General features: G+C 39.4%; 1 protein-coding gene and 1 non-coding gene across 2 annotated transcripts; both read right to left on the bottom strand.

The window, feature by feature from the left end:
* Nucleotides 1–39,657: 39,657 nt before the first annotated feature.
* MBD2 (methyl-CpG binding domain protein 2) lies at nt 39,658–110,397 on the bottom strand. Its single transcript, XM_033177693.1, has 7 exons — nt 109,627–110,397; nt 90,669–90,828; nt 74,924–75,061; nt 51,249–51,339; nt 49,698–49,875; nt 44,618–44,756; nt 39,658–40,131 (listed from the first exon to the last, which is right to left on the bottom strand). The coding sequence occupies exons 1-6, from the start codon at nt 110,166–110,168 to the stop codon at nt 44,630–44,632; spliced, it is 1,236 nt and encodes a 411-aa protein (XP_033033584.1). The 5' UTR covers nt 110,169–110,397; the 3' UTR covers nt 39,658–40,131; nt 44,618–44,629.
* Nucleotides 107,875–108,005, bottom strand: LOC117064275. The gene has a single exon (XR_004429348.1). It is a non-coding gene; the product is annotated as a small nucleolar RNA SNORA30/SNORA37 family (small nucleolar RNA).
* Nucleotides 110,398–144,179: the final 33,782 nt, after the last annotated feature.

Below are 144,179 nucleotides of genomic sequence, written 5' to 3'. Positions count from 1 at the left end.
ATTTTGGACACACTTCTGACAGCCACAAAAGAAGGTCCCTAGACATACTACATTACGCAGGTTTCCAAGAAACAAGGCAGCTTGCAAAACCCCAGAGAGAGAATGCCAAGGACTGAGGCCCCTGTCTCAAAAGCTCCTCCTTCCCTTCCAGGTGTTAAAGTAAAGCACACACATTTTCATACACTATCCATGTGTCACCCAGGCACAAAGGAGATTGACATTGCAAGGAATCAGTCAAGCGTCTGTTTAGTTTTACTTCTGAAATGCTCAATTAAATGTGGCTGTAAGTTCATAATTTTTTTTTAAAAGCTGGGCACACATTTGTAACCTCAGCTGCTTGGGAGGCTGAGGCAGGAGGACTACAAGAGCCCAAGAGTTTGAGACCAGCTTGGCAATGTAGCAAAATCCCATCTCTAAAAAAAAAAAAAAAAAAAAAAAAAAAAAAAAAATTAATTAATTAAAAAATCTTTTTAAAAACTTGAGTAAAGTTAATGTTCCATACAAGTTTCACATCTCCAAGTGTAAGCTATTTCCCAAGATGGAAGAAGAAGGAGGATTGCTTGTCATGTAATTCCAAGAATCACTAATGAGACAGCCTTAACTTTCTATTCTATCCCTTTCATGAGAAATCTGTACCCCTGGACCATTGCCTATGCCAGCTCAATTATCCTCAAAGATTTAACCTCATGATATTTTATCTTGTTCTGAATGTGCCCTTCGAAATTATTCTTGCCACCAACTCTATTTTTGAAACCCCATGAGATATGGGGTATGGAATTTTTTAAAGAGAAGCACTACTTGACTGTTACAATGGGGGAGAGATGTATTTAATAGTGGCACATGTGAAGCACCTGGTACCCATATGTCTACCTAACAGGGGATCCATTTTTAGTTCTAACACTGATCAGAAAGTGACTTTTCTGTCAGTAGTAATGACAATTAAGGGTAGATCATGGAAAATACAAGGGAAGATGGCCAAAGCCCTGAAAGCAATTGGATTGAGGATCAAAAAGCCATCAGAACAAACAGCTGGCATCCTATTCTTGGGATAATAATAACAACAGTTTTCAGAGCTTTCTGGAGGTAATAAGCTTCATTAGGCAAACAGTATAAGTAAAAGAATATCTTGCTTCTTCTTAAAAACAGAATATTTTGTTTTTCTGCCACTGGGTTTCATGATGGAAGCAAATGAAATCTCTGGATACACGAGTATGGGGAAAAAAAGTATAAGAAATTCTTCAGAGAATAATCACATTTTATATAATGGAAAAAGAGATGCCCAGAGTAGATAAGAACAGGGCCTCTTCTCTTTACATTCACTCATCATTTTCTTACTGAGAAACTTTCTACCAGAACCCTACTTTTGATTTGTGGTGTATATTTAAGTGCATAGAAAACTTGTGTGACTTTCATTTCGAAGTATGAGTTCCATCACTATGAACTAATATATCCTCACAAATTTCTGAAGTAACAGCTACCTCCAGATAGCATGGGGGACAGATATCTGAACACAGGGGACCCAAATGACTACAGCATTTAGGATTCTAGCACCAGGAGGGAACTGTTCCAACTGTGAAAAGAATGTTACTCCAGAAAATCACCCACCTCCTAATACGTTACCTTGGCAGGATTTTTAATCTGTCTGGGAGGACTCATTGCATTTAGTTCAGTACTTAGGTGACAAAGATGTGATTCTTTCTAAGCAAAGCCTAGAAAAGAAGATCTGTTTTTAAAAACCTTATCTGCCTATGTGAACAAGCAAGGTTTCCAGCAGAGCTGAGTTCTTTGTATTGACCTGAAAAGTGACTCCATACATAAGCATAGCCAGCCTCTGAAATAAACAACAGTTTGAGATATAACTGGTTAGTCAAAGCTTTTCAGTGAAGCAGCCATCGTTTTCTTCTTCCTCTTTAGTGTTTCATAGTTATTAGCATTCAAATATAGTCACAATTTCCAAGCCAAATACTAATTTTTATTATCTGATATTTTAGATGAACTGCATTATTCCTGCCTCTGTGGGAAGAGAGAACAGATCAGTGTTTCACCAGGTTTTTGTAGCTGCTTTGCTCAGAGGTCAAATTGTTGCTCCTTTCTAAAAGTATCAGTAATTGTGCAATAGATTGCAAAGACTTTCATCCAACAAGCTTGTGTGAAATACTATTACATGCTAGACACTGGATGCATAACAATGAGAAAAACAAAGTCCTTGACCTCCAAATACTCTAGAAGAAATGGTCAAAAACACAGATTGCACTATAGAAATATACCTACCATATTAGACATATGAACAAGACCCATGTGAATCTAGGAGAGCTGGTGATCAGAGTAGCTATTTCAATGTGGTTTAGCAGTTATAGATAATATTTTGGGGCCCAAGAAACATTTTTGTGCTGTTGCTCAGTGTTCTGCTGGAATCTATCTGCTTTCCCTAGGCAGAGTTTTACTGCCAGCAAGGACTTTACAAACTCAAATCAAGTGTTAATACCACTATTACTATTCATTAGGCTGAAGGGTCATTTTTCTTGAATTCATCTTTAGGCGTCTCCTCTGATAATTCAATCTCAGTGAGGTCTTTGGCTTCATAAGGATGTGAAGCAATAGAGTTATATAGGTTGGTAGATGAATAAAAAGAAATGAATCCAGATTGTAGACTTAGAGAAATTAGGATGAAATGGGAAAAAGAAATGAGAAGCTGGTTAAGAGCTCTTTCAGAAATTTATTAATAACGAATGTGCACAAAACTACTATCTGTACAATCACGTCTCAATTTATGTGTTATGTGCCATCTTAAAAACTGCACTGTGAAGTAATATTTGAGTCAAATTCTATTTCAAATGTACCTCAAGGCAATTTTTAAAAATAATTTGTAAAATGTCTCTGTAAAACAGAGACTCTCTCATAATGTGAATAATCACTTCCCTATCGTACGTCTTGTAAGTTGGAGTTTTGTCAGGTTTGCTTAATGAAAGACAAACTACACCTTCTATTTATGTTAAATAAAATAAGTAATATTGAAGAGTATGCTGGAAGACTTTCTCTTTCTGTGCAGTCTAGTCATTAGGTGCATGAGATCAGTTGCTCTAGTTCGGAATCACATGCACCAAATAGACCAGTATCCCAGAAAACAGTCAGAATAGGAGGGGCAGTCTCTGCTCCAGGAAACCTTAGGTCAAAAACAAAACAGAAAGTGTTATCTAAGCCAGCATTTTTCAAACTTTGACTCATACATAAAGCACCTGGATTCTGTTAAAATGCAGATTCTAATTCAGGCGGTCTGGGGTGAGGCACAAGGTTCTGCATTTCTAACAAGTTCCCGGGTGCTGATGCCAATGCAGCTGGTCCATGCACCACGCACGCTTTAAGCAGCAAGGATCTACGCTAAGCTGATGAAATAAATGGCAAGAAGCATGTGTTGTGCTGTGCAGTTTATCAGCAATTTGACCATCCAGGCAAAATATATTTGAGGTTTCCAAACCATATCAGTGATGAAACAGGCAGAGAAAAAGGGGGACTCGTTGAGACAATGTTTTCTGTTTCCTCCTGTTTTCTCCTATCGCATTCCCAACCCCATCCTCACTTCTGTAGGAGGGGGCACTCTGTTTGGTGCAGGGAGTCGGCTACCATAACATTTCCATCAGAGTCTTCCTATTTCACAACAGCAGTGAAAATGCAGGGTGACTGTGGAATGGTCAAAAGTTTAGCTTTGATCTCACGCAATATCATTCCTCTGAGCCTCCTATGCTCACTCTTTCAAAAAAAATTAATGCAATGCCTTTTACTCTGGCTTCTTCCTCTCTTGAGATATCTCTGGAACAATAGAGAGGTGCTGGATATGCTAAGTTTTTCCTTTGAACTAAGGCAAAAGGAGTACCTAAGCCCCAGAATACCTTTGGGCTCTAAGCACTGTATCAACTTTGAAACTAATTATGAGATTACAGTTCTATATTTTTAGAAACACATCTTTAACTGAAAAATTGTGGATAAGACATTGCGCCAGTTTTTTAAAATCCATGGCCCCAAAACAGGCACATAAAGAACTTCACCCTCTCTGAGCCTCAGAATAATTTCTGTACCTTGGTTTTCTCAGTAGTCAAAGAGTAATCCATAAGAAGACATATCTCATATTGCCATTGTAAGGCTTCCATTTCTATGTGGTTTAGAGAACTCCTTAAAACCACAAATCAATCATGACACTCAGAAGGATTTAACTTCCAGTCAGTAGAAGTAAATTGACAGAAAGAATATTCGAAATCAAAATATTGCCACTTAGAAATTGAAGATAGCTATTCTACAAGCTGGAAAAAAAATCAGCATATCAGAATTGTTTTTTCAAAGATACATCAGACAAAAGTAGGATATAAGAGCAAAAATTATTGCAAATGGTATGCTATGCCAATTAATTCTACATTTATTTCTTCTTAAAATCTCTTTTTGGTATGATGCCTATTTTATGCTTCAAAGGAAAACCAGGGTATACAAAACAATTTCTATTGCTAAATACCCTTTCTGTGTCCATAAAACCACTATAAGAATATACATTCACTTAGGATATCAATATTATATATATATTAATATGCTCTAGATGCTCATAAATATTAAAGATATGCAGACAAGGATACAGGAACATAATTTTTAGGTTACATTTTTCACTAATGTGGTTTTTATTGTAAAACATGATCTGTGTGTGTTTCGATAGATATGCCATATCTGCCCTCTAGTGGAAAGATGGGATTAGCGCTTCAAGCTTGCTATTCTGGTTTCCACAACAGAAATTTGCCTGCAACTAGAGGAACATCGTTACTGAGCTACCAGAAGAGTAGGGATTCCATCCTGACTGTCATGGTATGCTAGGAAAAAGACACATCTGTGTATGTCTTTTGGTTAGTTGGGTAGGCTCTGCAGAGGTATGAAATATGAGAGACCAGAGAAATGCAGAGCCCTTAGGTAAGAGCTCAAGCGGAAGCCATCATGCCCATCCACTTGGTCACATGACAATATTCTAGATGCCAAGGGATAATTTTGGGCACAGCACGTATCCTTCACTCAGACTGTCCTCTGGCCCAAGAAGCTCTGGTCTTCTGCTAGAATTTTAGAAAGTTGCGAGCTACTCATAAAAACTGATTTATTTTCAGGGTTATCATGGAAGCAGAAGGTAGTACTGCCCTGGAACAAAGAGGGTGTGACACAAAGCTAGGGGAATGATGTCCCCTCACTTCCTCTGTCAGCACAGCATGGCACCATCACATCAAGGGCAATGGACATGAAATAGCCTCAGTAGTGTCAGTGTTTTAGCACAGGACAATAACTACAGGACCCTTTAAGGATGGCACAGCACAACTTTAGGGGCCAAGGGCAAATATTGGTAACCAAGAGCTGCTTAACAAGCAGCAGCACCAGAACCAAAAACAACAAGGCACCATTCACTGCAGGGATCCACATCACCAATGACCTTAGCAGAACAAGTCAGGATATGTTGTCAAAGAGAAGGAAAATGGAAATGCCTTTTGGTGGCTGACAGGATTATATTCGTGAGCAGCATGAGATACTCTCTGAAGATGGTTGGAAATAACTGGCTGTTGGAGATCCTAAAATTTCAGGACAGGAAAGAGCCAGACAAGTAGTATTTACCCTACTATTGTGAGCAAGCTAATGTGGCTGATAAAGAAAGTCCCATCAGTCCTGTGCACCATCTGAAACATTGTCTTGACTTACCAATATGCAACATAAATTTTCTTGCTGATAAGGCAGCAACAGTTCTGATGAATGAACACACATCAAGAACAAAGGAAACAAAAGAAGGCTGGAAGAAACTAAATAGTTTGGTTAGGACTGGAACAACCCAGGCCCCACAGAGAATAAACCCCAGAGAATCTTCAATTGTCTAAACCTCAAACATACAAGGAACTTGTCAGCATCTTCACTATGTTAATTATTCCCACCATGGGAGTTCATGTTTTCTAGGTTTCAACTGGGCTTTTCATTTGGGTATCTGAACTCCTTATCATCATTCATATCAAACTTGTACCACAGGTTTTCACCTCTGGGTTTTTCCATGCCACTTTTAAAATCTTTTTCCTCCGCAATGTCTGGTACAAAGTAAGGGACCAATACATTTTAAATAAACATATTTTATAAGTTAAATATCTTCCCCAACACAGAAGGAAACCCATTGTTAAAACTTACATGGAAATCAGGCTTCACTTCACTCCACCTACTTTTTATATCTATTCCTTCAGAATTAGTTAGACATTAGGAATATCCCAGGAATAAGACATATCAAAATCATCAGCTGCTAAAATTCTCATCCATAATTTCTGCACTATCCAAGTTTCCTAAAATCAGTGTGTATTACTTTTAATATCAAAGTCAAAAAACAAAATTTTAAAAATCCTTTCAGCTTCACTATCTTCTCATAAACCATTTTTACCTACATTTTTACTCCCTGTTAATGGTAGGGCCACACCTCCCAGTCACCCAGTATCAAACCTCAGGTGTTTCTGGATTCTTCCTTTCCCTGTTGCTCACCTCCCAGATGCAAACAGTCTCCAGATTACATTTGGGCTTTATTCCCACCTTCATAAAGTATCTTGCAAACATCTTTTTTTTCCATTTTCTCTGCCACAACCCCACTGAAGATTCTATGACCTTATGGCTAGATAGCTACAATCTCCTGCTGCACTTCTAGCTTTTCCCTGCTACATCCTCAAAATATTGCAAGGTTAACCTTAACTAAAAAATATATAGGCTGGGTGTGGTTGTTCATGCCTGTAATCCCAGCACTTTAGGAAACTGAAGTGGGAGGATCCCTTTAGCCCAGGAGTTCGAGACCAGCCTGGGAAAAATAGCAAGACCCCATGTTTATTAAAAAAAAAAAAAAAAAAAAAAAAAAAGAAAAAATAATAATCTGACTTGCTGGCATGCACCTGTAGTCCCAGCTGCTTGGGAGGCTGAGGTGAGAGGATTGCTGAAGGTGAGGAGGTAGAGGCTGCAGTGAGCCATGACTGCATCACTGCATCTCACCCTGGGCAAGAGAGACCCTGTCTCAAAAAAATAAATAAATAAAAGATAAATAAATAAATACACACACACACATAATTTCTTTAGTTTTGAACAAATCACTCCAGTCAAAACTGTCATTGGTTCCTGTATTAGTCTATTCTCACACTGCTAATAAAGACATACCTGAAACTGGGTAATTTATAGAGAAGATGAGATTTGATGGACTCACAGTTCCACGTGACTGAGGAGGTCTCACAATCATGGTGAAAGGTGAAGAAGGAGCAAAGGCACGTCTTACTCTTACATGGCAGCAGGCAAGAGAGTATGTGCAGGGGAACTCCTCTTTATAAAACCATTAGATCTCATGAGACTTATTCACTATCATGAGAACAGGATGGGGGAAACCACTGCTGCGATTCAGTTATCTCCACCTGGTCTCTCCCATGACACACAGGAATTATGGGAACTACAATTCAAGATGAGATTTGGGTGGGGACCAAAAGCCTAACCATATCAGTCCCTCATTGCCTTGAATAAAAAAATTCCAATGTTCTAGTTTGACAAAGTTCTTTCCTGCTCCCACTTGGCATTCGGCTACCCTCCTAACTTCTAGTCCCTCTTCCATCCCCCTCATCACCACCTTCTGTGAATTCTCTGCTCCAAATAAATGGGCCTGGTCTCTGTTATTCATACAGACCATCTTATTTCCCCCAGTGAATTTATATCACTCACTTTTCCACACGTTAACATTTTCTCCCACCTCCTCTCACTAAAAAAATCTTCCTCTTTCTGACTGGGTGTGGTGGCTCTCGCCTGAAATCTCAGCACTTTCGGAGGCCTAGGTGGGCAGATCACCTGAGGTTGGGAGTTCAAGACCAGCTCGACCAACATGGAGAAACCCCATCTCTACTAAAAATATAAAATTAGCCAGGCTTGGTGGCACATGCCTGTAATCCCAGCTACTTGGGAGGCTGAGGCAGGAGAATCACTTGAACTTGGGAGGTGGAGGTTGTGGTGAGCCGAGATCGTGCCAGCCGAGATCATGCCATTGCACTCCAGCCTGAGCAACAAGAGCAAAACTCCACCTCAAAAAAAAAAAAAAAAAAAGAAAAAGAGAGAAAAAGAAAGAAAGTCTTCCTCTTTCTTCAAGGCCTAGGTCAAGGCACCCCTCTTCAGAGATTCTGTGAACTCCCAGTCTTGTAGTGATTGCCTTTTCCTCTGAACCTAGAACATTTATGGTCCACATTACACATCTGACAGTCTTCCTTAATGGGACCAGTTATCCCCAGTTTGTGTGGAACAATCCTGGTTTGCACCTGTATTGCTGGTGAAGTACTTAATAGCATTTAAAAATGCTCAAAAATGTCCCAGTCTGGATGATAAAATGCAACCATCTACCTTATCAAACCTATCTTTGCAAAAATCTAATCCCCCTGGCTGAGCTACAAAGGATTCAATGATGGAACTGTGTCCCATTCCTCTGTACCCCTCTGCACACACTATGCTGTGCTTTGCCCAAAGGAACAGCTCAAACAGTGCTTAAAAATCAAGTCTTATTATCCTTGACAGTGGGGGATTCTCGTTTTGCTTATAAACAGATAATTCCATGGGGAATTACCTACCCCTTCATCCTCCCCTACACACATACACACACACACACACACACACACTCACACAGAGAGAGAGAGGGAGAGAGAGAAAGAGAGAGAGACTGACCAGAGCACAAAAAGTCTAAACTTCCACAGATACCATATTATTCTCTTCCTCATCCCAGCTCAGGGTGGGGAAGGGATTCCTTTGTGCCTTGTGGAGCACAGAACTACACTTTCAGATTTTAAATGTACTTGTCCTTACTAGGGATTGGCCTGAAGCAAAATTCTAACATTTTGTCTTCAGTAACACTCATTTTCTCTTTTAGCACATCCACTGCCTCCTTCATTCACAAAACAATGAATGAATATCTACTTGTGCTAGACATGAAGCAAGATCTTGTGGACTCAAAAACTCAGCAGCAGTCTTTCCCTCTAGGAGCTTAGAATCTGGCATCAGACAATCAGGACTCTACAGGACACACACTATTGAGAAATGAATCCTGTGCTGGGGGAGCATAGTGGAGAAAGTACCTAATTCTTATTGGTCTGCTTGGATGAGCTAAGGAAGATTTCCCAGAAATGACATTAAAGTTCAGTGACCAAATAGAGAATTATTAGGAAAAGGCACATCGAACAGAATTGCAAGGAAATTGTCCTGAAAAATGTCAATTAATTAAGTATGTAAGAAACATGCCAGGCATGGGGGCTAGATGTGGGGAAAGGAATGGGCAGAAAACATGATTGGACAGGGAGCGTGGAGCCAGATAGAGCCTTGGATAACATGCTAAGAGGTTTAGGATTTACGTCATAAGCAACGATACACACATACACATACAGAGAGAGAGAGAGATTTGTTAAGTTGGGAAAATGACTAGATTTATGCTTTAGATAGCTCTCCCATGGAGAAAGCTCCAAAACTCATACACAAAAGTTTAAGGGCAGCTTTCCTCAAATGAGAGGTTGCATGAAGAAGCTGTGTTTGCAGAGAAACTACATCATTATACTTACAACGTATGTTTACATAGGATGGCTGGATGGGAAGGGTGGTTTAATGGAGATTGTGACAAAACATCTGGGTTCGTTGCCTCAGGCCTGTAATCCCAACACTTTGGTAGGCCAAGGCAGGCAGGCCACTTGATCTCAGGAGTTTGAGACCAGCCTGGCCAACATGGCGAAACTCCATCTCTACCAAACATAGAAAAATTAGCCAGGTGTGGCGGCACATGCTTGTAATCCCAGCTACTTGGGAGACTTGAGACAGGAGAATTGCTTGAACCTGGGAGGCGGAGGTTGCAGTGAGCAGAGATTGGGCCACTGCACTCTAGCCTGGTGACACAGTGAGACTCTGTCTCAAAAAAAAAAAGCTACAGCCCTCTCCACAAAATAATTACCTATTTTACTCATTTGGCACTTCATATATGCCCTTTATTATGGTTGGATTTTGAGGGAAAGGAAGCAGCCATGATGGATCAGGAGTGTAAGGAATTGAAAGAGAAGAAGAGAAGCACCTGGCTTGGGCTACTGGATGGATAATGATGGCATTAATAAAGGTGGAGAATATAGGCCACTGAGATTTGGGGGTGTATGATGAGCTAGGTTTTGGACGTGCTAAATTGGAAATGTTTGTAGGAGTTCCAGATGGAGTAATTCAATTGGTTATAGAACTATGTTAGAAGGAAAACTTAAGACAAATAAATTTAACAGAGTTTAATTGAGCAAAGAACAATTTGTGACTCAGGCAGCCACACACACCAGAATAAATTCAGAGTGACTCTGGGCCTACAGTATGGTAGGATAAGATTTATGAACAGAAAAAAGGAGTGAGGTCCAGAAAACAGAAATGAGGTGCAGAAACAGCTGGATTGATTATGGCTCAGCATTTCCCTTATTCGAACACTTCAATGGTCAGCCTCCTGTAATTGGCAGATTCTCCATGATTGTCACAAGAGTAGATGACAATCTGTTTACACATCCAGTTGGGTTACAGTTCACTATATAGGAAGAAACCTTTAGGCTGAACTTAAAATATGTAAGGAGGTGACTTTGACTTAACAATTGTCAGTGTTAGAAATCAGGGAAAGAGTTGTTCTCAAGCTAGAAATCGGCATGTTTTTTGCACCTGAGTACTAATTGAAATAGCAAGAAGAGTTGATGTCATCCACGGAAAGGATGGAGAACAAAATGAAATGGAATCAAGGATTGTAGGAGAAGCACAATTAAGGGAGGCTGGAAAGGAGGTTTCATTTACCATGTTGACATTGATCAATTGGTAGTGTCTGCAGGGAGTCCCCAAGGAAGACTCTAGGGCCACATTCAGGGTGTGAGGATGGATTCACAGGGTTGTTAGCGGCAGGGAAGGTGGAAGTGGTGGCACCCCAGATTTAGGAGACTGACAGAGGAAAAGGAGGCAGCAAGAGGTGACACTGCAAAAGAATGATAAGAAAACACATCAGAAAGACATGTTTAGTGGAGGCAGGTGCATCAGGAGATGATATAGAATTACAGGCTGAAGCAGGGAGGCTGGAAATTAGACATTTGTGATTTCATGGGGAGCTGTCTCATTGATTTCGAGGGGGCAGAACTGAGGAGAGTTGAAGAACAAAGGGGAAGAATTTAAATGACCTTGGTGAGGAAAGACGATGCCCTCAAGAAATTCCCAGGGTCTTACCCACACTGTGAAGTGGCCCACTTCTACCTAAAGGAGGCTTGCCCTTCTAAGACAGCATCTCTAGTTTTAAACTGACTTTGTTTGCACCTGGTCTAGCTAGATCAGGACTCAGAGCCACCTGATCACCACTGAGTGGACAATGCTCCCCAACCGCCCTGGAGAGTTCACTGGGGTCAATGGGAGAAGCTGCATGGTGTCTGGGATCCTCATTGCCAGACTGTCTTTGAGCATGCAAGAGTTCCTGTGAGAGTCCTAATCGATTTTCCTCTGAGTAATTGCACTCCAGCCTGGGCGACATAGTCTCCAATGTCTGCCCAGGAATCTCAGCAGAATTCTTCATCCCAGCCTACCACTTTGGTGTGTCCTGTGCTTTTGGGGGTTTGTTTTTGTTTTTGTTTTGAGACAGAGTCTCACTCTGTCACCCAGGCTGAAGTGCGGTGCTGTGGTCCTAGCTCACTGCAGCCTTCACCTCCCAGACTCAAGCAATCTCTCGCCTCCAAAGTAGCTAGGATCACAGTCAACCGCCACCACACCCAGCAAATTTTTAGTTATTTGTAGAGATGGAGTCTCACTCTGTTGCCCATGTCCTGTGTATTTTTTTTTTAATCATCTCTCCCACCAAACCCCACGCTACCCACAACATGTCCCAAACTTAACTATTCCTTGATAATACAACAAAAGAAGTTAGGAAGTTTCTAATTTAAAAGACAGGCTGGGTATGGTGGCTAATGCCTGTAATCCCAGCACTTTGGGAAGCCGAGGCAGGCAGATCATTTGAGGTCAGGAGTTTGAGACCAGCCTGGCCAACATGGTGAAACCCTGTATCTACTAAAAATACAAAAATTAGCCAGACGTGGTGGCACAGGCCTGTAATCCCAGCTACTCGAGAAGGTGAGGCAGGAGAATCACTTGAACCCAGGAGGTGGAGGTTGCAGTGGGCAGAAATTGTGCCATTGCACTCCAGCCTGGGTGACAGACTGAGACTCTGTCTCATAAAAAAAAAAAAAAAGGACAAAGGCCAAAGGGGCACATACATACAAAAGGAAAAGGACACACACACACACACACACACACAAGCCAAGACTCTTTCACTAAAAGAAATAGAAGTTGGGGGCAGCTAAAGGGAAGTAAAAGAAAAGCAGGCCCTGCCCACCCTGGCAAGAACCCATGAAAGGACAGTGGGAGGGGAGAACCTTCTAGGTTCAAACAGAAAAGGTGAATAGCATCATTTTTGAAAATAGCATTCCCAATCCTAAATTTCAAATTAGAACTGCCTTTGATTGCAAATGTTTAATCTTATATTAAAGGAAAATGACCATCAAGGGGATTGTTTCTGGAGTCAGGCTCAGCAGGAAGTAATGGGACGGTTACCTCATTAGAATGAAATAGGAACAAAGCTATCCTTGAAACCTTAAAGACCCGGCTCCACGGCCTGAGCTTTGGCCATTTTTTACGCTGCACTGACCCCTACAGGTTCTTCCTTTTCATTCACAATGTGCTATGTACTTGGCCCAGGGGAAAAAAATAAAATAAGAGAAAATGTTGCTTTTCTTTCTTACAATCAAAAGGGGTATGAAAAGTCAGAAAAAGAAGGAAAGCGCGATCTCACAGCCAAGGGCTGTCAATTAAAACCACCTTAATAAGAGGAGCAAATCTCATCAGTGAATTTCTCATGCCCCGAGCACCAGCAGTTAAGCTTGCTACAATATTAGCAAAACAGATTGGGAACAAGCACTTGCATTTTAAATGTGCATCTTTGATTCCCTGCCCCATGTGGCAACTGACACCCTAGACCAGCTGCCAACCCCGTCCAGTCCCTTCCCAATACAAGGACGGTGGGAAGTTGTGGCCCTGTCTGAAGACCCAGTTGCTTGGATTGCCTTATCACTGCCACCTTGCTTAATTTCTCACCCAGAGGAGAAGGTTGAGTCCCCAGAGTGCCCACATGCATGTTAGGTTGAAACACACCTCTGTTCGGGGAAGCAAGCTGCATCATTGTTACAGGGTAAGGGGAAAAAGCGTGGCATGTCAAGTCCTTACAAGAATTTTAATGACACCTTATGGCAATAGAAAATTTGATTTTTAACCCACAGGCCATCCAGAGATCTGTCCTCTTATGGAGAAGAAAGGGAGGAAATCAGAAATATTGAGGGAGCTGGGATTCCCAGTCTGCAAGTGTGACTTGTGGGAAATTTTAAGAGTGCATGTCCCTCAAATTAAGGAATTAATCCCTCTTCACGGCAGACAGTCCAGAGGAATAAGAGATCCAAGAGGGTCTGGGACATGTGCTCTAAAATTCAAATAATCCACAAGTGTGCATCCATCATTATAGTTATATAGATTATATTATATAGTTATATATAATTACATCATCCATAGTCTCACTGAAAGGGAAGAAGGAAAAATATAAGGCCCTTTGGAAACAACAGTTCAAAAACAATAGCTTGGTTACTCTCTAAACATCACATACAGATTTTCTCACATGTGAAGCTGCCCAGTTCTACCTAAAAGAGCCTTGCCCTTCCAAGACAGCATCTCCGGTTTTAAAGTGGCTTCATTTGCACCCGACCTAGGATCAGGACTCAGGGCCATCTGATCGCCACTGAGTGGATGATGCTCCCCAGGGGCCCTGGAGAGGTCACTGAGGTCCATGGGAGAAGCTGCATGGTGTCTGGGATCCTCATTGCCAGACTCTCTTTGTCTGAGCATGCAAGAGTTCCTGGGAGAGTCCTAATCGATTTTCCTCTGGGTAATAAAGGTCTTACCTGCACGACAACTACCCGAAAGCTCCTTTCCTCAGCGGTGGTTATCACCTCAAACAAAGCTGGCCTCTCCAGAGCACGCACCTGGGAAGAGGCTGAATGTATTGAAAACTGGTGAGCCTGGAAAAGGTAATCTTAGGTAAATCTCTTTATCTCTACGAACTGTGGGGGAAGCATTCTTAAACCTGTATATATATATATAGGTGAATCTTATTTTTTTGAAAAATGAATATGAGAAAAGAACTTTTATCTGAGGAAGGCAAGTCCTTTTAACTGATCAGGCCCAGAGAGACATGACAATGAAACAGCAATCACGCACGACTCCCCACTTTGAGCTATGTATTCCGTCTCTTGAAACTGCTTGCTAGTGCCACCAACAGCCATAGATTCATCTAAGAATGCTGCACCGGACACGATTACCCACATCCTGTAGCTTAACAATGTATAACCAATCACTAATCAGTGTCATTTCTATAAACCCATGAAAATTCCTGGGTTGATACAAAGCAATTTTGAACGAGTCCACTCCCTTTCCCTCTTTTTTGCCTTTAAGAACATGCTTGTAATAAAAGCCAAAAGAAGCTCATATCCAAGATTACTAGGGTTTGAGTCTTACAGGCAGCTGTCTTCACTTTGGCTCACTTAAACTCTTTACATTGTATGTTGTGCCTCAGCCTCTTCCTTTTAGGTCTACAAAACTTACAAGAGGAGGGAGTTATTTCTAGTGTAGACATTTGATTTGACACCAAAAATAAAAACATGGAAAGTAATTAAACCACTCATGTCCTGTAGCTTAACCACTTGCCTTTTTCATGAAATTACACTTGTGCCTTAGACACTGGCCCAAGCATTATGCATCTGGAATTTCAGGCTGTCTTTACCACTGATCATCTAGTAATTGATCGGACAGTGATCTGATTTAATGGGTGAGCTAGCTGAAATAATTGGATTGACAATTTCCATAGATGAGGTGCTCACTCACCACACCATCTTTCACCCATTAGGATGTTATGCATTTACTCCAATAGATTCAAAGAGATTCATAATTATTCACAAAATTTTCCAATTTCCCACTGCAGTTGTCACTCAGAAAGTATGCCAAGAAGCTCAGCAGAAGAAATGCATAAATATGTAAGCCTTTATTAAATGATTCACCTCGCTGTTGGCAACCTTCAGTCTAGGAGCTCCCATTTTCATTTACTTAAGGAACCTTGACACAGTCCTAAGGCATATAGGACTACGAATGCCTTAAAAATGTATCCTGTTTCCTTACACGTATATTGAGTTTCCAAAAAGTATCAGAACAAACACCAGTTGCAAAATAACAAGGTTTCATGGTTACAGCTATAATTTCTGAAAAACTGCTAGCATACAAATATTTCCCAATTACAGAAAGATGTCACTTATATTTACCTTCTCTGTCAGTTGTGTTTTGTTAATTAAGCATCTTTTGCCTGAGGGAATAAGGCACTTCTTGTTCTCCCTGGGGTTGGAAGGTAAAAGTAAGTAGAGATTAGGCAGCGACTGGAATAACAAAAGCAAGTGCTGCCTGGCTAATTCCCGTCCCCACCCCAGCCCAAGGCAAATGATAGAATGTTCTATTTAAAGAAGTCCATTGACAATACTACTGTTCTTTCAAAGCCTAGGAGAAAGTAAAAATTGTATGAGAATCTCCTTTTTTCCCTCCCTTCAAAATGCTGGGTATACATAAAGTGATTGAGAAAGGAAAAATAACTCAGAGAAGTCTGAGCTATGTGAGCTATACAAAATGCATCAGTCCCATAAAGGCATGAGTATGGGACTTCAGTCATTTATTAGGCCCAGAAAGATATGAGTATGGGACTTCCATTCCCACCACACTGCCTGGGGGCAATTATTTAAAGGCATTTTGTTCCTGACTGGCTGTTTCACTCGTAGTCTTTATGTTTCTGGAATTTGATTTGAAGAACAATGTAGAGCCAATCATAGCTTATTATTTTAATGTAGATTTTTGGTTAACAATTTAGGAACTCTCTCTTTTCCTTGTGGCTGGGCGCAATGACTCACACCTGTAATCCCAGCATTTAGGGAGGCCAAGAAGGGTGGATCACCTGAGGTCAGGAGTTCGAGATCTGCCTGGCCAACACGGAGAAACCTCATCTCTACTAAAAATACAAAATTAGCCTGTAATCCCAGCTACTCGGGAGGCTGAGGCAGGAAAATCACTTGAACCCAGGAGGCAAAGGTTGTAGTGAGCTGAGATCACGCCATTGCCCTCCAGCCTGGGCAACTAGAGTGAAACTCTGTCTCAAAAAAAAAAAAAAAAAAAAAACCTACTTGTAACACCTGCTAACAGTAGTATATATATTCAGGACAACTTGAGTCTATAGTTGCAATCCTCAATAACGACCCAAATAAACTCTCTACTTTTATTAATTTTGCTTCTGCTTCTTCTTTTTAGGTCAACATACTATGACATTCTAGAAAGTTGGATAAAGTTTTAAAGATTGTTATTTGTATTATTAAAGTGATTTCTGATTATTTTTGAGTTTACATGCAGTTATCATTGTCCATACATCCCAGGCAAATAGAAGAGTTTAATTTAGGAGGTTTGGATGTTGCTTGAATGCATGATTGTAGAAACACAAAATAATTGACTAAGTGGAGGTAGAGAGCTCTAATACTAGCAGTTACCAAAGTGAGATGCATACACAGCAAGGGCTTTCACAGAACTTTCAAATTCCTTCTCATTGTAAGTTTTGGGGGAAAAAAAGTAAGTTATGCCAATAGTTACTGGTATAGTTTGGATATTTTTGCCCACCCAAATCTCATGTTGAAATGTAATCCCCAGTGTTGGAGGTGGGGCCTGGTGGGAGATGATTGGATCATGGAGGAAGATTTCTCATGAATGGTTTAGCACCATCCTCTTGGTGCTGTTCTCAGGATAGTGAGTGAGTTTTTGCAAGATCTAGTCGTATAAAAGTGTGTGACACCTCCCCACTCTCTAGCTCCTGCTCTGGCCACATGACCTGCCTACTCCCCCTTCATCTTCTACCGTGATTATAAGTTTCCAAAGGCCTTCCAAGAAGCCAAGCAGATGCCAACACCATGCTTCCTGTACAGCCTGTAGACCTGTGAGCCAATTAAACCTATTTTCTTTAAAATTACCCAATCTCAGGTATTTCTTTATATTAATAGCAATGTAAGAACAGACTAACACAGTAATGAAGATCATTGATTCTGTGGATGCAAATAAAGTGGCTTGGAATTCTCGTGCACATTATGATGAGAAAGGAGAAGTAGTCCAAAGTCATGGTTAACACTCTTGACCCAGGCACCTAGTTTTGAATCCTGGCTCTGCCATTTGCTAATTCTGTGACCTAAGTTACTTAACCTTTGTGTACCTCAGTTCCCTATCTGTAAATATTACCTCCCTCAACTGTCTCTGTGAGGATTAAATGAGATTCTATTTGGGAAGCACTTAAAACAGAGTCTGGCACATTGTCAGGGCTATACAATGCTATATATGTGTTTGTTGAATAAAGAAACAAAATGTGGAGTGTTTGTTATTAATTGGAAAGATATTGTGAGATAAACAAGACAAAATCACTTTATGTCAGTCATTAGATCATTTTTTTTTTGCATGACAAACATTCTAAGAGTCTGACAGAAAAGTGTTCATAATGTATAACTTAATAAATTTTGGCATATGATTTCAGCATGCTTATGGACCCCTACCCCAAGTAACCCATGGGCTGTCTAGATCAGAAGCCTTGCATTAAATCAAAATCATATTTATAGTGAGAATATGCTGGTACGATGGACATTAATCTAAATTTAACAGCTATAAATATCTGAGATGTTGTATGAGGTATTTAGGGTGTTAAGTGCAGAGCTGTGTCCCCACACCCCCAACCCCTGCCAAATTCATATGTTGAGTTTCTAACCCCCAGTAACTTAGAATGTGACCATATTTGGAGATACGTTCTTTAAAGAGGTGATTAAGTTCAAATGAGACCATTAGGCTGGGCCCTAACCTAATACAACTGGTGTCCTTATAGAAGCAGAAATTTGGATACAGACAGGCACAGAGTGAAAATTCAGGCAAGAGAAGATGGTCACCCACCAGCCAAGGAGAGAGGCCTCAGAAGAAACCAATCCTGCTGACATCTTTATCTTGAACTTCTAGCCTTCGGAACTATAAGAAAGTACATTTCTGTTGCTTAAACAACTCCATCTGTCATACTTTCTTATGGAAGCACTAGCAAACCAATAGTCAGGGTAATAGAAACAGTGGGAGCAATGAAGTACCCTACACCAAAAAGTGGAAAGGGTGGCAAAAAAGAACATTTATTCCTTTATACTTTGATGTGTTGATATTGAAAAAAGAGGAAGAAAAATAGTAAATTCTACTGGAATTGCTATTATGAATTTTATTGGGACCTTGTTTTGAAATACTACTACATGCTTTGAAATTCCTAGAATATTACAAGATGATACTATGTAAGATACAATTTATTACTCCCAATGAGTCAGCAATAAATACAAAGCTTTTCATATCCACATAAATTCAATTACATGGTAAGAGGAAAATAATTCATAGGCAAGTACTCACAAGCATGAAAGATGTAGATGTAGGTATTTATGTTTGGGGGAAAACTGTGGCTGTCTCTTGTTAAAAGCACTCACTGGGTTTGTCCAGAAGGCAAAGATTGTATCTCCCTGTATAGTACCTAGACTGTCACCATACATAATTGAGGGTGATGGTAGGGCTGTGTTTCATGTACATGGGAAGTGAATGTTAACACCAAATGTAGGTTAAGGGAAATAATTGCTCAATTCTGTGAGCCAACCCCGATTGCTTTTCCTCTCCTAAAACAGATTCTGAAATGAAGCTATGCATACTGTGGTGCTAATGAGAGAAAAGAAAGAAGAGGAGAGGAGGATGGGTGGGGTGGCTCATGCCTTTCATCTCAGCACCTTTGGAGGCCAAGATAGGAGGGTCACTTGAGGACAAGAGTTTGAGATTGGCCTGGGCAGCATAGCAAGACTCTTTCTCTACAAAAAAAAAAAAAAATTAGCTAGGGGATGGTGGTACATGTAAGCCTGTAGTCCCAGCTACTCAGGAGGCTAAGGCAGGAGGATTCCTTGAGCCCAGAATTCAAGGCTGCAGTGAGCTATGATCAGTCCACTGCACACCAGCCTGGGTGACAGAGTGAGACCCTGTTTCAAAAAGAAAGAAAGGAGAGGAAAGAAAGGAAAGCCTCTCCATCATAGAAATGGTTCTCTTTGATGTAGCCTGGGCAATCATTACATATCAGCTCTGTAAAGGAATCAAGACAAAATGTCTGAGTATGGTGAACTTGAATAGGACCTCAGAAGAGTTATTTTAGAAATTTAGCAGTGACTTTTTAACGCCTGCTTCGTGGAACACATTTCATTTTAAGTATTTCACTGACATTGATGAATGAGCTTGCAATGTTCATCTTAAATTTTATTGAATAAAAACAATTCAGAAACTGGTTTGCACACATTTTTTATATTATTTTTAGAAAGAATGTAACATTCGGGAAAGACATTAAATTGATGACTTATTCCCAAGAGTACAGAAAGTTTCCCTTTTACCCTGCCTGGGTCATTAACTCTGCTTGGCCCATCTGAACCTGAGTTATCTGGACAGCTAGGAAAAAAATGAAGGTAATGAAGCTGCCTCCCCAACCAAAGGCTAGAAAAAGTGAAGCATTAAAGAAGCACAGCGAAGATGCAAAATGCTAAAGAAGCAATATTTTCTGAAGTATCTAAATGTGGCTTCTTCCACCATGGGACTAGCAAAGATGTAAAATGCTAAAGAAGCAATATATTTTCTAACATATCTAAATGTGGCTTCTCTCGCCATGGGACTATTGCCTTTATTTTCCTTCAATCTTTGACACAAGGTTTTGTTTTTGTTTGTTTTTTCCTTATCATTTCCTGTATATATGAGTATGGTCCCAAATATACATTTTAAAATAGAGAATGATAAAGAATACATATGATGTTTTTCTATCATAAGCCACATTTTCTCACCTTTCTCATTCTTTCCTCATTCCCAATTCTCCTACTGCTCTCAAACTCTCAATTCACCACTTGACAGAAGTTATTTTACTTCTCTCAATTCTGGAGTTTTTACAATAATTGTTGCCAAAAAGGTTGCTCTCTCCCTTTAACACAATCCATCTTGCTCTAGGATAATGGTGGCTCCCCAACGCCATTATTTCTCCAAATATATTAACCTGACCCACACAGAGAGAATCGAGAGGTGAAGATGGTGTCCTGTGTGGACCCTGGCACCATGCTGCTGGGGTTCAAGCTCTGTCTGCGGCCCACCACCTGAGTGGCCCTGCTGAAGGTCCTCCAGGACTCAGTTCTCTCATCTGCAAAATGGGGATAGTAGTATCTCTCTTGTAGGGTTACTGTGAGTTTAAATTGAGATCATGTATATCTGGTGTTATTGTTATTATAGTTGACCCTTGAACAACAATGGGTTTGAATAGTGCTGGTCCACTTACGTGCAGGTTTTCTTCTGCCTCTACCACCCCTGAGATGGCAAGACCAACCCTTCCTCTTCCCCCTCCTCCTCAGCCTACCCAATGTGAAAACAATGAGGAAGAAGACCTTTATAATGATGCACTTCCACTTGATGAATAGTAAATGTTTTCTCTTCCTTATGATTTTAATAACATTTTCTTTTCTCTATTACTTTATCACAAGAATACGGTATATAATACATATAACATACATCATATGCATTAATTGACTGTTTATGTTATTGAAAAGGGTTCCAGTCAACAGCAGGCTATTAGTAGTTGAGTTTTGGGGAAGCTGAGAGTGATGTGCAGATTTTTGGCTGTGCACATTATTCCAGGGTCAACTATATTTCATGAGCTAGGCTCTGGAAGTTCACCATATCAGTAAGGACTGATTAACATTTTCTATGGAAGCAAAAATGGATTGTGGTAAGAAACAAGAAAGTAATATTTATCCTGGATGTGTCTGGCCTGTGTAATTTCCCAGGCAGGAAGGGCAGTCATTGCAGGACATTCTCTCCCTTTTCCAGTGTGGCCCCCTAATTGATTGCAAGAGTGACTCTGGGTTCTTGCCTCCTATATCTCTTCCCCTTCTCATCTGCTTCTTCACACAGGGTTCTGAAAGTAGTTGCATCTTTTGATAGCACATCACTGAATCAAACTGAGAGTTATTTCCTGTGCTCACTAGTTCAACCTACCAATGTTTCATTATTTAGGATTACTACAGATAACGAAATCAGATTTCACCTTTTCTTCTTCAGGAATTAACCAAAAATTGTCCCCCAACTATCCAAGAAAACAAAGAAGCTAGTCTGCCATCAAGAAAGGAAAGAAAGAAATTAAAACTGAAATGTATGTAGTAAGGAAGATGCTATTATGATTTGTAAGTTCCACGTTTGGACTACCGTGGCCAAGATCTACCCGGAAAGTCTGCCTTTTCTCAGAGCTTGAGGAGGGTCATATTACCATATTATTTTTATAATATGATAAAATATACATAATAGAGAATTAAGTGCATTCACATCGTTATACAACCCTCCCCACCATTCATCTTGAGAATGTTTTCATCTTCCCCAACTGAAACTTAGCACTCATTAAACACTAACTTTTTTAATATCCCTTTCCCTAAGCCCCTGTCAATCACCATTCTATTTTCTCTGATAAATGATAAATGAGAAAGGCAACACACCCTTTTCTGGCCAGATATGCTGAATCTATCCTGCAGATTTGTGGTATGGCAGATGTTGCAGCCAGATGTGTAGTCTCCTATCCACATTTGTTTAATAGTATGATAGCCAAAGAAATTCTGATCTCTAAGGATGAAAATCACTAATATAAGAAAAAGGTCACTCAAAAATACTTACTAGAGAAATGTGGAAATAAATGTCAGAATTAAGTTATAGTTCCTTAAGAATATCATTAGCGTTATACTATATTGTTTCCTTTTTCCCTTTAGCCCAACAAAGTTTGTGATTACCAGGCAAATCATATCCCCATATTATCTTCGGTTAGGCCAGAGGATAAAAATGATGTCTAACTCCTTATCTAACACAACTATTTTATTTTTATTTTTATAATATGGTAAAATATGCATAATACAGAATTCACAGTTTTAACAATTTTTAAGTGTACAGTTCAGTGGCATTAAATACACTCACATTGTTGTACAACCATCTCCACCATTCATCTCGAGAACGTTTTCATCTTCACCAACTGAAACTTAGTACTCATTAAACACTTTCTTAATATCCCTTTTCCTAAGCCCCTGGAAATCCCCATTCTATTTTCTCTCTCTATGAATGTAACTATTCTAGTTATCTCAAGCAAGTAGAATTATACATTATTTGTCTTATAGTGACTGACAGATATGGTTTGGCTCTGTGTCCCCACCCAAATCTCATGTTGAATTGTAATCCCCAATATTGGGGGAGGTACCTGGTGGAAGGTGATTGGACCACAAGCGTGGATTTCCCCCTTGCTGTTCTCATGATAGTGAGTTCTCATGAGATCTGTTTGTTTAAAAGTGTGTACCACTTCCTTATTTGCTCACTGTCTTTCCTGCTGCCATGTGAAAATGTACTTGCCCTCCGTTTGCCCTTCTGCTGCCATGATCGTAAGTTTCCTGAGACTTCCCAGCCATGCCTTCTGTACAGCCTGCAGAACAGTGAGTCTATTAAACCTCTTTTCTTTATAAATTACCCAGTCTCAGATAGTTCTTTACAGAAGTGTGAGAACGGACTAATACAAAATATATATATATAGTACCAGAAAAGTAGGGTATTGCTATAAAGATACCTGAAAATGTGGAAACAGCTTTGGAACTGGGTAGCGGGCAGAGATTGGAACAGTTTGTAGGGCTTATAAGAAGATAGAAAGATAAGAGAAAGTTTGGAACTCTCTAGAGACTTGTTGAAAGGTTGTGACCAAAATGCTCATAGTGATAGGGACAATGAAGTTCAGGTTGAGGTCTCAGATGAAGATGAGAAACTTTTTGAGAGCTGAAGTAAAAGCCACTCTTGATATGCCTTAGGAAAGAGACTGGTGACATTGTAACCCTGCTCTAGAGATCTGTGGAACTTTGAACTTGAGAGAGGTGATTTAGGATTTCTGGCAGAAGAATATTCTAAGCAGCAAAGCATTCAAGGTATTACCTGGCTGCTTCTGATAGTCTATGCTCATATGTGTGAACAAAGAGATTGTCTGAAACTGGAACTTATGTTTAAAAGGGAAGCAGAGCATAAAGGTTTAGAAAATTTGCTGCCTGATCATGTGCAAGAAAAGTAAAACCCATTTTCCAGGGAGAAATTCAAGCCAGCTGTAGAAATTTGCATAAGTAAAGAGGAGCCAAATGTTAATAGCCAAGATAATGAGGAAAACAACTCCAAGGAATTTCAGAGACCTTTATGGCAGCCCCACCCATCACAGGCCCAGAGGCTTAGGAGGGAATAATTGTTTCATGGGCCATGCCCAGGGCCCTGCTGGTCTGTGGCCTGGACATGGCACCCTGTGTTCCAGCTCCTCCAGCTCCAGCCATGGCTAAAAGAGGCCAAGGTACAGCTTTGGCTGTTGTTTCAGAGGGTACAAGCCTCAAGCCTCAGCAGCTTCCACATGATGTTAGGCATGCAGGTCCATAGAAGGCAAGAGTTGAGGTTTGAAAACTGCCTAGATTTCAGAGTATGTATGGAAATGCCTGGATGTCCAGGCAGAAGTCTGCTGCAGGGGCAGAACCCTCATGGAGAACCTTTACTAGAGCAGTGCAGAGGGGAATTATGGTGTAGGAACCCACACACAGAGTCTCCACTGGGACACTGCCTAATGGAGCTGTGAGAAGAGGGCCACTGTCCTCCAGACCCTAAAATGGTAGATCCACCAACAACCTGCACCATGTGCCTGGAAAGCCACAGGCATTCAATGCCAGCCCATGAAAGCAGCCACAGGGGCTGTACCCTGCAGAGTCACAAGGACAGAGCTTCCCCAAGCCTTAGGAGCCCACCCATTGCATCAGTGTGCCCTGGATGTGACTCATTGAGTCAAAGGAGATTATTTTAAAGCTTTAAGATTTAGTGACTTCCCTGCTGGCTTTCAGACTTGCACTGGGCCTGTAGCTCCTTTGTTTTGGCCAATTTCTCCTTTTTGGAAAGGGAACATTTACCAAATGGCCTGTATCCCCATTGTATCTTGGAAGTATCTAACTTGTTTTCTATTTTACAGGCTCATAGGCAAAAGGAACTTGTCTCAAATGAGACTTTGGACTTGAACTTTTGGGTTAGTGCTAGAATGAGTTAAGACTTTGGGAGACTATTGGGAAGACATGATTGTGTTTTGAAATGTGAGAAGGACATGAGTTTTGGGAAGGGCCAGGGGCAGAATAATATGATTTGGCTCTGTGTCCCCAAACAAATCTCATGTTGAATTGTAATTCCCAATGTTGGGGAAGGGACCTGGCAGGAGGTAATTGGATCATGGGGATGAATTTTTCCCTGGCTGTTCTCATGATAGTTAGTGATTTATCATGAGATATGGTTGTTTAAAAGTGGTTACCACTTCCCTCTTCATACTCTCTCTCCCCTGCCACCAAGTGAAGATGTGCTTGCTTCCTCTTTGCCCTTCCACCATGATTGTAAGTTTCCTGAGGACTCCCAGCCATGCTTCCTGTAGGGCCTGCAGAACCACGAATCAATTAAACTTCTTTTCTCTTACCAGTGTCAGGTAGTTCTTTATAGCAGTGTGAGAACAGACAAATACGCTGGCTCTGTTCCATCTAACAGTTATTAAAATACCACCTAAAAGTAAGCAATAAATGCTTTCTGGTGATATAGACTTGCCATTCATTCAAATAATATCTGGTTTCCTCTATGCCAAGAACTGTGGGGAATAAAAAAACATTGTTTAGTCACTACAATCTGGTTATGAAGATGAGACAAAGCAATAGGATTGGTTAGGAATAAAACTGCATAGAATAACAACCCCAAACGACTGTAACCAACTGCCAGAACATGGGATACAGAAAACTGACGTCATGAACAGTGGAGGTGAGAAAAGATCAAAGTTGACTGGAATAAGGGTGAAGTGATTTATAAAGAAAGGGCCTTATAGAATTGATTATATTTCTGTAGAACTAAAGGGGAAAGAACTGGGTACAAGAACAAGAGCAAAACCAACATTAGTGGAAAGACAAGGACAGAAGATGAGCCTAACAGGGTGGGCAGGTTATGCAATGTGCCCCCTTGACCCAACCCATCTTTCTCTGCCTTGCCCTGTGTTCCAGAAAGCTGCACTGTACACACATGCCCTCTGGCTTCCTGTTGGGTTCTTGGTGTGGCTGGTCTCTGAATGTTTAACAAGCATTTGATTCAAACACTGCTAACGCCTATTAAAATAATCCCTTCATTGAGTTCCTTCCTTGAGTAACATTTAGTTAATCCCTTTGAGGGTGGCATCAATTTCCTGCCAGGCTTTGAATATTATGCTGGGATATGTGTTGCATTGGTACAGTATTTTACATTTTCATGATTGCATCCAGCACAATCCTGAACATATATTAAGGTGAATGAATGCAGTTCTCGGAAGCAAAAAACACAATGGTTAAAAACAGAGCAATTGCATCATTTGTACTTTTGACATACATTGAATTTGGAACTTCATTATGTACAGGATATAAGGCTACTCTTGTATTTGATTCTCCCAACAACAAAAGAAATTTCAAAATGTGTTAAAGTTATCAATCTTTTCTATTAGAACAGAATGAAGTATTATTCTTCAACAGGTGAAAGGATAACAATGGATTTTAAAAATCCATGGCAATAAAATAATAAACTCTTGATACATGAATTATTCTCAATGTATTATGCTAACTGAAAGAAGCCAGGCCCATAAGGCTACATACTGCATAATTCCATTTATACAACGTTCTTGAAAAGACAAAACTATAGATACGGAGAACAGATCAGTGGCTGATAACAGATCTGGGTAAGGAAGGTGTTGACTACAAAGGAGTATCACTAAGGAATTTGGGGAGGTGATAAAATAGCTCTGTGTAATTATGGCAGTGGATAAATGACTCTATTCATTTGTCAACACTCAGAACTGCACATCAAAAAGGCTAAATTTTAATGTATATAATTTTTTAAGTAAACACAAGTTTTGTTTTAAACCAGAATGGGGCTGCGCTTTTGTCTTTCACTCCAGACAGAGCTCCAGTTCCTGTCTTCACTGCTCTGTGTTCTCTGCTCATATATGGCCCTGTGACCTGAAGGTATTGGGAGATCCCTAAGTCAAACACCAGGATTCCTGGAAGCCAGGAAACGAAGCTGTTAACATTATGTGGCCATAGAATTCTCTCTGGAGAAGTGGAAACTCCTGGACCCTGCTCAGCAAAATTTATATAGGGATGTGATGTTAGAGAACTATGGAAACTTGTTCTACATTGATCTCACTGTCTCTAAGCTAGGTTTGATCACCTGCCTAGAGCAAAGAAAAGAGCCCTGGAATGTGATGAGAGATGAGACAGTAGTCAAACATTCAGCTATGTCTTCTCATTTGACCCAAGATCTTTAGCCAGAGCAATGCACAAAAGATTCACTTAAAAACAAACAAGCAAGCAAGCAAACAAACAAACAAAAAACACCAGTACTGAGAAGGTATGGAAATTGTGGTGGTCATTGTAATTTACACTTAAGGAAAGACTCATGATATGGTGTGGCTCTGTGTCCTCACCCAAATCTCATCTTGAATTGTAATCTGAATTGCAGTCCCCAGGTGTCAAGGGAGGGACCTGGTGGGAGGTGAGTGAATCATGGGGATGGTTTCCCCCATCCTGTTCTTGTGAGAGTGAGTTCTCACAAGATCTGTTGGTTGTATAAGTGTTTGACAGTTCCTCCTTCAAACGCTCTCTCACCTTCTGCCATGTAAGACGTGCCTGCTTCTCCTTCTGATACGACTGTAGGTTTCCTGATGCCTCCTCAGCCATGCAGAATTCTGAGTCAATTAAACCTCTTTTCTTTATAAATTTCCCAGTCTTGGGCAGTTCTTTTATAGCAGTGTGAAAATAGACTAATACAACCGGGAAAGTGTATAATGGCTGTACTGATTTACATCCACACCAACAGTGTGCAAGCATTCTCTTTCTTCAAATCTTTGTCAGCATTTGTTATGTTTTGCCTTTTTAGAATAGTCATTCTAAAAGGAATGATTTGATATCTCATAGTGGTTTTTATTTGCCTTTCCTGGATAGTTATTAATATTTCACATTTTTAATATATCTATTTGTCCTATGTGTGTCTTCTTTTGAGAATGCCTAAGTTTTTCCTTATTTTAATATGTATTTATTTTTGTTATATAGTTATTTGAGATTCTTAAACATTTTAGATATTAATTCCTTGTCAGATTCATAATTTGGAAATATTTTCCCCATTCCTAGGTTATCATTCCATTGATTGTATCTGGTGCTGTGCAGAAGTTTTTTGGTTTGAAATAATCTCATTTGTCTATGTTCACTTCTGTTTCCTTGCATTTTGTGGCTAAATTCAAAAAGTAATTGCTCAAACCAATATAATATTTTCTTTTCCCTTATGTTGTCTTCCAGTAGTTTCAGATGTTATGTTTAAGTGTTTGATCCATCTTGAGTTGTTTTTTATATGTGGCATGAGATTCGATGAGGGTCTCATTTCTTTGTTCTGCATGTGGATATCCATTTTTTCCCACACTGTTTACTGAAGAGACTGTACTTTAACCACTGTGTGTTTTTGTCACCTTTGTCTAAAATCAGTTAGCTGTAAATGCATGGATTTATTTCTGGGCTCTCTACTCTGCTGTATTGTACTATGTGTCTGTTTTTATGCCAGTACCATGCAGTTTTGCTTATTATAGCTTTGTAGTATATTTCAAAGTCAAGTACTAGATGCCTTCAGCTTTATTTTGCTCAATTATTTGGACTATTCAGTGTTTTTTGTGGTACCATATAAACTGGGTGATTCCTTTTGTATGTGAAGAATATCATTGGCATTTTGACAGTGATTGTATTAAACCTGTAGATCATTTTATGTAATATAAACATTTTAACAATATTAATTCTACCAATTTATGAATAAAGAACATCTTTCTTTTTATTTGTCTTTTACTTATTTATTTATTTTTTTTCCGGACAGAGTCTTGCTTTGTCACCCAGGCTGGCATGCAGCGACACAACCATGGCTCATGCAGCCTAAACCACATGGGCCCAAGTAATCCTCCCAGCTCAGCCTTCTGAATAGCTGGGATCACAGGTGTATGACACCACATCTGCTAACTTCGAAAATTTTGTAGATATGAGGTCTCTCTATGTTGCCTAGGCGAGTCTTGAACTTCTGGGCTCAAATGATTCTCCTGCATTTGTTCTCCCCAAATGCTGAAATTACAGGAGTAAGCCACCACACCCAATCTTTACTTAATTTCTTACCTCAAAGTTCTTTGGCTTTTAATGTAGAGATTTTTCACTTTCTTGGTTAAATTTATTTCTAAATATATTTTATAGCTATTGTAGTTATGATTGTTTTCTTGATTTCTTTTTCAGAGAATACATTCTTACTGTATAGAAATGTTACTGACTTTTGTGTTTTCATTTTGTATACTGAAAGTTTGCAGAATTTATTAGTTCTAAGTTTTTTCATAGAGTGTTTAAGATTTTTATTATATAAAATTGCATCATCTGCAAAGAAGGATTATTTAACTGTTTACAATCTGGATGACTTTGATTTTGTTCTCTAAAGGCTCAGATTTGGACATCCAATACTATGTTGAACAAAAGTGATGAAAGTGGCCATCCCTGTATTGTTATAGTTCTTAGAAAAAAAGCCTTACTTGTTTTTGTTTAGTGTGATGTTACCTGTGCATTTGTCATGCATGTTCAGTATTGGCTTGAGGTACATTTGTTCTACACCGAATATGCTGAGAGTTATTATCATACAAGAATGGTACGTTACGCCAAATATTTTTTTCTGAATCTATTTAAATATTATACTTGGTCCTGAGGTCAGAATTTGGGGAAATGCATCCATACCTAGAGGGGTCCCTGATAGGGCTTCACATTTAACATTCTGTGAACATGACCTGCTTATAATGTCTACTGTGAGTGTCTAACTCCCAAAAGAGAACTGAGGCCCAGGAATGTCATCTGAATTATGCCTAGTTTTTAAAAAGGCAACTGTACAAATTAAGTGCTTTTTATGTGTGTTGAATAAATGAACCCCAACCAGAAACACAAAAACAAGAATAAAATGGTATGTAGCTTTTCAGGCATGTGGGAACACTTTAGAATTCTGTGCCCTCCCCTCCAACCTCCATTCACTTCTGGAGATTGATAGTTACCTGAAAGGCAAAATGTAATGATCAGACATATCCAGAGAGCCTTAAAAATATATATTTCCTTAAACTGGCCTTTTGGCACTATTGATACTTTGGGGATGTGTCCTGTGCCTTGCAGGACTTTGGGCAGCATGCCTGGCCTTTATGCACTTGATGTCAGTAGCAACTGTACTATTCTCCCCTCATTGTGACAACCAAAAATGGTTTAATGTTGTCATGCATTTCCTAGGCAGTCTAAGGCAAAGCTGTCTTAGACTGAGAATCACTGCTTTAGACTAATTTTAAGAACTACTTTGGCCGGGCCCAGAGGCTTATGCCTATAATCCCAATAATTGGGAGGCCAAAGCAGGAGGGTGGTTTGAGGTTGGGCAACATAGTGAGACCCCTTTTCTAATTAAAAAAAAAAACAAATTAGTTGGGCATGGTAGCATGTGCTGGTAGTTCCAGCTACTTGGGAGACTGAGATGGGAGGATCACTTGAGCCTGGGAAGCCGAGGCCACAGTGAGCCAAGATCTTGCCACTACACTCCAGCCTGATTGACAGAGCAAGACCCTGTCTCAAAAGAAAAAAAAAAAAAGAATTACTTTATAAAATTGTATATGCCAAACTATATATGGTGTACTATATAGGGGTTTAGAGAGTTTTCTAGGGTAATTTCGACTGAGTGGATAGAGAGAGAGATTTTTCACCTTGTATATAGACTTTGGAACCTCAGGACTCCCCAGATAATGATGACTTTATCATAGAAATAATATATGTCAAGATTTTGTCTCTTGTCCTATAGCCTCACTGAGTTGGTTTATCTCTTTTATTAGAGTCATAAGATTAGAACCAAAATAGTTCTAATATGATAGAGGCAAAAGAATGAATTTAAAAAGGTTTAAAATATATTAAAGATAAGAAAGACCTATGGCTTTGTAATTGATACAATAAGTAAGCATTATTGCTGAAGTTTAATGGAGATCATTGCCTTTTCTTTCCAGGAGGTAAAGTGTTTGCAAGATTACTCAGTCTATGTCCTTGTTGTTTATTCTTGAACCATTTGTTTGCTCCAGATTAAGGGAAAAGGAAGCAATTATGTCTTAATTATCTTATATGATTTGTGAAGAAAGCACAACAGAGAAATTATCTTGCTTATTTTATGTGATGATTACAACAAAGTATTCCTGCATAGAAAGAATAAAGTTGAAAAACAAAGCTTTAGTGGAATGGCATTAAATGCTAATTGCTCTTAAAATATGATCATTCTAGAATACCTAAATATTAATTTAATTATCAAGGGAACTTTTCTCAGGGCCATAGTAATAACCAAATTAGTGTTTACTACCAAAATTCTTATCACAAAGTATGAAATAAAGAATTTGGCCTTGCCCAAAGAGAGAACTAGCCTTTCCCCTCAGCGTCTGGGGGATATCTAGGTCATATCGAGGTCAGGAGATCGAGACCATCCTGGCTAACACGGTGAAACCCCGTCTCTACTAAAAAATACAAAAAAAAAAAAAAAAACTAGCCGGGCGAGGTGGCGGGCGCCTGTAGTCCCAGCTACTCGGGAGGCTGAGGCAGGAGAATGGCGTAAATCCGCGAGGCGGAGCTTGCAGTGAGCTGAGATCCGGCCACTGCACTCCAGCCCGGGCAACAAGAGCGAGACTCCGTCTCAAAAAAAAAAAAAAAGAAGTTTCACAGTAAGTTTCTAACAGTAATTATTACAGTGATCATTAACAATAACTTATTTCACCAAATCTAACTGCTACTGACTAGAAGATACACCAGTATTTTACATACTAATAATAAAAATAAAAGTTATGTTACATTCATAGGCCTTAAAAATAATAATAAAAATAAAAATGCTGCCAATTATAGCTGTAAAATGTCAGTGATTGCTAGATATATCAAATTTCAAAGATATTAAAATGTGAAAAGATATGTGTCTTAGAATCAATAAAATATGTATTATAAAGTTGTAAAAAAAAAAAAAAAGTGTCTTCTTTGTAGGGTATGACCTGGTCAGACTGGATTTTAGGGTAGGGCCACTTGTGTCAGGGTAGGATCTGACCACTCCAGAAAAATCAACCATGTGACTTAGGGTGGGGATTTTGTGTTATGCATTCAGTTGACCTGGAGACTGAGTAAAACCGTGTGGGCAAGCAATCAATCATGCCTTAAGCACAGTCCTGGTTAAAAACTCTGAACACCAAAGCTTAGATGAGCTTTCCTGGTTGGCAATACCCCATATATACCACACGTCAATGCTAGGAGAGTAATGTCTCGTCACTCAATGGGAGGAGGACAATGTGGGCTTTAAGTTTGGAACCCTTGCAGACTGTGTATCTCTCTGGCTAATGTTAACATGTATTCTTTCCCTACAACAAATCATAACCATGAACATAATAATTTTTAGCAAGTCCTGTGAGTCCTTCTAGCAAATTACCGAACTTGAGGGTGTTTGTGGGAATCGCCTAAACTTGTAGTGGTTTCAGAAGTGAAGGCAGGTCTTGTGGAGGACGGTGTCCTCCAACTTCAATTCTTAACTCATTTGGGAATGAGTTGATGAACTCATGCCCAAATTCATTCTTTTAAAAAGTCATTTTTCATGTCTTAGAGGAACTTATAACCTAGGTAAGATGAGAAGCATTTGAGGAACGGGCAATATGTACTCATATACAAGGTGTCAGGCATAGTCGCGCTACTGAGAAGGGACAGATTGGAGGGAGGAATGCATTTGACAAGGCTTTAGGAAAGAAATGTGGTGGGTTTTTGTTTGTTTGTTTGTTTGTTTTGGCTTAAATAAAAAATAGGATCTGGGAAAAAAAAAGAAAAGAAAATATAGGGTCTGGACTGATTGTGAGAATAAAAGAAACTAATTCTACAGAGAAATCAGTAAAAATGAAAGCACAAAGGTAGGGGAAAGCACAGAGGAATAGTAGGCAGTTTGAGACAGAAGATTGAAGCAGGTGTTGTGGTTGACTCCCCAGCAGCCCCAATAGTCGCATATTATGATTAATCTAAGCCATGTGGGATAACTGCAATACCCTTTCTCAGCGACTAGTTTAGGAATGGGTGTGTTAACCAATTCTAGCCAATGCGGCGCAGAGGAAAGTGTTTGGGGCCTTCTAAAAAGCAGGCATATGGCTGGGTGTGGTGGCTCATACCTGTAATCCCAGCACTTTGAGAAACTGAGACAGAATTGTTTGAGATCAGGAGTTCAAGACCAACCTGGTCAACATAGCGAGATCCTATCTCTATCATATATTTAAAAGAGTAAATAAATAAATAATAAAAAGCAGGCATAGGAAGACGTCTGTCTTCTCCTTCTGGCTATTGTGTGTGGATGTGTCACCTGGAACCATCTTACTACTCAGCTGAGGCTGAAGTCAGTTCATGGAGGGGAGGCCATGGTTAGAAGGCTAAACAGAAGCAAAGCTAGACCCCTGTGGCTTGCATTAAGAATCTAAAGTAGCCTAGAATTGTCTTTTAGTTACATTTAATATACATTTCCTTATTGTTTAACCCTCTGAGACTGATAATCTGTTACTTGTAGCTAGCAGTATGTGGCAGGCAGAATGCCCTTTCCCAAAAAATTATCCAAGCCCTAATGTCTATAAATTATAATCATGTTAGGTTACATGGCTAAAGTGATTCTGCAGCTACAATAAAGGTTGCAGATCTCAAAATGGAAAGATTAGCTTGGATTATCTGGGTGAGTTTAATCTAATTAAATGAATTCTTGAAGGAAGAGAACTTTCTCTGGCTGGAGTGAAAGACATGAGGCAGAAAGGGAAGTTGGAGCAATAAGACAAATTGACCTGATTTCTGGCTTTAAAGATTAAGGTAGCCAGCTGGGTGCGGTGGTTTATGCCTGTAATCCCAGCATTTTGGTAGGCCAAGGCAGGCGGATCAGGAGTTCAAGACCAGCCTGGCCAACATGGTGAAGCCCCATCTCTACTAAAAGTATAAAAATTAGCCGGGCATGGTAGTGCGCCTGTCTGTAATCCCAGCTACCCAGGAGGTTGAGGCAAGAGAATCACTGGAACCCAGGAGGCGGAGGCTGCAGTGAGCCAAGATCAAGTCACAGAACTCCAGCCTCCAGCCTGGGTGACAGAGCCAGGCTCTCAAAACAAAACAACAAAACACGATGAAGGGAGTCATGAGCCAAGCAATATGGGCAGCCCCTAGAAATCGAGACCAAACCCTAACTAACAGTCAGCAAAAAACCAGGGACTTCAGTCACACCCTCTGAGGAAGAAATTTCCTGAGTAGTTTGAATTATCTCCATTCTTTAACTCTAACCCATATTTCCTCTTGCCTTTCTACTGATCTTTAATAATATGGCAATAGAGCCTATGGAGTGTCATTTTAAAAAAGAAGAAGAGGAAGAAGAACAACAACAAAGATTGTGACCATTCCTTGAATGAATACAAAGTTCCAGTAAAGTTGAGTGTGCTTCTGACTCACTGAGTAATAATGCACTCACCCTTCCCCCAGCCCTCCACCCCCAGTGTTAAATGTTTTCAGAGTTAGGTGACTAATTCATCCTCTTCTCACAGCAGCTTCTGTAAAACCAAAATCTTGTTTGTTCCAAACTACCACATGAGTTTCTTAAAAGAAAAGTCATAGTTGTAAGGTTATAGTTTTCTCATTCGTAAAATTACTTATAGTTTTCTCTTTCGTAAAATTACACTAAGTGACTCGGTTCTTGAGGGAGACAGAGGAAGGGAAGAGAAAGGCTTAAAAGAAGGCATTCATTCCCAATAGCACATTCTGCCATGTTGCTATTTGTATCAGTCCCCTCAAGTTTCCAAATGTTTCTGTTTTAACACAACTATCTATTGTTTGGTGTAAGGCCTTTATATGAATCATGCTGTATTCAACAAGCATATTCTTGCTTGCTATCAACCTCTCCCAACACACACACAATTAACTCCCTGCTTTGGTTCTCTCTCAGTCCAGGGAATATTTATCTAGTCCCCAAAAATCAAGGTTACTCCCCAAAAAGCATATTGCAATACCTAACAATTTACCAACATTGTTTGTTTGTTTTTGAGGGAAGAGGTTGCTCCCATTTATGAAATACATTACCATATGTAGGCCACTGTATTAGGTATTTCGTTAGCATTAATTCATTAAATCAAAAGGTAAAGTCAGTTGGAGGCTACCAACAAATGCAACAACAACAAACCAAGCTGCAGATGATCTGAATTTGTATGTGCCAGCCATTCTGTTTCAAGAGTGGAATGAAATCACTAGACCAGCCCTTGTGGCTCATTCTTGGATATACATTCTCCATTGAGAATTCTACAGAAGCTACTGATACTACCCCAGGAGAAAGGCTCATCGTCATAAAATTGTGTGTGTAATGGCAAGAGTCTAGCAGGAACCTTGACTCCAGCGGAATATGGACCCCCGATGAGGAGTCCTGCACTGGAGCAGTGGTCTCAAAACTCCTTTGCTATTAAATCCTTTCTGAAACAAAAACGTATTCCCAAATTTATGGATATTTACTTACAAATTATATACATGTACTGTTCTACTAATATGTATATACAAAAACTCAAAAATTAGAATCACAAAAACATTAGATAAGAACAAATATTAAAAGGTCAGCTATTTTCCCACTCCCAATGAATGGTTTTACACATGCCCTACATCAGGGACCCCAAGCCCCGGGCGGCAGCAGATTCATACTGATCTTCAGCCTGCTGGGAACCGGGCCACACAGGAGGAGGTGAGCAGGTGAGCGGGCATTCCCGCCTGAGCTCCGCCTCCTCAGATCAGCTGTGGCGTTAGATTCTCATTGGCGCACGAACTCTATTGTGACCCGCACATGCAAGGGATCTAGGCTGCACACTCCTTATGCGAATCTAATGCCTGATGATCTGAGGTGGAATAGTTTCATCCCAGAACCATCAACCCATCCCACCCTAGTCTTTGGAAAAATTGTCTTCCATGAAACCGGTCCCTGGTGGCAAAAAGGTTGGGTACTCTTGCCCCAGGGCCTATGGTCCCGTTGCATCTTGCTGCCAGACTTCTCAGAGCATCAAGTTCATGAGGCAAAAAGCTGAAAGTACTACAAATAAAACGCTAACCGTCAGATAAAAATAATTTTTAACATTCTGTGATTAAGAAGCTTTACTTATTCTCACCTCTTTTATAAGATAAATAATCCTAGTAAAGATTTCTCAGCGGGGGGGTTTACTGGAAAAGCTTTGACTAGTCACCCATAAAAGGACCAGATTTCCTTGGAAGAATCACTCAGTTTTCAGGCCACAGTCATACTGTACTTGTTAAACCAAACTGTGTTGCTTTTTGTCAGCTTAAGACCTGAGTGGAGAATAGTATTGGAAGGTTGCATGGCGTTCTAGAAACAGAAAACCTCTACATTCAAATTTCCCTCTCTAAATCTTATTGGCTAGGATAAGTCATTTAACTTATCTGGGTCTTAGATTCCTTAACTCATAAATAAGGAAAAGAAGAATATGTACATATTACATGGCTTACATGTAGATTAAAATTCAAAGATAACATTAATGAAGGTGAAAGTGTTCCATAAATTATAAAATGCTATATAAATGTGAGGAAATAAAAAACTTTTTGTTTTCCCATCATTAAAAGTCAAATAATTGAAAAAAGTAACTGTTTTCCCATAAAATTTGCATGTACCCTTATAGAGAAAACCAGCATGCAAATTAAAATTTCAAAGCCTACTCCAGATCCTTCGAGGCATGCATTTTGACGGCCTGCTGCTCCAAGTCCAAATCCCACAGCTACTGCTAGCTAATTGGGTTTTAACTGACTGGTGTTCCCTGCCCGACCTGTGAACTTTGGGACCCCACCCCTCAGTTTGATGTCCCCTGTGCCCGAGAAACATAATCCAGAGATGTCCTTCATGGATTAAGTCATTGAAGATGACTTACACAAACAGTTTTAAAGCTTCAAAATTTATTGCTGTACATTTTCTCATAGCATTTACTATGGAAATACTAATAGTGCAAATACTTATTTTGGACTTCATAGCATTTGAGAAATCACAAAGCTTGTTTATATCTTTGCAATTATTTATGAAGCTCTATATTATTTTAAAAATCCAAACAATTGATCCTATATTCAAAGAGATTGTATAACACTCTCTAGATCGCCTTTTTAGACACACACACACCAAAAAAAACCCTGGAAGCCACCAAGGGCATGTCTTTCCTTTATAATACATACAGCTTCTAACACTTTTCCAACTGTATGACTCTTGTTCATTCACAGATTCATTCAACAAATATTTAATGACAAGCTATTATGTGCCAGGCACTGGGCTAGGCTCTGGGAACATTAGGATGAAAAAGCACAATCTCTGCTTTTACGGTGCTTACAGTCTAATAGTAGAAACAGACATGCAAAAAAAAAATTACAATACAATACAATAAAGTGCTTCCATGGAGGTATTTACAAAGTGCAGTGGGAACTGGGAAGGGGGGAAAGAACGTCTGCCTGGAGAAATCAGGGACAACTTCACAGAGGAGGTAGCCATTGAGCTGAGACTTCACCAATGATTAGGAATTCACCATGTAGATGGGCAGGCAAAGGGTGTTTCAGGCAAAGGGAACAACAGGTACAAAGACATGGAGGCCCAAGGGGCACTTCGAAGAAGCAAGTAAAGAGGTTTTTCTTGAGCTGAAGGTGCAATGAGGATAGTGGCAGGATGAGGCCAGACAGATAAGTAGGGATCAGATCATGAAGAGCCTTTTGACCATTCTTCCATTTATTCAGCAGTTACTGAGTGTTTACTAGGTGCCAGTCACTCAGCTAAGCGCTGGGGCTGTAACGGGAAATCAGACAAACACATCCTTGCTCTCAGGGAGCTTACATTCTAGTAGAGAAATAGACAAAAAGTCAACAAATAAATAAAATACAGATTTAGAAAATATCTACAAGGGAAATAAACAAGGTGCTGAGGCAGAATACAGTGTCACAGGGATAGCGGTAGTTAGGGTTATTAGCAAATGCCTCTTGGAAAGGATGTAAAACTCACACCTGCAGGGATAGGAACAACAGTGTGCTCCAATGTGAGCACCCACTATGTGCCAGGCACTGTGCTACACACTTTAGAAACAGTCTATCTCACTGAATCCTCACAACAACTCTATGAGGTAGGTATTATTATTCCTATTTCACTGAGGAGGGACAGGCTCAAAGAGATTAAATAACCTGACAAGTCACACAAATGGCAAAAATCAGGATTCAGACACAGGTTCTCCTAATTTAAAGTGCGTGCTCTTAAAAATCACTCTAAACGGCATACAAAGATAAGTGAGGGAAATAATACGGTCACATTTGCCTGTTTTGATGATCTTTCTGATGACTATATGGAGTGAAAAAAAGGGGGATGAAGACAGGGAAGGGGAAGAAAGTGGACAGATGAGCAAAAAAGGAAGCCACTGAAAGTCAAGGGGACAGGAAAGGCAGTTCATATGAAGGCAGTGGTCGTGGGGATGGAGGAGATGTGGGGTGCAGTCCGTAGTTCTAATAGGATTGACGAGAAGTCAGAAGCAAGGGAAAGGGCAGCATTGTGCTCACTCCTGGGCTTCTGCCTTGGGCAGCTGGAGAAGATGGCTTGCTTTTACCAGAGTGAGGGAATGGAAGAGGGTGGTAGGTTTGTGGGGACCAGGTGATGAAGTTTTGAACACGTTGTCTTGTGGGTATACTGGGAACACCCTGGACTTATGGCATGGTCCCCAAGGGACACCATATAATGGCTTTCATACCTTGTTCTCCACCTGAGCGAAGTATATAAGGAAAAAAACAACAAAAAAAAACCCATAAAGTTTTATATGTGTATACATTGTGTTTTTGCTTTTACAAGCTGTTTAGAAAAGCACATATATCTTGGCTGGATTGGTTTGTAAGAAGAATATATGATCACCAAGCTGAAGTTACCCCAACCCTGATCACAAATAAAGAATCATGGACTCGGGGGAGGAATAGAAAAGCCCTTGGACATCCATTCTCACTAGTCACACTAGCTTTTAAAAAGAAATCACTATGATCCTCACCCCCACCCCAGTTCGGACAGTCTGATGGGGCCAGGGCAGGCACCCTCTACCAGTTGACCTCCAGGGTCTCCAAGTTTCCCTGCTCATCCACCAGCAGGACTACTTTAAGGAAACTAATGGCCCTAGGGTCCAGGCATCAAAGTTGAGTGTAAATCAGGAATTCCAAGAAGTGTTCATGTAGTTGGGCAAAAAGGTCCAGGAAAAACAGCAGCCCAAACCTAGCCAGTCATACTGCTTTGACTATTCCTCTCTTCTTCCTTGCCTTGGGAACTGGAGGTAGTGATAATAAAATGTACAGGTGACACTCATGTGGTATTGGTCACACCCTTGACTGCATAATTTAGGGTCTAATTTTAAAAGAACTGAAGAGTAAAGAAATAAACACATCCTTCCTATAGAATGATTTCACTTTTGGTCTATCTCTCAAAATTTGTTTTAATTTGCTTATAACTACTCCCTCCCTTCCTTGGTATCAGATTAAGTATGTTTTGATTTTGAAACTCGTTTAATAATGTAATGCTAGTTTTCACAATTAAATATCAATATTTCAGGTGGTATGAAAATTACACTCACGAGTTTCAACAGAAAAAGAATGTTAATATTTTGGAGGCCAGGCCAGGTACAGGTAATGGTTTGTAAAGTATTGAAAACCCTTTCATTAAGCAACTCTGCCTAGAAGCTGCCTCTCACTGTAGCCAAGAGTCTGACCTGCACCTGTTAACTCAGTAAGCTACTGGACATTAGAGAGTGCCAAACATTCTTTTTTTTTTTTTAATGTCTTTATTTGGAAGTTAAATATAGATAAAAGATTGCATGGATGTCGCTTCAACAAGGATAAACTATGCTGTTTTTAAAAAACAATAAACATGGACGCCTTCTAGTAACACCTGAAGGGTACTTGTGTATCTGACTCATGCCCAAGGGAAGAAAAGGCCTTATTCTTATAGAACTATCAAAAGTCCAAGTCACAGGCAAGGAAAAAAAAATTACACATGCTAGATGATATTTAGCAGAAATTCTTAGAAATTCTGGTGAAAGCACGATTCTCACAACGTCCAGGGGCAATAGTTCATACTGCAAATGTATGCGCTATCTTCCTCCAACTCCATGTCAAACCTAAGGCCCAGGGATCAGAGATGAATGTAAATCAGAGGAAGGCTAATGAGGGGTTCTTTATTGTGTGTGCTCTTCAACAGAAAGAATTCCAATCAGTCTGTGAATATAATCATTTATTTGTCTTTACAGTGATGATGGAAGAATGTACAGGTGTCCCCTTTCAATAAAGTATAAAAATATGTTTATATACAGTGAAGTCACAATAATCTTTAACTGGGAAATTTATTTAGAATTCCTGATCTGTTCTTATTAAAACTGTGGGGGAAACAAATATTTTATGTAAGTGCTACATTTCCAGTAGATTGCACCTGGCATCAAAAGCTCAGCTTCATCTTAGGGTCCTGCTTGATATTACAAAAGACTAATTTTAAGTCCTAGGACTCAAAATAAACATGATTTTTTGAATAATAGATATATACATCAAAAATACATCTAAAAAGGCATTGGTTAGTGCTATTAAAAAGCTCTATGTGCTCGGGTACATTTTTTTCTTACAGGCAAAAGCCAGTGGAAACATTTTTGTTCAATTTCTAGGAATTTTCTCTTGGGGAAAGTCGGTCGAAAGTTACCTGCAAAAAAAGAAAAAAGAACAAACTTAAGTAATCCTGTGACTTATCAGGTGAGAGGTCAGCAATACTCAAAAAAGAATTAGAGACTGAATTCCACTTAGAACCATGTTTTTACAGCCTTGATGAACATTTAGTTACAGCACTTCATAAATAAAAAGTGCTCAACATATTCTCTCATTGTTTAATTTTATTTTGATGATAACCTTTACTATCCTGTTAATTTTCCAAAGAAATCATATGTATTCTTCTATATGTTTATGCAAATATTTTCTAACTACAGTTATCTACATCAGAATAAAAAGAGAATTCAAAGGGCATACAAATGAAAGAGCAGAATAGATACAGAACAATCCAAATACATTTTGAGAAAATGTAGAAAAATTTCTACTCAAGATACTTTATTTTACTTCACAATTTCTTTCACATGAGAGCATTTACAGATGACAGGCATGTACCGAGTCTTCCTATTGTTTAACCTGGATGAAATGGCACTGTGCAACTGCAAATTGAACTATTTATGTATTTGATATCCTATCTCATGTATAGCTAAATATATTCACACCTTTGCTTTTATAGTCATCTTCTTCTTACAATCACTTCTAAAATGTTTGTCTAATATCCTGGCATTTCTCTAGGATTGTAAAATTTAAGTAACATAGTAAATTGCAACCTGCTATTTAACTAACCAAATAAATGAATAAACATTCACCTTACTAATAAGGAGGATTAGAAAGAGCTGAGGCATGATGAGGCCGGCCGACCTGAAGGGACCTTGGTTATTGCTTATGAGCCTGTGAAGATGGCCATGTCCCACCCTTTACTCAACTAAGTCCTACCTTACCACAGGTTACCATGGACAGCTGATTAAGTCATGTGGTTGTGCTTTAGTTTCTTAAAACTTTTAGGTATATATGGTGTTATTTGAGTAAGGTAAATGTAATTTTCATAATTAAGAAGTACATCTAAATCCTTCCCAATCTACAAGTCTAATGGCTTAGTCTAATAATGCCATTCTCAAGTTTAGAAGATTGCATACATAATTCGAATCTCTCCCTACCTAACATGCCAAAATAATAGCTACTTTTAAAGAACTGATTAAAATTCTAATCATTCAATATTAGTTTGTTATTACTATTATCCACATTTGTGCAAGGCAATGAGCAGTTGCCAACTTCTATATAAGTATAGTGCCAGTGCCTACAACACAGGCTTGCTCAGGAATAGCCTTGATGCCAACCTGCAAGGTAATCCGTAAAGAAAGCAAAAGTCGGCTGGTGGTTCACGCTGTAATCCCAGCACTTTGGGAGGCTGAGACGGGCAGATCACCTGAGGTCAGCAGTTCAAGACCAGCCTGCCCAACATGGCAAAAACTGTCTCTAGTAAAAATGCAAAAAATTAGCCGGGTGTGGTGTCAGGCACCTGTAATTCTAGCTACTCGGCAGGCTGAGGCAGGAGAATTGCTTGAACCCGGGAGGCAGAGGTTGCAGTAAGCTGAGATTGCACCCCTGCACTCCAGCCTGGATGACAAGAGCAAAATTCCATCTCGAAAATAATAATAATTTTAAAAAAAGGAAGCAGAAGTCTAGTAAAACCTCAATTAGGTGACCCTTGATTATCTGAAATAATTTCATGAGAAAAGTCTAGAAAAAAACCAAAAAGCCCTGACAGAACAGAAGGGCTTTCTGAGAGTCCATTCTGAAGCAACAGTGCAGAAGTTGGATTAGGTGAGATCCAGATCTCTCTGTGCTCCAGAGACAGCATAGCTGAAGCCGTGGACAGTAGAAACACACTTCAGACCTCCCTCTGAAAGACTTCCAGCATTTTAAGTACACTCATCAAAGCCCATAAATATATCCTTGCCAGTTTGGAAAACAAAATCCAAGTATCAACACAGCATCTTCATGTCTTCAATAAGAGAAGAGAAAAAGAGCTAAAATAGCACTGAACTGGATTGAAATGATTTTTTTTTTTTTTTTTTTTTGAGATGGAGTCGCGCTCTGTCGCCCAGGCTGGAGTGCAGTGGCACGATCTTGGCTCACGCAACCTCCACCTCCCAGGTTCAAGCGATTCTCCTGCCTCAGCCTCCCAAGTAATTGGGATTACAGGTGCCCACCATCATGCCCGGATAATTTTTGTATTTTTAGTAGAGATAGGGTTTCATCATGTTGGCCAGGCTGGTCTCAAACTCCTGACCTCAGGACATCCACCCACTTCAGCCTTTCAAAGTGCTGGGATTATAGGCGTAAGCCACCACACCCAGCCTGAAATGATTCTGTATGGTCAGGAAACTGTGACCCAGAAGTACTGCCATGGATAGACATGTAAATGTAAGACATTATATGTACTATTGGATTTTGGTCTTGCTGTGGCATGAACCACTCCTCGATTAAGATAAAGGCACTCATGGAAGGGGAAAATTGTGTTAACAATTAAACTCACCCTCCGTGCAATCCCTACCCTTAGTCTGTTCCCCTACCAAACAGAGTTCCCTCTCACCCAGCTCAAGTGATGGCTCAAGTGAAAACCCTGAGGCATCCTCGCCACTCTCTCACCCTCACTTCCAGGCAGTCACCTGGTCACGTGATTCTTTCTCCAGCTACATCTCAGATGTACCCGTCTCTTCTTCTCCGAACCCATTGGCATGTCAACATCCTCCTAAAGCCATCATCATCTCTTGTGAGACTACTGCAGCAACACCTAATTGGTCTCCTTATTTCCAAGCTTTCCCTACTCCAATCCTTGTATTCATGCAGCAGCCATAAGACTCTTGCAAAGAAGCAAATCTGATCATGCTACTGACTCTTCAGTGATTCCTACTAATTTTCATAATCAATCTCAAGCAGTCATCAATCTCCCTAACAACCCACAGGTCCTAGGTGACTAGGTTCACCGCCCACACATTCCCCCCACCCCTCCCCAGACATACTACATTCCAACCACATGGATAATTTCTTCATTCCTTAAACAAACCAAGTTCCTCCTTGCTGTTCCTTCTAATGGGAACACTTTTACCCAAACCTCCCCTGGCTCATTCCTATGTATCTTTCAGGCTCAACATAAATGTCACTTTCTCAGAGAGGCTTTGTTGACCCTTGACATCCCATTAGCACCCCCACCTCTCCCTCTGTTTTGGCTTCAAAGGAAACAATAAATAATTGGTTTTGGGTTGGCAAAAAGGAAGACATGGCCTGCCAAAATAAAGCAGGATGGAAGCCAGGAAGCAAGACGCAGCAGAAAGCCTTGGAGATCTGCATGTGCTCCTCTGAAGACAAGGTATGCCCGCGGCACAGAGCGATGAGCCTGGAATGTGAGTTTGAGATAAGATAAAAATGTGCATTTTTGTTGTTGTTTTTTGAGTCAGAGTCTTACTCCATCACCCAGGCTGGAATGTAGTAGCACAATCTCGGCTCACTGCAACCTCTGCCTCCCAAGCTCAAGCAATTCTCGTGTCTCAGCCTCTCCAGTAGCTACAATTACAAAATTCCAGCTATTCTACCACGCCCAGCTAATTTTTATATTTTTAGTAGAGACAAGGTTTCACCATGTCGACCAGGCTGGTCCCAAACTCCTGACCTCAAGTGATCTGCCTGCCTTGGCATCACAAAGTGCTGAGATTACAGGCATGAGTCACCAAAACCAGCCTAAAATTGTGTATTTTTTAAGGTAAAGTATTTATTATGCTTTTCGGTGTCCTTCTTGTTCTCCCCACATCAAATCTGTGCTAGGGAGAACCTAAGAAAAATAAAGAGATTTTGCTACTTTGCCACTATAACTTTAAAGAGAAGCAATATGCCCCAGAGGCTACTGTGATGGAGATGACAGTCACCTTCCTCTCCTGGGGCCGTTCCTCCCTACCTGACAAAGTCCTTTTCTTCTGCTGCTGCTCTTCTCTAGTGACACCTTAGAGGTTTTCCACCTGGTTTTAATAAAGGAGACTAGATCCCTTGCAAGTGACTGCAGGGGTGTGAATGTCCTCCCAGAACGGGAACAAAAGGATGCAATAACTTATATGGTCCTTCAATCCAGAGAGAAGAACCAAACAACAGCACATGCATAACCCGAGCAGAGGAGTAGCTTTTTCATTCACTGTGGAGGAAGCTAAAAGGAAAATAACAAGAAAATATAACAACATCATTTTTTTTTTTTTTTCCTGAGATGGAGTTTCACTCTGTCACCCAGGTTGGAGAACAGTGGCACAATTTTGGCTCACTGCAACTTCTGTCTCCCAGGCTCAAGTGATCCTCCCACCTCAGCCTCCTGAGCAGCTGGGACCACACGCATACAACACCACACCCAGTTAATTTTTTGTATTTTTGGTAGAGATGGGGTTTTGCCATGTTGCTCAAGCTGGTCTTGAACTACTGAGCTCAATTGATCATCCGCCTCAGCCACCCAAAGTGCTGGGATTACAGGCAGAAGCCATTGTGCCCGGCCAAGAAAACACAACATCTTAAGTTCCAAGTCACTCTCTCTGGTGTCAGTTTACCTGATCATATTCTTAGGCTTCATCTCCACTGTCCATTTCAATATCCATCTCTTCTGTATCAGCAGCTCGCGACAAGATGTCTGCCATCAGTGCTTCTTCCAGTTTCTTGCGTACTTGCTGTACTCGCTCTTCCTGTTTCCTTTTTAAAAACAGAATAAAAAGGCACTGATAATTTGGCAAGTAATGACAATATGAAGTTGCTACAGAAGTTCATCCTTACTTCAAAATCATTAAATTTCTAAGAAGAATAGAGTTCCTTTTCAGATTTTGCAGAGGTTGCTTCTAAACACAAATCAAATCTCACCAATGAGCCCTGCCAAAAAGAGGAATGTTCACACAGACAGTTATCCCTCATCACACATGAAATTCTAGAAAGAGCAGATTGACGTCAGTGACCTTTTCTTCAACTTTGAAAATGTCGACTGTGTCAAAATTTGGGTTTATTCCTATAAGGACAATTAGAAATAACTTAGAAGCAGGAATAAAAGATGGAGGGAACATAAATAATGAAAGAAAAGTGACTTGTTCATGGAAGCACTGAGAAAGATGGAGGAAGCAGAGACATGATAAGCTGGGATTTGATTGACATTCCATGGCTAGGTTAGTTAGGAGAGAGCTCTCTCCTGGGTTCCCAGGTCTGCAGGCAACAGGTCAGCATGAAGGAGCCAAGACCACATGATTCTGCACACCGAGGACAGACACTGGAAAGTCTCTCTTCGACTGAGAAAGTGAGTTGCTTAAGAACATGCCATGAATTTCTCTGTGTCTCAGTGATTACAAAGGAACCTCAAAAGTGAGGGTTAATAACTCCAAGTCATTAAAAAGGCTCTGAACCTTTTTTTTTGAAGAACAAAGCACAGGAAGAAAGGCTACCAGTATACACTTTATCTTCAAAAAGTTAAAAAAAAAAAAAAAAATGAAAGTAGAGCCCCCAGAGGGTAAGAGACAAATTCCTAATACGGGTCTAGCAAGCAAAGCTCAGTAAATATAAATTGACATCCAGAACCAAGTAGAGAGGCAAAGGTCGAAGAAAGACAAGAGAAGAGAGAAGGAGAGAAGACTGGTAGGAAAAGTTTCCAGTGGGAACAAGAACAGAAGGCAATGGCAGAGGAGGGAGGGTCAGCAGAACAGAAAACGGGGCAAACCTCCTGAGACCAGAAGAAAGGAGATAAGAAAAGATGCAGAGAGGGAAACGAAGATGCAACAAGGAATATACTAAGGGTTCTACTGAAAAAAAAAAGTAATTTTCTCTACCAATAATTGAAGAAGACAGATTTCAGCAATTCACAAACCTGGGACAGCAAAGGGGTAGAGGAGCAATGCTATAGAAGATTGCACTAAGGGTCCCTGAGTATTCACTCTATAGGGGCTCAACCAGCTGCCAAGACATATTCAGTCTAGTCAAGATCACACCCCTTTGACCAAATAAGACTATGTCCAAGATAGTGAAAGTGACATATATGTACTGCTTCCCACAAAAACTTTGGATATCTTTATGAAACTCCAAAACACCACAAAGAGTTAAAAAGTATAGACTTCCACTTATTAAATGAATTTTCAAAGAGGGAAGCTGTCACTGGGTCAGTCTTAGCTCTACAGCCTCTGTCATATTAAAAGAAACTAGAGTTCGACAGATTTTCATGCCATGGGACAGGGTCAAGCAGAACATATTTGTTTATTTCTTATACAGTTAGTCTCACCTCTGGGTCAGTGACTCAAAGTTTATGACAAATGATGTATTAGTTTCACTGGCAGTCTTTCACTGATAAGAGTACAAGAATCTCCACAGCTGTCCTAGAGTAACCTCATTAGGAAGATGGGGAAAATGGAACAAATGGCACCATCTGCAGTAATTTGGATGGAGAATTTTATCTTAAACTCTAATATTTCCCATTGATTTTCTTCTATCTTGAGCATTACTTTCCATATTTGTGAAAGCTGAAATTTAATCATTTGCCCATTGCTGTAGGCAGAATTGTAAGATGTCCCCAACAGTCCCCCTTCCCCAAAACCACCTCTATGTGCACTCTTTATATAATTCTCTCTCCTTAAGGGTGAGCAAAACTAGTGAATATGATGGTATATCTCTCCATGATTAGGTTACCAATCAACTGATTTTGAGTCAATCAAGAGGGATTACTGTAGTGGGCCTGACCTAATAGGACCCCTTAGTGGAGCAGGGATCTTCCTGACAGGAGCATAAACGGGCACATGGAGGAGCCACAAGACAAGGAACTACAGGCAGCTTCTGGGACCTAAGACAGCCACCATCCCATAGCCAACAAGAGAACAGGGGCCTCAGCCCTAAAACACAAGGCATGAATTCTGCAACCATCATATGAGCTTGAAAGAGAACCCCAAGCTTCAGAAGGGAACACAGTCTAGTGACACGTGTAAGACCCAAACACAGAACCCAGTCACACCAGGCCCAGACTTCTGACTTCAAAGAACTTCGAGCTAATAAATGGGTTTGTTTTAAGCTGCAAAGTTTGTGAGAATTTGTTACAAAGTATGAAAAAACAAAACTACCCATCAGTGCAAATGGTATCAAATATGCTAAAAATACTTGAGATATATCTTGTTGGGGTCTTCAGCTGGAGGTTTAATGTAGACAGACTATTGGATACACAATTAGATAAAGAGTAACAGTTCCGTTTGCATTAATTTATTTTGAACATGTACTAATTCAACAAGGAGTATTTGCTTCCTAATTTCTGTCATGACAATTAAATCAAATGAGCAATTTGTTAGACAAATTTACCCAAAAAGGAAATCATCCAGAATTGGCTTTGAGATAGTTTCCTCAAATATCAAAAGATCTGCTGTTGAAGCCATCAACATTCATGTGATCTAACTCAGAGAACCTCCATCAACACACATAAAGACCTGGCGGAATCCCTGCTGATTCAGTATTCATTCAAGATGGAAAAGAACTTGTCTCTGGAGTAATTTTCTTCCTCAAGGGTAAGAACAATCCAATGAGCAAGTTGATTCCTTTCATTGATTTTTTACATTTTGTTTTCTTAAAAAATAAAGTTTTTAAGAAACTTTATGGCTGGGCACAGTGGCTCACGCCTGTAATCCCAGCACTTTGGGAGGCCGAGGCGGGCGGATCACAAGGTCAGGAGATCGAGACCACGGTGAAACCCTGTCTCTACTAAAAATACAAAAAATTAGCCGGGCGCGGTGGTGGGTGCCTGTAGTCCCAGCTACTCAGGAAGCTGAGGCAGGAGAATGGCATGAACCCGGGAGGTGGAGCTTGCAGTGAGCCGAGATCGCGCCACTGCACTCCAGCCTGGGTGACAGAGCGAGACTTCGTCTCAAAAAAAAAAAAAAAAAAAAAAGAAACTTTATTCATATTCATATGCAATCAAGGCATATGAATACAACTGTGTACCACTTTTTATCTTTGCAAAATAATTACTTTAAGACCCAAGAAGGGCTTTCGTATTATAAACCTAGATAGATTTACCCATTTAAAAACATTTTCATGTCAACTTTGTATGGATTTTTTAAAAAAATACAAATATAGGCTGGGCGTGGTGGCTCACACCTGTAATACCTGTAATCCTAGCACTTTGGGAGGCCAAGGCAGGTGGATCATGACATCAGGAGTTCAAGACCAGCCTGGCCAATATGGTGAAACCCTGTCTCCACTAAAAATAAAAAAATTAGCTGGGCATGGTGGTGCTTGCCTGTAATCCCAGCTACTCGGGCGGCTGAGGCAGGAGAATTGCTTGAACCCGGGAGGCAGAGGTTGCAGTGAGCCGAGATTGTGCCACTACACTCCAGCCTGGGCAACAGAGCAAAACTCCATCTCAAAAAACAAACAATCAAAATAACAAATATAAAACATTTTAAAATTACATGATTCGAAATTGCAATCTGCTGGTTTTGTCTAGGAACAATACTCTAATTAAACTGATTTACATTCAGGGGACAGAAATAGTGAAGTATACACAAGGCCATATTTTTAAAGAAAATGCAATATACTATATAGTATCACTATAAAGTATCACTATAAAGTAATGATATTGAGGTCATAAAACCCATATAAGAATTGCTCTGTGGTCTTACTAACTGGAGTAGTTTTGCTTTTCCTGTGCAATGGTTTGCTTCTATTTTCTGGGTTCTACCAATCTGAGTTGGATGTTTTCCTTTTACCATTTGCTGCTGAAACCCTAACTTGTGAGTCAGCCTTAGAAAGAGTGAAAGATGTCAGTAGATAGTTTGCATCTTGCCTCATTCCTGACTCTGTTTTATTGCTTTACCTGTGGTTTCTTCTTTCTTATTTGCTTCTCTTCTTGCTCTACTGTGTCACAAGTAAGTTTAAGAGCAGCATCACTATTATCATCTGATTTAAAGAGAGATTGGTTTCCAGACAAACCAATGAAGGAATCAATCAGAAAAGGCATGACTGAGTGAAAGGGGTTCTTTATATTTATTTTTATTTTTCTAAGACAGGATCTAGCTCTGTCGCCACAGCTGGAGTGCAGGGATGTGACCACAGCTCACTGGAGCCTCGACCTCCCATGCTCAAGCAGTCCTCCCACCTCAGTCTCCCAAGTAGCTGGGTCTACAGTTACATACTACCACACCTGGCTAATTTTTTAAAATTTTTTGTGGGGATGGGGTCTCACTATGTTGCCCAGGCTGGTCTCAAACTCCTGGGCTCAAGTAATCCTCCCACCTCAGCCTCCCAAAGTGCTGGGATTATAGGCATGAGCCACTGTGTCTGTCAGAAAGAGGTTCTTTAGAATAGAAAGTCAGAATCCCAAATTGCAAAAGACACAGTAAAAATGATGCTTAGGGAATATAACTGATCTGGTGCCTGTCCTTTGGACATGACCATGATGATATCCCTGGCATGCAGCATTTACACCCCTTTCAAGCATGTATTTGTTATAATGGTCTTTTTTCACCTTCCATCAGTTTCTGTAAAACTCTGTAAAAAAAAAAAAAAGTGTAACTTTCTAGGTGATATATCACTTACTAGCTATGCCACTGAACCTAATGAACAGCATAAAATTTACCCAAAAGTAAAAACCCAAGTTTATGAAGTCATGTTAAACTGCATTACCTGATGTCTTCATCTGTGACGATAAAAGCTTTGCAGAGGGGTTGAGATGTGTTAAGCCAAACAGCGGGGTTCTTTTCCACAGCAGCGGAGACTTGCCCTGTGATTGGCGCAGAGCTTGTGTGCAAAGCACTGGCAACAGCAGATAAAAGGGTCTCATCATTGCTACCTGGACCAACTCCTGCAATGAGAAATAAGTACTAGTTAAAGGAAATGCCTCAATGTGCTGAGCAAACTTTATGTGACCTAAAACAACTGATATTTTTATATATATTTGAGATCATATATGTAAAACCGATATAAAACAAAGCTGCAAAAGATAATATATCTACTCAATAGGTATGATACACTAAATAATTCACACTAAAGAAATAGTAACAAAATAGCTGAGCATTTTTTCTTACTTTAAAAAACAAATCCTCATGCTTGCTATAAGCTTATAGCTGAGCATTTTAATAATACTTTACCAGAACTTTAAAACACATTTTCCAAGGTACTAAACTTTTAAAAAGTTGGCTATATTTCCCCAAGCAATGTTAATTATTTTAATGAGGTGAGACTTGGTGAAGCGACTATATGCAAGTATCCCTTTTAATGTATTCCTAGAGTACTGGTATAGTTTCTCCTTGTAGCTTTTAACATTAATTTCCAGAAATATTTCAACAATTATCTTCTTTTGTCTCGGGATTCAAAGAAAAAGCCAATGCAAGCAAGCTGTACCTGTGGCTTTAACAGCTTTTTTCATAAACCTAACAAAACAGCCAAAATCAGAGAATTAATAACTGCACACTTTGATTACTTGTAAGATACTGGCACCGTGTCACATGTAAATGCAATGGTTAAAGTCCTAAACCTGTTTAACTAGTTAAGGCCAACATTCCAAGAACATAAAGAGATAAGGCAACAATCTAACCATGAATTATGAGGATTTTTGAGCAATTCACAATACATCAAGCTTTAGAAGCCAAATTTTTAATACTTGAAAAATAACTCTTCTCTAGAACTTGCAGTTCTCATATAACACGAAAGGTAGATCAGCGACTGAATTTTCCACCCCAGATCCCACTGGTTGCTGTTGCTGGACCAAAGTGCATCTGTTCCCACTGCTACTTAGAGCACCAGTTTGTGGAGGAGGGGCAGAAGGAGCGCTGTTAGTTGTTCTTGTGGTAAGAGGATGAGAGAAAGAGCAGGTGGTAGGGCCAGATGCTGCTATAAGCAGGAAGCTTGAGAAATTCTGTTACTCCTCTGCATCCAGTGCTAAAAGTAGCACATGGGTTAGCTTCTGTGATGAACCTAACCTAAAACCAAAATTTTTACACAGAAAAAAAATCTAAGATAATATACTACACGGCAGCATCCCTGTAACATACAAGTTTTTCATGTAGCTTCTGCCTGGCTTTACTAAAACACAAGAGGTACGTCATCCAGCAAGGCATATGATCTCCCAAGGCAAAGACCTCCTGTCAGTCATTGCTGAATCCACAGCATCTAACAGAGTGCCTGGCATGCAGTAGGTACTTAATAAATGTCTGCTCAACTGAACTTAGATAATACCTTGAAGACCTTTGGGTAGTTCCATGGTTTTTATAATTTGTTCTGTTACATCTGATGCACTAAGTCCTTGTAGCCTCTTCTCCCAGAAAAGCTGTAAGGCAAAATATCACTGTTAATAGATACATTCTTGAAACAAGAAAGTAGCGCATCGATGCTGTTGAATAATGAAATTTAAATCATTTCAATAGTTTCCTATAATTTCCTCATTTTTCCTTATAAAAAGCTAAATGATATTCCAAACGTGAATTATTTCAACACATCATAATCCTCTCAGATGACATTGCTCAAAAAAGGTTGTTTTATGTGACCTATTCACTTGTTACAGTACTATAGATGGTTACATGATGTATACTATGTATAGTTTCTTATAGTGTATCTTCTGAAGAAAAGAATTTGAATTTTTTAAAGATTCATCTGGCATGAAATTTTAATGCTATGACTTATTAGGGAAAAGAAAACAAATTATATGATGTGTTATCCCCCTTTATCCAATATTATTAGAGAAAGAGCTACTGCAATATAGGATTTCTCCAAGACAATGAAGTTTAGCTCTTTAGCACACTTTAAGGGAGAAAAGACCATTTTTAATGAAACATTTTCTAAAATGTTTTAGATGCCTCCTTTATTTTTAAACTGGATGTCATATTCATGAGTGACTCCGTGCTGCACAGGGCCTGGATCACCATGGTCACTTAGTGGCCCCAGGTCATCATTATGGGCATCAGTGAGTACACTGAGAGGCTCTTCATGCCCTAGGGGCTAGGGAGCTTTTTGCTTATTCAAACACTAAATGGTCCAAGACAATCATGGTTTTTATTTTATATCCTTTTCATGTTTGATTCTCTCTCCTAGTTATTACTTTTCACTAATATCACTCACCCATTCAACATATATTTATTGAGCTCCTGCTAGGTACTGTGCTCACCCTGCAGATGTGACAGTCAGTAACAGAGACAATGTCACTGTCCTCATGCCTCCTTTCTTTTCTAGTCTGTTTCATATTTACTGCAGCCAAAAAAAACAGATAAAGGATTTCTATAGGACTCTGTATAATTGTCTTTAATCCTGGATACCAGGGCCTGTCACATAGTTGGTACTGAAAAAATATTTATGAGAATGACTGAAAATGGGAGTAACTGGACTTAGAGTGAGGATCTGGGGGACACACAAACCCATACTGAAATCTCAGCAGCAACACTGTCTCTAGATAGACGACCTTGGACAAGGTCTAAACCCATGCTGAAATCTCAGTTGCGATACTCTCTAGATAGACAACTTTGGACAAGGTTTATAACCTCTTCAGAATCTTCAATTTATTTCCTCTTCTATAAATGTGGCAACAATAGCTATCACAAAAGATTACTGTGGGAGTTAAATAAGGCAATATGTATAAAGTATCCATTATAAACTGGGCACAAGATTTATCACATTTGCTTTCAGCAAACTGTGGCCACTCTGAGGGCTTTTGGGGCTTACATTCTGACTTTTGGATATATGTGAAATATCAGATAATTGTCCTCCAGATAAATGAGAAGATACAGTAGTGTAATTCTATTTATGTTAGAAGAGCAATATGTTGAATTTGTAATAAGCACAACACTAGCACCAAGGAAGGCCTTTGGTATATAGTAACATCTTACATCTCTCTGCTAATCACATTATCAGTAGAATATGTTGTCAATATAAACAAGTCAACAATTCGAGGATATAAATATATTAATCATCATGAATGAAAAGTAGTAAGGTGAAGGTAATAATTGATGAACACAATAAATGTCCCAAGAAAACCTGCCTGCTTTCTATTTGTTCTTTGGTGGAATAATATCATCTGTGTTTTGAATATCACAGCTATAGAAAAAAAAAAAGGAAAACAAAACCCAGTTAACATTTCTAATGAAAAAGTATCCAGGAGAATTAGTGAGGATAAGATTAGTAAGTGCTTTTAGAATTAAATATTATGTGTGTGTTTGTATATATATATATACACAATTTAATAAAAGCACTTACTAATCTCATAGTCACTGATTGGTAAAAATAAATCAACACTACCAAATAAAAGCATGGGAATTATGAACAGATACATTGTTTATATTTTACATCTAAAAGTTCCAATTCCAGATACTAAAAAATAATTTGTTTTATTCTATCTTTTTAAATTCTTAACTTTTAAACTTCTATCAGTAACAAGGAAAACAATACAAAAATTTAAAAAGAAAAATTTAGTAAGAATAAATCCTGGACTGAAATACAAGTATATGGCTCTAGCTTGTATCACATCCTGGTAACCACCACGTGTCATCTGATAGCCCTCAACTACAGCTGAAGTTAGAATCTGATATGTGTGGATGCTCTCTTTATAAGAGAGGACATAAGAAACTAAGATTTTGCATATGCTCTTTCGATAGTAAAAGCACCATTTCCAGAGTTCAGGAGCAAAAATAACAAAATTGTTATGCCATGAAAATGGAGATATATATATATATATATATATATTTATGTATGCGTATTTGTGTGTGTGTGTGTATCTTCCCCCACCCCCAACTCAGGGGAGAAAGGGGGAGTGAAAAAGGTCAGAGAAGGAGAGGAGGCTAGTTTAAGAAAACACTTAAATGATCAAGGTCACTTCCTCTCCAACCTTTCCAACACTCACTCAAAGCTAACAAGCTCACCTAATTTCACTGAAAACTGAAACGGTCCTCAGGAGGTAAACGTCTGTTTACATCTCAGTATGTTCCTAACTCAACTTTTCTGTACATCCATCTTCTCAGATCCCTGTTTTATTTGTTTGGGCAGGGGATGCGGGCAAGGATTATTTGCATTTTAAAATGCATTTTAAATGTACATACAGTAGGCATTATGCTAAGTGAAAGAAGCCAGTCTTTCCCACTCTGTGTGATTTCACTCCTATGATACCCTGAAAAGGAAAACCTATAGGGAAGGTTGCCAGAGATTAGGATGGAGGGGAGTCTGACAGCAAAGGCTCAGCACAAGCAACTTCTTTGGGGTGCTAGGACTGTACTTTCTGGTTGTTAATACGTGGAGACTTTATCCAGCTTATATAATGACCATTTTCTTTTCTTTCTAAGCCTGTTCCTCAAGGAATGGCCCAATGTGCGCTATTGCCCTTTCCCAAGCCTACTGCAACTTTATTAGCCCACCCCGTTTCTAGCCAACTTGCACTAAACCTACTCTAACAGTCAGCTCCTTTCACCAAATTCCAAGATCTTTTCTCATTATCTTTGGCCACTATAGCCCTCAGTGCTTCAGAGGGAGCAGGGCAGGAAAAGGTCTTCCTTTGCCTAAGTTTAAAATTTCCTGATCTACTCACTTAGGTGAGTAGGTTTTTCCTTGGAGATTCTGTTCACTTGGAAGTCTCCCCGCTTTCTCAAACATTAGAAGTCCAAAGACTTTAATATTCAAAAGATGACGAATACTCAAAATATTCAAAACATATGTAAGGACTCTCCCTCTATGATGGCTACCTAGTCGCTTGCACTACACTCCATAAGCACTACTGCTGTCATAAATCCTAACCTACTCACTGAAAATCTGATTTCCCCTGCCAAATTCAGTGGTTTTCTCAGCTTAATCTTGCTGCCTGGTGTGAAGCCAAATGATCAATATATAGAATATGTATAAGGAACAGTGATTTAACATTTGGAGAAACTCCCAAAATGTGCTATCACCCTCAGTTATTACATCTCCCTCTAATCCTCAATAACCAGATGCTCTGAGTGCATCTAATACCTTGTTCTCTTTGTCACTTTCCAGTATATTAGAACATTGGCTAGCTCCACATGCCTATCACCTTATAACACCAACGGTCTGGCCAATGCCCTATCCAGGAAACCAGCTGATGGAGAGAGAAACATGGGATGGAATTAAAAGTCACTCAAAACCACAAAAGTGCCTACAATTTAAGTGACAGTGCAGAGCATCTTTGGAGAAACCATCTTAGTAGTCACTGTAGTTAATCTCTACACATTTTCTACGCACAGTTCTCCTAGGAAGGACATCAACGGAAGCACAGCTACATGGACTTTACTCCACTTAGTGGCCCAAAGAACAAACATGAAGGTGTATTACAAAAACTGCTTCTTTAGTGAGGTCAATGATCAAATCTGTTTACTGAAAGTAAAATGAACCCACGATAGCATTTCCTTTTCGTAATTGTTATGTATTCAACTTGGACTTTGAGGGATTTGTTCAATTTGCCTTATGAAGAATATACAAAGAGGATGAGAAAGAAACGGGGATCACAAACAACTCCTCACCACCATTCACAGACACTGATCCCTATTCTGATGCTCTGGGAACTGAGGCTGATAATGCTGATTATTATTTACCTTCATCACCCCGAGTTTATTAATATTACTCTGAAGAGATTTCTACTCTTTACTGAAGAACAAAAGAGATGGCTTACTAGGAAAAAGGAATTTGAGGATCAACAACATTCAACAAATACTCTTTGAATGCCCATGATATGTAACGTGTTTTTTCTGGCACTGGGGATGCTTGGTAGGATAATCGGCAACCACTGCCTTCCAGGAGCTGTTTGGTAGAAAACATGCAAAACTCTACAAGGCCGACCGCAATAATGAAGATACGTCTCTAACTTCATTTGGGAAGATCTGGAAAGGCTTCTAGGAAGAGGTAACCCTTGAAAATTGTGTAAGAATTCTATAGGCATGTAGAAGAGAAAAGACTATTCCAACCCAAGAACTGTATGGGCAAGGAGGTAAGAGAGTGCAGGTCAGTGTTTCTAAAGATCTTATAAAGAACAATAACCAAGGTGGCTTATTTTAAAAATATATTCCAAGGCCTCAGCCCCAGAGATTCTATTCAGTAGGTCTGGGATTAGAGAGCTAGTTTTATTTTTTATTTTTTGCAAATACCTTAGGTGATTCTGATGCAGGTTCGAGGTATGAGAAAGACTGGCTTGGTTTGTGTTGAAAGAATGGTAGTAGCTGGGTGCGGTGGCTCACGCCTCTAATCCCAGCACTTGGGGAGGCCAAGGTGGGTGGATGATCTGAGGTCAGGAGTTCCAGACCAGCTTGTCCAACATGGTGAAACCCTGTTTCTACTGAAAATACAAAATTAGCTGGGCATGGTGGCACATGCTTGCAACCCCAGCTACTCACGAGGCTGAGGCAGGAGAACTGCCTGAACCCGGGAGGTGGAGGTTTCAGTGAGCCGAAATCGCACCATCGCACTCCAGCCTGGGTGACAGAGCAAAACTCTGTTTCAAAAAAAAAAAAATGGTAGTGTGCATGTAGTGGGGGTGTAGTGACCACCAAGATCTCCAACTTTTATTCTTAATTATGCTGAAAGATTTTTAAAAATATTATTCTATCCTCTTCCTTGCAGACAACAAGAGGAAGACATTTGCCTTCCAATTATTTCATTGCAGGAGGAGATACGTTGAAGTTTATTTAAAAGTAGAGCTAATTGTTTAGGTATAAATCAAGAAAGGGCTTACCCAATGTTCTGTTTTACCCAGTGAAACTATACCCAGTCACACTGTCTTGATGAACTAGGGGGAGGAAGAGGAGGAAAACTATCACTTAGCCATTAACACCTTTCCATAGGCCTGGCACTGTGCTAAGTGCTTTATGTACAGAAATTCAGTTAAACTTTCCTGCAGCATTTTGGAGAAGATATTACTCCCATTTACAGATAAAGAAATGGAAGCGTGGGGAACTTAAATAACTTACACAATTAATCAGTGGTGCAGCTGGAATTAAAACTCAGGTCAGTGTGATTAAACAGTCCTTCTCTTAACAAAAGCTCTGAAAGAGCATTTACATGTTTGGCTCCTGTTAAGTTATATAGCACAAGCCTCAGACACTTCTACTGCCATCAAAGGCTAATAATAATAGATCAGTAAATTTTAAGAGAACTATCAAATTACTCTTAATCCATTTAACTCCTAAGTAATAGATACTCGTCAATTGTAGGTGATCTACACCTGATGCCTGCCTCTTCCTTATGCAGAAATAAGAAGACAGGCTGATAATATATTGAGGCTAAGACCAGCATAGAGTTTTATGGGGATATCAAATTGTCATGAGAAGTAGCTCACATGGTAAAAAATAAAGAATTGGCGTAACATATATTCTCTGCAAATTAGCTTTCTTAGACCACAATTGCAAATATCAATCACATAGAACATAAAATTTTTATTTGGTGAATAGAAATTAAAGAGACCCTGGCCTGGCACAGTGGCTCACGCCTGTAATCCCAGTACTTTGGGAGGCTGAGGTGGGCGGATCACGAGGTCAGGAGATCGAGACTATCCTGGCTAACACGGTGAAACCCCGTCTCTAGTAAAAATACAAAAAATTAGCCGGGCGTGATGGCGGGCGCCTGCAGTCCCAGCTACTCGGGAGGCTGAGGCAGGAGAATGGCGTGAACCCGGGAGGCAGAGCTTGCAGTGAGCCAAGATCATGCCACTGCACTCCAGCCTGGGCGACAGAGCAAGACTCCGTCTGAAAAAAAAAAAAAAAAAAAGAAATTAAAGAGACCCTACTCCAAGAAGACACTGTCAGCTAAGCAACACTAACAATGATATGGGCGCAAGTATTTCAAAAAATGGAAAAAGGGATGGAGCGATTTGCATATATAACTGAAGGCTTTTGAATTTTTTCTGTAAGAATACTGTTTTGGATTAATTATAATAGTTACTTCTCCTGACCACACTGAAAAGCATCTACATCATATACCCCAGCACTATTTTCATAAATCATTATATCCAAATTGAAAAGTACTGATGTGTCTCTGTTGTGTTAAAAAAAGTAATTTACTAGACAAAACGAAACTGATTTTCCATGTATACTCACGACCTCAACTTGACAGTCAACCTTGAGGACAGGAATATCTAACTTATTAGCAGAGTGAATGGGATTGGGTTTTAGAATCTGAACAACCAATGTTCAAACTTGCTTTTTCACGAGCTTTATAAATTGGACAACAGACCTCTCCAAATATCAGTTTCATACTCTATGGAATGGGACAATATAAGCAATCTCAACGGGTTATGGGAATAAAATGAGGAAGTGTTATAAACACTTGAATATGCCCAGTACACAGCAACTATCATTTTACTATTTCGTTTCCCCTGTGGCTTGTAGCACATTGCTGATCATACAATAGCACTTAATAAGTAGTTGGTCATTTTATTAAAATTAGTAAGTATAAACAAAGCAAAAATAATCAATTCTGAAAGGTAAGTATTAGCAAATGAAGAGACTGAGCAAATGAATATGAATCTTCCCTTCCCTTCCTTCGCTTTCAATTGGGGATTTCTTGCTACTACAAATATTTTTAAATTCTCCTCTTCCTTCTCTCCTCCAAGCCAGACTGCCTCTCATCTGGACCTAAGGTTGGTTGGGAGTACTTTGGTAAGCTGTACTGGCTATATAATTTACTGGGCCCAGAACAAATTAAAAATGTGCAGCCTCTTGTTTAAAAAAAATTAAGAATTTCAAGGGTATAGCAGCAGAGCATTAAACCAGGCATAGGCCCTTCCTTCTAAGTGAGGGGCTCTTTTAAGCACAAGGCCCTGTGTAACTGCACAGGTCACATGTCCATGAAGCTGGCACTGGTGGCAAGTATGGAGCAGCAGTAGACAGAAGGAGAGAAGAGTAGAGAAAGGAGGTCCCTGTGCTGTGCAGCAGTACTTAAGGAAAGGCTGGGATGTAATCTCTTCCTGAAACTTTCTTAAAAGAAGGAGAACAACAGAAAACAGTTCTGGCCAGTTCTATGCAATACAAAGGAACCTTTCCTTAACTACTCATTAAAATAACGCAAGGATTTTTCATCCCTGTAGTTTCTCATCGGGAGGAACAGGATCACTGCTAAGGCTCTCCATGGTGGAGCAGTATTAATAAGGAAGGTTGGAAGACCAGAGAATGAGGAAACCATCATCACGGGGAGGAAAGGACTGAAGCCTAGAGAAGGATCGGAATTTTGCTCTATTTAAAGTCCAGTGGAGAGCATGGATAGCTTTTAATTAAGATACCCTAAAACTGTAATCTTCTTGTTATTTTTGGTCCATCTAGTTCCATGTTGTGATGATACTAAAGCCCTCAGAAAAACCTCAAAAGAGCTGTGAGCTTGTTTCAAGAATAGAAGGTGGGAAAGAATCAGGGAACACAGACTATATTTCTAAGCTGCAATGAATCAAAAAAGGCAAAAACAACCCTAACCAGTAGCATTAACTGTCTGGAGCAGAATTTCTCAGCCTTGGCATTCTTGACGTTTGGGGGTAAATGACTATCAGCTTGCTTGGTTTATACACCCACAAGATGTCAGAAGAACTACTCCAGTTCTTTGACAACCAAAAAATATCTCTGGACATTACCAAATGTACCCAGGTAGGTGGGCAGTGGGGCAGTAAGAGGAAATGGGGGAAACAAAATCATGTGTAGTTGAGAACCACTGGTCCAGAGAAAGAGAAAAAGGATAGGGAAATAGGAAGTTTATAAAGGCAGGCACCCAGATCTCATAGCAGAAACAGAAAGAAGGGCCCCCGCCAGCATGCACCATCACTGCAAGCTCCTCTCTCAGTTCTCAGTAGTGTGTCTCCCAGCTCCCCTCATTCATGAGCCTTAGAAGAACCTATCTAAATGGCTTGGAGGTGTGTGTCTCTTTTTTTTCACTGCCAGACAACTAGGAGTGGTGGAGAACCCAGTCATTCTGGAGAGTAAGATAAAGCACAAGTGGGAGAAACATTTCATACCTCAGAAAGTTGATAGTCAATGTATTTGCTGCTAGAAATGTGGTTGTAATTATTTTTAATAATTCAGATATACTTTAGATTAAATGGTCTTTTATGGGTGGGTCTGGAACACTAGAGTCATTTATAATATCATTTCTGTTGGAAGATGTAGAGTTCCAAATAAATGAAACATGAAATTTTATATCACAACTTGTAAACTAGAAAGTATCTGTATAAAGAGATGTCAGATTTTAGAAGGGGTTATCTTATTTACCACAGGATCGGGGTTCCCACACATGTGCGAATCTGTCACTGACTACTGAGAAAGGCACAGCTCCGTTTAGAATGACTTTAAGTGTTCAAATGTAGGTACAGTAGCAAAATAGAACAGACAGGTTTATTTGGAACATGTTAATTTCCATAAATTAGCATGTAGCTATCAGTAGGCCTGGCTAATTCTTACATGAAAACTGGAGAAAATTCACCAAACTGAGCCACACGAAAACCTAAAACTTATTTTAGCCCTCATGCATTATCTTAAAAAGCATCTTCCCTTTTGAAATTATAATCTGTTAGAACAAAAAATAAACTGACCAGAGAAATCTGCTGAATTTCAATAATGAAACTAAGGGAAGTTCATCTAAAACTCCTACATATCCAAACTCCTGTTTTTTGTTGTTTATTTTAGACACCATAAGCTGAATATTAACCTCCAAGCCAAGAAGCCTGTAGAGCAACTTCAGAACAACTAGAAAAGTCAGGCGCTAAGCCTGAAGGTCTAGAGCCTCTATGAACATCGTCCTTTCCATCTCAGATCTCCTCCTATTTTAGAGAAATAAGAATGTGCTGCCCTTCTAAGATTATCCCGCCACCTGCGCTCTTGATCACATCTTCTACCTCCTCCTCTTCTTGCCCTATCAATTTGCCCAACTTCTCACATTTTCCATTTTTCCCTTCCTCTCCTGGGACATCTTCTTTTAAGTGACAAATCCACTTGAACACTGACAACTTAAAACATGTCCTTATTCACACTGCTTCCCCCTCAAGCCATCTTGATCTTCCCCTTCCACTAGCAGAGAGACCTTGTGTCTTATTTCCCCACATTCTATTCATTCTTTTCCTTCTAACCCAGGCTCTGCCCCTTTTATTTATATGAACACTGACCTTGCCCAAGGTCACAGTAACCTAATTACCAAATCCAATTCCTAGCTCAAGCCCCCCTGTCCTACTTCACGGATACATTCGCCTGCTGCCAGGGGAATGAGGACCTTTCATGACAGCTCTCTGTATGTTTCTGTATTCTTTACTACTATTAAACAACACATTAAAATGTCTAACATTAATTGTCAAAGATTTAGACTATAAGCATTTTTCTTTTTTCTAATGAAAAAAATTTAAATGCATAAGATATGTGATATAATTTTTAAAGTATATGAGGACAACAGTGTTAATGCTTTATAAAACAGAAGAACCAAAAGTTACCTTAAAAATCTCCCCATTTTTAAAGTTTTATCTGCAATCTACAGCTGTCAAGAGCATGATGCTAGATACAAAATTCGCACTCAGATGTTTGCAGGATGAATTTTTGGCTAAGTAGAGGGAGGACAGGGTGATAGAAAGTGCTGGTTTGGCAGCTAAATGCTTTAATCCTGGCGCAAACACTAAATAGATGTGCTTGGGCAAAGCACTTAATCTCCTTGCATATATTTTCACTAGTAAACTAGAAATCCTAATAACTGTCAGATCTATCTTAGGTTATCAAAACACTAATAAAATATGAGAAAGTTTTTTGAGAAAAAAAATCTTTTATTAAATTGCTCAGAATTTTCTTCTAATGTTAGGATTCCATCAATTTAATGAATATCTTACTCACTTTCATAAGGCAGTTACTAAAGCTAATCAAATAATAGAGACTCTTGTCACATAATTGTCGATTAAAGCAAAATCCAGAAAGTGTGTACTTTTTTGTCACTCTCAAAAAGCTAAATATACAAGACACTGAGTTAGGGCTATGTGGATGAATGGTGTTTCCTGCCAAGAAGAAATTCACCGTCCAGTTTATAAACTGCTTTATTTCAGATCAACCCCATATAGTATCTGAATTGTCTAGTTAATGGTCAGCAATAACAACTTAACTTAAATACCATGGTCTGCAAACATCAAAGATCAAGTATGAGCTACCCTCTTATTTTGTCAGAGTAGCCCAAGAAGAAAGAGCTAGATAATAACAAGAAAATTATTGCATAAATCAAGGAAAAGCTTCTTTCATGTGCTGTGCAAACTACAATGTGATCTCTTTTTAAGGCAAAAGATAATTTGGGCTAAACAGGTTAGATGAATAAAGCAAAGGGCAGATTTTAGGGTTGATGAAGATAGAGGTGCAGTAAGCATTTGCTGTAGTTGTTTGTCTAAATTTTGCCATGAATACTCTCTAACTTACACACTGTGGGTATACGATACTTGTCAAGTGCCTGAAAAGGTACCATTATCCTAAGATGACCAACCATGGAATAAGAGCATCATACGAGGTGCCTAGATTTTTCATGTGCTCCTCCCACAGAAAAAGCTATAATCATTTTCTTACTGATACGTAAGTTCATACAGGAACTTAGATGTGCTCCTTCGCTACTTTTCACATATTTGTCATATATCAGTATGCCTGCAATTATTTGTTCAGTGTTGGTTTTCCTTATCAAATTCAAAGTTTTATGAGGATGGGAACATGTTCGACTTTTTTGTTAATATAGCATCTGTTAATCAGCAATATATGCTGTGGAATGAATAAATTGCTGATTTCAAAACCCACTCAATGGCAGGAACTTTCATCTCTAATAGATAAGGATCTATCATTAGTTGTTTATGAGAAGATATTCCCTTAAGAAAAGCTTTCTTGAAACTAATTTCAGTAGTGTAAATTAATTCCTTTTTTTTTTTTTCCAGACGGAGTCTTGCTCTGTTGCCCAGGCTGGAGTGCAGTGCTGCGATCTCAGCTCACTGCAAGCCCTGCCTCCCGGATTCACGCCAGTCTCCTGCCTTAGCCTCCCAAGTAGCTGGAACTACAGACGCCCGCCACCACGCCCAGCTAATTTTTTGTATTTTTAGTAGAGACGGGGTTTCACCGTGTTAGCCAGGATGGTCTCAATCTCCTGACCTCGTGATCCGCCCGCCTCGGCCTCCCAAAGTGTTGGGATTACAGGCATGAGCCACCGCGCCCGGCCAAATTAATTCCTATTCTTTCTGTAGGACACTAACAGGCACAATTTTTCTCTTCTTCTTCTTCTTCTTCTTTTCTTCTTCTTCTTCTTCTTCTTCTTCTTCTTCTTCTTCTTCTTCTTCCTTCTTCTTCTTCTTCTTCTTCTTCTTCTTCTTCTTCTTCTTCTTCTTTTCTTCTTCTTCTTCTTCTTCTTCTTCTTCTTCTTCTCTTCTCTTCTTCTTCTTCTTCTTCTTCTTCTTCTTCTTCTTTCTTCTTCTTCTTCTTCTTCTCTTCCTCTTCCTCTTCTTCTTCTTCTTTTTTTTTTTTTTTTGACAGGGTATCACTCTGTTGCCCAAGCAGGAGTCAGGGATGCAGTGGGCATGATCATAGCTCGCTGCAACCTGAAACTCCTGGGCTCAAGGAATCCTCCTGCCTCAGCCACCCGAGTAACTGGGACTACAGACCCACACCACTGCACCAGCTAGTTTCTTTAAAAAATTCCTGTAGAGATGGAGTCTCACTTTCTTGTCAGGCTGCTCTCAAACTCATGGCCTCAAGCCATCCTCCCGTCTCAGCCTCCCAAAGTGCCTGGATTACAGGCATAAGCCAGCATGCCCAGTCGTTCTTCCTTTTTAATACCAATACATTGAGAAATAGAAGCACCATATGCACTATTTAGAATATGACACTAGTCAACCACTAGAATTAAAATCAGGTTATAAATCTCCAAAATTATCAGAAGTATATATTTAAATGAAAAACCCAGACCACAGAACAAAAATAGAAATACCAAAAAATAATGACAAAATATTAAAAACATTATATAAACACAGTGACAGAATTAAGACCAAACATATCTGTAATAGCAATAAATGTAATGGTAAACTTACCAATTAAGAAAAAGACCTTCAGATCATATTTTTAAACAAATTAAAAACTCAACTATATGTTTTATGCAAGAGACAGATGTAAAAATAAAAACACTCAGAAAGCTGGAAATAAAAAGAAAGTGCAAATAAATAGCAAACAAATACAGGCATAAAAAAACAAAGATCCCAACAGTACTATAAGATTACTTCTAGGCAACAGTGACAAATAAGATGAGGCATAATCCATTATAAAGAAATAACTTCTATAAAATAAATGTTTTCTTATAAAAAGAAATTTGATCTAATTGGATTTGAATTTCAATGAGGAAAAGCTCGTGTATAGACTGAGTTCAAAACCTGTTAGGAAAGGTCTCCCCAATACCTCATTCCATTTTTCATTTGGATACTACCAAGATCAGAGAGAAGAATATCACAATAGAGACTGCAAACATTAAAAATATTACTAGAAATATATAAACAACCTTATGCCACTAAATTTGAAAATTATAAAATGCACAAATTCCTAGAAAGTCACGTGATAAAAACTAGAAAGAAAAAATGAATATTCTTCCATGTATCTATTTTAAAAATTGAAGCCTGAGCAACATAGTGAGACCCCATCCCTACAAAAAGCAACAAAATTTTTAAAAACTAGCCAGGTGTGGTGGTGTGTACCTGTGGTCCCAGCTACTCCAGAGGCTGAGGTGTGAAGCTCACTTGAGCCCAGGAGGGCAAGGCTGCAGTGAGCTGTGATTGCACCATTACACTACAGCCTAAGTGACAGAGTGACTCAAAAACAAAGAAAAAAATTGTATATATAATTTAAAACTTTTCCATAAAAAAATTAGGCTGAGATGACCTCCCAATTAATTATTCCAAAAAGAAATGTTTTTGTTTTTAAAAAATGCCAATTTTATGCAAACTCTTCCAGAGAATATAAGAAGAGGGATCACTTCCCAGCTCATTTTACAAAGCCAGAAAAATCTTGATACTAAAACTTGAGAAGAAAATTACAAGAAAAGTGCAAGTCAATTTCAAACATGAATATAAATGCAAAACATCCTAAGCCTAATAACAGCAACTCTAAACTCTGATAAAAATGATAATACATTACAACCACATGGGGCTTACTCCAGGAATTCTAGATCTGTTTAACATTCAAAAACATCAAACAGTGAAAGTAATCACATAAACCAATCAATATGATACACTTTATTAACAGAATAATTAATAAAAATTACTTGATCACTTAACTAGGTAAAGGAAAATAATTTGAAAGAATTTAATATCCATTCATAAGAAATATTCTTAGTAAAATAGAAATAGAAGCAAATTTCCCTAATCTGACAAATAATATTTACAAAAAAGCAAGTATCACATTTAATGGAGAAACATTAAAAATGATCCCTTGTATCACTAATGAGACTGGAATATCTGTTATCAACTCTATTCAAGATTGTATTGGAAGTTCTAACTAGTAAAATAAAACAAGGACAAAAAATCAAAGGTTTAAAGATTGTTAAGAAAGAAAGAAAGAAAAAAAGAAAGAAAGAGAGAGAAAGAAAAAGAAAAAAAGAAAGAAAGAAAACTCTCATTGACAGATGACATGTTTATTCACATGTAAAGTCCAAAAGAATCATAGATGACTTAATAATTTAAAAATATAACTGAATTCAGAGTGAATACACAAAATCAGTTTATTTCTAATACTAGCCAAAGATGATTAGAAAATAAAAATTTTATAAATGACACCATTTACAGTAACATCAAATATCTAAGAATCAATTAAAGATATATAAGATCACTAGACTGAAAACTATAAAACCTTAATGGATGAATACATAAGACTTGTGGACTGTAATACTTAATATTATAAAAATATTAATTCTCCCCAGTTGATCCACAGACTTACATCCTAGCAGCATAAAGAAAATACTATTGATGGGCATGTGGCAGAAATTTTAAAATCAGAAAAGGTTAACTGTAATTATATTAGAAAACCTAACAGAGTTATTAAGATTAAAAACAACAAAGAATTATGACAGAAAGGAGTGGCAGGGCATTACTTACCCTACCCAGAAGAATTTTCATTCATAATAATGCAAACTCTGATTATTTAACCTATTTACCTAAAATTGTGATACATCTAGGTTGAGAGCATGACGGCAGAGAAAGAGAACTATGTAGTCACCTATCCTTGGGGAAAGCAAAGAAATAATGGTTAAAATTAACAAAGACGTAGCCTAATAAGTATATTAATTAGAAATATGAAGAGAATTATAAAGAGATATGATAAGAATTAAGAATAAAACTTTCTGGCACAGACTAGAAGACTTAACTGGAGTAGTAAACTATTGTTTTGAGAAGTAGTTTTTAAAAACACTATTCAATTTTTTTCATCTGTATTCCTATGTTACTTAGAGAAATAAAAAATTTTCACAGATCCTTCCACATGACAGTTTTCATGTTTTTAAAATGAACTAGAAAAATACATGATAATTATTGGTAACTATGAACCAACAGCCTATTATGCATTCCTTAATTTTTTCTTTTTTCTTTTTCTGTTTCTTTTTTTTTTTTTGAGACAGGGTCTCACTCTGGAGTGCAGTGCCCTGATCTCAGCTCACTGCAACCACTGCTTCCTGGGTTCAAGCAATTCTCATGCCTCAGCCTCCCAAGCTGCGACTACAGGCGTGCGCCACTATGCCCGGCTAATTTTGGCATTTTTAGTAGAGATGGGTTTTCACCATGTTGGCCAGGCTGGTTTCAAACTCCTGGCCTCAAGAAATCTGCCTGCCTCAGCCTCCCAAAGTGCTGGGATTACAGATGTTGAGCTACTGCATACTGCATCTAGCCTCATTCCTTAATTTTTAAAAATTCACATATAATGTTTCCATTGCAATTCTTCCCTCCATAAAGACTGACCATATCTCCAGACTCTCTTGGACTCCAGCCCATCATCTTTTACTAGCTCATCATGCAACAATTACTTTAAGACTATAAATTTTCAGGCCGGGCGCGGTGGCTCAAGCCTGTAATCCCGGCACTTTGGGAGGCCGAGGCGGGCGGATCACGAGGTCAGGAGTTTGAGACCAGCCTGGCCAATACGGTGAAACCCTGTCTCTACTAAAAACACAAAAATAGCCGGGCGTGGTGGTGGGCGCCTGTAATCCCAGCTACTCAAGAGGCTGAGGCAGGAGAATTGCTTGAACCCAGGAGGCAGAGGTTGTATTGAGTCAGAGACTGCACTGTTGCACTCCAACCTGGGTGACAGAGTGAGACTCCGACTCAGAAAAAAAAAAAAAGAGTATAAATTTTCTACTACTCAAATTCATATTTTATTATTTTTAAAAAATATTGAGCTACCCTTTATTATGTCCATATTTCTGTCAATGACATCATTCTCACACTTTATTCTAAGATTCTTCATATAGGCAGAACTGATAAGTCATTAAATTTTGTCAATTTTTTATTTTTATTTTTTTGAGACAGAGTCTCGCTCTGTCGCCAGGCTGGAGTGCAGCGGTGCGATCTCGGCTCACTGCAACCTCTGCCTCCCAGGTTCAAACAATTCTCTGCCTCAGCCTTCCAAGTAGCTGAGATTACAGGCACCTGCCACCATGCCCAGCTAATTTTTTTTTTTTTTTTTTTTGTATTTTTAGTAGAGACAGGGTTTCACCATCTTGGCCAGGCTGCTCTTGAACTCCTGACCATGTGATCCACCCGCCTCGGCCTCCCAAAGTGCTGAGATTACAGGCGCGAGCCACCATGCTCAGCCATCAATTATTTTATGACCAGCATAAAACAGACCCTTATCACTTATGCCCTAACTTCCTGTAAGAGTTTCTTCAATGATCTCCTAACCCTGTCAGTCCTCATACTACATACAATTGACAGACTTCTGTCTAGAATGTTCCCGCCATACTTCTCTGCTTTTGAAGACTACATGCTCTCTCACTCTTCTGGTGTTTTTTTCATTGCACTTAACACAACATGATACATTATCTATACATGTATTTGTCTGACTCACTTCCTATCCTCACACTAGATGGAAAATTCCACAACAGCGGGGACTTTGTCTTGTTCACTGCAGTATCCCACTGCTTAGAAAAGTACAAGTTGAAGCCTCAATAAATAATTTTTAAATGAATGAAAAATTTAATTCACTAATTCAACAAATTTACATATTAGGCACTTATATAACAGAGAAATTGTGGATGAAGCAATGAATAACCTAATACACTTGTGATCAGAAAAGAAGAAAGAAGAAACACTAAGGAAGGTCTCTAAATCCAAACTTGGTAAATCAGGGGTTTTCTGAACAGAAGAAGTGACTTCTATGTTCTTGATGTCACTTGAGAGATGAGTAAGAAACAGCCAGCTGAAGGATGGAAAGGAAACTGCATGAAATCTGATCAAGGTATGCAAGGGTCAGGGGTAGTGAATGAATAGCATATGCAAAAACCTGAAAAATGTTCCATATGATTTGAGTGTAGAACAAGAGAAGGTGAGGCCAAAGAGGTAAGCAAAAGGGCTTGGCAGTCATGTTAAAGAGTTCTGAATTTACCCTAAAAGCTACCAGAAAGCACTGAAGGGTTTTCAGCAGTATAACACTATGAACACTATCAGACCATCACCCAGAGGAATACCTGGCTGCAATATGAAGAGAAAAGCGAGGGAACAAGACAAGAAGTACTTGTACCCAGGAGTTCAAGACCACCCTGGGCAACATAGTGAAATCCCATCTCTATGAAAAACACAAAATTAGCCAGGCATGGTGGTGTGCACCTGTGGTCCCGGCTACTTAGGAGGCTGAGGTGGGAGCATCACTTGAGCCCAGGAGGTTGAAGCTGCAATGAGCCATGATTGCACCACTGCACTCCAGCCTGGGTAGCTAAGCAAGACCCTGTCTCCAAAAACAAAAACAAACAAAGAAACAAAAGACAAAAAGCAGAGAGATGAGAGATGAGATGAAATGAATGATAGTTACCTAGTCTCAGAATGGAGTAAGAGAACATTCAGGAGGTAGGATCAATAGGACTTGCTGGCTACATAGATGCTTGGAGTGAAAGATAGGAAGAGTCAAGGGTGATGCTCAGGTTTCCAGCGTAGGCAGCCAAGTGGACAGTGGTCCTTTCACTGAGATAAAGCACATCCAATAAAAGGCAGATTTGATCAGATGACAAAGGAGTTCACAGAGACAAAGCGATAGATTACAGGTGCTGGTGAGACTTCCAAGTGAACAATGTTAGTAGGAGAATTGACACTAAATGACTGAAGCTCAGGATGAAGATATAAATTTGGGAATCATTAACATATGGATGATAACTGAAGCCATGGGAATGAGTGAACTCACCCATGGAGGGTTTACATACAAAAAGGAATGCATAGAATTCCCTGGGGAACCTCAACATTTTAAAAGACAGATAGAGAAAGAAGAACCTAAGAAGGGGATTGAGCAAAAAAAGTATGGAGGAAAACCAAGAAAGTGCAGAGTCAAAGAATGAAAGCGAATGTTTCAGAAAGAGGGGTAGTCATATTGTTTAATGTTAAAGCAGGGCAAGAAATTTAAAGACAGCAACTTGTCCATTCAGTTTAACAAGGAAAATCAGCAATCCTGATAAGAACAGTTTCAGTGAGAACAAAAGCTATTATTTCAGAGATATCAACATACAAGTAAGAGGTAAAGCAGATAGTAAACACACACACAATGCCAAGAAGTTTGACTTTAACAAGAAAAGAAAGAGAACAAATGCTAAAAGGGGAGCAGTGAAGTGGATAATTTTTTTAAGATGGGTTGGATTTGAATACATTTAAATGCTTTGAGAAGAAGCCAGTTTAGAGACAGGTTGAAGATAAAAGGTAAGTGACATATTCTATTGGATGGGGTCTCTGAGAAGGAAGGAGGAAGTGTATCTGCAGAGTACACGTGTTGGAATTAGCTTTAGGCCACCAGGAGATACCTTTAAGTTCAGTTCTGATGGGTAATATAAAAGCTACTCCCTAGTTTAAAAAGCTCTAAACGTTTCTTATGTTCAAAATTTAACACAAATGCCTCAGTCTACTTAACTTTATATTTATATTTATTGAAATAAATATAAATTTAAAATAAAATACTCTTTTAAATTACTGAATTACTCCCCCCCACCCGCAAAAAAAGAAAAGAACTAGTAATAGTCAGAGCTATAGAAAGGAGTCCCCAACCCCCAGGCCACAGACAGGTAGCGGTCCGTGGCCTGTTAGGAGCTGGGCAGCACAGCAGGAGCAGGAGGTAAGCATTACCGCCTGGGCTCCACCTCCTGTCCAATCAGAGGCAGCATTAAATTCTCATGGGGCACGAACCCTATTGTGATCTGCGCATGTGAAGGATCTAGGTTGCATGCTCCTTATAAAAATCTAATGCCCAATGATCTGAAGTGTAATGGTTTCATCCCAAAACCCCTCCCCCTCACCTGGTCCATGGAAAAATTGTCTTCCACAAAACCAGTCCCTGGTGCCAAAAAGGTTGGGGACTGCTGCTACAGAAGGTAAGCTGAAACTGGAAAGTATATAACTTCTTGATAGTCTTTTAATTTGGTACAACCCTTTGGAATCAATTTGCTGGTATGTATCAAAAATGTAAACATTCACTGGATTCTGGGAATCCAGCCCAAGGAAACATTATAAAATATTGTTACACAACATTTTTTACATTTTAAAAATATGTCCAGCATACGTTTCATGCCTTTTCTAAAGATTTCCTCAAGCCTCCTAGCAACAGTAACCTCACTTTTCTTAAACACCTATAGCACTTGCTTGTACTACTCTACTATTCCTTTGGCACTTTGTATATGGCATCTTCCCAACAGTACCCAGAGTAATATTTTTAAGTGTTATAGGACACATCGTCTATTTTCTCTGCTGAGGCAGTCAATTTTTCTGTCCAGAGCAAAGGAATATATCCACTATGAGACTGTGTGCTTTAACTTATCTGTTTGTCAATCATTAAGAACATTATAATGAGACTACACTAGAAATAACTGTTAGAGATTAGAAACAAGAAAATGTTGCTAGAATGCCTGAAATAGTAACCCTCTGGGTTTTAGCAATTGAAAGTTGAACTATTTCATACACTTTTCATACACAGTGACTTTAAACGGCACATTTAAAAAAATTATCTTCAACCAGGAAAGTTTCTTCTAATACATTTTAAAACATTCCTTCTAAAAGAAAAGGCTGGCTTCTAGAGAAGTAGGTAAAGGAAAGTTTCATATCTTTGCAAGAGGAATTGGCAAAATGAAATAAAAGAAAAAAAAATCTAAGATCAAGTGAAAGATTCAAATCTGCTTCTTTACTGTTAAACAATTACTCCTACAAAAAAGTGAATATTCTGTAAGAAATGTAATTAATATTCAAAGACTGTCAAAAACACAAAAGCCTTTTATCCCTGTATAATCTAATAATTAAAAGGAAGAAGTAATAGTTCAAAGATGAAGCTTCTTAGGTTTGACGCTAAAAGAGAAAAAGAAGGAATCAAGAGACCAGATAGTATCAAAGATGACAGCAGCAAAGAAATAAGAAACAGAAATGGTAGTTCTTCATATTATAAAGGGGGTAAACTAGGAAAGGCATTGTTACCAGCAAAAATTACAACTCAATTACACTAAAAAGATCTTGAGATGTGTTTTATGCATCTAACTGAATAAGGATATTTCAGTGATTACTGTTTGGGATAATAGTCTGGTAATTGGCAGAGTTCCCTCCTCCCCACTACAGGGGTCTTTTTAATCTAAAGAAAAGACAAGCAATCATCAAATACACTGATGCTACATACAAAGATGGCTGGCTACTACCCTATTATAACTAGGTTTTACAAATTCCATCACTACCTTATAATTTTAATTATAAGTAGAAATCACTGAATTCTGTTTAATGCTTTTCTTTACATACCCTAATTTGCACTTTTAAAGTTAAGGCATTTTCAAGGAATCAATACACTAAAAATTCATAATTTATACATTTTATAGAATTCAAATTAGGCTGCCATATAAATGACCTGGGCATAGGATGTTGGTTATAAAAGACAGAATTATTATTTTTAATGATTGCTTCTCATCTAAATTAAACATTTCAGATCTTTCACAGTAAAGCCTAGTTAATATTCAGAAGCCTAATCCTAGTTATAGGCTTCAAAATTCAACACTTTAAAAGGAATTACAATATCATTATCTTGAACATCATATTAAAAGAATGTGATATAAAGAATAAAAACATTTATATCTATGGGAACCTCAAAAATAGAAACCTCATATTCTAATCCGTTTACTCTATGATAAAAATAACTTCTCCAATTGGAATATTTGGCAATTTATATTACCAACCGAATTCAATGAATCTAAGTAATGGGTAGCAAAATTGGAAGAATCATTTTTGCCTATGTATATTTTGCCAACGATCTCCTCAATTACAATAGCTGATTAGCAGTCATCTGCCATATGTATATCAAAATAGAATTAAAACTAACATCTTTCCTTTACTAACAAACTGAATCTAAACTGCTAAACTGGAAAACTTGGGATAACAGATCATGATTTTTAAAACATTAACATGAAAATTGTCTTTTTACTATTTTCCCATATTCTGCCCAGTGCACAGTCCTATTGGTGAGACAGTGGTCAAATATTACCTCACTTCTTACACTGAAGATAAAGAAAGAGGAAAGACAACTAATGTCTTAGCACAATCAAAAGCATCCAGCAAAAATTGTCAGGTACCATAAGGATAAAGTAAAAAACAGCCAAAGCTTTTGGAGAAGTGGCCTGCTAAATAATTTTAAACACTTCCTGTCTATGCAAGCTAAAAGGAAGATTAAACCCTCAAAAGATCTGGGTTGAAATGACATAAGTTTTTTGGGGAGAGATGGAGGAGATGGAACTTAGGTTTTTGGACACATACCTTTCATTTGAGAATAATCTCATACACCATAATAAAAGAAGGAAAACTTAAAACTATTCAACATACCAACGAACAAGGAGCAACTAGTCTGGTTATTTCAACTTTAAAACTGTAAGTTACCAGTATCTCTATAGCCAGATAAACACCTAGTAAAAAATTACCAGAGTTTTTTAAAACTGTGACTGAATTTAGGTGCAGAAAATAATTAAATTACTGTTAAAATGGACAGAATTTGCTAATCAGTTGATCTTTAAATAAAACATTTGGGTTTATAGACTATATTGAGAATGATTTGGCAAAGAAAAGATGAGGATCAAATCTATTCAATACTATCTAATCTCATAAAGAACTCAAATTTCCAACGTGGAATGATATTATTAATTAAAGATTACATTCCACCTTCTTTATCTTTCAGAATTTTTGAAGCAAATCTGTTTTACCCAATTACATACTTTCAAAATTTTCCATTAATAAATATCTTTGTGGGGAAATGATTTTTAAATCACCAAAAAGTCAAAGGACAAGATGTTCAAGACTTTAGATAGTATCTGAGAAAGAATACAACCAGGGAATGGCTTTATCAAGGTGGACAAAGTTCAGAATGCCAGAATTCCTTCCCTGTTGTAATAAATATACTGCAACTTCCTGTGGTTTTGTGACTATCACTGGGTGTGGTAGTAAAACAGAAGGGAAAAGCCTCATACAGAAAGCTGAATGGCCCAAAGAAAACCTAAGTGGTGACAAGAGCCTAAAGGCACATGCAGGTACGCATCTTTTATGTTGGATGTGATACACTTACATGGCCCCTGTTGAATCTCTTGGGGACCAACAGTAAAGCAAGTTTAGAACTTCAAATCTTGAGACATCTATAGCAAGATGCTGATCCAATGTGGCTCCAAATATCTTCTGTTTTCCTGGCTCACCTGAAGAGGAAAAAACACTACAGAGGATGTGGGAACTGAATTTCTTTATGTAGTTTCTTCTAGAGCAACTGTCTGAAAGTTTTGGCCCAATCCTTTATGAAGTCTGGAGATGAGACACTTGAAGGACTAGTGAAAAACAAAATTCAAATGAAAAGGTGGAGTGAGACATCTAAAAGGGGAATATGAGAGCAAAAGATAACCGTCGTAGGTAAATCAGTGTTTCTAATCCTTAGCTGGACTCAGGTGGGAGGAGGCAGAGAAAGGAGAGAAAAAAACGCACAGATGTTTCTCCCTCCACTCCCTCACCCCAATTGCTACTAAAAATTCATGAACTACCTAGGCTTTTTGACCACAATTAGGGAGTGAATAAGCAAGGTTACATGGAAGGTTTAAGCATTTTGTCCAGTCTCCCTCCCCGGGCTATATGGCATTAATAGGCAGCAGGGAGGCCTTTCAGGTAATGCTTTTTTTCTAAGAAAAGATTCTAGTGGAATACAGCTTGAAGCAATAAAGAAAGAGAAAAATAAATTGAATTTATACAAAAATGGAAGTCACAGGACAATATACCAGATTGACAAAGTTTATCTAATTCTGTTTTCAAAAGGGGTGGGACAGATTTCACAAAATAAGAAATCAGAATAAAAAGTAGTCTTAGCTTCCAAATAATAGAAAATATTTTTAAACTAAGCAACACAAACTACATGCTTCATTCTTCTATGAAATATTATCCTTGGAAAGATAATCTTTAAAAAACTAAGATTAGCAGAACCAAGTCTGATGTATATTACCACACGAAAAGCATAAAAATTTAGTCCATATTATGAATTAGATTCATTCTTAATTAACTTCTTAAATATTTTCTTAAAAATATTTTACCTAAATTTTGCATACTCCAGCATTCATGTAATAGCCTAGGACATAAAACAATTTTCTTTCCAAATACACTCCATTTTAGCCAGAATTTATTTGAATTATGTCTGGTAAAAATACCAGCATTTTTCTGAAAAATAAGATTGGAGAAAGAATTAGATCCTTACCTGACGTGGCTGTTCATTCATTCGTTGAGGGTCTGATTTCACTTTATTACTAGGATGATTTGTGACTTTGGTTACCGGTTGTTTGAAAATTGATGCTGTTTGTCTGATTGGCAATGTTGTATTCAAGTCTGGTTTACCCTGTGAATATAAATTTATTTTTATTTAAAATTATATAAACACAAGCAGACGACTTCTTACAAATTCAGTATCTATTACTTTAAATCAAATTATTCCAAACTTCTCAGTCTATCGCAGCATTTTGAATACTCTAAAGTACATTTTAAGCACCTAATACGTGACACATGTATGACGTTTCCTCGAAATAAATGAAAAACTTTTTGTAGACTTTTTTTTTTTTTCTTTTGAGACGGAGTCTCGGTCTGTCGCCCATGCTGGAGTGCGGCTCACTGCAAGCTCCGCCTCCCGGGTTTACGCCATTCTCCTGCCTCAGCCTCCCGAGTGGCTGGAACTACAGGCGCCCGCCACCAGCCCAGCTAATTTTTTGTATTTTTAGTAGAGACGGGGTTTCACCGTATCAGCCAGATGGTCTCTATCTCCTGACCTCGTGATCCGCCCGCCTCAGCCTCCCAAAGCGCTGGGATTACAGGTGTGAGCCACCACACCTGGCCAAGAACTTTAAGGATAACAATCAGGATAGCAACCATTTCTACATTCTGAGAATGGAGGGAAATATTGGCATACTTGGGCATTAAAATATAAACAACCTGATCAGCAATTAGGAGGCCAGACTTACATAAAACCACATAAATTAACCTTTTATATAAAAATAGGTAAGTAGAAATGGTAGTTCTAATTCCAGTAAACAGAACTCAATTTAGAAAAATGTGATGTTCCTTATTTTTAATATACAGTAGGTCTTTGAATAATGTCGTTTTGTTCAATGTCATTTTGTTATAACAATGATGAGAAAAAAATAATCCATTCCCAGCCTAAGCCCATCTGTGTGACGTTGGCATGTTCTCCCCAGGTCTGAGTTTTCTCTGTGTACTCCTGTTTCCTCCCACATCCCAAAGATGAGTGCGCTTTAGGTTCAGTGGTGCATCCATATGGTCCCAGCCTGAGGGAGCGTGAGTGCAACCTGTGATGGGAAGGGGTCCTGTCCAGGGTAGGGTACCAGGGACCCTGAGTTGCTGGGAGAGGCTCTGGCCACCCACGACTCTGAACTGGAATCAATGGGTGAATAATAATCTTGTTTATATTAATCTTTCTTAAATGTGTGGAGAGCTCACATTAATTTCAATGTTTATCATTAGAAGTGTTTTGGTCTTTATTTAGAAGTTTGGGATGTTTTGTGACCAGAAATATGCCACAGGAACTTAATTTTTGTTTATATCAATTAGCCTAGAGTAAATATGTTTCATTACACATCATATGGCTAAAAGTCAGTTTCTGAGAACCTATCAACAACATTAAGTGAGGACTTACTGAATATTATATTTAATACTTTTAAAGGAGACTTAACACTGAAGCTTCGTAAAGCCACATAACTTATTTACCTAGTTTTAATCAATCAATCAATAAAATCTAAGATGTGTTCCAATGAGGTCAAATGTGACCAGAATTGCTATTAATTTGCAATATTCTTAACAAGAAAGAAAAGGGAGAAAACACAATTACTGTTTTCTGAGATTCTGGCAAAAAAGATGAAGTTACGTGTACCTGAAAACAAAATACATCTGATATATTTTTGATATTTACAGGATATTTGATGAACTTTACTACTACCCCACATAGAAACTGTAATGTCAACTTCCATGCTCCAAAACAGGGCCTCTCAAACCTGAGCATGCATCAGAATCACCCAGAGGGCTTGTTAAAACACAGATGACTGAGTCTCACCCCTGGCACTGGGCTTTCGGCAGGTCTGAGATAGGGCCTAGGAATATCTAGTTCTATTAAGGTCTCAGGTGTTATCGATGCTGCTATGCCCGGGACCACACCTGGAGAAGCACAGCTCTACAACAAAGATTGCAACTTGATCACAGGTGGATCAAATCCAACCCAGAGATGAGTGTTCATTTTTTAGTGCCTTTAATAAATTAAGTCAGCACCTAAAAATCTAGAGTTTTCATATAAAATCCAGAATTCTAGCTTCTCTTAAAAACTGAAAGATCTAGAAATACCGGACTTGATTTGGCAACAATAGGCTGTGACTGGTTAGAAATGGCTGTCCAGTAGTGGCCTCAGGGTCTCCTGTTGCAACATTCCTCAACAACTCATATTTGCATTACCTGTCTGGGCCCTGTAGGCACTGAGTTTGTGACCTCTACTTGAAGAACATCAGCATGCCTAGAAAGATAAGCCTCACAATAATCTGACAACTATTACAATTACAGTATCCTTTAGATCCACTATTAAATGTGTCCTCACCTCTACACCTCCCCACACAACACAGCCCTCCTCTTTGTTTTTATTGGGCAATCCTGTCATTCCTTTATCTCATTTTTCCCCCAGTGTCTCCGCTTACCTTTAAAAGATATACTCATCTTACATGACTCTAACAGTATTATTTCTAAGGTATTTAGCTTTAACTTTATGGATTATCAAAAAATATATAAAATGTACAAATTTGGCTGACAAGCTGCAAAGTAACCACTTAGGTTGCCAACTCTACAAAGTGTGAGGCTCAGGAGTATGCATTTTAAATGCTCTCCTGGTCATTCTGTGATGCAAAGAAAGTTTGAACACCTCTGATTTATGACATCTAGACTATTTGGAGGCCCTAAATAAAGTCATCCAACCTATTAATGACAACAGGCAATATTCAGTCCTTAAGCAGCTTCACACATAAATGCTTAGAGGGAACTTCTTGTCACTAATTAGGTATAATCAATATGTATCACTAAATGATACCTTGTTTGGCTTTTAATGTTTTTGTTTTTGAGACGGAGTCTTGCTCTGTCACCAGGCTGGAGTGTGGTGGCGTGATCTTGGTTCACTGCAACCTCCATCTCCTGGGTTCAAGAGATTCTCCTGCCTCAGCCTTCTGAGTAGCTGGGACTACAGGCACACACCACCACACCCAGCTAATTTTTGTATTTTTAGTAGAGACAGGGTTTTACCATGTTGGCCAGCATGGTCTCGATCTCTTGACCTCGTGATCTGCTTGCCTCAGCCTCCCAAAGTGCTGGGATTACAGATGCAAGCCACTGCGCCTGGACTTTGTTCTTAATAAAGAATGATATACTCTGCTGGTATTAGAACAAAGGTGGCATCACGTGTCTACTTAGTAGACACACAGAAGTATTTGCAACTGTCTGCATGAGTAAACATATTCAAACCTCTGAGATTCTCATTGTTACCAAGGATGACTGGAGGCAGCAGGAACTACTCTAAACTGTTTTAAACTATGAATCCTGAATCCATGAAGACTGAAAGGAAGCATGGAATATGTCAAACTATTGATGCTATTGATGCTACACTGGTAAGATGGACGTTTTTCCATTCACTTATGTTTCTGTGCAATAAAAAAAATTAAAAGAAAAGCCTGGCTAAAATACTTAAGATACACAACTAACTTCCATTGTCTAATGAGACAGTTCATTCCCCACTGGTACAGAATGAGACATTATTCAAAATATGCTGCATTATTCTTCACTCAATCTTATTTTGGCTTTTAGGATTTTTTCTCCTTTTAACTGGCCTAGAAGCTCTGACAAGAGAAAGAATGTCTTTTAGTTTTCTAAAACAGTATCACATGAAGCTAAGTAATCTGTAAAGCTGGACTAACTAGTTTTCCCAGAAACCGTCAATTCTATTACCTCTATCCTGAGGACTGCCCTGAGTCACTATTAATTTATGCCCAGTTGTGTGTCTGAGTTTTTCTACAGTTTAGTTTAGAATCTAAAGGACCAATCTACCATCAACTTCGGAGTTAAAAGCCAGACACTTTTTTATGGGACAAGATTAAAGCTTTTATGTATACGCAATCTTCTTATAACTTCAATATAAGACAAAGTGAAGCGGAAATTCTTTGTTACAAAATTAAACTGGCAAACACATTCTAATATCAGAACTAAGTTTCCAACTTTTGAAAAATCTATGTACAGACTAGTCCTCAAATCAAAATGTAATAAATTTTATAATGTGTATATTAGGCTGAAAGTATTGTTCTTGAGGATCTATTTTATCCCCCTAGTTGCAGGGAGGAACATAAAATAAATCTTTATTTTTAAAAATTTTACTTCCTCTTTCCAATAAGTATCTGAGATATATCATTTGTACATTCCCAAAGGACAAAATACACAAAAATTAATTTTTAAAAACAGAAAATCAAGGACAAGGAAAAAACAGATATCCGTTTGAAAAGATCAGTAGTGATACTAGAGCTGAGCATCAAATGTGGATCTGAATTTTCAAGGGGCCTGGGCAGAGAGAGAAACATTCAATTACACAGATATCATGGTCAGAAAGGAGGACACATACCAAGTAATGAGGAAAACAAAAAATGTCCAGGTATTAAATCTAGAAGAAAATCGATAAAGGCAATAAACTTCACAACAAATATTAAGCAGATTTCAAATGTTTTTTCTTTTTTAGTGACTTTCCATAAAAACCAAGAACATAAGACTTAAAGGACAAAATTATTGGCACCTAGGGCCTAATTATTGTATAACCTTCCAGTGATCTCACGTGATTAAGGATACAAGAGAATAAAGAGGCAAATGAAGAACATGTATCATAAGCCAGTGGTTGTCAATTAATTTTGTATTTCTACCCCTTATGAGAAATTTGAAAATATATATATACCCCACCTGCATTTTAAAGTCAGGAAGAATATTTCATATTTTAATGTAAACAGTTGCAAAGGATGCACTTACCAGAAGTAATTTAAATGCTAATACTTTAATAATGGACTGTTACATGTAACAGAATCTAAATGTACCCACCATTACCTATTTATATATGAACAGACTCTTCAATGGTTATACATTTTCATTCCCTTTGCTCTTTGAATAATTCCATTTCCAAAGTTATTTCTTATTTTAAACTTGATAATCTTTCACTGATCATTTATATATCATGAAATTATTTCACTTTCTGTGACCATAAAGCTTAGTGATAAAACAACAAATTTCTTTCAGTTTATTACAATTATTAGTATATATATGACCAAAATAAAGTATTACAATTTTTAGTACATAATTATATATATAAAAATTTATTTTGTATGTGTGTATATATATATGTAGCTTAATGAAAATAATTTTTAAAATAATTTTATATTCTCAAGTGTGTATTACTAATTGCTAGAATGGGACAAGCTATAGCATCAATTCTATTCCTAGTCTCCCTTTTTCATAAATGTAGCACTGAGAAATGTTGTTCACATAAATGAGTAGATAGAATGAATTTTATTCCAAGTCATTCAAATTCTCTGAACTCCTTTTGAGTTATAATGATAGAATGTAACAGTGAACCATCAAAAAAATTTAAAAAATCAGTCAACATCTACATAAAGTCCTCTACATTTTGCTGAAAGCAAATAATTGTGCTTGTGGAAAGAACTGACTGTTCCTGAGTCATTCGTGTTCTCAATCCAATATCTCATACTGTCCCTTTATGATATCAAACATTTTGTACCATGGTAATATTGCATATAAGTGAGAAGTATGCTGTTCTGTAAAATGGGAGGTTGACTATAAAGGAGAATTACAGAAAAAAATAATGTGTACTTCTATCACAGGTTACATTCTCAGATCAATTGAAGGAAAGAGTGTATATGGAATTTAAAGATATCAAAATGGATTCCTTTAAAGCCATCGATATCTATGAATATCATGTAAAGCCTCCACACAGCATAGCTTGAACACCAGGAACTTACACTATACAATACTGTAAACACCACTTTTTTTCAGTATGACTTTGAAACAAAGCTTTATGACAGTTCAAATTGTACATATTCTAGGGTCCAAGTCTAGCTCATTTTATCTTTAAAATTAACGCAAATTTTGCACTTTACCTTAAACATTAGCCATGTTTACAGTAAAAATGTTGCTCTACCTACCCAAAACGTTCAAAAAAAACTGACACTTCCAAGTATTATTCAAGTGTCATTTTAATTCTGTGGTTTTTGCATACACCACACACTCCCCCAAAAGATACTCCAATTTGAGAAGCAGAGACTGTATCTCTAAGGTCGGTTTCCTCATCTATAAATGAGAATAATAATAGCTACTGCATAAGATTCTTATAAAAATCAAATGAGATAATGCATGTTATGCTGCTGCTGCCACAAATGCAGCTTTCATTGAGTTGATCATTGAACAAATATTGAGTGCCTACTATGTGCCAGGCACTGACTGGACCATCTATATATAGTCATTTAAAAAAAAGAAAGAAATTCAGCCCTTAGTAAAACAAGTTTATAGCTTATAATATAGTCATGTTGGTACAAATTCTAAATAAATAGCAGTTATTTCTTTAACCCAAACAGGTTATTGAACATGCTATTAAAATTTAGAAATTTAACCTGTTAAAGTTTTCCCAGAAATAAAGGTGTCCCCTGGTTCAAACAAAGGTGTGCCTGAGTGATACCTTTAGATCAAATTAAGGCTATTCTCAAAAAGTAATTGGCGATTTGCTCGAGAATATATACAGTAGTCCATAGTTAATGTCTTTCCACAAAATCAAATGCCAACAATGGGAAGTGCCTTACAATTCTTCATAAGTTTTTAATATAATTCACATACCATAAAACTCATCATTTAAAATGTACAATTTAGTGGTTTCTAGTATATTCACTAATTTAGGCAACTTCATAGGTTTTTACAAAAAGTAAAGAAAAAATTATCTGGTACCCATGATGTTTACGCAGAAAATCCACTTAGTCTAATATCCTGTGTGGGGAACAAGATTTTTTTAAAGGCGATCAATGGCATATTAAAATATTAATAGGATGGATGGACTACACTTTGAGCTCATTAAAAAGGACTACACCTGTTCACAGAAGAATGATTACAGTTCATCAATGAAACAAGTTTTGAAGAGTTTTGCTTAAAAAATAACTTACTGGAGCTTTAGTTAATGTAAGGTCATTAACAGACATCACCAAAAATGCCAGAGTTTCAACCAGATATCCTAGAACAGTCCTACTCAAACTCAGATAGTTATTATATGGAATTAATCATCTCCTTTACTTCTCAGTTGGCATTAGCCATGTACACATCCTTGGGAGAATGATGGAAATAGTGACACAAATGGTTTTCTGTAGGGCGTAATTCTATTGCCAACCTGGAGCCTACAAGTTAGCTTAACTCTTCAGAACCTACAAAAGTTCTATTAACACCTGGGCATACTAAACAAAGCTTGTTAAAGTCATATCATGGACAACTCTGTCTCCAAATCTACCTTCATGATTATCACTATAGCCAAGTCCAGGCCCTCTCAAAAAGTTCTATCACACTCAGACACATTTGAAGCACAAGTTTATAATATAATAAAGCTAGTATCATACTGAACAAATCATTCTCATCAGCAAGCCCATTTGCTAACATGGCTAACATTCTTCTGTTCACTCTTTGCTTCCTAGCAATCTCTATCCAATCACTATCTACATGACTCAAATTAGCCAAAAGGATGGACCAGTATTATTAATAGCTAATAATCTGATTATCTTCATTAGCTAAAGAATATCAGCTAAATATCCTTTATGTATTAACTTACTAAAAATATTTCTGTATATGAGAAAAATTAGCTCTTTGAACAAGAGAACATGAATTAGTTCTACTGTCTTTTGCTACATCTTACCCTTTCTTCCTTTATTCATTCATTAAACCAGTACTGTCCAAGTCACCATCATCCCCACCTGGACAAATACAACAGCTTCCTAACTGGCCTCCAACTTTCACTTCTGTATCTCTGTTTTCCACACATAGTCAAAGCAGTCATATTTCTCCCTATATAAAATCCTCAGACAGCATTCTATACTATTCCTTATGCTGGCTGGCACAGCCCTATTACCAGGCTTGCCTACTTTAACGTCACCTAGTAATACTCCTCCACTCACTAAGCTCCAGCAAACCTGGCCTTTTTGTCTTCACATGATGAGTGCATCCTTCCTTACAGAATTTACACTGGCTACTCCCTCTATAGGGAAAGCGTCTCCTTCTGGTTTTTGTACAGAACCTCAAATGTTGAATATTTAAAATTGATTTTATTTACTCAAATAATTTCCCTAAAGTGACCTCAGTAAGTGGCACCTCTGTCTACTCACTTAATCTAAAAACCAAGAACTCACCCTTAAGTAGTCTTTTTCTGTTATGCTCTACACACAACTCATCAGCAAAACCAGTCAATTCTATTTTCAAAAGAGATTTAGAATCTGTCCACTTCTATCTCCACGGGCACATGTCTAGAGCATCATCATTATCATCATCAGCAGCAGCAGCAGCAGCATCCTACAACAGCTACTTGCTCCTCACTTCCACTTTTGATTTCAGCATCCAATTAGTAGAAACTTATATTCAACAGTGGCCCACACTTATCCCTTGGAGGGACTTTAGGGCCTAGAAATGCTAGACTCATCACCTACGACCTATTCATTCCCCTTCCCTGTCCCCAACTTTATCTACAGAAACCAGAAAAAACTCCGTTGAGCAAGACTTTAATAACTGACAAACAGGATATCAGTATCTTTGGCAACAATTTTACTTTCTCCATAGGTCAGGAATGTTGCTGGAATAAATGAAGTCTTTGTTTTCAGTTTGGATGGAGGAATCCTAGGAAGGTAGAAGCCAAGAGGCAGTTCTTACCACACTATAGGCCCTACCAGGAGCTGGTCATCAGAAGGGTCCTATCACAGGGCTCTGATTGTAGTGAACTGGCCATGAAGTACCTCAGGCAGAAATAAGTCAGTCCAGTACGGCATTACTTCAATAACTGCAAAATCCATAGTCAAACAAATGCCTATTCTGAGCTGCAGCAAGTGACCTGGCTCTTCACCTGCTCCCTCACATCTTCTGCCAAGCTCCTTCTCCTGCTTTTAAAAAAGTGGTTTTCAGTTACAGATTCCATTGAGAATTTGAGGAAAATAAACTCTCTCGGAGAGAAATGTACACAAGGCTGGATACTGTGGCTCACGCCTGTAATCCTAGCACTTTGTAAGCCAAGGCAGGTGGATCGCTTGAGCTCAGGAGTTTGAGACCAGCCTATGCAATATGGTGAAATCCTGTCACCACAAAAAATACAAAACGTCAACCAGGAGTGGTGGCCTGCACCTGTAGTCCCAGCTACTCAGGAGGCTGAGATAGGAGGATCACCTGAACCCAGGAGGTCAAGGCTGAGTAAGCTGTGATCGCACCACTGCACTTCCCCCTGGGCAAGAAAGTGAGACCCTGTCTCAACAATAAAACGTACACACACAAAAATTGCACACAATTCAAAGGTTCCTGGAGGTCTTTCTGAGGCATGGTCACCCAGATTAGAAACCTCTCTGCCTATTGGTTCCTTCCAAGCTGACCTCTTTAAACCTTTAAAGGAAAAATAACCATAACATTCTCTGATCATGCATTCTCTTCTGAATATTGTCTTCTCTCTTCCACTTCTCATTCAAGTTTCTTAACAGTAGTCCAACCATTTTTGTGGAAAGGGTAAAAATGCATGTATGTGTAGAGCATATAAGCTCTAGACAGACATACAAAAAGCCTCATTAACAAGTTTCCTCTAAAGAAGAGGACTGGGACTGAGAGACAGGAGAGAGGGAGACATTTTTCACTGAGTATCCTTTTCACTATGTGCCCAAATCACTTAACCAAATAATAAAATTTAAAAACATCTGAAAGAACAGGCACATTGTGTTTCTAGTCTCTCATTTCCCAGAAACTTTCTGGAATTCTAAATAGGACTTATCCTTTCTATCCATTGAAACTGGTAATGTAAAGTCACCAGCTGCTTCATAATTTAGAAATCCAATGGCTAGACAAGTCTTTATCCTCCCTAATCTCTAACAAAAGTCTTGTTTTCCAGGCTGTTGTAACACTACATTCTCTTGATTCTCCTATTTCTTTTCTGGAAGGTCCTCTTACTCTCCACAAGATTCATTTATTCTTTTAATCCATGGGCCTACAGAGTGACAAGATACACTTCGTTTGTCCTTATTTTGGGCATTATCAATGACAAAAACACTGTCAAAGGAGTTTTCAAAGTGTGATCTGAGAATTCCTGGGGGTCTCCAAGATCATTTTGGAAGTCCAAGAAACAAAACTATTTTAACTCGATCTTCCCCACTCCACCCCCAAAACTTGCCCTCATTCCCCTATCCCCTGACTCCCTGCCCCAAGTGACCAAAGCCAGAATTGTTGCAGGCATCAATTCTCTTTCTGTAACCATCAGGTACTTCTATCTAATTTCTCGAGTCTCACCTTTCCATACTTCCTGCCACAGGATTAATTCAGGCCATCTTTATTTTTCTAGACTATAACAGCCCAACTATTCTCCCTACTTCTAGTTTCATCCCTTCCCAAATCCAGTCTCCATACTGCGCCCCATTCTATATACCCAAATCTGATTCTTATCATCACCACTAAGTTTCTCAAACTACACAGAAATTGCCACCAAGATAGATAAGCTCTCCACAAAATTTTTTATTATTGTTGAGGATAATTAAAACAAGTACGTTCTAGATCATGTGACTGAGAACCTAGCATACAGCCATATACCTATCCAAGTGTGTGTTTATACTCACAATAACATACCACCTTAAACCAAGATCATTCATGAGAAATAAACAATAGCAGACTTAACACACAACTGATTCCACTCAAGAGAATATGATGTTCTTTATTTTCAAATGTATCCAATTTGGGTGAATAGAGAAATGTGATGAAAGAACTGAGCCTTTCCAAGATACTTGTAGTACTGTCAAGCAAAACTAAAAAAATAATTTGTTCCATACCATATTCATATTGTAAGCAATTGATAAAATATGTCATATGTCACATTAAATTAATGTTAGGGAACTTGAATTTTATTAGTTTTGTAGATTTAATTTATAAAACATTTGATGTTAAGACGTAGAAACACAAATTCAGTATGTTTATACATCTAAAACACTAAAACTTCCAGTGACAAACCAAGCTACTTGAAGTTCTCTAAACATATCTTGCACTTAGAATCTCTGTATTCTTCTTTATCCAATCCTAGAGTGTCTCCAATTAAATTTTAATATCATCTTGCCTCTCCTCCCAGTTCCCTGCTAAAAATGTTGACAGTCACATCTATGAAACCCTGCAACATCTCCTCTTTGAAAAACCAAACATATTGCCTAAACAATATTTAGCTTTTGAAGCAAAGGTTTGGTTTTTGTTTGCATATTGAGAGGCAAAGCTCTGGAGCCGTGCTGTTTGACAGTGACCAGGTACATCTGGCTATTTAATTTTAAAGTAAAACTAAAAATTGAGTTATTCAGTCAGACTAGCCACATGTCAAGCACTCAGCAGTCACCAGCGGCTGAAAAGAGTCCCGTCATCACAGAATGTTCCCCTGGATATGCTGCTCTGTAACTTTTCCCTTTAAGGTCTGAGAAACCTGCTCATGACTTCAAATATAAACTGTGACGATGACTTCCAAATCTTTCTCTAGTCTTTTTCCATTAACCTAATGCAATATCTTCAGTAACCTTCATGATATTTCAACAATGTCAGTTGAAGAGATGGAGGTGGTGGTTGGAAATAATTATGGCAGTCAAGAAAATCAGTAAGGTAATGTAATCAAGAATGGAATCGATTTTCAGGGTAAGGTTAAGATTGAGTTTGAGATATCTGAAATAGGTACTGCAAAAATAGTAGTAGAGACTACAAACAATGCTGCCTTCACCCTACTCTCCCATCCTGAAAGAATCAAAAACCACTCTGCAGAGTTCGTAAAAAGATATCTTCTGGCCGGGCATGGTGGCTCACACCTGTAATCCCAGCACTTTGGCAGGCCGAGGCAGGCGGATCATGAGGTCAGGAATGGAGACCATCCTGGTTAACACGGTGAAACCCTGTCTCTACTAAAAATACAAAAAATTAGCTGGGAGTGGTGGCGGGCACCTGTAGTCCCAGCCACTCGGAAGGCTGAGGCAGGAGAATGGTGTGAACCTGGGAGGCAGAGCTTGCAGTGAACGAGAGGGTGCCACTGCACTCCAGCCTGAGCGACAGAGCGAGACTCCGTCTCAAAAAAAAAAAAAAAAAAAAAAAAAAAAAGGACATCTTTCCAATCACGCCTAAAGATATTATTCATCACCAGTAATTCACCTCTGATGTGGAAAATATGTTAAAATCATAGCTTATAATTACTTAAATTATAATTTAGCCTGTTTCAAAGTTTATTTTGTCAATTAAAGCTCTAATTCTTTCAAGATAAGAGTTTAAAAAACAGAATATGCTGGGCATGGTGTCTCACGTCTGTAATCCCAGCACTTTGGGAGGCCGAGATGGGCAGATCACCTGAGGTCAGGAGTTCGAGACCAGCCTGGCCAATATTACAAAACCCCATCTCTACTAAAAATACAAAAATTAGCCAGGCATGGTGGTTGGTGCCTGTAATCCCAGCTACTCGGGAGGCTGAGGAAGACAGAATCGCTTGAACTTGGGAGGCAGAGGTTGCAGTGAGCAGAAATCATGCCATTGCACTCCAGCCTGGGCAACAGAGCGAGACTCTGTCTCAAAACAAAACAAAACAAAACGAAACAAAACAAAACAAAACAAACACAACAATGTACTGAAGCCAGATTTACAACCACTCTTAACTCAGATTTCTATTAATTACTTTGAAGCTCTTAGCTTTCTTTACACTGTACTATCATAATAAAGACATAATACAGTTATTACTTAACTAGCCACAAATACACTTTCTGCTTTATAGAGCTACCTAATATGTTGTTGGTGTTACTTTCAAAGAGAACTTATTTTTTAAAATGCAAAGCTCCACTTTCTGACCATCTAAATAAAATCACATGCAAAAAGACCATGCCTCCAAAAATTCAGGCAGAAAGCTTCAGAAAACAATGAAAATGAAAGGCATTTCTAAAATAATGTATATTTATTTATTTAGTAAACATTAATTACCACTATACACTTCTGAAATGAGGTGGACGGTAAATCAAATAAACATAAAGCAATATTTATTAAGTACCTACCGTGTGCTAGGCTTTGGCTACATAGACAAAAACAAAAACAGGCATGGTCCTTGCCCTCATGGAGCTCACAGTCTAGCTGAAGCAGACAAACAAGTCACAAATACAATGGCAAAGCACCAGGGAAGCATTATGGAGGAAAGGATTGGTTCTGCCTGGAGTATGCAGGGCAGGCTTCCCAGAGATGGAGACAATGGAGCTGGGTCTTGGATGAGTAGGAGTTCGCCAGATGAAGGGGAAAGGGGTAAGCACATTCCAAGCAGAGCAAACAGCGCATGAGCAAGCAGAGTCTTGAAAGTGCATGCCATGGTGCAGGACGATGAGCGTTCCAGCGCAGCTAGAGCAGAAAGGTGCACACAAACTGAAGAGATGAATTAGTGTTTGGTTTTTGATGAAATGTGTCAGAAAAATAAATCTGCACATTACACTTAACGTAACTAAACTGTGGTTCTGGTACAGTACAGTAATCTGAAAGTACTCTTCATTTCATAAATACTGAAGCCCCTTTTATAGGTACCCAGCACTGTGTTTTAAGATGGCAATTTTAGAAACATAAACCTGAATTTTCCTCTGTACATTTAAGCAGCAAAGTCACCCCAGAATAAAGGTTTCCTGAAGCTGAAATCACAGTGATTTATACACACACAAGATACTAACTTTTGCTAACTTGGGCTCCCCTTCTACTGCTATTCTTACCTTTCTTAACATCTTCATAACGACCAACTCAAATCCACCCCATAGTTAAGCAATACAGAGGCAATTTAGCCTTCTCTTCTACTCTGCCTCTCTAAACAAAGGACCTGCCAATGTCCCTACGAAAACCAATGCAAGGTATTATGCTATGAAGAAACAATGCATTTTGATCTCTGTATCAATTATTAGAAATTATATTACTGTAAACTGCACAAATTTAAGCTGAATTCTGAATGAAGACAGGTATGAAGCAGAGACCCCATGCCCCTCAGAAAATGTAAAATGACAAGCGGGAAGAGAGCTTGGGTCAGAAAGTTTCCAACGCTGGCCACCAGGCAACACTGTTCACCGAGGTGGCTTGGTGCTCAGGAAAGGGGGTGGCTTAGGCAAAGAGCAGTGTGGAAAGCAAAGGAATTAACGTGGGTCAAATTTACTTTGCTAGATGTTCTAAAAAATTCCCATTTACTCCTCACAACAATGCGAAGGGAAAATTTTCTTTCTTTAATTTTACAAACGAGAAACCGAAGGCCCTTGGAGTCTAAGAAAGTTTCTCATGACTGCATCAGCTAATAAGTAGCAGAGCCAGTTCACCAAGCCATGCCTTCCTGGGTCCAAAGCCCTTCTTACTCCACTACACTGCCAATGGGTTCCTAAAATGAGCTCACTGGGACTTACGGGATTCCATGAGTCCCATTAGTCCCACACATCAGTCACATCTTAAGAAAGAGAGCCCCTACTTCTCCCTCCACTATTTTCACTGTCAGTGTGAAGACAATGGTGGTAGCAATACACATACACACAGATCCCTGAAGTTTAGAGGAAGAAAAACTAAGAAAAAATAGTCACATAGGTTTAGTTGTCCTCAGGGAAAAAGCAGCTTTCTTTGTAAAGATACTGGATCCTTTAACACAATTAAATTAGTACAGGCTGGCCAGGCGCGGTGGCTCAAGCCTGTAATCCCAGCACTTTGGAAGGCCGAGACGGGTGGATCACGAGGTCAGAAGATCAAGACCATCCTGGCTAACATGGTGAAACCCCGTCTCTACTAAAAAATACAAAAAAAACTAGCCGGGCGAGGTGGCGGGCGCCTGTAGTCCCAGCTACTGGGGAGGCTGAGGCAGGAGAATGGCGTAAACCTGGGAGGTGGAGCTTGCAGTGAGCTGAGATCCGGCCACTGCACTCCAGCCCGGGAGACAGAGCAAGACTCCGTCTCAAAAAATAAATAAATAAATAAATAATAAATAAATAAATAAATAAGTACAGGCTTAAGTATACCTCATCTGAAATGCTTGTGACCAGAAGAGTTTCAGATTTCAGATATTTTCAGATTTGGAATGTTCAAACTGTATTATAATTCAAATGAGATTTGCTTCAATTGCTATACAATAAACTATCAACCAAACAGCTCGATAAAGCTAAGGGCTAACGGAAAAATATTCAAACATAGTATTAGAATATTATTCCAAAAACTCATTATCTTCAACATCATCAAAGGTCAAAAAAAAAAAAAAAAAAAAACACCGCCCTTTCTCAAAACCTGAACCTGAAAATCAATACGTAATTATAAACTATGAGATAAAGATACCTGCCACATTAAAATGTTGCCACTTTTTGGACAACAGGAACGATTTTGAGGGAAAAAGAAAAAAAGCAGACAATTAACACTAAAGAAACCTTTTGTAAACAGCCCCAGTGGGTCAGAAAGTGTGATGTTCACTGACCTAGAGAGATACTGAAATGCTATTTTCTACTGTGCACAATTTACTTATGCTCTCTCTTTCTGGGACAGGGTGGGCAGGGTACAGGGACATGCATGGGACATTTGGACAACCAAAATTCCAGTGACTATGATGTGAGATACTTTTTGGACAGCTTTCAAAGTAGCATATACATGCGATAAGTAAATTAACCAACCTTATTTTGATTGAGAGGATCGTTTCGCAGTCTCTGTTTGTTCTTCTGTAATTTACTAGGCATCATCTTTCCAGTTCTGAAGTCAAAACTGCTGAGATCAACAGTATTTCCCAGGTACCTTGCCAACTGAGGCTTGCTTCTGAACTTCTTACCACTTGGACTAAAAGAAAGATAAGGTTAATTGAATAAAAGGCAACAATATTTACTCTAGGTCTCTACATAAGCCTTTTCTTCATGTCTTCCTCTACCCTCAATTGATACCCCATTCTATTGTACATATTTTTAAAGAAATGTTAAAGTTCTGCTAGGCACAGTGGCTCAAGCCTATAACCCCAGCACTTTGGGAGGCAGAGGTGGGTGGATCACCTGAGGTCAGGAGTTCAAGACCAGTCTGGCCAACATGGTGAAACCCTGTCTCTGCTAAAAAAAAAAAAAAAATACAAAAAATTAGCTGGTCGTGGTGGTGAGCGCCTGTAATCCCAGCTATTCGGGAAACTGATGCAGGAGAATTGCTTGAACCCAGGAGGCAGAGGTTGCAGTGAGCCAAGATCGCACCACTGTACTCTAGCCTGGACAACAAGAGCAAAACTCTGTCTCAAAAAAAAAAAAAAAAAGTTAAAGTTTTACAGGGAACTCTGTAACTTCCCTGTAAGAAGAGATCACGTCACCTAATATAACGCTCCCCTAGGTAATCCACTAGAACACATAACATGTTGCCACAGCCATTCCCACAGGTCACTCAGCAACTACTGCGAGAACCTAAATCCAAACTTCATGCACAGCATAACAGGCATACTAAAACTGTCTTCAATCTCACAAACTTCCTTTCCAAATTGATTTTGAAATGCTTTTTTTCCCTGCAAGTATTACATATACAACTATGCCAGCAATAATCAGAAAAAAACTTGAGAACAAATTATTCTGAAGTCAGCAACCCTTGTTTAAAACACACACACACACAAATATGTGGACTCTGTATCATATTTTGGCTCATAACACTCACAATAAAAAAATTCTTAAATCTTGACAATATTTAAATGCTAATACTACTGAAATGAGAAAACTAGAGCAAATATTTGTGAACGTGCTTGTACCATGCTGACATGAGTTTTGTTAGCCAAACTCCTCCCTTAGGGAAGCACATGAAGAATAATTTACTTCTGGTAAGTAATACTGCCAAAGCTGGAAAGTTACAAAAATGCCAGAATTATACAGAGGACTAGTCTTCCCCCCCAAAATTTTTTTCCTGTGTGACATTAATCTGTAAGAAATTTTTTATAGGAATAATGCCCCAAAGTCTCACCTAATAAATTTTCTGAATGAAATAAATGTGCTAGAACAAAGTCAGTGTGCTATGTCACAAGAAAATTGTGAGAATTCTCGAATACTTCTCAAAGAAGCCAATGTATCACATTCAGAACTTAACCTTGCACCAAGTGACCACAATAAAAGAAAAATAACTCATAAGAAGATAAAAGGAAAAAGGCTGAGACATCAAGCAATACATATTCTCTTGGAACAAGAAAACTTCTCTCTGGGTCAAATCCACAGCAATACACCCCTGATTTTGTCACAAACTCTTTGGTAGTCTGTCCCAACACACTTCAAGACAACTGAAGATCCTATCAATATTCTTTTTCCACAACCACATGACTTAAGTACTCCTGAAACACAATTCAAGGTATAGAGTTCAGCAGGCAGATGAAGATAACAACCAGTAACAACAAGAACAATACAAGAAAGCACCAGAGGAGAAAGTAAGGGATCCCACACAAGCAAAGCTCAACTCCAACTCTAACCTAGATTTCCAGAATACTCAGTATCACAAAATAAAACAGCAAGTCACTCGCAATATTGTCCAAAACTTGAATCATCTCTGCCCACCACACAACACAGTTCCACCCCCAAAACCTGATCTTCTATACTCCACACCTGTGTCAGCAGCACTGCTGTCCACTTAGCACTTCATTCTCCAAGCCAGAAGGCCACATTACAATCCTTCAGCACCTCCATGTCTCAGTCACACATCCAGTACCAAGTTCTAAATGTTCAGGCTCCTCAATGTTGACAAAAAAGCTTCACCTCCTTAATAAGCCATCAAAAGCTTTACGTCTGTTATATTTTCTTTCCAGACTCTTTTCCCACCAGCCTTGGTGGCCTAAACTCCAAACTCTAAATCACCAAAATATGCCATATACCTTTGAATCTTCCAGTCATGTCTTTGCAGACGGAAGGATGAGCACACAAACATCCTGCCTATCAAAAGGCTATTAAATCCTCCAAGCCCGGCTAAAATGTGCTCCACTTCCACTAGGAAGTCTTCTGAGATTCTCCAATTCAAGTCAGAAATAATCTACTACCACCCGAAATTCTATTTTCATTACAATAATTCCTATATATTTCCTTCCTGAGTCAAACAACAATGCCACTTTTAAACTTCAAACACTATTAAAGGCTAGCACTGAACAAGGTAACTTTCTGAGAGCAAAAAACCTTATCAGTTCAATACTAAAGGATGTGGTTTTGCAGACACAATGAGATAAATACTATCGCTTACTTAAGTTATATGGCATACAATTTTTAAAACTAAGCTAGAAAACATATTCATGATTAATGTGTTTTACCACATAAGAAATAAAGTATTATACTTTGTCATTATACTAATGACCTAAATTAATATGAAAAATTAGTAAAGATTACTCTGCTATTATGTCACTTATAAAAAGCTGCAATAGCCGGGCACGGTGGCTCACGCCTGTAATCCCAGCACTCTGGGAGGCCAAGGCAGGCGGATCACAAGGTCAGGAGATCAAGATCATCCTGGCTAACACGGTGAAACCCTGTCTCTACTAAAAATACAAAAAAATTAGCCGGGCGTGGTGGTGGGCGCCTGTGGTCCCAGCTACTCAGGAGGCTGAGGCAGGAAAATAGTGTAAACCCGCAAGGCGGGGTTTGTAGTGAGCCAAGATCATGCCACTGTGCTCCAGCCTGGGCGACAGAGAGAGACTGTCTCAAAAAAAAAAAAAAAAAAAGGCTGCAATAGCCATATGGTCCTTATTATCAGATACTCAAGTAATTGGTAAACAAGATTCTGATAAACTAGTTAACATATCACAAAAAATGAATAAACAAAATCTCTCCACAAAATAAAATGACAATTCTGTGGCCAGGCATGGTGGCTCATGCTTGTAATCCCAGCACTTTGGGAGGCTGAGTTCGGGAGTCAGGGACCAGCCTGATCAACATGGAGAAAACCTATCTCTACTAAAAACACAACATTAGCTGGGTGTGGTGGCGCATGCCTGTAACCCCAGCTACTCAGGAGGCTGAGGCAGGAGAATCGCTTGAACCCAGGTGGCAGAGGTTGCGGTGAGCCGAGATCGTGCCACTGCACTCCAGCCTAGGCAACGAGCAAAACTCTGTCTCAATAAAATAAAATAAAATGACAATTCTCAGTTATCCCTCAGATAGTGCAATAAAAAACAGCTCAAGAGTAGACCCCTTATTTCAACAGATTCATTTTCCAGAAGATGAAATGTTCAGGCAGTAACTCTTACCAAAAAGATAAGCACACTGCTCTTAGTATATGGCCTAGCGAACAAATAGGAAGCTATTTATGAGGGAATCAATTGACAAACTTCACAAATTAAACCTGCATTAAGTAGTTCCTCATTTAACAGCTGAAATGTCAGTTATCCACTGCAGCTGAAAACATAATAGAGCCTCAGTACAATGTTCCTCTACAGAACAAAACTCATTAGCGATCAGTTTATTTCAGATACCTCTCCCACAAATCAAGATAATTTGAATTCAATTAAAAGGCTATACTCACAAAATGTGATCGCTTATGCTTATCTAGATTAGCAGTTTATTAGCAGTTTAACATGGCTTCATATTATTCCTATGTTTATTGATTTTAAAAATGAAATGGGGGGCCAGGCACAGTGGCTCACACCTGTAATCCCAGCACTTTGGGAGGCTAAGGAGGGCGGATTGCCTGAGCTCAGGAGTTTGAGACCAGCCTGGGCCAACACGGTGAAACTCCGTCTCTACTAAAATACAAAAAATTAGCCCAGTGTGGCAGCGTGTGCCTGTAATCCCAGCTACTTGGGAGGCTGAGGCAGTAGAATCGCTTGAACCTGGGAGGCGGAGGTTGCAGTGAGCTGAGACTGTGCCACTGCACTCCAGCCTGGGCAACAGAGTGAGACTCCATCTCAAAAAAAAAAAAAAAGAAATGGAAGGTATTTATTACAAACAAAAAGGCTAGACATCCTCTACTAATAAACTAAATTAGCAATGAAGAAAAAAAGGTAGAAGTTTTAACTATTAGCATATCCAAAAGAAAGCTGGAATATTCGATAGTAATCAGCAAATTCTTATTCATAATGAATCACCATTTCCTGCCTTACAGATGGAATTCTATGAAACATCTGTATTGGATAGCTACAAGTATCTGTCATACATACTGCTGCCTTCAGAAAACAGTACTACAAGCCATTTTCTTCTCCGTAACTGCTACAGTCTGTGTGTGGTGCTTTAAGGGAAGGCAACCTGGCTGCCCCAAGGGATTTTAGGCCAGAGACCTTACTCTTCAGGAGTTGAAAGCAAACATGGAGGACGGCAAGGCCCAAGGGAATGGTTAAGTAGGAATTCTGCCCATGAGATGATATACACACCATCTGTACAGGGGCAAACTGACCTTGGGAGAGGCAAACTGAGGAAATAAATGCTAGATGAACAAAAAGACTGTCACCTAAGTTCTACCCTTACCCAAAGTGATTAAATTTAATAACCTGTCTACCCTCAATAATGGCTGCTGTAGGTCCTGATCTCAGAAACACCAAGACTGAAAGTGACTAAGCTTTTATTTTAAAAGCATCAATTCGTAACTTAGGGAAGTTCAAAACCTGTTTAACTCTAGAAGACTGAGTAAAGGATATTACTCATTTTCAGTTTTCTCTGCCCATTATGATTACTTCTAATCCCAGTAATGAAATACTATTTCACTTTCAACCACAAAAAAAAAATTCCCTATCAACTGTCCCCTAGATATACCATTCCTGAACCAACTGTGATCACACCTTTAACTTCTTCTACCCACTATTTAAATAAACTCTGAAAAAAGCCCTGAAGAAACATACTAATTGAAAATCAAAACATGAATTGTATCTTTCCCGTTCATATAAGAACATTTCATCACTTAAAAATAAAAATAACAAAAATAAACATTATCACTTTTAAACTATGTCTTGACCTCTTTTCATTTCAAATAAACTGTTCAAAGCAATTTTTAAGCCTAACTCCATCTTACCAGTTTTAATGTTTCTATTAGAAGTTTCTATTATCAAGAAGAAAGGAATTTTATGTGGCAACTGATTTTCAAATCTTAAAAAAAAAAAAAAAGTAATTGAAACCAGAAATACTCCGATTACGCTCACTTTAATTTAGTGGTATTCACAATTTGTTGCACTGTGAACTTACTTGTAATTACCATTACCTGAGTTAGACAACTATAATATGCCCTCTCAGTCTATGACATTAAAATTATATCTCCAGAAGACCTGCTGCTTACATGTGAAACTCTACTCTGAAACCACTACTCTAATACAGAAGATACTTTTTCTTGTTTCTTTGATAACATGGATAATCATAGTGTTCAGTCAAACCATTATGAGGAGACCAGAGATTTAAATAAACACAAGTCTATTTTCAAATCAATTTCTAACATGATGGGGGTAGCAGCCACCAGATTGGAATAAGATGAAATGACCTGTGAGTGACAAGGGGTGTCACAGATGGCAGATAGCTAGCTAGACACCTAAACAGCATGTTCAGAGGCACATCACTTCCCATCAGTATCAGAAAATACTTTATGGGGAATAAAAAAAATCTCCATACTAAAAATTCGTTAAGCTACAGCACTGGAAATGTTGAGACTAAAAGAAACATCAACTTTTTTTTTAAACCTCTTTAAATGTTAACATTTACTTCTTACTTACAAGAGTAAGTATTCAAAGAAACATTTCCCTAACTTTAAATAACGATTTTCTTCAGAAATCAAATTTCATCTGAGACTAAAAACATAAAATTAGAATTAGTGTTTTGTACTTAGATACAAAACAATCAGAAACTCGCCAAATTAAAAGAATGTATATCACTGCTACACATACACACACACACACACACACACACACACACACGAGAAAAGCCTACCTAAGTCAGCCCCCCAAACCTCCTTAACTCCTTTCCCCTTAATCTTTAAATGTAGGGCTTTCCTACAATGCACCATCCTCAGCACTCCTCTACAGCTTGTCCCTGATAGATTTTGTCTACTCTTATTTTATTCATATCTACCATGTCTGATCACTTTCTAAGTGATCACCTTTAAACCCAGCCTTCCTTTCCATTGCCACTGCCCAAATCGTCTGCATCACCTCAGGTCTAAATCACCATGATAAGTTAATTTTGCTAGTCTCTTTGCATTCTACACTATCCACATGGCCCTTCCTAAAACACCACTTTGACCACAGCTCTGGCTTAACAGCTTTCAGTGGACTTTTACCCCATTAGCAAAAAAGAGAGCCAAATATCTTAGGCCTGCGTTTTAGATCCTTTTTCCTATGGCCTCACCGCTTTTTTTTAATTTTTTTTTTGAGATGGAGTCTCGCACTGTCGCCCAGGCTGGAGTGCAGAGGTGGGACCTCAGCTCACTGCAACCTCCACCTCCCGGCTTCAAGCGATTTTCCTGCCTCAGCCTCCTAAGTAGCTGGGATTACAGGAGCCCGCTACCATGCCCAGCTAATTTTTTGTATTTTTAGTAGAGACGGGGTTTCTCTATGTTGGTCCTATGGCCTCCTCTTAACTTTTCAACCCTACTTTCCACTCTTACCTAGTGACCTTTGCTCCAGCCATAATGGTTTAAACACTCTATTCTGAATAGTCTAAATGGCTTCCACTGTTTTTTGCAAGAACCATATCTTTTACTTGGTCCATAATGCATGATGCTATGCCCAGTCTCCAAGAGCCCAGAAATACCAATCCACCTTATATACTACCTCTTCCATAAAGCCTTCACAGAAGCCAGTAATAGGAATTTTCTTTCCTCTGAACCCATATAGTAATTATTGCCTATGTTAGGCAAATAGTCATGAACTGCCTGTTGGCCTCATTCTAGCTTTGAAGCACTGAGTTCTGCATTGCTAGAAAATTTTCACAAGTTAAATCTTCTCAAATAGCATATTGAATACTTACTTATGAATGAACTTATTTGATGTCTGATTTGCTTCAAATAATGAAGGTTGGGTCAGGAGTAGTAAATTGGAATAGGGATGAAATAAGATTGACCATGTGTTGACAAACTGTTTAAGCTGGGTAGTTCCCACTACTTTTGTATGTATGTAAGAAAATTTATCTATTTTGTTTAAACATTAAGTATGCTAGCTGAAGATTTGCCCCCAAAATAGGAAAGCTTTTAAAAAATCAAGACTCTGGGCAAGTAAATTTGAGCATTAAAGAATTTGCTGGTCAGGCAAAAAAGTGGCTCACACCTATAATCCCAGTACTTTGGGAGGCCGAGGTGGGCAGACAGATCACTTAAGCCAGGAGTTCAAGACAAGCCTGGGCAAAAAAGGTTAAACTCAGCCTCCACAAAAAACACTAAAATTAGCCGAGCACGGTGGCACATGCCTGTAGTCCCAGCTACTCAGGAGGCTAAGGTGAGAGGATTGCTTGACCCTGGGAGGGCGATGCTGCAGTGAGCAATGATCACAACACTGCACTCCAGCCTGGGCAACAGAGCAAGACCCTGTCTCAAAACAAAAATTTTTAAAAAATTCCTTGGCAGTGGGGTTGAGTGGGAAGGATTGGGGGCTGGGGGAGAATTATTTTTAAAGTATGAATAAGGAAAAAATTTACTACAGTAAATTACTATAGCTAATAGTATTATCTCTATTTCAGGGATCCCTAAGCCCTAGCCCTGGACACTGATCATGGTCCGTTAAGAACCAGGAGGCACAGCAGGAGACGAGCATTACAGTCTGAGCTCTGCCTCCTGTCAGATCAGTGGCAGCTTTAGATTCTCATAGGAGCATGAACCCTATGGTGAACTGTGCATGTGAGGAATCTAGGTTGCATGCTCCTTATGAGAATCTAACTAATGCCTGATTATCAGAGGTGGATCAGTTTCATCCCAAAACCATTCGGGATCCATGGAAAAACTGTCTTCCATAAAACTGGTCCCTGGTGCCAAAAAAGGTGGGGACCACTGCTCTGTATCAGTTTGTTAAAAAATTAAAAACCAGGGTGTGCCACTAAAATGTGAAAAATGAACCATATGTAGAATTCTACCTAGTCTCATCCTTAAGGCATTTGCTTTCTGAAAAAGGAAAAAAAGAAAAACACTGGTTATTTTGGTTGAATTGGGGACTGGACACTGCTAAAACACTTTCAGAAATTAAGTATGTTTGGGAATTATTTCAAAATATAACTGGGGAGAATGGGGTGAATACAGATAAAACAAGACAGGCCAGGAGTTGGTAACTGTTAAAACTGGATGATTATATAGGAATTAATTATACTTTTCCATCTATTTTTGCCTATGTCTGAACTTTTCCATAATTAAAAGTGTGTGTATGTAGGTACATGTGTGTGTGTATACACATATATATCCTTACACATATATCTTACATATATACATACACACACATATTAGTATTTACTTAAACAAATATGCCCAAAAACCAGACTGGAAGCTACTATGTCAAAATTAATAGTGGTTCTCTTTTCTCTTCTCTTCTTCTCTCTCTTTCTTTCTTTCAACAACAAACATTGCCTGATAAAACAGTAGTTCTCTTTGGGACTATAATAATGACTGTCATTACTTCGCTATCCTCTTCTGTATTTTCCCAACTTTCCCACTGAGCATGGGTTACTTTTATAACCCATACATATTATATATATGTGTGTGTGTGTGTGTGTGTGTATATATATACACATATATATATATGCGCATATATATATACACATATATATATGCACATATATATATATACACATATATATATACACACACATATATATACACATATATATATATATACACACACACACACATATATATATATATATATTTTTTTTGGGGGGGGGACAGGGTCTCACTCTGTCGCCCAGGCTGGAGTGTAGTGGAGCAACTGTGGCTCACTACAGCCTTGAACTCTTCCACTGAAGGAATCCTCCTCCCACCTCAGCCTCCAGAGTAGCTGGGAGTATAGGCTCAGGCCAACATGCTCAGCTAATTAAAAAAAAAATTTTGTAGGGACAAGAGTCTCACTATGTTAGCCAGACTGGTCTGAAACTCCTGTCCTCAAGCAATCCTCCTGCTGGGATTATAGGTATGTGCCACTATACCTGACCCATAGATAATATTTTTTTTAAGCTCTGGGGAACCTTTATAACCTAAGGTCTGCCCTAATCACATTCAAAATACAACAAAAGACAGTAAACCTTCACATAAATACCAAGCATGCGCTTCTATTTCTGTTGGTTAATTAAAAGAAGAGAAAGGAGCTAACACTTTACTGATGCACTAACCACCTACACATGGCAAGCACATTTAATCTCAAAAAAATTCCACGAGGTAGTATTCTTTTATTATTTATTTATTTATTTATTTATGAGACAGAGTCTAGCTCTGTCACCCAGGCTGGAGTGCAGTGGTGCAATCTCGGCTCACTGCAAGCTCCACCTCCCAGGTTCACACCATTCTCCTGCCTCAGCCTCCAGAGTAGCTGGGACTACAGGCGCCCACCACTATGCCCAGCTAATTTTTTGTAATTTTTAGTAGAGATGGGGTTTCACTGTGTTAGCCAGGATGGTCTTGATCTCCTGACCTCGTGATCCGCCCACCTTGGCCTCCCAAAGTGCTGAGATTAAAGGCATGAGCCACCCACCGTGCCTGGCCTCCACGAGGTAGAATTCTTACACTAGATTTATAGTTGAGGAAACAAAGGCTTACAAAAACTTATCCATCCAAGATTAACACAGTAAAGCAAGATACAAGCCCAAATCTTTTGACTCAAAAGTTCCCATTGTTTATTCTAAACCAGGACAACCGAAGTGTAGTCCATGCGCACACATACTGGTCCTCAAATACTTAAGTCCGCAAGTGTAAGGAAAGCATTTGGAAACTGTTATAGTAACTTGACAGGGTAAGTTTCTGTGACTCAGGAATCTGGTAGTAAAAAGTTGCAACATGTTTTTTGTATATCCACTTTTACTTCATTTTTCTCTTCTTTTTTAATACAGACCACTCTACTTTCAAGATACTGTAACAAATGCTTCACATTTATAGCAAAAGAAAAAATAAATTAGTTAAAATTAGATAGAAACATAGGCTTCCAAGATGATACAAAAGCAATTTCTGAAGATATGTTTTTTTCTTTCTTTTTTTTTTGAGATGGAGTCTCCCTCTGCTGCCAGGCTGGAGTGCAGTGGCACAATTTCAGCTAGCTGCAATCTCCAACTCCCTGGTTCAAGTGATTCTCCTGCCTCAGCCTCCCAAGTAGCTGGGATTACACGTGCATGCCATCACGCCCAGCTAATTTTTGTATTTTTAGTACAGAAGGGGTTTCACCATGTTGGTCAGGCTGGTCTCGATCTCCTGACCTCGTGATCTGCCTGCCTCGGCCTCCCAAAGTGCTGGGACTACAGGTGTGAGCCACCGTGCCCCGCCTTTTTCTTTTTTTTTTTTTATTTTTATTTTTTATTTATTTTTATTTTTTTATTTTCTTGAGATGGAGTTTTGCTCGTTGCCCAGTTTGGAGTACAATGGCATGATCTCAGCTCACTGCCAACTCCGCCTCCCAGGTTCAAGCGACTCTCCTGCCTCAGCCTCCTGAACAGCTGGGATTACAGGCACCTGCCATCACGCCCAGCTAATTTTTTCTTATATTTCTTAGTAGAGATGGAGTTTCACCATGTTGGTCAGGCTGGTCTCGAACTCCTGACCTCAGGTGATCCACCCACCTCAGCCTCCCAAAGTGCTGGAATTATAGGCGTGAGCCACCATACCCAGCCCTTGTAGATTTTTTTCAAGCAAAATATAAAAGAATTTTAATATTAAAAATGAAATCAAAAGTCCTATAAATCATATTAGATCTAAAAGCCTATAGGTAATATATATACATCAACACTACACATATACAAGTTTGAGGAAAAAAATTACATTTACTTCAGCTACTCAATATTTGCATATCTGATTTAGTGCAAGGCAGGATGCTGGTAATTGCAGGGGACATAAAACAGCCCCTATAAGGGCAGGCAGGCCTATGTACACAGCCAGATTAAGAGAAATGTATTTACTATTTGCTTCATTTAACAAGGATAATCAAAAATGTTCCATATTATACCTGGGACTGTGCTGGATACTGAAGATTCAAAAATGAATCAGATGCAGCTCCTGACCTTGAGGAGGTTCAGAATCTCATGGGCAACAAAGACTTGCCAGCTATTTCTTAAAGCAAATGTGGTAAGAGTTAACAGAATTATATTCAAATGCCATAGGAGCTTCCCATTTCTGCTAGGGGACTCTACGAAAGGCTTTTTAAAAGAGATGAATGCCTATTAAAAAGAATTTTAGCGACATTCATCCTTGCTTATCTATGCATTCTTCCACTGTAAAAATAACAAAGAAAAGAATACCAAGATACAGCATTTAACAAAAAAATCTTCAAAAGGGGATGATGGGCCAGGCACAGTGTCTCATGCCTATAATCTCAGCATTCACATGCCTGTAATCTTAGCATTTTGGGAGGCCAACAAGGCAGGCGGATCACCTGAGTTCAGGACTTCAAGACCAGCCTGGCCAACATGGTGAAATCCCATCTACTAAAAATACAAAATTAGCCAGGCATGATGGCACGTGCCTGTAATCCCAGCTATTTGGGAGGCTGAGGCAGGAGAATCACTTGAACCCAGGAGGCCGAGGGTGCAGTGAGTGGAGAGCATACCACTGCACTCCAGTCTAGGCAACAAGAGCAAAACTCCACCTCAAAATAAAATAAAATAAAATAGGGGGATGATGTTCTTCCTCACATCTGTAAAACACTCAATTATTCCTGAGAAGTCCTAAGTGTTCAATTTTAAAATCTAATTTTAAGTTTTAGTATTTATATTCACATAGAGTTTATGTACACCAAGTTCTCAAAATGAGTTTGAATTTTTATTATACTGAGAAAGAAGACAGGACAAAATCATGAAATCTGCAGATATTATTCAAACTTCATTCTATTCCATAATTTTATTCTCCTTCCTTGGGAAGTTTTAGTTTTTAGAAGTTCTGATAAAATTAAGTAAAACATCATATTACAAAATTTTCCCCATCATTTCTCACTGGAAATGGCAAAGAACAATGAAAGATCAATACACAAGAGCTGTAAGAAGCATTAAGATTCCCAGCCAAACACTAAATCCAGGAAGAGTTTATCGTTTATTTCTAATTCATCACGCAAGTCTTGAGAAGATTTTAAACATGAGTGAAAGAGTTATGAACTTCTATGAGCCCCACGATAGAATCTAAAAAACAAAATCAAAAAAAGCATCACTTCCTTTAAAATTCCATTAAAACTAAATTATGAAAAAATGACTGTATATCTCATTAATAACATTTTTAAAAGCAATGTGAAAAAAAACTACCAATTTCTGTTGGAGATTATTTTTAGAATGTATATGCATCAGTTCCTTTGAGCTATGTATTTCCTCTAATACAGGTATTGTGGGTGTTGGGGCAGGTGAGACTTTGCATGCCAGATTCTAAAAATCAGATACAGGACAGACAGCAACGCTGCACCGTAACAAAAATTCCTTTGGCATCTCACAAAAAGATGTGATAGTACAGCTAAGGAAGATGTCTCAGAGCATCATCTCCACCACACCTATGTCTTTCATTTCTGGATGCAGGCTTCAATCACACAACATCAAGAGAAAAGACTAAAAGCAAGACAAACTTTCTATTATGCAATTAAGCTCTTAATAAATAATGCATTTCTTTCCTTCCTCCAACCAGAGATTTTTAAAAAATTGATCTGTAGGGTGTATTTCAACTGTATCTCAAACCTCAATATCTGAGAAATAACAGGGTAATCCTAGGTTGAACATTTATCAAAGAGAGAATATTTTTGAACAAATTGATCACTTTTATTACCCAGAACAATACTGCTTTAATTATGTGGATTTATTACTTTTTTTTCCCCTCCAGGATTATATAAAGCTGGAGAGTTATCCTTTGGTACAATAGCTTCACTATCAAATAGGATTTAAAATTTACCCTTTGACATCTTCAGGATACAAGTGTAATAGTAAAATAATCACATTATTTTAATGGCACACTAAGCCCAATAAAGTAGATTAGACATGGGGTGTTGTAATATTTGAGAATACAAGTAGGGATCTCTATGCCGTGCAACAGAGCATGGTGGTTAGGAGTTCTGAGGTTAAACCACCCGCTTCAGGATTGTAAATTTGCACTTACCAGCTATACAACCCCAAGCATGCTACTTCCCTTTGCTAACTCCCCATCTGTAAAATGGAGATAATTGTACCTATGTTTCATAGGGTTATAAGAATCCAATATGATAGGCCGGGCGCGGTGGCTCACGCCTGTAATCCTAGCACTTTGGGAGGCTGAGGTGGGCGGATCACAAGGTCAGGGGTTCAAGACCAGCCTGACCAACATAGTGAAACCTCGTCTCTACTAAAAATACCAAAATCAGCAGGGCGTTGTGGTGTGCACCTGTAATCCCAGCTACTCAGGAGGCTGAGGTAGGAGAATCACTTGAATCCAGGAGGCAGAGCTTGCAGTGAGCTGAGATTGCGCCATTGCACTGCAGCCTAGGCAACAAAGTGAGACTTCGTCTCAAAAAAAAAAAAAAAAATGACAATTCATGTAAAGCATTTAGCAAAATAATACTAACAGCTGCCAAAATTCTGAGAGCTGTAACACAAATACACATAGAATTAAGGCACAGAAGACCCTACACTACTTTACCCTATGTTACACAGTCGATGAAATTCAAATGCCAATTTCTCACTTGTGTCTGTGCACTGAGCATCCTATTTACCATTTTCACTGTATCTCTAATATTCAAAATCCCAGAGAAAGGTTTTCTGCAGTACCCTCACATTGATGATGAAAACTAGAAACTACAAAACGTGTAGCCTTATTAATAAAATATCTCAACCAATTTTATCCCAACACACCACCACAGGAACAGAAATAAAGCAAAAAAACTACGAAGTCATTTGAAGGCTTGTTTTACAAAATCTTAGGTGGAATATCGATTGATAAATCCTTATTTAGCACCTGTGTGTTCAGCATTGTGTCGAGGGGAAAAACAGCTATGTGAGAAAACCACAAGTTCTAAGTAAATGAATATGAGAGTTATACAAGAGACACCAAGTTTAACTACATAGGAATAATGAGAAAGAGGACAATATCAGAAAAGGCTTTTTATTGAAAGCCAAGAAGACTAACTCAAATATGTAAGAACTGTGACAATGGTCACATTCCTTACCTGGGTCCACTCAGTCACTTTTCTACAGAGCCTACATGGAGGGTCCATTTGTTTTTTGTTTGTTTGTTTTTAAAGGCAAACCAAAATGAGGGGAGGAGCATGGTTGAACCTCAGTGATTGATAACTCATGCTCTTGAAGCATCATACTAGTCTTTAGCAATAAATGGTGCACACACGCACACACACACACATTTTTGAGACTGTGCTTCACTCTGTCGTCCAGGCTGCAGTGCAGTGGCGTGATCTCGGCTCCCTGCAAGCTCCACCTCCCAGGTAGCTGGGACAACACGCCTATCTCCTGCCTCAGCCTCCCGAGCAGCTGGGACTACAGGCGTCCACCACCACGCCTGGCTAATTTTTTTGTATTTTTAGTAGAGACAGGGTTTCACCGTGTTAGCCAGAATGGTCTCAATCTCCTGACCTCTTGATCCACCCGCCTCAGCCTCCCAAAGTGCTGGGATTACAGGCATGAGCCACGGCGCCCAGCCTAGCCGTGATTTTTTAAAAAGGGCAGGAGAGGGCTACTAAACAAAGACTATGTGAGGAAGAAAATGCAAGCAACTAGAAATGACAGGAGTCAAGAAGACAAGTTAGAAAATTACTGTTCAAATAATGGTTTCAAATGATGGCAACAAACTTTTTCAGAAAATACACCAATGGATCCAGTCAAACCACACCCTTTTAAACAAACAACTGGATGATAATATATGAACCGCCACAACACTATCAGTAATCCTGACAGAAGGCATAATTATATTGCTTAACTGGCAACTAGGGCACTCCTTCCTATTAGAACTTGGCAGTTTCAAAAAAGCAGCCAAAAAACATACTACCAAAATTTGAGGCTTTCTCGATGAGCTTAATTTCAGTCCAATTAATAAGTGCCTGCCACACCCTACATTAACAGGCACAGATTTGTTTAAATTAATCTCCCCAGGGGCAGGCTAATTCAGGGGTTAGTATTATTAGAATCTGTGTGAACAACTGGGTGCAGGTGTTCACATTACCAACAGGAGAATTAACTCTTAATCCACTTTTAGCAGATAGTCGGTGTTCGGTGAACTAATGGAATTTTTAAAGGGTGGAGTATACATGGGGACACTAATATGTAAAGCAGTGACACTGTAAGCTGAAAAATAATTTGTCTTTCTTTACAATAAGTGACTGCCATCATTCATCACAGAAAGCTACAGTCAAATTACTGTATCACAATCATCATATTATGCTACATACATGTATCTTACTGCCTCAGAATGTAACCTTTCAGAAGAAAAACAAGACTGGTTGTTTTAACAATCCTGCAAAGTAACTGAACCTCTGTAGACAGTAAATAAACAGCAGACAATGCTCCTTTAGGCCCTGAATGAAACAGGTTTGGCACAAATCTGTTCAATGTGTCCTTTCCATTTTACATAAATAAGTAAAAGGCAAATCATAGAGAGTAACTACCACTATACTGGCTTGTGACTTGCCTTAAGATGCATTTGTTTAGAAAGTTTATTTTAAATTGATCATATCGGGAGGGGGGGGGGCTTGATGGCTCACGCCTGTAATCCCAGCACTTTGGGAGGCCCAGGCGGGCAGATCACGAGGTCAGGAGATGGAGACCATCCCGGCTAACACGGTGAAACCCCGTTTCTACTAAAAAATACAAAAAATTAGCCGGGCATGGTGGCAGGCGCCCACCTACTCAGGAGGCTGAGGCAGGAGAATGGCAAACCTGGGAAGCAGAGTTTGTAGTGAGCCGAGATCACACCACTGCACTCCAGCCTGGGTGACAGAGCAAGACTACGTCTCAAATAAAAAAAAAAAAAACAACTTATTAAATTTGTATTTAAAAATTTAATGGCCAGGCCTGGTGGCTCACGCCTGTAATCCCAGCACTTTGGGAGGCCAAGGTGGGTGGATCACAAGGTCAGGAGTTCGACACCAGCCTGGCCAATACGGTGAAACCCTGTCTCTACTAAAAATACAAAAATTAGCCAGGCATGGTGGCAGGCACCTGTAGTTCCAGCTACTTGGGAGGCTGACGCAGAAGAATCACTTGAACCCGAGAGGTGGAGGTTGCAATGAACCAAGATCGCGCCACTGCACTCCTGCCTGGGCGATAGAGCGAGACTCCATCTCAAAAAAAATAAAATAAATTTAACATCAGAAAATTTACAACACATTCAAGAAAATGTTAAGTGGCCACAAATCCAAATGAGCACTACAACAATCTGACTTCTTGAAATAACTCTTCCAACTACAAGAAAAACCAACAAACAAAAACCTTTGCAATACCCAAAGTTAGTCTGAATACATCATCCCAAAACCAAACAAACCATATCCCAGGAGAACTACCATAGAGAGTAAAATTCAAAGTTTAAGATGGTCTACTGCGAACAGACTAGTCATCTATTCCTGAAGGAGTTCAATCACAGACACAGAATAATCTTGTCAAATATAACTGCCTACAAGACATCAGCACATAGTTCACAGAAGGTTATGAAGACTGCCTGCTTAGAAAGAAAACAGAATGCTCTGTTAGTGAAAGAATACTAGAAAATGGACAATTATGAACAGCACTAAATGAAACTAATGAACTTGAGAGGACTAATCTTTTTTTAACCACAATAACTTTTTTTTTAATCAGAAGAAATTGTCCCATTGAATGACAGCTGCCACTGGTACAGTCCCAGGGCAAAGATGCCATCAAAGGTTTTTTCTCTTAGCACCAGCTACCAAATCCTGGCCCCATAGCCTGAGGGAGGACCTGTGAAAGTGCTCACAATAACTTTCTAACCATTAAATCAAATATTTAATGATGAGGAAATATAAACCAAGACTATCACATTTTTTCTTTTTTCTTTTTTTTCTTTAAAGAGATGGGGTTTCACTCTATCGCCCAGGCACAATCATAGGTTACTGCAGCCTCGAACTCGGGGACTCAAGAGATTCTCTTGCCCCAGTCCCGTGAGTAACTGGGACCACAGGCGAATATCACCTTCATATATTTAAAATAAGTCCTCCATTTTATCATATGAGGTTTCAAGATGAGGGTCCAGATCAAGTGGAAAACTAAGTTCTAATGAAACATCACTCTTATTTTGTTTTTTAGCTGAGGTGAAGTGAACTCACTACAACTACTCATCCATATATAGCAACCATCAGGAATGTGTTCGTATTTACATGCTGCACAAGCAGTGATCACATTCTTGTGTGTGCGTATGTGTGTATACATGTGTATGTACATTTCTTTAACCTTTTCAATCTAGTTAAAAGTATTTTCAGTTCATAAGCATGGTATGTGTACAGACACATTTTCCCAGAACTTCTTGTAGAGGACAGGAAATCCTTCATAACATTATTACAATAGCTAAATGACAATTGTCTCCAATAGCCATATACATTTCCTGAAAAATGCTTCAATCACTCCACAAACACGTATCTCCAAACTACTGAATACAAGTTTATATTATCTTCTATCAATAGGATGGCTTATTACAAAATTTAGTAAACGTGTATTAAGTCCACGGATGTCAACTGCCATAGGCACTTTCTTGAGCTTACTGGGTCACACAAACTAAAGAAACTAAAGACATGAGCGGCATGACCACGGCAGTGCAAGATCACATTAAGGTGAAAAACCTTGAATCATGTAAAACAGGATGTCTCAACCTCAGCACAGGTGACATTTTGGGCCAGATCATTCTTTGTTGTGGGAGCTTCTTCGTATTATCGAGTATGTAGCAGCATCTCTGGCCTCTACCCACTAGATGCCAGTATCACACCCTCCCCAGGTGTGAGAACCGAAAATGTCTCCAGACATTGACAAATGTTCCCTGGGGAGCAAATTTTGGTCTAGGAATCTAAAAATTTAGTACAGTGTGTCAGTTTCAAAAGAGTATATTCTGCAACACCAAGGAAGTTCCAAAACAACTTCAGGCATTCCAAATAGCTGCTTTATACAAAACTTTCTTGGATGAAGTAAATGAAACCTTGTTACTGGAGATAGCTAATTCTTCCACATGTGCATGATTAAACACTTGTGATGATGAATCTGGGACAGGCTGGGACAGGAGCCAACAGTGACTGGGTTTTATAGTTTCGATGAATTACACCTCCTTTTAACCCTTCAGTGGACTAACCATCCCTGCCAGGGTAACTCTTTCAGCCAACCATATTCCCTGACGCCTTCCACATAGGACACTCCTGCGGGCCCTCACCTTTTGACACTGCCTCCCACCGCACTGGGGTCAACTCTCACCGAAGAGTTCCGCCACCTTCCACCACCAAACCAGCTTGTCCTTGCCACATGCCCCCAGGGCCCCAGCTCTCATCCTGGCATACCCTGTCCAGGCCCGCTCTTGACCCCTGATCCCGCCACCCCCTCCCCCATAGGGAGGTACCTGAAGTAGTAGACATCGCTCTTGCCAGCACTTAGCCCAGATTTTCGGATCACTTCCTCCTTCTTCCATCCGGGGGGGAGGGCCGGGCAGTCCATCCTCTTCCCGCTCTCCGTGGCCCGGGGTCCCCTGGGCCCCGGCCCCGCGCTCCCCGACGGGAAAGGGACCGGCTCCCGCCGGGGGGCGCCGCCGCCACCGCTGCCGCCGCCGCCGCAGCCGCCGCCGTCGCCGCCAAGGCCGCTGCCGCCACTCGGGGGACGGCCGCGGCCCCGGCCCCGGCCCCGTCCCCGTCCCCGGCCACGGCCCCGGCCCCGGCCACGGCCACAGACGCCGCCGCCCCGGCCCGCCTGCTTCCACCGCCCCCGGCCACGGCCGCCGCCCCGAGCGCCTTCCCTGCGCACGCCGCTCACCGGGGACGGGGCGAGCGCGCTGCCCTGGCCCCCCTGCTCTATGGCGGAGTCGCCGCCAGCGCCGCTGCCGCCCGCCGCGCTCTCCCCCTCCTCCTGCTCCGGGCAGCAGCGGCCTCCCCCCGGGTGCGCGCGCATCCAGCCCCCTCCCCAGCCGGCGCTGCGCTTCTTCCGTAACCGAGCCCTTGGAATCCCGGAGACCCGCCCCGCCCGCAGCGCGGCGCGCGGGGAACGCGCGCAAGCATCATAGAGCGGGAGCGCACAGAGCGGCCCTCCTGCCCGGGGCGTGGCCCCGGCCACCGCCTCTTAGGTCCTCCAAGCGCTCTGGGCGGCCATCTTGTCTCCACCTCCTCGGGGCCACGCCCCCTGCCGCGCTTTTCCGGCCCGGGCCCCCACTGGGCGCGCGGAGCCGGGAAGGTTGGTCAGGCTAGTCACCAGCTGGAGGTGTCATAGTGACTGTGGTCAGTTTGTTTCATACGGGGTAATCTCCACCATTATGTGATTTTACCTATGTTTGCTTCCCCATTAATGAATAACAAGCAAAATAGATCTTATATACTCACTAACTCGGCTATTCATTTAAGGGGATGATAGCCCCTTTTCCCGCCTCTCTGCACAAAGCTTGCAGGGGAGCTTATACTGAAGGAATGAAGCAAAGTGTCCCATTCGCGGAATACCAGTGCACCTCCTGAGCCTGGCTTCAGAGCCATTGACAGATTCTCCTGGAACCTTGTAAGGATGTAGGAAAGGAAATGATAACTTGGAATATGCCCATGAGTCAGATGTGGCTTACCTCTATATTCTTCTTAGAGTGACTAGAATCCCTAAATCCATCTAGCAATTTCCAGATGTCTTTGTCTAATACAAAAATCAATGGCCTTTTATTTGATAAATATTCCCTTATGTTGAAAGTCCAGCCTAATCTACTGTCACAAGCCTTTCGGAAACTGTGTGGGATTCTTTTCGGTCATCCAACTCATCATCCACGAATGATTTTAAAGCATAATGACAAATCGATTAAGGAAACTGATTTGAATTTTAGAAATGCATATTTTCTATAAGTTGTTGAACATTTATACAACTGTGCTATTGGAATTCAAGATAACATATTATGAAATGTTTGGAAGACTGAAAAATGTAAAGCACATGTTATCAGCCTGATGATAAGCTATCTTGGGTTTCTGTACTTATATGACCTAAAAACGAGGACCAAGTTTAACGTATAGAAAAAGTTGATTAATATAAAGAAACGAAAATCTAAAATTAATTTGGTTTATCTTTGCAGTATATGCAAACATTAACTCATACACACGAACTTGTCTGTCTCTAAACCTGACCCTAGTCTTCTTTTAATGTCCTTTAGTTGAAAGACACTAATTTATGGCTTCCTACAAGAAATTTAGAAATGTGAATCTAAAAATTCATCAAGTAAGTTCTGAGGAGAGAGATCAGTACTGGAGACATTCACATAGAAGTCGTTTGTGGCCAGGCGCGGTAGCTCACTTCTGTAATCCCAGCACTTTGGGAGGCCGAGGCCGGCGGATCGCGAGGTCTGGAGATAGAGACCATCCTGACCAACGTGGTGAAACCCCGTCTCTATTAAAATACAAAAATTAGTTGGGCGTGGTGGCGTGCGCCTGTAATCCCAGCTACTTGGGAGGCTGAGGCAAGAGAATTGCTTGAACACGGGAGGCGGAAGTTTCAGTGAGCCGAGATCGCGCCACTGCACTCCAGCCTGGGAACCGAACAAGACTGCGTCTCAAGAAAAAAAAAGTCATTTGTGAAAGTCTCAATTGAAGGAGACCCTGCAAGTAAGTAAGATCTCCAAGGAAGGGCTTGCATGGTTAATAATAAAAGGAAAGAGGATAAAGAACTGAATCTTGAGGAATGCCAATACTTAAGGTTCCACTGAAGGAATAAAGGAAAAAAATGATATTAAAGTTTGTATGACATAAGAGAGTACTCTGATTTTCGCACATAATTGAAAATAAAGGGTAAACATGAACAAAAAATCTCAGTAGAAACGGTAATTGAGACAGGTGGTTGAGACAACAGATGGAAACAGGTATACTTTTGGAAAATTCTACCTTTTCATGATGTGCAAATAAGGCTGTAGATCAAATGATATATTGGATACAAAAGCATTCTTAAAGAAATAAATCACAGGATTTTCGGGTCATTATTTTGACTTCTACTACCAGATTCCATTTGCTAAATCCCAGAAGATATAGCTTAATATTCCCTCTGTTAAGAAAAACCTCATTTAGACATATCAAAAGTGTTTTGTTTACACTTGAACTTTTCTACTGTGATACCATAGAGCAAAGTAAAAAAAAAAAACAAAAACAAAAAACAGATAAAAATAAATGCTCTTATTTATTCTCCCACTAAAAGAAAAAAAAAAAATACTCCAATTAGGGCAACAATAAATTCCAAAAGGGACTAGATTGAGATCGAAAACTGTTAATAATAGACGCTAAATACCTGAGAGAGAGACCCCTTTGTTTCTCTTAAAATACTGGACAAATAATAAACCTTTTCTAATTCTAGGAAAATGCATTTTCTATCACTCCTCCAGGAAGCATAGCAACGTTGTTTTTCTTAGGTAGTAAAGTTGTGACCAAATTTTCAATTTGGTCTCTCTTACAATGGAGAAGGCTTGCTAACTTACCTTTTGGAAAAAGTGAAAGACAAAAGCAAGACAGGATCTGGTCCACTAAATGAACAAACAGAGATGTAACCACCTGTGATCTCTGCCTCCCAGGTATAAAGGCAGGTGCTAAAACACCAACTGTCACCCCTAGAAGACTATTCATTCTTTGATTTTTCCCTTTATTGTGTAGCAGGTAAAACTGGGTGAAGTTAAGCCATTAAAGAAAAAGTTGTTTTAAAGAAAGGTGTTAATCTGGATTTTTATTTTGAAAATTAGAACACATTCAGGTAATGAAACTTCGAAGAATATTAGGAGGTGAGACTGATTTTGAGAACTATATATTCTGTCAAATATATAACCTGCATTTAAATCTTTGAGTGTGATAAAATACCCAATAAAAGCAGGGGTTTTTTGTTTGTTTTTTTGTTTCGTTTGGTCTTTGTTTTTTGGGTTTTTGTTTGGTTGATTGGTTTACTGGGTTTTTTGTTGTTGTTGTTGTTATTGTTGTTGTTGTTTTGGCCTCCTGTGTGTAACTGGTACCACAGGTACATGCCACTACACCCAGCTAATTAGGACTTTTTTTTTTTTTTCTTTTTTGGTAGAGATGGGAGTCTCCCCTTATTGCCCAGGCGGATCTCAAACTCCTGGGCTCAAGCAATCCCCCCGCCCCACTTCCCAAAGCCCTAGGATTATGGGAGTGAGCCACCGCACCCAGCTAGAAAAACGTTTCAAATACTGGAAAACCTTACTTTTTTCAATGAACATTTTTGCATGAAGGAGTAACAGGGACTTTAGGATTTTTTTCTCTTAGACGCCAAACAGTAAGGTCAGAATTTATCAAGACATTACATAGGAGTAAGGGCATAGTGAGGGGAAAAAAACATTTTCCAGCACTAATTAACAGGTTTTATGATTCACTAGTTTGGCCCAACTACTGTTCTCACCTAATTCCCAGGCACAACATGTCACGAGGCCAAATGACACTTTCAAGTGCAAGAGCTTGTAGTATGAAGAGGGCAGAGATCACTTAGTAGCCATCAAGCAGGCGGTCCAGAGGCAAAACTCCTTATGTGAGGAATTTAGAAGCAATTAGGCTCACCTATTATCTAAAGCTGGCGTCTGGGTCCAGGCTTCTTTCCCAAAAACTTGTAAGTAACTAAAATTTCTACACGTCTCCCATGCATGCATGTCAAAACTTAGTGCAACCTTTGTTGACATTAAGACACCAAAATGTCTAAAAATGTAATCATTTATCATGACCTACGTGGTTAATATGGCCCAAATTCCCTTTAAGCTCCTGCTTTAAGGTCCATAAATATCCCTAAGGAAAATCCACTCATTCCTCTTTTGCTGAGGCGCCCTGCTGTACTCATCTGCTGCATTGTTCTTTCTTTCTAATAAAACTTGCTTTTTCGAACCTGTGCTGTCTTCTGTAAATTCTTCTTACAACCCTATGACCCATGAGCCAACCACTTTCCGATGCCAGGGCTCTGACACCTCACCTGGCATAGTATAAATAAAGTTTCTTTTTGTTTGTTTTTTTGTGTTTTATAACCTTCCACTTGGAAAGACTACAGAGGAATCTTGCACTGTATAGTTCAAACTAAAACAAGAAAAGTTAATTATCTTAAAAGAAAGAGAAAACAAGAAGGGGTAAATTTTGAACCAAGGGAAAACATTTAAGAAGTGTCTGATATTTTTAAAATTTCTGTCAGTTATTACATTTGTCATAAGTAAATGTTTAGGAATAAAGGATGGAGACATGCTTATTTTATTTAACTCCCTCCCCCCCCAACAAAAGGACGGAAAACAAAACAGTGCAACCAGTAGAAAGAAAATGATCTTTAGGTTTTAGAGCCCTCAGATACCACTTAATATGCTGAACAGTGGTTTTTAACTTTAATTCTGGCTGCAAAACACCAGAATGCTAGGACATGTGATACATCAGAAATGAGAGCTGACTACTCAGTTTACAAGTGAGGGAGGAGTAGTCACTGAGTAAATCAGAAAATACATCTCACCAAAAGAGACTTTGTACCTAAAATGGCTTTCCCAAGTCTTCATGCATACCTCACAAGAGGCAAGGCAAAGACTAGAACTCCAGTCTCCTGACTCCAAGTTTAGAGGTTTATCTGCTTTCACTGCCTGTCCCACCTTCAACGGCCTCTTCACTCTCCTGCTTGCTGCTACTTCAAATTGGAAAGAGATTGTCTGTTTCTAGCCACACTCTCACCCCAACCTTCCATTTGGCTAATTTCTACTTATCTCTTAGGTTTCACCTTAGACATTACTTCATCCAAGTTGCCTTTTCTAACCTCCCCAGAAATTCCACTGCTGATTCAGTGCCCTCCAGGTTGTATACTCTGCACCACACTAGTATCCTCATCCATTTATTGTACTTCATTGAATTAGTTTTTTAATTGTCTTTTGTCCCCCACCAGCCCATAAGGCACTTTTCATATTCACCATTGCATTCTCCGTGCCTATTACTGGACTTGCCGGGCACATGGGAAGGGTTCATTAGATAGCTGATGAATACATTGAATTAATACTTTTTTTTTTTTTTTTTGAGTCAGAGTTTCGCTCTTGTCACCCAGGCTGGAGTGCAGTGGTGCGATCTCAGCTCACAGCAACCTCCACCTCCCGAGTTCAAGAGATTCTCCTGCCTCAGGCTCCTGAGGAACTGGGATTACAGGCACCTGCCATCATGCTTGGCCAATTTTTGTATTTTTAGTAGAGACAGAGATTCACTATGTTGTCCAGACTGGTCTCAAACTCCTGACCTCAGGTTACCCTTTTGTAAAAATTATATAGTCTTAAAATAATGAGCAGCATATTTACTTCTCAATGAAAGTATAATCACATGGATTATATAAAAAAGAAATTCACAGCTTGTCCAATCTTTGAAAAATTGAAAAGGTTTCCATGCCTAAGAGATATTTAACAATAAATTTGACTTTTTTTGTATAAATGTGGGGTACAAATGCAATTTTGTTACATGCATTGATTGTGTAGTGATAGTCAGGGCTTTTAAGGTATCCATCAACCATTTGATACACATTGTACCCATTAAGTAATTTGTCAGCAACCACCCTCCCCCACCCATCACTCTTCCAAATCCCCATTGTCTATTATTCCACACTCTATGTCCACATGTACGCAATAGTTAACTCCCACTTATAAGTGAGAACAGTGATATTTGACTTTCTGTGTCTGGCTTGTTTTGCTTAAGATAATGACATCCAGTTCCATCCATGTTGCTGCAAAAGACATGATTTCATTCTTATTTATGGCTGAATAGTATTCCATTGTATATATATGCCACATTTTCTTCATCCAAACATCTGTTGATGGACACTTACATTGATTCCATATCTTTGCTATTGTGAATAGTGCTGCAATAAACATATGAGTATGGATATATTTTGGATATAATGATTTCTAATAATTTATTTAACTTTGGGTAGATAACCAGAATTTAACTTTATAGTAATTAAAAATGAGGCTTAAATTCATTTTACAAATATGTTTGATTATAAAAGTTATAATGTTTTCTTTAGTCTCTTCTACATCAACTTTAACTTGAACTGTTTAGCTCCTCAAAAATATTGGAGAATATATATCATAAAAGATAATCACAAAATGACTACTTCTAAAAACTATTTCTGAATTGAAATATTTATCTGCATTCATGTTTCTGCTCATTTGACTTCAAATAATTTGACTCCTCCTAATAGTCTAAGTTACATATACTCACATGTGTCTTTGGAACCATCTACAAAGTTATCAGGGTATTTTCTTTATGGCTTTGCTCATTTCTTTTTTTTTTTTTTTTATTATACTTTAAGTTCTAGGGTACATGTGCATAACGTGCAAGTTTGTTACATATGTATATTTGTGCCATGTTGGTGTGCTGCACCCATCAACTCGTCAGCACCCATCTATTCATCATTTATATCATGTATAACTCCCCAATGCAATCCCTCCCCCCTCCCCATGATAGGCCCCAGTGTGTGATGTCCCCCTTCCCGAGTCCCAGTGATCTCATTTCTTAGCAAACTATCACAAGAAGAGAAAACCAAACACCGCATGTTCTCACTCATAGGTGGGAACTGAACAATGAGGCTTTGCTCATTTCTAATGGGCTGTAATCTGTAGTACTTTTCAGAATAGTTTAAAAACCTGATAGAGGACTCATGATTTGGCCCAGTGATCTTGTTCTGAAACACTTTCAGACTTTGTATTCCAAGTCGTTACATACCTCAAGACTCCCCAAAAAGTTAATCACAATTATATACAATTGTACACAATTGCTTCTCTCCAGGCAGCTGTTATTATTGCCACATATCCTTCTACATAGCTTGGAAGTCTGTCCTCTGGAGTGGGGGATTGGAACAACAGTGACCCAGCAACTTTCTCTGTCACCATCTGTGGCAGACACACTGGTTGGCAAAATCAAACACCCATTAGCGATTTGAGTTTCCCTTGCCCACCTTCTCTATAGAAACTAGAAAGTATAAATACTCTCCCAATCTCGCTTAGGCAAGAATAGGAGAGAAGCAAGAGTGACTGTGGGAAACTGTTTACTTCTTTATCTTAAAAAAAAAAAGAGAGACACTGGGCACACTGGCTCAGGCCTGTAATCCCAGCATTTTGGGAGGTCAAAGTGGGTGGATCACCTGAGATCAGGAGCCTGGCCCACATGGTGAAACCCCATATCTACTAAAAATACAAAAAATTAGCCAAGCACAATGATGGGCGCCTGTAGTCCCAGCAGCTCAACAGGCTGAGGCAGGAGAATTGCTTGAACTCAGGAGGTGGAGGTTGCAGTGAGCCGAGATTGTGCCATTGCACTCCAGCCTAGGCAACAGGAGCGAAAGTCCATCTCAAAAATAAATAAATAAATAAGATAAAAAAGATATGATTGGCACTCGCCTTTTGCCTTTGTTCCTGCTGGAACATGGGCAGGATTTTTGAAGCTGTGACAGCTGTCTTGCAACTATGAAGCAAAGAACATTAAGATAAAAGGCCAGCATCCTAACAATAGCAGAGCCAGAAAATGGAGAGCTGAATGACATTGTTGAGCAGCTGAACTGTCTTGCAACTGTTTATCTCCAGACTTTTTGTTATATGAGTAAGACCATGTTTGATTAAATCACTGTTTAGTTTTTGGATACCTGCAGCAGAAAGCATTTTTTGCTGAAATAAAATTTCTTCTTTTAATGGATTGTTTAAATCTTGCTAAAATTCAGGCAGCTCCTAAGCTTGAGACCTCGGTGTAAGAGATTGCAAAGAGTACAGGAAGAAGCCAGAGAGAAATATAAAGAGAGAGAACAGGGGAAAGTTGTTAGTAGGCTTTCCCCTAGTAGCAGCAGTCCAGGAGAGGTCTCTCTTTCACACCCTGGTGGAAAGAAAGGTATTCCAAGGGGCCACCTCTGCTTGGGCTCTAATTCCCTTGCTAGGCACAATGCAAGCTCCAGCTCCAGAAGGTATGGCCCAGTAAATTATCTTTGAACTTGATCATTTCATAGCAACTGTCGTCTTTTCTGAATAGAGTAACAGATATGGGGAAGGAGACCCTTGATCAGCATTTCTCCAACTGAGATCCACAGATGGACTCAGTTTGCCAATTCCCTACCACAAAATTTTAGCATAAAATTTTCATTTCAATAATAACATTTTTATTGTCTTTTAAGCCCCAACATAAGCATACAATGGACTGTCTGCATAACAATCTGGTATCTGAGTCATGTTTCCTTATTTCACTGCCCCAGCTTGATCTAGTTGGTAATAAACAATGCTACTTTGAATGACATTGACTAATGATAAAGGAACAGATGCCAACATAATATGCAAATAATGCGTTTGTGCATATGAAGACCAAGTAACTTCAGGGCACGTTGAATGAAAGTTTCGTAATCATTTCATCAGAGAAAAGTGGTGGGAAAAGTTAGTCACCTGAAGAACAAAGTGGCACCTATCGGCCAAAACCCAAACTATCTGACTAGTGTCAATCTGTGTCATCACTTTGGGATCAATAATTTAGTTTCTGGGAAAATAATAATCTATAATAGTGATTTGACTTGACTACTGTTTAATAATTTTACTTGTATTTTACTTATAAATTTATTCAATTTTTATAATTATGTAAGAGCCACATGGTTAAAATGAGTTAAATGAGGCTAAGAGTTTTATGCTTTCACATATTTATGTGACATCAGAACAATAACACAACACAGGTTGGGTGTGGTGGTTCATGCCTGTAATTACAGCACTTTGGGAGGCCGAGGCAGGAGGATTGCTTCAGTTTGGGAATTCAAGACTCAAGACCAGCATGGGCAACATAGTGCGACCTAGTCACTACTATAAACAAAACAAAAAAATTAGCCAGGCATGGTAGTGCCTGCCTGTTGTCCCACCTACTCAGGAGGCTGAGGCAGGAGACTTGCTTGAGCCCAGGAGGTCAAGGCTGCAGTGACCTAAGATGGTGCCACTGAACTCCAACCTGGGCAACAGAGTGAGACCCTGTCTCAAAATAATAATAATTCTTATTATTATTTAACTCAACACTGTGGAATAGAGTCCTCAGTAATTTTTTCCTTGAAAAAGAAATATATATCCTTGTTTTATTTTGAGAAACAGTTCTCTAATTTTCAGTCTCACCATCAAATTCTTTCTTCCTATGTGATGAGATTTCTGAGAAATTAGTAAATGTAAGCGTCTCTCGTGACCCATCTTGAAATTCTTTCTCTCCTTGGTTTATGAGACATACCCTTCTGATTCTCCTTCTATTACTTTCCAGTTCTCTTTGGTATACCTTTTTTCTTGGATAGTTCCTCAAATGATCTGTTCTCCCAGCTTCCATCTTTAGGTGCCTTGTCTGCTCCTTCTACCTGCTCTGCCTTGTCAATGTCACCTACTCACCAGCTTTAGCTACAGGAACTCACCCTTGCCTTCCAGTGACAACATGGCCAATGCGGCATCGGCGAGATCATCCTATATATACTATAGATAACCCTATAGCAGTTTTCCAGATGACAGATCACCCCATTGGCTACTTTTGAGGTCTTGAGGAGGCCCCAAAACTGGTACCCCTCTGTCCCTCCTGAGAAGTGAAACTAATTAAGAAACAAGAAGGCCAGGCGCAGTGGCTCACGCTTGTAATCCCAGCACTTTGGGAGGCCCAGACGGGCAGATCACGAGGTCAGGAGATCGAGACCATCCTGGCTACGACGGTGAAACCCCGTCTCTATTAAAAATACAAAAAATTTAGCCGGGCGTAGTGGCAGGCACCTGTAGTCCCAGCTATTCGGGAGGCTGAGGCAGGAGAATGGCGTGAACCCGGGAGGTGGAGCTTGCAGTGAGCCGAGATCACGCCACTGCACTCCAGCCTGGGCGACAGAGCGAGACTCCCTCTCAAAAAAAAAAAAAAAAGAAACAAGAAAAGGAATGAGAAAAATGACATCCAGAATAACTCCATCATGAGAAAGTATCGCTTAGAGGATGTGTGAAAGCTGAATGGGCTTGTCTCTGAATTCCAAAATTTAATGACCTAACCTACCTTGCTATAACGGGACTGTGGGCAGTGTCTCCGTCCACCTCTTGAGGTCTGGCCTTTACTCTTACATTTTGTAACATGACCAAGAATAACCAAGAACAAATATGCTAAGCAGGCAGGAAAACGCCAAAAACAGGAAGAAAAGAGAGGAAGGAGCTGAGCTACCAAGATCCAGTTCTTTCCAAATTCACCATTCACTCTACCTCTTCAGGGGATTGGGAAAAGAGACCAGGAGTGTGAAGAGAAGAAGAAGGAAAACAAACAAGCAAACAAACACTGTTTGAAAACAAGAGTAGAATGGTGACATTCCCTTTTAATGGTAATATCATTTGTGAGTGCTAAAAACTGTTTCCTTAAGTATTGTTTCAAAATCATGTTACCCCATAAATATATATCTACTACATACCCACAACAATTTTAAAAGAAAATTTAAAAATACATATGTTAAAGGGCTGGTATTTTTCTGAGAAGTTTGGAAAGTATTTAGATGAATTAATACTAAATTTAGAATACCAGATTATAAAATCTAAATGGTCCAAAAAGATAGAAGGACAAGATATTGCCATAGTATTTCAGTAAAGTAAAGCACGTTTACAGATTTCACTGGGACATATATTGTAAAGGTAGGGGTAGCACAAAGAAAGTCAGTAATGTGATTTAAAAGAAATATAATTTGATTCAGGTCTAGTTTTTGCCTAAACTTGTTTTATCATGAAACAATTAAGATAAGGAGATAGTCTCTGAACATACTTATTTTAAATGAGCCTTTTGTGACCATTGTGAGAATATATATTTTATTTGCCAAAGAAATACGACACTAGAGTATGTGTTATTTACTCTTCCAAGCTACAGCTAAACTGGTGGGGAATTGGGTTGTGCAGATGGCACTTTTTGTATGTCCCTCGCTCAGATATTCGGATTGTAGAAACAAAAGAAATAATCAGGATGTCAAATTTTAACATTCCTTTTACTCATAAATACTTTGGTGTTGCTCTTATTTCCATAAGCAGAGGACAGATGATTTTCAGCCCCGTAGAAATAGCAGAACGTGCAGGCTACTAACTTCACTTCCTTGAACTAACATTATGATATCATCACTGGATTCCTCAGCACAACAGCCTGTTCTTAACTCATACAATTGGAAAACCATTTCTTTCTGATCCTAAGTTTAGATGCTAAAAAAAATCAGTTTCTAATCCTAACTTTTAAAAAATTGCTACTAGATTCCAGGAAGTATCATCTTCCTATGTATTTATTCCAGACAAATGGCATGTTTAGAAACATTTGCAAACATTTCTGTTTGTACATGTTGAACAAGATACTGGATATTTCCTTTATATACGTCTGTTCTTTAACTTTTTGAACCATGTGCTTATATTATTTTGGACAAAATTTGACAATTTTTAAAAATTGCAACGTGATTTTCTTTTGGTACCCTTACTTACAACCTCATGATATTAAGGTTAATTATCTCTTTTTCCTGAGTAGCCAGCCCCTGTGTTAGACACTATGCATGCATTATGTTTAATCATCACAACATCATGCAAAGTAGATATTATTATCTTCAGTGTACAGATGAGAAAACTAAGGCATTGAGAGATTAAATTACCCATCGCTGTTTACCCAAATGACAAATAATAAATTTGAAGTTGAGCCTAAGTCCATCTGGTTTTAAAACCTAGGCTCTTTCAATCACACATTGTGGGTAAGTACAACTATACCTTTGTTTATATGCAATTTTAATTTTTGTACGTTAACTAATTATTCCCTGTGTGCACGTAATGTACATTTGAGTCACTGTTGTTTGTGATGGCGTTATTCCTTAAGTCGACATTTTCAGCATGTAGCTTACTATCTTCTTCAGGCTCCTAGTATATAGTATTGGAGGACTCTTCCTATTTTTCCTTTAAGTCACCTGAGGTTCAGAGATTGCTCTCGGCTGTAATTCTGAGCTAAAATACATTTTTAGCACTGAATGATAGCTCTGAACTGTTCCTGGTGTTCACTGGCAAGTCTGATTGCTTGGTGAAGGGAGAAAAAAATACCTGTTAAAGAAGGCGAGTTGTGTCTAGAAAATCAGAGTCCCTGTAGGCTCAATGACTACAGAGCTGAATGTTAGAGCAGCAGTCTTAGGAGAGACAGAGAGGAAAGCTTGCTCTTTGAGTGAGAATTATGCCCTCATTCCTTCCCCTTACTCATCTCCTTCATCTATTAATCAGGGAATTCTAATATAAGAGTTTCATGAGGATAAAAGTAAATAAAAAAATTAAAGCAATATCAAAACATTTAATGAGAAATATTTTTTCTTTAAAAGACATACAAACAGAAATGTTTGCAAATGTTTCTAAACATGCCATTTGTCTGGAATAAATACATAGGAAGATGATACTTCCTGGAATCTAGTAGCAATTTTTTAAAAGTTAGGATTAGAAACTGATTTTTTTTAGCATCTAAACTTAGGATCAGAAAGAAATGGTTTTCCAATTGTATCTTGCTTTGCAGTGTACACTAAAATAACATTTTAACATCTATACTAGATTTATTGTTAGCCACTGCAATTTGTAGAATACTGTAATTAACTGGCCCTCGATAATAAATAGCACATGAGGATGCATAAGGAAAAACTTCCAAACTAATTTTATTTTTTATTTTGTTTATTTATTTTTGAGATAGGGTCTCCCTTTCTTGCCCAGGCTGGAGTGCAATGACACAATCACAGCTCATCATAACCTCAAACTCTTGAGCTCAAGCAATCCCCCAGCCTCAGCCTCCAGAGTAGCTGGGACCAGAGGCATGTGCCACCATGCCCAGCTAATTTCTATATTTTAAATTCTTTGTAGAGACAGGAGTTTTGCTGTGTTGCCATAGCAAACTTCTGGCTTAAGCGATCCTGTTGCCCCAGACTCCCAAAGTGCTGGGATTACAGACGTGATCCACTATGCCTGGTATCAAACTAATTTTAGAGAGAAATAGAGAATTAATAGATGCATGAAAATATAAAAAGAGAAATTTGTTCTTATTTTAGCATATATCTTCTGCAAACTTTTCAAAACCAAATCATGATCTATCACAAAGGAAACAAGTAATTAGTGAAACCACAAATTAAAAAATGATAAATTTTACAGTTTTAAAAATGAATAAAAAATTATATGGTTGCCATATAAATAAGAAATAGTTTCATTAAACATTGTGTTATTTTTCTGGAGAAAGGGCAAAACAGAGACTTTTAAAACAGTGTTTCATGGGAATTACTTGAGAGGTTTCCCAAATGCATAATTTTTTTAAAGTCCAAGTTTTAGCTTTTTGTATACTTTCCATTTTAAAGCAATCTCAAACTTCCGGAAAGATTGCAAGAACATCTGTTTCCTCACTATTTTAAAATAAAATTGCTAACATGACCTTCTATAACCCCAAATATTTTAATTTGTAATTCTTACAAATAAAGGCATTCTTCTCCTTAATAATGGCAATGTAACCATCAAAATAAAGAAATTAAAGTTGATATATTACTATGATCCTCAGATGACATTCAAGTTCTGACAATTGTCTCAATGATATTTTTTGTTTTTGTTTTTGTTCTTTTGAGACAGAGTCTTGCTCTGTCACCCAGGCTGAAGTACAGTGGCATGATCTTGGCTCACTGCAATCTCTGCCTCCCAGGTTCAAGTGATTCTCCTGCTTCAGCCTTCTGAGTAGCTGATACTACAGTGAAGTGTCACTACGCCTGGCTAATTTTTTTGTATTTTTAGTGGAGATGGGGTTTCACCGTGTTAGCCAGGATGGTCTCAATCTTCTGACCTCGTGATCCACCTGCCTCTGCCTCCCAAAGTGCTGGGATTATAGGCGTGAACCACTGCGTCCAGCCATATATCATCTTTTAATTTATTGGAGGTCATTTTATGCTGCTGGCTTAACTCATTTTTGCACAGAGCTTAGCAAGCAGTTTTTTGTTTTCCTCAGGTTCTTAGTGTAATATTGAAGGACTCTTCATATTGTATTTTTCTCTAACTGAGCTGCATTTCAGAGATCATGCTCAGCTATAATTCTGAGCTTAAAGAAATGTTAATACTGAATGACAGCCCTGAGCTGTTCTCAGTATTTATTTGCCTGGGAATAAAGCATCTGTGTTAGTTTTCTTTTGCTAGATAACAAATTACCACAAATTTAGCTGCTTAAAGCAACACACATTTGTTATTACACAATTTACATGGGTCAGGAGTGTGGAAATGGCTTAACTGGGTCCTCTAATGGTCTTGTCATGGGATCCTTGGGGCATTGCTTTGCCAGCTGGAAAACTCTGTGGTCAGTGGTGCCTTTACCTGAGTTTTGCTCTGGCCTGCTGGGCTTGTTCTGCCCACTCAGCCTGGCAGGCTGCACTAAGCTTCCACTACCGGCCTGGATCTCATGTCTGCCAAGGGTGAGCCAGGCAAGGAGCAATGAGGGGTTTGTGAGCAAGCGTGGCATCTGGCTACTGCGTATAGTCAGGCATGCTGTCTGCAGTGGGGCGGGCAGCTCCAGGCCCAGCACAGGCACCAGCTCCCTGCGATGCTGCAGCTAGACCAAGTGTACCATAAGCAGCTTCCACAGCTGATACTGGGGAATGCAGTGGTGCCCAAAAGCTTGGAGACACCAGGAACCGTAGATCCCTAAAGAGGGTGTCACAGCCCTGGCTTGGGGAGCTTCTAGGTCTGGGTTCCCTGAAGGGTTGCAGCTCTTCTCTGCTTCTCTCTTCTAGTCACCCTCAATGTGGCGAACAAGGGGCATGTTTCAGCCCTGTTTGTGTTACAGCTCTTTTAGCCCTGCCATTCAGCAGGTCCTGAGTTCTTGTCTTGCATCCAGGAAGAATGAGGTAAGAAGACAAGTAGAGGATGAGCAAGACACAGAGGAGCTTTATTGAGTAATGGAACAGCTCCGCGGAGATCCACAGTGAGTAGCTCCTCTCCACAGCCAGGGTGTCCTGATGAGTGTTCAGCTTTCAGCATACAAAGTAGCTCCTCTCTGCTAGGCAGATCTTCCCCGTGAGTGCTCAGCTCTCAGCAGAGAGGGTAGCCCTCATGTCTCTCCATCCTCACCTCAAGTCTGGCTGAGTGAGGTGGGAGTATGGGCCTCAGAGGGGAGGAAGTGTGTGCTGATTTGGTCTATGGGTGGCCATGGGCAGGCCCAGGGGAATGCACCACAAATTCCCACTCTGGTCCCTGAGATGGGCAGCCTCGCCCCCAGGCTTCAGGCCCGATGGGCTTGAAGGTGGGGCTTCACCAGGGATCCACCCCCTTCCATCCAGAAGGCTGTCTGCCTCCTGCCCTTGTTCATGATGCCCAGGCTGTTCATGCCAAGGCCGCCTGCAGGCCAGTGCTGGGCTGCCCTCAGCACCCTCCTGGCCTCCCTCTCCTCTTTGTCCACACCCAAAGTCTGGAGAGGGGTCTGAGATAGCAGGGGGCTGGTGTGTCAGCACAGCCCCAAGCCTGTGCACACTCCACCAGGCTGCAACAGCACTCGGGTTCGGCCCCAACTTTGCTTCAAGATTGGATTGGGCAATCGGAGTGGGAGTCAACAGTGGGGAGAAACCAGACAGTGGGAGCAGGCACTTCCAAGCCTGCAGGGGAAGCGGGGACTTCCTGGGCCCCCAAGAGTGCAGAGACCTCTGGGTCCGCAGTCACAGCTTGGGTGGCTGCAGCTGTGCCTGGGAGGGTAGAGCTCCTGCCTGCTCTTGGCTCCCAAGAGCACAGGGGTACCTGGGTGGCAACCGTGGCTTGGGTAGCTGCATTTGGGCCTGAGGAACTCTTGGCTCCAAGAGAACAGGGGCGCTCAGGTCACAGAAGGCTTGAGCGGCTGCAGTTGCACCTGAGGAGCTCCTGCCCCACCAACTCAGAAGGGGCGGGGCTTCCACTTGTGCCCGGCTCCAGCAGGCTCAGTGGAACCCCGTGCAGCCCCGGCGGTGCCTCCTCTCCACGTTTTGCCCGCAGTGCGTTGGCCCCGGCTATCCCCACACAAATGAAGCCAGTGCTTCCAGGGCCGGGCCTGTGAGCCCGGCTACGCCCTCAGCTGGGTGCTTGTGGGCTCCTGGGATGCAGCGGGCAGTGAGGTTGAGGCCGCGGTGGAGGCTCTAGACCTGGCAGCAGGTCCTGCCCAGCTGTGCCAGGTAGGGGTGGCACATTTGGCTGCATCGGAAATGCAGGGCACAGAGCACCCACGGCCACCACTGCTGCTCTCACAGCCACCCCTGCTGCCACTGCTCGTGCCTCCCTGCTGCAGCCAGCATGACGGTAGCAGCCTCTCCGGACGGCCTGCCATTGCCATCAGTCTCATCTCTGAATATTATGCTCTTGGGTGTGGTATGTTGAAGGTGTTGACAAGGGCTACATTCTCATCTGAGGCTCAGACCCCTCTTCCAAGGACATGTGGTGGTTAGCACAGTTCATTCCTTGCAGCTACTGAACCCCCTTTTTTGAGCCAGGATCTCACTCTGTTACTGGGGCTGGAGTACAGTAGCACGATCACAGTGTAGTGCAGCCACAACCTCCCTGACGCAGGAGATCCTTCCACCTCAGCCTCCCGAGGAGCAGGGACTACAGGCACAGCCACCACATCTGGCTAATTTCTGTATTTTTTGTAGAGACAGAGTCTTAGAGTCTTACTATGTTGCCCAGGCTGGTCTCAAATTCCTGCACTCAAGCGTTCCTCCTGCCTCGGCTTCCAAATGTTCTGGGATTACAGATGTGAGCCACTGCATCTGGCCAGCTGGCTGCAGAATTCTTGATGGTTCGTTTCTTCAAGACCAGCAGGAGAGCCTCTGACTTCCATCTCGATACCCTTTGTGGAAAGGGGTCATCTGGTTAAATCAGGCCCACTAAGGATAATTTTCCTTTGATTAACATAAAGCCAACTAACTGGGGACCTTAATTTCATCTGCAAAATTTCTTTACCTTTGCCAGCTGACATAACGTAATCACAGGAGTGACAGCCCATCACTTTTGCCATATTGCATTGGTGGAAATTTATTGAGAGGTTCTGCTCACACTCAAAGGGCAGGGGAGTATACAAAATCTATAGCTCTTCAGGGTCGCACCTAAGATTCTGACCACTACAACTTTTCTGCCATCTGGATTAGTATATTTAAAGTTTTTGTATTGCTTTAATGGTTATTGATTGTTCTGACTTAGCTTTTTTTTTTTCTCCTCAATTTTAATTTAGGTTTTTGCATGTCTGAACACATAAAATTGTACAACTAAAAACACTCTTAGAACATGTGGGTACCATTGTGAATTATCAGTAATAAGTAAATGTCCAGTATATTGAATTGTGATGTTTTCACATTAGATCATTCTGACATTTATTTTAAATTTTTGTATTTCTTGCCTGAATTTTTTTTTTTTTTTTTTCTGAGACGGAGTCTCGCTGTCACCCAGGCTGGTGTGCAATGGCATGATCTTGGCTCACTGCAACCTCCGCCTCCCAGGTTCAAGTGCTTCTCCTGCCTCAGCCTCTCGCGTAGCTGGGATCACAGGCATGCGCCAGCACGCTCGGCAAATTTTATTTGTATTTTTAATAGAGACGGGATTTCTCCATGTTGGTCAGGCTGGTCTTGAACTCCCGACCTCAGGTGATCCAACCACCTCGGTCTTCCAAAGTGCTGGGATTACAGGCATGAGCCACCGCGCCTGGCCCTGAATTTTTTTTTTTTTTTTTTACAAGGAATGAAATCAATTGTTAGATATCCTTAGTGATTCAATTTAGAGGCAAATATTTGTTGTCATCCTCTGAAGCTTCTGAATCAGTTTAAAAGGAGAGTATACTCAGTTTTCAACTGGCACTGGTTAAAAAAAAAAAAACACCACCATTTGGAACTTCTTGTCTGTGTGAATCTGGAATTTCACACAGACAAGATATAGAAATGAATGCTGATGTCGATACATCACCAACCATCATCCACAAATTCTCTTTGGGAAATCGTGTGGCCATTATTCTCTAGTTACATTACTTTTATTGATTATATAAGGATTAAAAAGTAAACAAAATAAATACATAGTCATAAAATTCTTCTGTTATGCACAGCAGGGGTGGTGATTGAGGTGGGTGTATTGAATGAGATTTTGGAGATTTTCTTGACTAAAGGGTCTGTTGCTTGAAACACATTTGAAGGCCACAAAACAATTTGAGCAATGATAGTAGTGTGTTGGGATGCCTGGACCTGCAGCTGGTAAATGAATCTAAGAAATTCAGGAGCCTCATCAAGTAATAATTACATTCAATTCCTCCTTTGATGGAATTTACAGCACTATTTTATAATTTGACCATATCCACATAGTCTGATAATAGGACTACTGATGTCACCTCTTTAACCTACGGGTTTATTGAACCCACTTAGGATCACATTCATGTTCTCCTACAGTGACATATGGTAACCCATCTTGGGTGGCTGATTAAGCCATACATCTGAATAATAACTCTCCTACCACCAAGAGCTGACTATATGCATTTTATCAGACAAGGTCTAGTCTTGACTGTCAGCTATAGTTTTAGTTTTAGTCAACTGTAGGCTGCAAGAGGTTCATGATACAATTTTCCAAACAGAGTAGATTCCTTGGTATATGCCTTCTAAGTGACAAAGGTTCCTCCTCTGTAATGGGGCCAGGAAAGGACCTAAATTGAAAGATTCTGAAGTGCTAGCTTTTTCAATGTATTTTTTTGTTATTGTTGTTTTCAATTTTATCGAGGTATAATTGAAGTACACCAAACCACACACATTTAGAGAGTACAATTTTATCAGTCTTAACATATATACATACCATAGACAAGGTAACAAACTTTTTCACCAGCTTCAAATTTACTTTGCCCCTTGGCAATCCTTCCCTGCCTCCAATCCCTTCTCCAGAGAGCCACTGAGCCTTCTGTAACCATCAATTAATTAGCATGTTCCAGACTTCCACATAAATGGCATTATATAGTACGTACTTTTTTTTTTTTTTTGGCCTGACTTTTTTCATTCAGCTACTTTTTTTCTTTTTCTTTTTTTTTTTTTTTTGAGATAGGGTCTTGCTCTTTCATCCAGGCTGGAGTGCAGTGGTGTGATCACAACTCACTGGAGCCTTGACCTCCAGGGATCAAGCAATCCTCCCACCTCAGCTGCCTGAGTAGCTGGGACTACAGGTGAGTACCACCACGCCTGGCTATTTTTTTTTGTACAGATAGGGTCTCACTATGTTGCCAAGGCTGGTCTCCAAGTCTAAATCCTGGACTCAAGCAGTCCTCTCACTTCAGCCTCCCAGAGTGCTGGGATTACAGGCATAAACCACAATGCCAGCCTTCATTCAGCAATTTATTTTAAGATTTATCTATGTTGTGGTAAATAGTGAACATCAATACTCTGTTCCTTTTTATTGTTGAGTAGTATTCCACTACATGGTTGTACCACAATGTATCTATTCACATATTGATGGACATTTGGATTGTTTATGACTATTGCTAAGAAGCCTGCAATGAATATTTGCAGTCTTTACACAAGCATATTATTTCATTTCTTTTGGGTAAATACCTAGAAGAGGAATGACACATAATAGATGTATATTGAACTTTTTAAGAAACTACTAACTACTTTCCACAGTCATTGCACCATTTTGCATTCCCACCAACAGTGTCTAAGTGTTCTGGTTGCTCCATATCCTCATCTTCATGTGGTAGAGTCAGTTTTTTTTTTTTTTTTTTTTTTTTTTTTTAAGTTGAGACTTTCCTGAGGCAGGAGAATCGCTTGAACCCAGGAGGCAGAGGTTGCAGTGAGCCGAGATCACACCACTGCACTCCAGCCTGGGTGACAGAGGGAAACTCTGTCTCAAAAAAAAAAAAAAAAAAAGGTAAGCCTTTCAATGGGCGTGTATTGGCATCTCATTGTGATTTTAAGTTACATTTCCCTGATGACTAGTAATGTTAAGTGTCTTTTCAGGGCCAGGTGTGGAATCCCAGCACCTTGGGAGGCCCCAAGGAGGTCAGATCACTTGAGCCCAGGAGTTCGAGATCAGCCTGGCCCACAGGGCAAAACCCTGTCACTACAAAAAATCAACCTAGAGAGGGGAGAGTTTTTAAACCCTTTTGCTCTTTGCCATTTGAGTAACGAAGAGTTCTGCTCTCCTTTTTCAGAGACACTGTATTTACACACACACACACACACACACACACACAACTCTCTCTCTCTCTCTCTCTGTCTCTCCACAGCCCCACTCCTGATCTTTGTTCTTCCCCAAGGCAAGAACAGATGTTTCTCTAATTAGTGAGAGGAGGAGAGTCTGACAATCATAAGGCTATACGTGGGGTTAATGGTGCTGTGGCCCAGCCTTTAGAATCCTTTCTGGGTTTCCTCCCCCGGAGGCATTGTGGGCTCACTGTGCCTCAAGTTCTCATCAGTAAGCTGGCAGGTGTGTTCGGCCTCCTGCAGGCTCTGACAGGCCTTTGTTCTCTCAGAACCAGCTTCTTACCCTGCCACTAAGTGGAAGAATCAGGTTTGCTGTTCACATGGGGCTCTTCATTTCCAGTTCACCGTGGGTAGAGCTATGAGAGGTGTAGGAAGGAGACCTCAGGAGAAAACTTCTTTTTTCCCTCCATAACTACTTTTACTGCGAATAAAGTTGAGAATCAAAACATTTTCTACCTTCTTGGATCTATTTCTGAGTTAGTAGAATCTGGAGGGGATTTTAACTATGGGCTTTGAGATTTAAAAACAACAACAAAAATAAAACGCTGTGATTGACTTATGTAAACACGTGGCTGTTCTGTTCCCTTCCAGGCCGACTTGCTCAGCTCAGCGGAAACGCAGTTCATGGAGAACTCTGGTTGTTGTCCCACCTTCTTTGCAGATGCTTTCAAGATCAGACTCCTTCCTGTCTCCTCCAATATTTAAGTATTTAGATACCTTGTAAAAAGGCTGGGTGTTACACAGGCATTTGCTGAGACTTATAAGAAACAGAGGAAAGCATAAGTCAAAGAAACAGTAAATTTCAAGGCAGAAAGGGTTGATTCAAAAGCATTAAATAGAGCTATAGTCTGATAATGTGATGCTAACCTGAGAAGCTCAGGAATTTTTCCTTGAAGAATTGATAAAGGTGACTCAGGGAAAATACCAGAGCGGGTATGAATGCCAACAAATATGGTTTGTTTCAAAAGCAGATGACTTCTACTTTTATTTACTGAGTTAAAAATGCATATAATATTTTTATGGCATACATTTTCCCCCTAAAACTGTATATTCTTTGTGATCATGATTTTAGCAATAAAAGTTTTGCCAACCACAGTCCCATTCAGGAACATAACCTCTATAATTGATGAAGGATTATCATGTTGCTTTTAGATGTGGGGAGGTCAGGGAATCATTAAATGTAAAAATAAAATAATTTAAATGTTCTGATTGAAAATCATAAGCTGGAGGCACAGCCAAAACACCCGTGGATGTTGGAAGAATACTCTCTTTGACATAAAATTATAAATTATATCAACATTATAAATTATATTGATTCATTTCTGAAATTTTCTCCAGATACTTAAAAACAGATCAATAAAAACCTCAAAACTGACTTTATCCTTCTAAAATTTAAAACTTCATAACCAGCTGGGTGCAGTGGCTCACAGCTGTAATCCCAGCACTTTGGGAGGTCGAGGTGGGTGCATCATCTGAGGTCAGGAGTTGGAGCCCAGCCTGCCCAACATGGCAAAACCCTGTTTCTACTAAAACATACAAAAATTTGCCAGGCATGGTGGCATCCCCCTGTAGTCACAGTTACTTGGAGGCTGAGGCAGGAGAATGGCTTGAATCCAGGAGGTGGAGATTGCAGTGAGCTGAAATCACATCACTGCACTCTAGCCTGGGTGGCAGAGTTAGATTCCATCTTGGGAAAAAAACTTCCATGATTAGTTAGCCAGCTAGTGGTACAAACTCACATGAGGCCTCTGAGAATTCAATAATTTTTAGTGCTATCCTAAATGTATTACCTATAAAAATATCTATAAAATCCTGGATCTGGCCATTCAAACCTTCACTGACAGTAGGGTTACTCTGGTATATCAGATTATGAAGGTTCTATATCTGACAGACATTTTGGAGGCCTCTTCAATTCTATCATCTTAAGACAAATGCCCTGAACTTTGTAAACTGCAGTCTTTGCTCTTATTCAAATCTACTAACATCTCCTCATATAATTTACGTGAATAAAAGGTTTGAATTAAATAGGGCATACAGTAAAGACTTTTGCTATCAGAACAGTTCAAAAACCTTCTCAGATTTGTGGACTTCTTTTAATCTACTTATATTCAACCAGTGAGATCTGTTTGAATGGACTAAAGAGTAGATTCAACCCAACGTCAAAGAGAGTATTCTTCCAACACCTAACACTATAGACAAATTAATTTGTTGCCTATTTCATCTACAAGTTATGACAGCATCCTCTTCAATAATTGCAAATCTAAATTTTCAGATCAATACTCAACTGGGTTTCAGAATAGCCATGACTATTCTGCAATTAACCTGTTATACTATTTTAACATCTTATAATGAAGTTAACTAAAAAAGATAATACTATTGGCAGCTTTTATTGGTCATTTATTGAGCTTGAACTAAAAGCTAATCTATACAAGCTCAATATAGATCCTGGTTGTTGACACTTTTACAAAACCTGCACTTCAGTGGACAAGAATAATGTCCTGGCATATTTCAAATAATGTTAAATATAATTCTAAGCCACCTACAATTCTTGTGTATTTTCTTTAAATAATCTAGCTTTTTCTAAATTTTATATTAATTTAAACTCTCTACAGTGGGTGCTTAAAAAAATACTTGGCTCTTCTGTTTGTGTTCTTTACAACATCAAGCCATGATACAGAGAGGATAAACTTGAAGCACCAAGAAGTGGACTCTGCCTAGAAAGACAGTTTGCTGAAGTTAGAAGGTACTGGTCTAGGAACCAGAAAACCTGATTTTGCCCAAGAGTTAGAATTGTGAGCAAATTCTTTCTGTTTTTTAGTTTCCATCTGTAACATAATAACCCAATTGGATTAGATAATCTCTGTGATTCCTTCCACATTCTGAATACTTGGATATCTACTGTTTCTAAATATTTTGGCGTTTCTTATAAAGCCCTTTCACATTTACTTTATTATTTTTTCCTCACAAGAATCCCTGAAATAGACAAGGCAGAAGTTTAGAGAACAGATAGGTCGAGTATCATTTTAGATGTGGTAACTAAGGTTATGAGAGATTAGGTGTGATATGGTTTGGTTGTGTCCCCACCCAAATCTCATCTTGAATTCCCAGGTGTTGCAGGAGGGACCTGGGGGGAGGTAATTGAATTATGGGGCAGGTCTTTTGCGTGCTGTTCTTGTGATAGTGAATAAGTCTCATGAGATCTGATGGTTTTAAAATGGGGAGTTTCCCTGCACTAGTTCTCTTCTCTGGTCTGCCGCAGTGTGAGACATACTTTTCACCTTCCGCCATGATTGTGAGGCCCCCCAGCCACATGGAACTATAAGTCCCTTAAATCTCCCTTTCTTTTGTAAATTGACCAGTCTTGGGTATGTCTTTATCAGCAGTGTGAAAATGGACTAATACAAGGTGACTGGTAAAAATTACCTATCTGGGGCCAAGCGTGGTGGCTCACGCTTGTAATCCCAGCATTTTGGGAGGCGAGATGGGCAGATCACGAGGTCAGGAGATTGAGACTATCCTAGCTAACATGGTGAAACCCCGTCTCTACTAAAAATACAAAATTAGCCGGGTGTGGCAGCAGTCGCCTGTAGTCCCAGCTACTGGGGAGGCTGAGGCAGGACAATTGCTTGAACCCAGGAGCCGGGGGTTGCAGTGAGCAGAGATTGCACCATTGCACTCCATCCTGGGTGATAGAGCAAGACTCCACCTCAAAAAAAAAAAAGCAAAAAAAAAAAAAAAACCCAAAAAACAAAAAAAACAACAAAAACAAAATTACCTATCTGGTAAACAGCAGAACTGGAACATAAACTCAGATCGTCTCATTCCAGCAAATTTCTGTATAGGCCACAAAAACACACACAACAGGAAGTATAAGTGCTTGGAATCATTAGTTATATGCATGAATTACTTCTAAAGGAAGTGATACTTCCTTTAACTACTGAAACTACACTACACTTAAACTCAAAGTTAATAATAGAAATAAAAGTAATAAAATAACCAGTGCTTTATTGTAACATGAATGGCAGGGTAATTACAATGGTTTGGAAAATAACAGCTGAGCTCTGAGGGGTAGGTTTGAGGCTACAGTGTGGAGCACAGTTATGATTCAGTTATGGCTCCCCCCTTGCCAGAAATGTACAGAAAATGTACAGATGTGTTTGGAGAAGCAAAGCTATGAGGAAAGAGGAAAAATTAGGAAACCCTCATTACATAGCTAGGTGAAAGTTAATGAGAAAACTAATGGCATAAAAACACTTGAAAAGCAATAATATATGAGAAACATATCATGTACCATGTTGGATAAAAGTAAGACTAGGAAAGGATATAAACTTGATGGTTAGATTGCAGTAAAAACAAAGTTTGTGCTGACAGATTTACAGCTTTAAAAAGTGATAGGACACAAGAAGCACATACTGAAATACTAAGGAATAAAGGACATGATGTGCAAAATGAAATAGTTAAGAAAAAATAAGTAATTGTGTTTGTGTGTGCTTCTGTGTGTGTGTGTCTCAAAATGTTAAAGAGTGATGATAGTTCTTCCCATTATTCTTAACATTTTTCTGTAGGTCTGAATCATTTCAAAATCAAATGTAAAAGATAAAAGCAGTGATAGGAGCACAGCCATTAAGCCATTCAGCAATGTCATAAGACTTTTAATAGAGTTGAGAAGAATTTCATGTAGTATTTCATACACAGACCAGTGGATTTGAATTCTGGTTCACATTTGTCCTCTAAGTAGCTATGCAGTCTTTGACTATTCTTGGAAAAATTGGTTTTGGACTAGATCAGTGATTTAAAAACTCTTCTGTGGATTCTGGAAAAGTATTTTGGGCCCAAAACAGCAAAGCAGAAAGTATGCCAGGCGTGCCTTCTATCCCTGTCCCCGTTTAACCAGAGAAGCATTCCTTTATTTTTTTTTTAACTTACTATTTTTTTAACGCTCTCATTGGTTCAAAACATTTTTTTTTTAATCCCAAAGCCAGTGAACTAGATGACCTTTAAGGCTGATTTCAAGCATGAATTCACAGGCTTCAGTTGTCTGGGGGGGGACCTGTGGTATATTAGACCCAAGGGCCAAATCCCCCAGCCATTGGCTCCTGTAGAAACTCTGAGCTAATAGTGGTTTTTAAATTGTTTAAATGGTGAGAAAGAAAAGAATACCTCGTGATTTGTGAAAATTCTATGAAATTCAAATTTTAGTGTCCATATGTTTGATTGAAACACACCGATTTGTTTACGTTTTCTCTCTATGGCTGCTTTCACTTACAACAGCAGAGTAGAATAGTTGTGATAAACATCAGAGACCTTATGCCCAGAAGGCCTAGATATTTATTATCTGGCCCTTATAGAAAATGGTCGCCAATCTCTACGGTAGAAGTAATAGCCATTAAAACCAAAAACCATTATAAATTATCAATTTGAGGACACTCAGTGATTTCTGTGCCAAATATTTAGACCAAAAAGAAAATTGTCTTTTTTCTTTTTGAGACAATGTCTCATTCTGTCTCCCAGGCTGGCATGCAGTGGCATGATCACGGCTCGACCCCTAGGCCCAAGTGATCCTCCCATCTCAGCCTCCCCAGTAGCTGGGACCACTTGCGTGTGCCACCACACTCAGCTAATTTTTGTATTCTTTTGTAGAGACAGATTTTTGCCATGTTGCCCAGGCTGGTCTCAAACTCCTGGGCTTAAGGGATCCTCCCGCCTCGGCCTCCCAAAGTGCTGGAATTACAGGTATGAGCCACCACACTTGGCCATGATAATCCATTGATTTTAGCAAAAGAAACTTCTTTACTTCCTCAATTTCAAGGCATGCCTCATTAATCCTGCTGAATCTATGTTATTGAAAGAGGAGTATATAGGCTTACCCTTCACAGTATTGCAAACGGTGACAGTGAATTCAAAGACCTACCATGTGGAATTCTAACATACCCAGCTTGGTGTGTCAGTTTTTCAATATACAGATCTTTTCTCCAAGAACTAAGGAATCTAAGTGAAAACACATCTTAAAACTTTCCAAGACCCGTGGAAAATGTGAGAGGTGTGTTAAGGTTGAAGTCAAGCTGTGGGCTTAGCTTCTGTAACCAGAAGCCTCTGAGGATAGGTGTTCACTGGTGTTAAAGGGAAAATAAAAAATAATATTCTTTTTTTTTTTTTCTTTCTGAGTCAGAGTTTCACTCTTGTTGCCCAGGCTGGAGTGCAATGGCGTGATCTCTGCTCACAGCAACCTCTGCCTCCCAGTTTCAAGTGACTCTCCTGCCTCCACTTCCTGAGTAGCTGGGATTATAGGCATGCACCACCAGACCTGGCTAATTTTGTATTTTTAGTGGAAACAGGGTTTCTCCATGTTTCCTCTCCATATTGGTTAGGCTGGTCTCGAACTCCCGACCTCAGGTGAAGAATATTCTTATAAGGAATATATCAGTGATAGAACACTTACAAATACCAGATCTCAATAAATTCTGTTGGACAACAAATTCTTTAAGAAACACAAGGGCTGGGTGCAATGGCTCACGCCTGTAATCCCAACACTTTGGGATGCTGAGGCAGGCAGATCACTGAGGCCAGGGGTTTGAGACCAGCCTGGCCAACATGGTGAAACCCCCGTCTCTACTAAAAATACAAAAATTAGCCAGGCTTGGTGGCATGTACCTGTGATTCCAGCTGCTCAGGAGGCTGAGGCAGGGCAGGAGAATCGTTTGAGCCTGGGAGGCGGAGGTTGTAGTAAGCCAAAATCACACCACTGCATTCCAGCTTATGTGACACAGCAAGATCCTGTCTCAAAACAAAAAACAAAAAACAAAACAAAAAGAAAAAGAAACTCAAGACATTGGAGAAGACTTTCTATGGCTAAAATATTTGTAAATCTGAGAGTGAGTCTATTTATTTTAAAAGCAATATTAAATTCATGTGCCATTTTCATAAAATTATTCCAGCAAAAACATTAATTGCAACAGCAAGCCTTTCCCATTGTTCCCTCAGTGAACCCCCAAAATTCAAAATATAATCTTCATTTTCATTTGTCATACACTAATGTGCCATATATCTTACAGGCAATTACTGAATATGTCTTTGATGCAATAAGACAGGTTCTGCCTAATCCTCTGACTCCACAGGGTTCAATGATAAACTCTGAAAATGAAAAAACTCAAAATCTTTTCATGAAGCCTTCCGCCAATCTGTATTCAAGCAGTAACAGGTTTAGTTATTAGCCATAGGTCTCCCTTGCTACCAACAATTCTATGGTTACTGTGTAGGAAACTATCAGTGAAGCCCATATAAGAAGCTGTGAAACCAGGCTTAGAAAAGACTGAAAAATGAGTGTTGTCAGCCTCATGCCTGCAGCAGTGTGTGAGGGCAAAGGTCTGAGAGAGAAATCCTCAGTTACCTTTTGCAGTAGCCTGATTTCCAGTCCATGCATTTGTTTATTTATGAATGCCTTTCCCTCATGCAAGAGCTCAAAGTGTACCTGATGGACTTAAATCAACAGTAAGTAGCGGCAATGACAGACACTGATCCCCAGCTGAATTGAAATTTTGGTACAAGAAACATAATGAGAAGGAAATAATCTAGCATTTTCTGAACACTTAGTGACTAGGTCAGCGCCTCCCTCCGACTTTGATGTGCATGTCAATCATCTGGGGATTGTTTTAACAAGCATATTCTGATCCAGCAGGTCTGGGAAAAGACCTGAGATTCTGCAGATTTTTTGTTTTTGCAAGGTTTTAGCGACTGCTACCTGCTGGTTCCCAGGCCACACTTTATCACAAATCCAGATCCTTTATATTTAATACTTAACAATAAATTTGAGAGATAGATATTATCATCTTTTAAAACAGACATTAAAAGAGAGGTTAAAGAATTCATAAATGGGGAAACATGAGGGTTATCTAATAACAAAGTTCATATTCTTTCTAGTATCCTAATAACACCTCACAGGAGTGACTGATGCTTTATTGTATGTTACTGTTTTGAAATTTGAGACCAATGCCTCAAATATGCCTGATCACCAGTGACATTTGTCTAAAATTCAGATCTTCAAGGTCCTGCACAATCTATTTCATCATAATTTCTCAATGAGGTTCCTAAGAGAACTTACTTTTAATGATAACTGGTGATTCTTGGGACCAGAAATGTTTGGGAAACTGATCACCTAGGTCACACTTTAGTTCTGAAAACTCCAGTAGGGAACATTGGTGTTCTGTGTTTATCAGAGAGCTTTGAAGTAACATTGTCTGCTCAGGCAAAGAGGATATCAGAACCACTTTAATGCACATCAGCTCCACTGAGAAGGGCTGCAGGTTCAGACAGTGTGAAACTTCCGATGTAAGGGATAGGTTTAAACCTGTATCTTACAACAGGGTGCTAAAGTATAGGATCTAATTATGTCACTTTTAATTGTAAGGTGAAAGCAACAATAGCCACAAAGTTTAATTGCCCTCTCTATCAGGTAAATGATCTTTGTCACTCAATCCAATTACAGAGCATACGTATTAGAATAAAAGATCAGCTAGAAAATATTTCCCATATCCGAAGTCCATAATTAAATATTTCATTAGAAACTCTCAATGAGATCAGAGTGAGGGTAATTATTTATTTCTGCTTTGAAAGGATACCTTTCAGCCAAGGAGATTACCCATAAATTTTTCACTACAGTTCTGAATGGTAAATATAGGGCCAAAGGAAGTAGACTTTTTCTTTTCTTTTCTTTTCTTTTTTTTTTTGAAATGGAGTCTTTTTTTTTTTTTTTTTTTTGAGAGGGAGTCTCGCTCTGTCGCCCAGGCTGGAGTGCAGTGGCCAGATCTCAGCTCACTGCAAGCTCCGCCTCCCGGGTTTACGCCATTCTCCTGCCTCAGCCTCCCGAGTAGCTGGGACTACAGGTGCCCGCCACCTCGCCCGGCTAGTTTTTTTTTTTTTTTGTATTTTTTTAGTAGAGACAGGGTTTCACCGTGTTAGCCAGGATGGTCTCGATCTCCTGACCTCGTGATCCGCCCGCCTCGGCCTCCCAGAGTGCTGGAATTACAGGCTTGAGCCACTGCGCCCGGCCTGAAATGGAGTCTTGTTTTGTCACCCAGGCTGGAGTGCAGTGGTGTGATCTCGGCTCACTGCAACCTCCGCCTCCTGGGTTCAAGCAATTCTCCTGCCTCAGCCTCCTGAGTAGCTGGGACTACAGGTGCGCACCACCACACCTGGCTAATTTTTGTATTTTTAGTAGAGATGGGGTTTCACTATGTTGGTCAGGCTAGTCTCCAACTCTTGATCTCATGATCTACCAGCCTCGGCCTCCTAAAGTGCTGGGATTACAGGCCTGAGCTACCGCCCAGGCCAAAGTAGACTTTTGAAAGTAAACATTAAGAGTTACTTCTTTCAGATCATTGATATTTTTTCTTGCTTAAACAAAATACATTTAAAGTACTACAGTTATACATTTTTCAAATGCATTCTAGGATCTTGATACAATTAAGTCAGTGTACTTACAAAATATATAATTTTTAGCTTAATATATTCTGTTGTTAACAGAACCTAATAATTCAATAATTACTAGAAGACTTTGGGTTTTCTTGACTTTCTATATTTTGAAGAAAATATAATTACCTATGACTATGTTCAAATGAAATATCATATTTTTTCTTAAAATTAACAAGGTATTTCAAGTAAGTCAGAAGATTTCTATATCGAAATCTTATTACGCCACAATTCACTAAGGGTAGAATTTGTTGCAGTGTAGGTCAACCAGTAAATAGACATTTAGAGACAGTCCAGTCTGAGTTTGAAGCCTATATCAGGCCAGTTATTTAACTTCTTTGAGCCTCCATTTCCTCATCTCTAAGGAAATGGGACATTTCATTGCTGGATTCTGTATTAGACTAGAGACAGTTTAATGGCATGTGGTAGATGATTAATGAATGGTCATTATTATAAAATAGTGTATAATTGCTGAGCTGCCAAAAGGGCCTCCTTTTAATGATTGTAATTTACAGGGTAATCTCAAAGAATGAATCTCCCATAATCAGTTTAGCAAAATTCCTAAATATTTACTTCCCTCATTGGATCACAGTAAAGTCACATGATACCTACGTTTAACATATTTAAATTCAACTATATGCATTTGATTAGAAAAAAAATAGAAGGAAAAAAATCCCTCAGTTTTAATTTACCTGGGAAAATCAGCCTAATATTCCTCTCAATGAGCAGATACTCTGACATAAATATGAGAAACGTGAACCTTTTTTTCAATGGCCTCTCAAAGTATCAATATCTCAGTGTACAGAGCATAATTCTAGTATTTAAAAATAGACACTTTTGTGCAACATACTACTAAAGCACAAGCCAACTGTACTTTATCTGCTGCTCAAGTGAAGAAACAATGTTCTGCCTCAAAGCTGGAAGAAAAACTCAATTAGAACATTGAGAAATACTGTGCCTCTCTCTGAAGTAACAACTTCCTGAGGAATTTTCCAATGTAATTTAAAAAATATTTTTATTTTGAAATAATTTTAGACTACAGAAGTTGCAAAATAGTTGTCCAAATAGTTCAGAAAGTTGTTATCTACTCTCTACCCAGTTTCCCCTAAGGCTAACAACTTATATAACCATAGTATAATTATCAAAACTAGGAGATAAACATTGGAACAAAACTATTAACCTAAACAATGGACCTTATTCACATTTTGTCAGTTTTTCCCCTAATGTCCTTTTTCTGTCCTGGAATCTGATCCAGGATCTCACTTTTGATTTATTTATTATATTTACTTAGTCTCCTCCAAACTGTGACAATTTCTTACTCTTTGTCTTTTATGACTTTGATCTGTGGTTCCATGAAAGTAAAGAAATGTAAATGAAGTCAACAGTTTTTTCTTTAGTGTCTTAAGTATCAATTTTTCAGGCAATTCTTTATAAATCCAAAACCAGGATATTTTCTATGGTGGATTATTAATTAATTTGTCATTACACAAGTGAATGTAGCAAATGGCATTACCGAATTGAATTTAACTGCCCAAGTGACCAAAAAGAACAAACTCCTCTTATTCTTGCATAGTTGCTACCTTATGATAGGAACCATTTCAGACACTGGCAGAAGACTCCATGGCTAATATTCCATTTTTCTTATCCTCAGATGGATAGGAGATTCCTCGGCCTTCACATAATTTGTGAATTCTGGCATCAGGTACTCATTACCATTTCTTTCTTTCTTTTTTTTTGACACAGAGTCTCACTCTGTCACCCAGGCTGGAATGCAGTGGCGCAAGTTTGACTCACTGCAACTCTGTCACCTGGGTTCAAGGGATTCTCATGCCTCAGCCTCCTGAGTAGCTAGGATTATAAGTGTGTGCCACCATGAGCGGCTAATTTTTGTGTTTTTAGTAGAGATGGGGTTTCACCATGTTGGCCAGGCTAGTCTTAAACTCCTGGCCTCAAGTGATCTGCCCACCTTGGTCTCCCACAGTGCTAGGATTACAGACGTGAGCCACCGTGCCCGGCCTACCATTGATTTCTTAATAATTTTTCTGGCATTTATTAAAAAAAAAAGTAAGCCAAAGCTTATAGACAAGTAACAATCATCTTATGTAGAAAGTTTTTAAAGAAATGATTATTTCAACAGCAATAATTGTCTGTTTGCTGCCAATCTGTTCAAAAATATTCTTCAATTATAAACACTACATAGGCATTAACTCTAATGATAGCATTGTTTAAAGATTTTAAAGCATGGTGACAGAAATGAAAAAGAATAATTGAGACCTAAGAGGTTTAAAAAAGTTTTAAGCAATTCAAAGGATAGTAGTTATCAAATATGTCTATATTAGTAACATTAAAAGGCAGGGTTTATATTACACTTTTGAGTACCAGTAGCAACATATAAGTATTTCTCTAGATAAATTTTTTTTTTTTTTTTTTTTTTGACAAGGTCTCACTCTATTGCCGAGGCTGGAGTGTAATGGTGCAATCTTGGCTCACTGCAGTCTTGACCTTCCCTAGCTCAGCTGAACCTCCCACCTCAGGACACCATCGCCTCCACTGCCCACTCCCCATCCCACCCACCTACCTGCTCATGCTTGAGAATACAAGCATGAGCCAGGGCCACAGCACCTGGCCTCTAGAGAGACTTCCTATTTTAGTTTTTTCTTCTCTTATTTGTGAAGACTTGAAAAAACTATTGTGGTTTATTTAGATTCTGGTTTGTGATTTTTTTAAATAAACTTTTTATTTTGGAATAAATTTATGTTTAGAGAATAGTTGCAAATATAATAAAGTGAGTTTTCATAAACCCCTCACCAGTTTCACCTGTTGTTAACATTTTACATCACCATGCTGTCGTTTTGGTCAAAACTAAGAAACTAACATTGCTGGATGCAGTGGTTCATGCCTATAATTCCAGGACTTTGGGAGGCTGGGGTAGGAGGCTCACTTGAGGTCAGGAGTTCGAGATCAGCCTGGCCAACTAACAAGGCCAGATTTCTACAAAAATTATTTTAAAAAATAAAATTTAAGTAGAAACCAAAATTAATGTATTTCTATAAATGTCAGATTTTATTTGTATTTCATCAGTGTTTTCCATTAATGTCCTCTTCCTGTTTCAGAATTTAATCCAGAATGTCACATTGCTTTTAGTTGTCATGTTTCCCTAATGTCTTTCAATATGGGACAGTTCCTCAGCCACATCTTGTCTTTCATGACCTTGACACTTTTGATGAACATTGGTTTTGTAGAACATCTCTCAATTTGGATGTTTTCTTATTATTTGATTGAGGTTATGCATTTTGGGCAAGAATTCCACAGAAGCAACACTGTGCCCTTCTGATTACCTTTTATAAGGGATACATGCATGTGGTTATTTGGTTAAGTTAGTGACTACAGATTTCTCCACTATAAATTTACTATTCCTCTCCTTTTTTTTTTTTTTTTTTGAGACAGAGTCTTGCTCTGTCACACAGGTTGGAGTACAGTGGTGCGATCTCTGCTCCCTGCAACCTCCACCTCCCAGGTTTAAGCAATTCCTCTGCCTCAGCCTCCCAAGCAGTTGGGACTACACGTGCGTACCACTGTGCCCAGCTAATTTATTGTGTTTTTAGTACAGATGGGTTTTTGCCATGTTGACCAGGCAGGTTTCAAACTCCTGGCCTCAAGTGATCTACCTGCCTTGGCCTCCCAAAGTGCTGGGATCACAAGCGTGAGCCACTGCGGCCGGTCCTATTCCTCTCCTTTTTCTTTTATTTTTTTGTTTTGAGATGGAGTTTTGCCCTTGTTGCCCAGGCTGGAGTCCAATGGCACAATCTCGGCTCACTGCAACCTCCGCCTCCTAAGTTCAAGCGATTCTCCTGCCTCAGCCTCTCGAGTAGCTGGGATTACAGGCATGTGCCACCACCCTGGCTAATTTTGTATTTTTAGTAGAGATGGGGGTTTCTCCATGTTGGTCAGGCTGGTCTTGAACTCCTGACCTCAGGTGATCCACCCGCCTCGGCCTCCCAAAGCGTTGGGATTACAGGCGTGAGCCACTGCATCCGGCATATTCCTCTCCTTCTATACTTTATTCTTCAGCAGCCAGTCACTATGTCTAGCCCACCAGCAAACAGGGGGAGATTAGGAAAGGGGGAGATTAGCCTTCCTACAGGAGGGCTTATCTACATATAGTGTTTGGAATTTTTTGGTAAGGAAAATTTGTTTATAACAGACTTTAAAATCTGACATCATCCAGGTGTCCAATTTTTCCACCAATGTTGAAATAATATTTGTTGGTCGGGTGGGATGGCTCACACC

This window comes from Trachypithecus francoisi, unplaced genomic scaffold (assembly GCF_009764315.1).
Source record: "Trachypithecus francoisi isolate TF-2019V2 unplaced genomic scaffold, Tfra_2.0 Lachesis_group19, whole genome shotgun sequence".
In the NCBI taxonomy this organism is placed as follows: Eukaryota; Metazoa; Chordata; class Mammalia; order Primates; family Cercopithecidae; genus Trachypithecus; species Trachypithecus francoisi.
The sequence above is the reverse complement of the archived record's forward strand: the minus strand, read 5'-3'. Positions and strand labels throughout refer to the sequence as shown.

Bases quoted from the DNA above. Each gene is read 5' to 3' on its own strand.
- MBD2 (XM_033177693.1), bottom strand. From the start codon at position 110,168: ATGCGCGCGCACCCGGGGGGAGGCCGCTGCTGCCCGGAGCAGGAGGAG. The intron at 90,829-109,626 runs GTACCTCCCTAT...TCTTTCTTTTAG, and splicing joins AGCGATGTCTACTACTTCAG to TCCAAGTGGTAAGAAGTTCA. The intron at 51,340-74,923 runs GTAAGGATCTAA...TTTGCCTTACAG, and splicing joins TGAATGAACAGCCACGTCAG to CTTTTCTGGGAGAAGAGGCT.